Here is a 144,179-nt window from a genome sequence, read left to right on the forward strand (position 1 = left end):
ATAAAATAAAAGATTAAATTATCGATTTAAAATATCGACTTTGCAAATCTCACGTCGCGTCTTTCTTTATAGTCATTTATATTATTATTAAACTTATTTGTCGAATAATTGAATTTTACCTTTTAGATTTATTTATTAAAAATAATCATTATACTTTCCATATATTTTTATAATTCAACGATCTTCATCAATTATCATTAAAGTAAACTTTGTTCTAAAGAGACGAGAATTCCGAACGCAGTTACGACTTTCTAAACACACGAGCCCACATTGCGAACTCTACCCATCCAGAAATCTCGCACGAATCTCAAAAGATATCTACGCGAGTGAGATGTAGGGAGATTCTTCCTCGAAACATCCATCTCCATCTCCAGGTCTTTCTCGCTCTCCTTTCGGTTCCTGCACCACTTTGCCCAACCTCTTCTCTCGTTCGTACTCTCGCCATGATCCACCGTGAAGAGGACACATCGACTTTAAACCTCAGCCAAGCAAGCAACCTACGGACCCTACTACGAGTCTCCTTTCATTAGTTGGAGTAGAGAACCAGCCAGCCAACCAACCTACCTACCAACTAACCATCCATCCAACCACCGCAACGACCTATCCACCATTACCAACACCGTCGTTGTCAGTGGCGGTACTACCACCAGCATCACCATCATTGCCAACGTCGAAAGGAGAGAGAGTGAGGAAGAGAGAGAGAGAGAGAGAGAGAGAGAGAGAGAAAGAGACCGAGAGCTTCCATGATCCACTCTCGTTTCTGGCGCCCGGTTCCTGATCTTGCATGCGGTTGACTCGTTTTCAATGAATACAATGCCGAGACAGATCATATTGAATATGAAAACGGGAAATCAACGAGTGCTCCATCCCCCTTCCTTCCTACCCCTTTTCGAACCACCTCGTTCGTGTACCCATGCTTCCATCCCTCCCTCTTTCCACCCCACCCCTTCCTCTCTTTCTCTTCCGTTCTCTCACTCGCTCCTACTACGGACTAACCGTACCGACCGGAGACAGGATTTCCACGGGTTCGGCTGTTCTTTGTCGAATCGAGCCAAAGAGAGATGCTGGAAAGTAACGAAAGAAGGAAAGGAAGAAAGAGAGAAAGAGGAAAAATTATATTACGTACGACTATTGAATACGGTGAAAATCTAGTCGGTAATACTCAACAATGCTTAAGCGATACATGCTGGATTAGCGTGAAAATTCACTCCATCCGTTTTTTTCCTTTCGTCTTTCTCTTCCCTCTCACTTTACCATGACTTTATTCGGTGGGATCCTTCGTTTTGCATAAATCTATCTTTCAACATGTCCCTTAATTTTGGCTCTCCTTAATTTTTAATTCAGTTTTTCACCGATTTGCACAATGCATCGAAAGAATATTTGTACTATAAACATCGAGTAATCGTACCTCTTTCGAAAGGAATACACATAAATCGTATGTATCGACGAATTCATTCTTTCAGCTCCAATAATCCCGCATATCTTTTTTTCTTTCTTTTTTTTTTATTTTCATTAATCGATCTTAACAAACGCTTAAATTCATAGACGATAACGATTTTCTTTAAACCACGTTGAAATAAGGCCAATACGAAGCGAGAAGCTGGAATTATTACGAGCTGAGATCGAGATAACATTATTACAATAGTCTCGCGTGTTGTTTGCTTTATAAGCAGATCGAGAGTTCTCATTATTTCTCGAGTGAAATATTCGTAGGTAACTATGTATGGGCATGTTTACGCAAAATGCAAATATATGGTACACATATACATACATACATACATACATATGTATGTATGTATATGTAGGTATATAAACATATAACGTGTATATATATATATATATATATATATATATATATATATATGTAACTGTGTGTATGTAACTGCTAGAAATTCGCGCGCGCATCCTTTGTTTCGTTACGAACGAAAGGCCGCTCTGGGAACAAACGAGTGAGGGCTCGGAGTGTCTGGATATCCTTTAGCTCGAAGAGGAGAATGAGTCAACTGTTAACGACTTATCCCGGATTACGTTTTCCTTTGGCTCCCGCTCGCTCCCCATATTTCGTTCCCGTGGGCTCGCAGCAAATACACTTCGTTAGGCGATCCACTCTCCGTTGTTTTCGAGCGCAAGCAAACTATGCACTTTACCCTCTACACAACTAGTGCCTTTAACCCACTTACTGCCCTGTTCGGTATATAGTCTATAGACACGTATTCACGGCCAAAGTCAACCAAAGTCGATTTTACCGGAGTCTCCAGTTGTCGCTTGAACCATCAAAATAAATTTTTCTTTAAAAGAACTATAAGAATCTTTCTTCTATCATATAAACCGATTCCGAATAAAACATGAACGAAATGTCGCGAACGAAGATGACGTATTTAAATCAACGGGGTTTCTACTATCATTCCTTTTCCTTCCTTTTTCTACGCAAAAGAAACAAGAATTCTAGGTCGGACCGATTAAACCATCCAAGGTAATTAGCTTCTCAGTTTTTCTTTTTTTCTCCTTTTTTTTTCTTTTGGGAGTAATTCGTAATTAAAAATAAAGAAGGAAGTAAAAGGAGGAAGGCGAGATTGGAGCAGAAAAGACGAAAAGGATTCGCATCTTTCCTATTCGACGGATGGTCGACTTTTCTTCTGGCTCCTCTTGCTTCTCTTGTTCCTCCTCATCCGGGGGGAGTCAGAGGGCAAAGGTTGAGCCGTTCGCCCATTGCTGCCGTTGCTGCTGCTATTGCTACCGCAGCTACAGCTCTTCTACTTCTCGGCGGCTCTTCAGCTCTCCGCGAGAGAGGAATCTCTCAACAGTCGCGCACAAAGCTTATTATGCCGGCATGCTTCGGTCTTCCTTTCTCTCTCTCTCTCTCTCTCTCTCTCTCTTTCTCTGTCTCTCTCATCTCTCTTACTCTTACAGCCTTGGAGGAGCACATGGACTCGTGCTCGTTCTGCCATGGTACAAGTTAAGTCGATGGTACTCGACGAACATCCTTCCTGTCTACATTCTGTTCCCTCTTCCATCCCCTCCTCTTTCTTCTACTTCCTCTCTTCCTTCTCCTCTTCTTTCTCCTCTTCCTTCTCCTTCTCCTCTTCCTCCTTCTCCTTCTCATTCCATTCGTCTATCTACTCTATCGTCCTCTTCCTGCATTTCCCTCTTTCCAGCCACCCTTTTCTTCTTTCCGTCCCATCCTCTACACCAGCAGCTCCACTCGTTTGACCTGAAGAGCCTTCAAACCACCTGGCTTGCATTCTCGCGCTTACCCGACGTACGTCGCTTCATGCCGAATAACGTCAACGTCACTCGACCTCCTCCTCTTCCTACTCCTCTTTTTCCTCTTACTCTTCTCTACGTCTTCTCCTTCTCCAACGTTGTCGACTACTCGACGACCGAACATCCGATTTTTCTCTTTCGCATGTTACACTCCTCGCCGAATTTCAGGATCCCTTTTACGTCGAGCTCCGAGTCCTCTTGATCCACGATTTTTCGATTTCTTTTCCTCTTTTTACTTCGTCGCTCTTTTTTCATTTCTTTTTCATAAAGTTTTCGATAATTCATCACTCGCATGTAAAAAAAGACAAATGAAATTGCTTGATAAGCTTTTAAAAATCTTAACCAATCTCTTCCGGCACGTCTTATTAAGTTACAATCTTTTCCTTTATAAAGTATACGAATAATTAGACATAGAATGGAAAATCAAGTTTGAAATACCTTTTTCTTTTCACGAACACGCTAACTTTCATCGCGTTCTAATTAAAGATTTACCTTCGGCGTTCGCGAAACTTTCCTCAGAAATATCGCTCAAAGTACTGAATTTCGTAATAACTTTTGTACTACATGAACATGTAAGTACGACAAGATGTTCTCATTTCAACGCAAATTTTTGGAATAATACTACGGCGATCGAGACTACGATGATCGAACGTAAATGTATTTAATGTATCGAATGATTATAAATCCATACAGAAAGAAGTCACTAATCAATCTCTAGAAAAAAACATGCTGTTAGAAAAAATTTGTTCAGTAAATATCTAAGCGATGATGTGTTAGTTTCTTTTCCATACGTCGAACTATTTTCACCAGAGTTGAAGCGTTTTCAGGAAGAAAAGGAAGAATATATTGAAGAAAAAGAAGAAGAATAAGAAGAAGAGGAAAATGAAGAAGAAGAAAAAGATGAAAAGATGGAGAGAAAAATAAGGACAAAAGATCCGATATGTTCGAGGACGATGCTGCGACGGTGAGCTCCGTGGCTCGACTGATCGCCTTCTTCCTCGAAAAGCCTTATATAGGCTTCCCCGAATTTTGTGGTCCACTTAACTAGAAAACCTGGTGCTTATCCGACTCCGGAGCCGGTGCAAAATTACACGCTTCGGCTTATCAAGCCGTGAAACCGGTATTAAGCGTCAGACGAACGAACGCGCGCCAACCAGGCAGCGGGTGCTCTTACACGCGCGCCTGCCGCTCGTGCACGCGCGCGGAGAGGAAAAGGTCTCTCCGGTTGCCGGCGCGGAGAATCACTCGGCCGAAGCTACCTTCTCACCAGCAGCCTTAACCATTACTGGACCCAGAATGTATTGCTGACCTCCTTTACGACATTTACGATTGTCTCTCGATCTTTACATTTACCTCGTTGATCACCTTTCGTTCGACATTTTGATCTTAAAAGTCTTCAATAATCATATATATTCAAACAAAATCTATCGAAATTCTTATTCGAACGATGTAACGTTGTTATTTCTCTTTATCTCGAAGGATTGTTTTGATTTTTTTTAGATTAATTCCTAGATTTACAAACGCACTTCTCAAGTTTTCTAATTGCGAGGTTCGTCGTCAAGGTGAACTTGAAAACTCTACAGGTTTTCTTGGAATAGAACTGACAATAACAACAAACGATATTTTCCACGAGTAAATCATGATTATGTATTATATAATGAGTAAAAATTTTCTTACGAGGAAGTATACTCGTAAGAGAATCACTAGTGTATTATGGTTCATGAACATTCAATTACCCACGTTTGCTGCAATTACAAAAAATCGATAATTGTGAAACGCAAACGTTAAAGCATGCAATATTTAACCTGCATCTTACAAAATAATTGTACACTTGCTTTGTAATAATATAACACTACGATAGAACGTAATTATACCTGGTATTACGTTTGAACTTTAATGTTTTATATGCTTTTCTCTTGCTACATGCGTATGGGGAATTGGAATGTTTATTACGAACGATGAGTTTTATATACCGCTTGTGGTTTTACGCGGAATATTTCTTTATTGAAAATGTTTACGGATTCAATCGAGTCCACCTAATCGATTATCCGATTTTTTAATCGGATGTATCGAGCCGTACATTTTCTCTATTCTCCGGAGACTCGTTTAAATCCGTACGTCGTATTTGTGACAAAGCAAACAAATAATTTCTCGAAATTTGTATAGTTTGATCGTTTAAGTTTACTCGATTTTCATGAATCCATCCAACGAAACGATATTCGATAGAGAGCGTAAAATGGTTTTGAATATAAAACATAAAAACATAGATGGAAAGAGAGATAGAAAGGGAGAGCCAGAGAAAGGGATAGAGACAGAGAGAGAGAGAGAGAGAGAGAGAGAGAGAGAGAGAGAGAGAGAGAAAGAGAGAGAGATGAAGAGAAAAAGAGCGAGTTGTATTACGTCGTTGTACAGTTGTGTCGTTGATCGTCACTCGTAGCATAGTTTCTACCTAATGAGGCTGATTAATTACTCGCACGTTGAAGTTTTATTAATTGCTTCTATTCGCTCGTTCGACTCTTCGAGCGTTCATTATAGCCTCCCCAGTAGCCGTTTTATTTCCAACGAATTGAAATTCGTTTTAAAAAGTGACGTCGGAATCGTTTAATTTAATTATTTCTCGTAAATCGAGATTAATCGCTCGATATTGGTTTTACCAATGAAATTTTTAATGTAACGAAATATGTGTATCTGACTTTTACCATAAAGATTAATGATCCTCAAATAGAAAGAATTTGGAAAGACGATAAAACGTAAATATGATAAAAAAAAAGCTTTTAAAGATAACAGAAGCTTCTCTTAGAGATGATAAGTAAATACGTAGACTAGTCGTTAAAGTAATAGATATGATTTTATATAACGAAATGACCGTGTGGTTTCGAAATACGGACGATATAGAAGCGAAAACGTAAAAGGGGGAAAAATAACGATAATGGCGATAAGGCGGATGAGAAAAAGGATAAGAGAAACAGATGGTGGAATGCTTTCTTCTTCGAGACTTCACCCCCTTCGAAACGATCCCTGCGATATCCTCGGCTTAGAAAGGATCCTCTCGTCCCGCAAAACTTGCTCCTTCATCGACGAATCTCTTACGACTGGCACTCGATCAGAGTCTGAGTCAACTTACAAGAAACAACAACATTGAAGAAGAAAGGACGGACAAGTACTTTGGTTTCGAATCTTTTGTTTTCGAATATTCAATACATCAATAATAACCTTACAATAACTTACAAGGAGAACGTATATAAGATGAAAAACTAAAGGTTTCTATTATTTACAATTACTTATAGAGTAAACTACAAAACTGTGAACATAACAAATTTTGTTCATTTTACATATAATAAATATATTCTTGGAATCCCTTCAACTTCCAACACATATCGATTATGTCTTTGAAAATCTGTCTCGTTGATGATTAAAATTAAAGAATATAATTAATAGTTTTACCTTTTCTTAAAAAAGCTACTTGTCATCATCATAGTACATAGTAATATTTTCCGCATTTCTAAGCAATTATCGCTATGCTTCAACGGAGCGGCATATGTCAATGACGTAAAACCATGGAACGGAATTAGGCTCGCTTAGGAGAAAATTGATGGCCACCCACGCGACACGTTGGAAACTCAGTTCTGATGTCGAAGAACGTGTCAACAACAGGGACGTCATTTTCCGACGGCGTGACTCGTGCTTTTCCTTTTCTTACGACGTTCTTTTGTGTCGACCGTTCCATGCTCGGCTTGGCCTGCGAAACGACATACGATATTCACGCATGCGTCAAAAAGAACGGCTAACGGTGAAAAGAAGGGGCAAGGGATGGCGGTGTTGCTGCTGGCGACGAGGACGTACAGAGACCAAAGAAGAGAGAGGGATGAAAAGGGAGAACGAGAGAAATAGAGAGAGACAGAGAGAGAAAGAAAAAGAGAGACAGAAAAAGAACACGTACACGGAAAAGAGCGCGGCGAAAAGCTCGGGAAACGTGCGAAATGACGGCTGCGAAATTTCCAGGGAAAACAATTTGCCGCTCAAGACGACGAATCCCTTCTCCCTCTTTTTAACGCGAAAAGCACTCGAACTCCATAATGGAATTGTACGCGTCGCGGAGGGCTCTGACTTTCTCTTTCTTTTTCTCTTTCTTTCTCTTTCTCTTGCGTTTTCTTTCCCCTGATCTTTCTATTCGATGTACCGATCAGAGCGAAGCGACCTTTTCGATTTTCGGCCCCGATTATTATTCGACAATGCACTTGGCTTTCGTCTCGAGCGCTTTTTGCGTGTTTAATGAGAGACGGAGCTTTGAGGTTCAAGTCCATTCCGCGAAAGACAATTAAGTTTGAAATCGTTTAGTAAATCTTAATTCGTTTCAGAAATTGCTGCTGAAATCGATCGTGCGCGCGAAGCAAGAAAAAAAGAAAAAGAATTTAATGATGTTTCGTATAGAAAAAAGAATTATATAATTTTAAAAAAGAATTCACAGAAATACGTATATTTCGAAGGTTATCGATATCGAAGTCGTACAGTAGAACCAATATTTATTCTAAATACAAAGATACTCTTCAAGGAAGATACAAAATTCTTCAAATATTCGTGGATAGATCGGTAAATATTCCTTTTCGAACGAAATCATTCTCGATAAGTGATGCATATAGCGAGTTGAACGGAGATTCAACGCAACCCTTGGTTTCACGCATCGCTGTAGGACAGTGTAGATTCGTAACGTGAGAAACGAAACTCTCGCTTGCGTCACAGCATTGATTTCAATTGGACGAACAATACGCATCGAGTACGAATACCCAGAAGTCCAATCGTTTCTCTCTCTCTCTCTCTCTCTGTCTCTTTCTCTCTCTTCCTCTCTCTCTCTCTCTTTCTCTCTGATCTCTACCCCTACGGTCCGTTCGCTTTTCGTGCGATCTAACCGTGGCGGTTGTGCGCGACGTCGAACAAGTCAAGCGTTCGGCACACAATGGAAGCAGCTTAAACGGCAGTAATTATATTTGCGGGTGAGTGTCGACCTGGATGGTGCGCCAGCGAGTAGTAGTCCAGTTGGTTGAGGAATGAGGGTTGGTTGGATACGTTGGCGACGTACGTGTATCGCTACCCCTTGCGAACAACGCCACGAAATGCAGTTCTCTGTTTCTCTCTCTCTTTCTCTTTCTCTCTCTCTCTCTTTTACTCGCAACTACTGCTGATGGTGATGACTGTCAAGGGGTGAGAGGGGTTCAACGTAGAGGCGCCTCTAGCACGCACGCTACGACATAGCACCACCTACACCAGTGGTTCTCCGATATATTCTATGTGAACTTGTTACAAATAATTTGATTTGTTCAAAGATGAAAACGTTTAGTCGCCAATTATCATTTGGATCAGAGATCTTTTCTCGAGAGACCTATAAAGATCATAACAAGTTAATATTACAATTGTAATATATGTACGTATCTTGAACATCGTTGATTCCTCTTAAATCTTTTTAATCCAAAGCAAGTATTCTTCAATCATGATTTTCACCTCATCGTCGTTTGTCAAGACAATCTAAAAAAGATACGTAGTATTAATAAAAGATCTTCGATAATTTTTGAATGAACTCAAACAACGAGATTCTTCCGATCGAATAATATACTTTTAAATCGTAACATTTACGCTCTATTTATATCACGATACTCTTCTTATTCATTCATTCAATACGAAAATATTGAGAATCTCTGTGACTCGTGCGAGTCACGCGAACGCACTCGATCGTTCGGATTTTTCGTTTTCCTTCCGTATGCGTTACAACTAAAGCGAGGAAGAAAGAGAGAAATAAAGAAAGAAAGAAAGAGGGAGAGGAAGAGAGAAAGGGATAAAGTAAGCTCGCGCGCACGCACCCCCGCGTCGTTATTAATGGTAATACAAATTTCAAGAGTCATCGAGCGCTCTTCAATCTGAATGCCTTCTGCTCGTGACGTCACACGAGTTCCTCTCAATATTTCTTCGCTCTTTCTCTTTCTTTCTCTTGGTATACAACTACGTTCCCGCACCTCCCTCCGACCCTTTCTCTGTCACCAAAAGTTTGTTGTATGTTTTTATTCCCGATGAATGACTCAATCGCTTTGGCTTTGCGATCCGCGAAGCGGGTACGTGAAGAGGCGTACGCGTGCGCCTCCAATGGGAACACTTCAACGAACTCGACTTACGTAATGCGAAAGACCGCGAGAGAATGAGCGCGGAAGCAAGAAAAAGAGTAAGAGAGAGAGAGAGAGAGAGAGAGAGAGAGAGAGAGAGAAATAGAAGAAAAGGAGGTAGAAAGGGGGTCGGCAGAAAAAAGAGAAGCTTCAATTAACTTCCCCGATCGTATCCGTGCCCACATGCGGTGGCACTTTTGAAGTTCCAGTCGCGTGCGCGCCGGTCTATACGCTTAAATTATTTAATTGCGTCGTGCTATTTTTTCTCTCTCTCTCTCTCTCTTTCTTTCTGTTTTTTTTCCTCTTTTTCTCTCTTGATCTCACTCGCGGTGTACTTTTACTCCTGTTTCTTTCTTTTTTTTCTCTTGACTCCTCGAAGCGCGAGAGGGTGAAACGCAGAGGGAATTTGGTACCCCTGAGTTCTTTGTCGTTTCAAACGTATTCTCTTTCGTGCTACGTTTTTCTGTTTGATCAGAATCTACTTTAATCGCTTGCTGACTTTCGATGTTTTGAAATCAGATACGAACGAGTAGACCGTAAGAATTTTTATTTTTAATTCTAATAAAGCCTTTATGCATCCTTCGCATGATTAAATCCCAATTTCAATATTAATAATTTTCCGAAGTTGAATGAAATATATCGAGTTTAATTGAAAATTATGAAGATTGCAGTTAATTGTAAAATTGAAAATTATAAGGATTGATACTTAATTGTGCCATTGCAACGTTCGCCAACATCAAATCTCTCCTTTCTCTATTACCATGTGTGAATCGAATGATAATGAGATTGTTTGACGGCGCCGGATGGTAGGCTCATTGGTGACAGCCCGAGGCTTTATCCACCCTCTTGGTAGACCCTCTTCTTCCTCTCTCTTCTCTCTCTCTCTCTCTCTCTCTCTCTTTCTCTTTCTCACTCGCCTCGATCGACATATAACTATATATGTACGTCGACCATCTCCGCGTCGACACACTACCTGCAAGTGCATCCACATGCACGAACGTACAAACACACTCGAGTATCCAGAGGTGCACCTGAAACTGCGCTATCCACGGGCTATAATGCGAGCCAGCAGTGCATTGGGCGTCAGTAACGAGATGCAGGAAGTACGGGTTTGCCTCTCTCTCTCTCTCTCTCTCTCTCTCTCTCTCTCTCTCTCCATCTGAGAGAGACTGAACTGGCTTGTGAACGTCGGCCGTTCAAGCTGAGCGAAGAGGAAACGGAGGATCGGAGAAAATGTGTGTGTGTGTATGTGTTCGCGCACGTGTGCGCGTGTGCGCGTGCTTGCGTGTCCGTACGTACATGGGAGAAAAGAGAGAGAGAGAGAGAGAGAGAAAGAGAGAGAGAGAGAGAGAGAGGAAGTACAGGTCGAAGGCTCTACTACGGTCTACGCCCTCTTGCCCAAGGGCGAGGGTGAGGCCGAGGGCCTAGGGCCGAGGGTGCTGATATCCGCCCGAATGACTGCCACGTAATCACCGGCTAATTATCCGATAGATACCCGGGAGCTCTCTCGATGCCCGGCGTCAGTCGCAGCCTCGCTCTGCCGTGTCTGCGTGAATATGCGCCTTCGTATTCGTATGCGTTCATCTATCTCTCTCATTCTGTACATGTATCTATCTGTGTACGTATATGTGTGTATGTGAGTAGATGCTTGCAAGCAGACTGAGGGATCGAGGAGGGTAGTACGCCAAAGAGGGCGATGGAAGAGGGAATGGAGGAATATCCGTGCGGAAGGGAGAGACATTAGCAATATGGAGAATATGTACATAGCTAGTCCCTGTTATCTCTTTCTCTCTCTCTCTCTCTCTCTCTCTCTCTCTCTCTCTCTCTTTCTCTCTTCTTCTTCTTTTCCTTTCTATATATCTACCTCGATTTATGAAAACTTTCAGTACGTTTTCATGATCAACGACATTCTAAACCAGTAACAATTTACGATCTTGATCGCAATTAATTTTATTCCTTCAAAACTTCGATCGTGTTTCCATCATCAATGACAGGCCAAGTCTGAAACAATTCGAGATCTTGCATAACAGATTTTACATCATAATGAATTTTACTTTAGCAGAAGATAGTTGGCAATCAAAGAGACAGAGAATCGTGATGTTTTGATCGAAGAAAACATTCATTATTCCTTGACGTTTGTTGATAAAATCAGTATGGTTCCAAATATCACCATCATTAAACCGCGAATACCACTTCGATAGCGCGAACAAAGTCGAAATTCACGGACCTAACCAACAGCAACGGGAATGTCCTCGAGCATCAATACGCACTACGGCTGCTCATTTTGAACATCAGGATTTCAATCAATGCACGCGACTGTACCGTAGATAGAGAGTATAATTTTATAGATTGTCAAACACTATCCTCAAATTTCCAATTGTCAATTTGTCGATGATAACGAGTTCACCCTTACTCTCTCGCTCTTAACTTGATGTTTAAAGTTCAGAAAATAAATTTATTAATCTTTATCTACATAACCATGAACATTTATGAAGATGAAAATATACCATTAAAAAACAAAAAAAAAATAAAAATTAAAGTACTTTTGGAATTCTTTCGAATTTCATATAAAAACGTTTATTATACGTAACTGTATATAAAAATAGATCTTTGAAAAACATTTGAAAATCTAAATATCAAAATTGTAATCGCGTTGAAAATCTAAGTATCGATAATTGAACGCATTCCTTGATACGCAACACATCACACGGCTTCAAACGTGCGATTCGTCACATGGAGGGTGCTCGGAATAATTAGTCTGCTATAGATACAAAGTGTGCTTATACGCGCACACATAACAAGGAGACAGATACGTTTCACACACACATGTGTATAGAAACGATGTGGTGTATGCACGTGGAAAGCTACGAGCGAGACGCGTCGCCCCGTGCAACGAGCTGTGTCTTAGATAACATCTAGATCCTGTCCTAAGCCTGACTGACGTTTCACTACACGGGCGTGTCCGTCCGTGGGTGTCTTCAGTGGCCAATCCTCGAGGGTTGTTTCCACCTTTTTCCACACTCTCTCTCTCTCTCTCTCTCTCTCTCTCTCTCTCTCTCTCTCTCTCTCTCTCTCTCTCTCTCTCCATGTGCATTTGATTGCTTTAACTGACGAGAAAAAAAGAAAGAGGGTGAAAATACACAATTTCAGCGTGTCTTTGAGCCGCGTGGCCAAATGACAATACGACAAAAAAAAACGGAGACGAGTAGTTTCACTTTTGATCGTACCACGTACGATTTCCAAAAGCTGAACCCCAGGCAATACATAGAGTTTTCCTCAACATCGTGTGCCGATGTTCGTCACGCTTCGACGAAGAAACGGGATAAAGGATAGAAAGAAGATATTTTTTTTCTATTTTTTTTCTATTCTAAAAAGAGACATTTAATAGTTCGCTTCATAGATTTTTAATAGGTTGGAGCAGGAGAAAAAACAGAATCGTCTTAAACAAACGGCTCGTGGCAATATTTAGAGAGAATGTTTGCAAAGTTATTCCAAGGGTTTGTTTCGCTGACAGGGTGAGATTGGAAAATGATATTGTTTGAGTTAGAAATACCTCCTAATATCCTTAGTTCGTTGAAATAATGTTTGCTATTGCGAATAGAAAAAAAAAAAAGAAAAAGAAGTAAAAATCAAAAATTGTATGTCGCGTTTTTAATTAATCTAATTCAAATTTAAATAACCATGAAAAATTTAATGATGTTAACAATTGACGATTAAATACATTATATAAGTCTTACTCCGTTTTAACAAATATTTGAAAAGTTAGTGAAGCAACCATTTGCCAAAAATTTCCTTCTAGTCGGTATTACTTAACTATTAAACAGCAAAGCATGAAAGTTTTACTCTAGCATACGCGGAATAATTCTATCAAAATGAGAGTTTCGTCGTAGAATGAAATGCAGTGAACATTATTAAAGGTTCGAGTTTCAAATTTACCGATTAATAATACGAATAATTTAAAAAGATAAAAAGATACGAATCATTGTGTTCCTTCACAATTTTAATTTAAATAAGAATTTCTTCTTTTATCAGAATATAAGTGATAAGAAACATTCGCATACGTAGATATAAATTCATCCTTAGTCGATGACAGATGTTTAACCCGCATCCTTATCGTCGTTTTTGATAAGCTTATTTTTTTCTCGAAATCTAGAGTGAAGTCATAGCAAGAAGGAGCACCCCTCGCTATCGTGCGTAAGAAAAGAAATAAACGAGTAGGTGGTGTGTGCGTGACACGTTTTCTCTTGCGCATATACTCAGAGATAAAAAAGAAAATGCGTGGAGAAGATATGCGTGCAAACAATGGCGCGGACGGTTCTCCTTTGCGAGAAGGTAACGAAGAAAAGAGACACGAAAAGACGGATCAGAATCGAGAAAATCCTTGGATCCGGAGGCAACGACGTGCCTGGCAAGAGAAAATCGCCGATTTCAGCGGACGAAAGCACGGTTCTATGTCGACAGGCGTATTCCTTCGACAAATCACGCTTCCTTACCCACTTCATTCCTCCTCCACATCGATCCCCCCTGATATATATATATATATATAGTATATATACAAATCTACTTCTTCTTGTTTCTGCCTCCGTCCTCTTGGAAAGATCCAATTTGTCCTCCAAAATGTCGTCGAATCGAAACCCGTCTCATCGATCATATCAACGTACAATTTTTCTCGGTCAAAGTACGCCATCGGCCGACGGCAACATTGAAACACAAGGCACCAATCATATATAGTACGAGTTTTTCTCTCTCATCTATTATATCTTTCTTCGTAAGAATTTTCTCGATATACGATCTTTCGACATACAAACGACGTCCATTCCTCAACGAAGTCGTCTCATTCTTCTTTTCTTTCGCAACATATATAAATATATAAAATTTTATATTTTAATATATGGTTCTTGATACAGTTTAATTAAAATCTTGAACTAACAAGACTAAATCGTGCGTAAAACGGATTCGTCGAGCGATCGTCAAAAATTACCACGATTTCGTAAAGTTACGAAGAACTATTATAAATCCGAGGAAATGAGGCAATCCCGTGAGATATAAATGTCCGAAAATTAATTAACGCTCCCGTTTCCCATGTTGGAGGGTAAAGATCATTTACGAATGGATTGTATATCAATCTCGAGGTGGGCTGGGGTGCAGGAAGAAGGATAAGGCGTAATATACGCGAGCGTGCAACGAAACGAATGGGTTCCGCGTACGATTTTGTGCGAGTCGCGATACGTTATCTGTCCCTTCGAAAGAGAGAAAGAGAAAAAGAGAGAAGGACGAACACCAAATGAGAAAGAGAGAGAGAGAGAGAGAGAAAGAAAAGAAGAGAAGGGAGAGAGTCGTTTCCGTGGACCCAGGTCAAACGCCGGCCTCGATATCCACGGAGAGGTCAGATAAATTTGCCCCCCTAGGATTACGCGCCTGTCACTTTCATATTCATCGAGATACTTCACTCGAACGACCGCCCGTATTTCTACTATCGGCTTGGGACTCTATTCCCCTTGCCTCGTCCCTCTTTCCACCATTCGTTCCCTCGTTTATCTTTTTATTTTCTCTCCTCTTCCACCTCTTCCTCTCCTTTTCCTCTCACTCACTGTATCTCTCTCTCTTTTCTCTTTCTCTTTCTCTTTCTCTCCCTCTCGCTTTATTTCTCTCCTTTTCCAGATTTCTTTTCTCTCCTCGTCGTCCGATATACGCTCGAATTACTCTCGATAAGCGAGCTGAACGAAGGCGCGATCTTTCCGCTTCGATCGTGCGAAGAGATATCGTTGACACCGCTCGAATGTTTCACGAAGGATTTGGGGTTATATTTCTTAAGGTTTCCAAACGTTTCTTCGAGAGAATGAAATGGATATATAGATGATTTTTTAGACGATAATGACGATAAATTTAATAATTTTATTAATGATTTATAATTTCATTCGCATAAATCAAAAGAGAGAGGAGGAAATTAATGAAAAAGTGAATCGTAATTGGTTCGTACTTCTTTTTATTTTGTTTAGTAATTACTAGCTAGGTTTCGTGTTTAAAACGATATAATCAATTGCGTATTCGGATTTAAATGTCCGACGTGACTTTGACCGGATCGTTAGAGCATAGAATCGAGCGATCATTCGTACGGAATTCGTTGATAATGTTAATTAAATCGGATTATTCTGAACAGTTTAATGTAGAATGCTGATTGCAATCGTTTTTCGCAATCGTCGATAAAACGCACGTGTCTCGTATTTCGAAGTTCAGGATAATGTCAGACGAGAACGCGTAAAATATTTGGAGATATTTAAAGACAATTAAAAGCGATCAGCGTTATTTAATTTACTATCTAATATATACATATATATACACACACACACACACACATATATATATACACCACATATTCGATAATATTCGTAATTAATTGAGTATAAATTTATATTCGGTTAATTGTCCCTATTCATTTTTTTATTATTCAATGATGTATGTGAAAAAGTTTCGAAAAAATTATTAAAATGTGTACCGTGCTCTTACTCTTTTTCTTTTTTTTTTTTCTAACGAGCAAACTATCATATTCCGTTTGTAATGTAAAAAACATTTTACATTTACAAAATGATTATCCAAACTCTTAGACGAGAACGATCGGCGTTCTATAGAATTTCTCAAGCAAGGACGGTGTTCTTAACGACTAAACTTTTCCGCGCTCGACTTTCCATTATTTCGCTGCGTTTCGTTACTACAATTTTGGATTTGTTTGGGAAAGCAAAGGAGAGGAAGAATGAGAAGCAGAAAGAGAAAGAGAAAGAGAGAGAGAAAGAGAAAAAGAGAGAGAGAGAGAGAGAGAGAGAGAAATAATGACGAAGCGGCAAGCCGCGCCCGCATCGTATAACAATTTACTGGCTAATCGAAAAACTTTGTTAAGACTGAAACTTGGTTAATTAACATCTTTACCATAGGCCGCCTGCTTACCTTGCGGCGTTCCACGTTCCCGTCGGCCGGAAGCGGAAAGAAGACTTTCCGAGAAAGTACAAAGTGCAAGCCATCGAATCGCATCGGTTAACAATGCTATTTTCTAAGGTAGGAAAACTTGTTTTGATTTGCCTTTAAAAGACAATGGACAATCTCCTTTTTGACTAGTGGAAAATAAATAAACAGATAACATCGAGCATAACTTAAAACAGCGTTATATCTTATTCATTTTCTACTCGATGTCTATCTTTTATATCGTATTTTGCATAAATGCACGAGGGCATCTGAATATTTTATGAATATATATTGTCTTTCAAATAAACTTTCTCGATTTTCATTATTATAAATTATGAAAAGTAGAGAATAAGAAGAAGAACGTTATGTAAAAATCGTCTCTACGTAAGTAAATAAATAATAATTTTACTCACCCTTTTATTACATTTATCTTATAATATGTAATTTTCACTTTAGATAAAAAAAAATTTTTCATTAAAAGAAAATATTAAAACTTGGAGAAATGTGTTCAATGATTCGACCATCTATTTCCCATAAAGTATTCATTTTATTTTCCTCAAGGCGTTATAGATATCCAGGGAATAATCTCTTTTTCATATATATATCATTCTAATAAACATGAACAATAATAAATATAATGTATACAAGAACGTAGGAAGCTTGCGTCTAATCAAGCTGCTTGGTATAAAATAGCGCATTTATCATATTATTATGGCATCTTCGGCAACAGCTTTTAATACGAATAATGCATCTCTTCTCCTTCTTCTTTTTATATTCTTTTCTTTACCTTCGTTTGATTTCAAAAAGTCCTGACCACTCGCACGCCTTTCCTTCCTTTTGAACTTCAACGTAAATATCCAATATTTTCCATTTGGGAAAAAACGCTACATCGTCGAAGCCATCGAACTTTCCACTCGAAATCTATCGAGAAACCAATTTCATTCGACCCGAAAATTCTTTTGAGTTCTCTCTGTTGTTTCTTTGATATTTTATGAAAATTTCGATGATCAGACGACGAGCCTCACAAAATCGTCTCGTTATTTTTACAAATCGCACGATCCTATGCTTTTTTCCTTTTTTTATTTTTTGTCATTGTCCACCTACAAATCCTTTCTCTTTTCAATTTTTTAAAATTATACATCGAAATTATAAAATTCATTAATGATTTAAATACGAACCTATGAGGATATAAGCAACTTTTTAAACAAACAAAACGAGTCAATTTTACGTACGCACATAAATAATTACGAGCACAATGCAATTGACTCATTTTGCCTCTGAACTTCCTTCGAAAAATAATGATTTAATGGGATAAATATCTTCGTGGTCGCTGCACCAATTGTGTTGTACTACAAATCGTGTGAAAATTACAAGATTTATTATCTCGTTGTGGTACTAATAGGTATGTAATATCGAAAAAACATGATTGCGCGATTCAATATCGAAAAACAATATATTGCTACTGTGTATGGTATTTTAAATATTAACTGTGACTACTTAAATTGTCAACTTGATAATTTTACTTATTGCTATATTGTATACTGTTTGCATTATTGCCAAAAATATCTGTGTCGAGTCTCGAGATTGTTCGTATATGTACTTTTTAAGATGAAATATAAAAAAGAAATAAGAAAAAAGAAAAAGATAGTAAAATTTGTGAAATGACAATATATATAAATATATATATATATATAGGTATCGATTCCCCGAGAAAAATATTTCTCATTCTAAGCGTTTATCCAATTCTCATTTTCCATCCTTTCGCCTCTTCGTCTAAGTCGTAATTAAATTATACGTACATTCCCGAAGTCGTTCGATGGTAAATCGCGAATAACATCTCACATAAAAAGAAAGCATAATATTAAATCGTAAGTTTACAGGAAGTCGAAGAACCTTCGCCTTAACACGAATAACTATTATACGCTTTTTGAAAGACAATGATTTCTCATAAAGAATCTATGAACGAATAAAATACTTCCAATCTATTCTTTTATTCCTACAAGTACATACTAACGCGTTCTATACGAATTGAATGCTAGGCTCTTTCGTCATTCTGTATACATACATACATATATCGCTGTTTCTACGCAGAACTGGACAAGAAAATAAAAAAAAGAAAAAAAGAACGACGAGCTTGATTAAAAATAAGAAAAAGAAAGAAAAGAAAAAGAAATCATATAATACATCTAGACCAACGATCCAATCTAGAAACTCATAGAAACAATGATGCTGAAAATACCACTTCCAAAGGAGATACGAACTTACGATCGAACAATCGTCCCATTTTCTCTCGTTCCTTCGCGACCTTTTCTTTGCACAAAGTCGCGCGTTTATCAAGATATAAATTTCTCTCTCTCTCTCTCTCTCTCTCTCTCTCTCTCTCTCCCTCTCTCTCTCTCCCTCTTTCTTTCTTTCTTTTTTCTACTTTATATTACAACGCTCTTTCTCTCCATTCCTTTTTTATTATTATACAACACACACACATGAGTTTCGTGTGAGTGGTATATCAAGAATACATAATCTTTTCTTTACAACCATTCTCATTACCTCGGCCTTGACGCTTTTCTCTTTTATCCCTTTTTCCTTTATTTCCTCGTTTTACGAATTTAATCTTTCAAGAAAAATATAAGATGTGTAATATTAGCTAGAAGAAAAATACATCGTCTATTTTATTTAGATACGTCCATTAAAAAAATTCGAAATATTATGATATTGACAAATGATGAAAATACGATAAACCAATATTTATCTTGGAAATAGTCTTGCTATTTCGATTAGAATATTTAACGTTTAATTTAAAAACTACTAATGTATTATACATGAGTGATACATATCTACATCGACGATCATTAATCTAAATCAAAATGTTTCCTGCGATAGAAAGAGTTCATTTTACCAATTTACGAATAATTTCGAACTACATTTTCTTTACAAGATCGACGAACTGTTAGATTTATGACAAGATAGAGAAAGACAAAGAGAAGTTGAAAAAGTTTGACAGTAAGAGAAAAAGAGAAAAAATCGCTTTAAATGATTGCGAATCTTTTGCACGACGTTAGCGGTCGTTGAAATATGTGAGAGAGAGAGAAAGAAAAAGAAACAGAAAGACGTAATACTTAATAGAGAATAATTAGATTAAGATTTAGATATTATACCAGTCCGAATTATATTCTTGCTAGCTACTGCTCATTAAATAAAGAAGTGGCTAGTTTTTTTATATTTATCGTATGTACGTGAAAGTATTTACAAATTCTTACGTGACTCTTAAAAGAGAAAAATATCGCTAATCTGTACAATTTTATTATACTCTCGGATATGCAACCCGTTTTTTTTTTCTGTATTTTCAATGGTCGCAGTAGCGAGAATAATGATAATTCGGACGGCATAAGACAAATGGAAACTGTAACCACCAGATATCGTCAAAATCGAGGGCGATATTTTGTCCTGTTAATAAGGATAAATTACAATCGTGACGCGACGATTTAAATACTGCTATAGATTAAAGTTATGATATATTACTAATATATCCGCACGTTATTCGCTAAATATCACTATCGGAACATTATCTCGCTTGGACAAGAAAGTACGCGTCTCTGACGAGCATCAGTTCCCACGACGTTTCTTTCACGCTCATGGAACGATATTATTTTTCTCTAATGCTAATAATATTAATAATAATATAATAATATAATAATAATAATAATAATAATGGTAGTAGTCATAATAATAATAATAATAATAATAATAATAATAATAATAATAATAATAATCATTGTAAGAATAATACAAAAATTCTAAATCACTTGAAGCCGCTAACGTAGTGCTACGAACATCATAGCACAACAATATTTCGCTTCGAAAAGAACACCGATACACCATTATTCTACATGCACTTGTACTCCTTAATCTTGTTTTATTTATTTCTTTTTTGTTTCCTTTTATCTTATCTTTATATCCCGGCGAAGATGATCGAACGTCCGAACGACGTGTGAATTTATTCGTTTTCTTACGTTCGGAGGATCGATCATCTCTTGTCTATTTTCTTTTTTCTCTTTCAAAATCAAAATCATATCTTACACACATGCACACAGTTGTCTTCTTATTGCACATACAATGATATTTTGGAGTTCGTAGCGTATCTATATTTATTTATAACAAGTATATCGTTCGGTGATGAATATTTTCCCTACGTTTTTGAAATTCATATAGAAAATTTCTCGTAGAATTGCGAAAGCTGAAAAAAAAAATAAAATAAAATACGTGCTACATCGCGACATATATATGCAGATATTTGATTAAGATCGGGACTGAATTAATGGCTCTTTCGATATTCGTACGATAGTCGAGATTTATTTTCTTTTTCTCGATTCTATTTCTCGAAAATCGATTCGAACCGTTGATCACACTCTGAAGCTGCCATGGCGATTAATAATGTTATTAACAATCAAACGAGTCACTCTATTAACGATCTCATCCCAAATGATTAACGTAACATCTCGAGGCGATGTACAAGCAATCGAAAATGATACGTACCGTTTCATTTATCGTAACATTTAAAGTTCATTTTAAACATTGCCTCGAGGTGTTTGTTAGAAAACCCTTTGAAAGAGCATTGAGTCGTACTAGTAATGCGTTCACAAGATATTGCACTTGTGCTTTGCCATCGGAATCAGTTCCCGCAAGTTTGAGGATCGATATGTGCGAGTCGACGCGAAAGAATCTGCCTGCTTCTCCATTTTAACATATCGCCGAAATTTTATTGGAAAATAAAACATATATCGAACTCTTCGAAGACGAATATTTTCCAAACTTTTCTTCCAAGTAATTCTTGTTTAAGATATTAGAAGATCAGTTTGACTACCTAAAACTTTTATTAAAAGGAGAAAACTAAGCGTAAAAGAATATAAAAATTATTTCTTTTCTCTTTTTTTTGTTTTTGAAACGAATAATAAAAATAGATGGAAAATGTAAGCGCGATTTACTGAGATAGAATGTTTTTAACTTCTAAAATCAAAACTATACCTGTCATTTACTATTTCAACATTTATCTCGAATAGTTGATAAGATCTTGTATAGTAATGAAAGAGTAATGTTAGAACGGTCTTAATTAAAATGGAAATATAGTTCGCTTGGATTTCAATCGGCTTTCACGAAGATTCACGTAGTTTTTGTGATACATTTTGCAAACAGACCGGCGTGCTATTAATTTATCTCCTAACGAGATGTAATTCATAACTTCTCCTCGATGTCATTCAACTTGAATCACGAGACTTAGTCATTAAGTTGAAAGAGCACAAGAGAGATGCGAGACACGGAACTCTCTTATAAATTGATGATATTTTATGTAAACGTTACGTTTAATGACACCTTACGTAGTAGGCGATAAATTATGTCGACAAGCTCTTCGTAACGAGCAAAATCTATTTCGTTTCTGCTAAGTTAAATTACATTTTCTAAAAATTGAAATAGTCGTCTTAGTAGAAGCATGACAGATTTACAAACGGTCACATTATCGACACATAGCGATAATCAATGTCGTTATAAGCTTACGATAAAAATTATATTAAAGCTCACATCTTTAAGGAGAGATAAATTTTGTTATAATTTTGTTATAGACAATTACACGATCTCTATCGCGCGCGCACGTATATACGCTCGTCCACGTTCATATTACATATTTATATTATTTCTTTATATATTACTATTATTATTCACATTATCATCGTTACGGGAGATTGAGTCACGGTGGCGCAGCATGGAAAATTGCTTAAAATTTATTATTATGCAAAGATACGATATATTCTAGAAGAATCTTAGCAATTTTATTTTGTTGATAGCGATCAGCCAACTAGAGATAAAGAGATAAAGAGAAATATAGATGTATAGGTATATATATATATGTGTGTATATATAGAGAGAGAGAAAGTCAAATGTTAAATGTCTTTATGAAAAATCACAGCGGCCACGTAACACCGCTTTATAAAATTGTTTCGAGGTAAATCCGTGACGAACGAGTTACCCCTTTGGGCTTTCGTTTGGTCCGAGAAAAATTTCACTTTGTGCGACTGATAATTCATTATGTGTCCCAGGAATCCACTGTGATCGCCGTAATAAGATCAAGATGATTCATAACGAGAGTCTAATTTACAAGTAAAAATCTCGACATTTGTTTATCTGTTTCCTCATGAAATATTTGATATATCTATTCGGACAATTGTCCATCTAAAAAATATTATATTAAAAATTTCATAGTACTATCAATGGTAGATACAAACCTATATGATATACGATAAATATTATTACAAAAAAATGTGCCTAAAGAGCATACAAATATTACGGAATTCAGCGGCGAAATTATGGAAAATTTATAATAAAGTAAATGTAAAATTTCCATTGGTCATTGAATCACACAATAATACTGATTTAATACATTTAATTATTGTGTAAATAACTCTTCTTTCACAAGCTGTCGATTAACTAGGCCATAAATTTAATTATCTTTCGAAGAACATTAAATGAAATACATAATGGCAGTCAATGTTAGCAACTTTGATAAGATATCCGATTATTCCGTAATAATTGTTAACAATATAATCTCCCGTATAATGTAATGTTTTTCCTGGCATGGTCGAAACACAGTGGTGTAAAATTGGCACTTCTCGCATTAGCGAATGTCATATATGTAATAAAGGGAAAGAAAGAAAATCTGACCGATTTTTATGTAATGATGATCATATAAAGATTTTCATGTAATACGAACGAGTCTTTAGGAACGGTCAGAAAACTACGATATTATTCTTTTTTCTAATTCATCTATGAATCTTTCGTAAAATCTTTTATGTATAATTATCGACACACTGAAGGAGCATGCTTCATCATCTTCATCATCTTCATCATCTTCATCATCATCATCATCACCATCATCATCATTATCATCATTATCATTATCATCATCATTATCATCGTCATCATCATCATCATCATCATCATCATCATCATCACCATCATCATCATCATCATCATCACCATTATCATCATCATCATCATCATCATCATCATCATCACCATCATCATCATCATCATCATCATCATCATCATCATCATCATCATCATCATCATCATAATCATAATCATTATCATCATCATTATTATCATTATCATTGTCATCTTCGTTTTTACTACAATAGCACTACGAATTCTACAAATAGCTGCTACGCGGATACATCAGCGCTTTGAGAAAGAATATTTAATAATGTATATTACATCCTCTATTTTGCAAAAAAGGAAAGAAGCCACCGCGCGATCATCTCAACTTCAAAATTTCCTTCTCCTCTTTCTCTTTCTTTTTTCTTTTTTTTTTCTTTTTTTCTTTTTTTATGCCACCTTTCTTTCTCACATTTCCTATTACTTTTAACCGGCATGAGTAAATCTTACGTTTTAATTCCTATTACGTACTAATTATTATGGAATAATTACCTACATTTGTAAACACGATAAATACAAAGTATGTGCGTACAGCCATGAGATGCTTCTGGTGTATCTTTTTTGGCAGTTTAAAATTTCCTTCACTCTTTATTTTTCCTTATCCTTCTTCCTTTTTGTTTATTTTCTATCTTTTATTTTTTTTTCCATTTTTTTTCCATTTTTCTTTTTGATGGGGGTAATAGCGATGGTGGTAGAGGGGGAAGAGGAATTAACATCAATGACTTCGACGCAGATTCGGTACTCCTCTTCTACCAAAACACGTTCTCCTTCCTCTTCGCTTGCGATATGATATATTTGTATATCTTCATATTAATACACGTATGTGTATATATTTGTATGTCTCTGTGTGTGTACGCGTATTTTTGTTTATGTATTCGTGTCGTGTGTGCGTGCGAATATGTGTGTACCTACTGCGAAGATGAAAAACGTTTGAGCGTAATTCTCACCGAGGTTCGAGCCGATTTAAAAACAAAACCAAAAAACAAAAAAAAACCTATCCTCTTTGAAAGGCTCTTCTTTCGGATATTTTCGAACAAAATCGTTTTCCATCGTCGGATTAGAAATGCACGTGTGAATACGTGCTTCTTTGGTTTTTACAAAAGAATGGAAAAGAAACGTGAAAAGCTACCATAGGTTCGTTGTTCGACGTTTAGTTTCCTTTTCATCTTTTTTTTTTTTATAACTCTAAACGCGTTTAAGTGTCAACTCTTTACAAATCGAAAAAGAGAAGATTCATTCGAAAATCTTCTTCGTAATATTGGAAATAATATTCTAATTAAAAAATTCGTTAAAATATAACAAAACGAATGATATTTTTCAACTAACGAATTTACATTATACTGTCACTTTCGCTTTCAAATTAAATGTAATACATTTAAATAAAAATTAACTTCGTAAAGAATTTGTAAAGAGTTTCTCCTTTTCGAACCCTTGTCTATAATCATAACTCTATCGTTTCTTGATCCTATCCCTTCTCTACATTTTTCATCGTTCTTCCACTAGAACAAATCGTAATCACACTCGAGTATCACTACAGTTTCACGAATATCTATCAAATTCTTTTTAGGCTCGTTTGCGGAAAAAAAAAGAATATATATATATATATATATATCCTGACAAAACGACCATCGATGTCCTACGACCTACGTAATACGTTATTTCTTTGCATCGATTTTATCGTTTTTCTCTTCTAGATCTTTTCAAGACCATTTTTCTTTTACAAGAATTCTTGATCTATAGCTGCTTTCGAAAAAAAATTTTTGTTGCGATCGTATCATCTTTTTTTCCACGCTCGTTCGTCAATCATCCTAACGAGTATTATATATATAATTCAATAAAAATATAGTTACGTATACATGCGTATATATAGGTATATATGTACATACACGTAACCATATCCATCTACACACACGCACACATACATATATATGTATGTATGTATATATATAGGTTGATATATTTCTATGCTTTTTTTCGCACTCTCTTGCTAAAGCATCGTCTTCTAATCGCGAGGTTTTAATCGGATTAGTTAATACACAATAAATACAACTACTGTTATCTATACGTATATATATATATATGTAATCATTATAATAATATTATGCTTAACGCGAAGTATCAAACGAGATAAGGACTCTCAGTCTTGAATAATGAAACGTCGAAAAAACAGTGGCCACTTCGAACTGGAAATTGGAGAAATTCGAAAAATCATCGAAAAATCATTAGGAAAAATGTGGTCGATCGAACGTCACGCAGCTTTCGCGTCGATCTTTTCCGATTAAAGGAAAAATATCGGTTTTTTCAGCCTCAGAATCTCAGTCATTGCTAATAATTATTGGAAGGGTCGATAAAGCGGTGCCTTTGTATGTGTTCTTGTTGTGGAACTAGGGTCATGATGCACTAAATCTCTCGTTTTTTTCCCTTCCATTTTTTCAACGGGAATGTGATAGATACATCGACTCGAACTTAAAATGATCTTTCGTTGGGATAATATGACGTATATCTAGTTCTTTCATTTATAAGTATGTTATAACTCGTGTTAGTATACATAACATACGCTCAAAATACGCGAATAATTAATTACGAATTATCGTTAACACAATAAATCATCACCATTAACGCACACGCTTTTACATATTACAAATTTCAACGATAGCAGTTCGCGAATGTAAATTCTTTTATTCCGAATGAAATACTATCATAAAAAATTATATGAGTACACGTGAAAAGATTCGTATCTTCTATCATTATCATATGATTCCGTGATCTCATTAAAGAATGAAATATATTTATATGATCGTTATCGTCGGATTACATGATAACGATCTGTAAAATCTTTAAAATTTGTTAGAAACTCTTCGGATATTTTCGCTTCAACTTAATCTCGATTGGTCTACGTGTGCGTCATTAAAAATCAGAGAATATCTCGCCATTGAAGGAATAATATTCACTACTTACCTTCGCGTATTTTCGAGGCTCCATGTATGTACACAACTTTGAAGATAGTTGAAAAGTACATGATGATATCCTTCCAGAATGTACATACCTATGTTAATGTACAGAAATTAGAAATTAAACAGGTTGATGAAACGGTATTATCACCAATAGTATCTTCGTATCGAAGTTCAATCGATGGTTCGTTCCTATCTCTGAAGAAACATCCATGTCCTTCCGATTGTCTTCTTACTGTGACTAGGTTCGAACGAAATGCAAAGCTATAATGAATTAACTTTTGATCGCAATTATTCGACATTGCTATGATCGCAATAAGGAAGACAATAAATCAAAAAAATCGCTAAACAACGCGAGAGGATGCTTGTTGAACGATTATTGAACGAATGAAAGATCGATGAATTGATAGTAGGCCCAAAATAATGAAAGTCCGAGACCGATCGAAATGACGAACGATTATCGAATCTAAAAACACGTATACCGAATAAAAATCCGATAATGAATCGGAAGAAAAATATTGTTTAGAGTTCCTCGGATAGAGCTATCGGTGCACGAGAGCCAGGCTTTAAATCTTTTACACCGACGCCTATGTCGTCTACCGGTACCGGAGGAGCCAACTTAAGTTGATTGCCGTTCACCTTGATGTCATTTACGGAGTGAGAACGGCCGTGAGTTAACAGAGGCTTCGCGGTAGTCTGATTGGTACTGGTGTTCGAATTCGAGCTAGCAACCGAGTTTGAGCTGGGACTCGAAGCGGAGTTCGTACAATTGGCCGTTGTATTCGAGCCAGAACTGGAACTGGAGTTGGTTTCTTGCGAGGTGCTCACGGAATGACCGTTGGGATTAGGAATGGACTTGGATCGTGGCTTCGCTTTGAGATTCGACGTAGAATTGTGATTACTTGGAATGGTTGCAGTGACCTCATGATCGCTCTCTCGGATGTGTTCAATAGTTGACTCGGGAGAGGATGTCTTTGCCATTATTCCACTGGATTTAGTCGAGCTCGAGAGCGAAACTAACTGATTGGCCGATTGGGAACGCACGGCATGTCCCCCCAACTTGTCCCTCAATGCCATCTGATAAGCTACCTCGAATGCTTGGCCCAACGTTAGGATGACTTCGGTTGCTTGGTCCTGAAACAAACGCGTGACCTCTCGCTTTCACTGATGAAAACGTTATGAATGTGTTCTACAGAAGTCCGCAGTATTACGTGGAATGTAAACAAATATTTCATAATGGAAAAACCTATGTTTTCGTTTGGACTGATATACGATTGTCAAATATAAACAAAACGTGATATCTTTTATTACAAAGTCATTAAAATGTCGTATATTATACATCTCAATGAATATGTATTTGTTTACATTCAGTACTCACTTCGGAATAAATAAGAAGTAATGTAAATTCACCTCTAGCTGTATTATTAAAATAAAATATTTTCAAACGTGAAATTAATATTACTCGAAATATGTAATTTAAGATATTATTTTTCTCTTAAAACGTATAACGCGAAACAATCGTTAAATTTATAAAATACCGTGAAACCATTTGCAATGTAAGTTTAGACAATCATCATCTGCTGTTATTAAAAATTTCAAATGAATAATAAAGCTCGCATTGATGTTCTTGACTAGCTTTAAGCTTTCAAGTTAGTTATATAGAACTTATAGCCTGAATCAGAATTTATTATACGACCTGGAAACTTTAAAAAGCAGTATCAAAGATGTACATGTACTCATACCGAGAGACGAAGGTATTTCAAAGTTGCAAAACGTGAGGAACAAGCGTGAAGTTTCATTCATAGAGTTCCCAAGCTTTGAGACTGCTCAAAAGTTTTGACCAAAGATCAAAGTATCAAACGTTACGAATAGGTTTTACCGCGCATAAGCCGTAACTTTGTTTCCAAACGACTACGATCGATAAGACTATTCCGTGATATAAAAACGGCATCCATTGAACGAGTAAATCGATTAAAAGGTCGTTTTACAATTAGATTGTGATCAATCTTGATTTCATTTTTTCCTGTACGAGTTTCAAATGTCGTAACAAAACAAAAACTGAAAGTAAAATAATGTAATGTAAATTTACCATAGTTGGCACGCAAAATACGTGACAGAAATGTGTGCGACTCGCATGATCCTTGGTGATGTACGCAAAATGTGTGAGATCGTCGGCATCCTGACAAGCACAGTGAATGTTGCGTATCTCATGTTCGCAAATTGGCTCCTATTTAATTGAAGAATTTGGAAAAACAGTGATATAGAAAGCGAGCGACCATACTCGTTTTAAATTCCAAGATTCTTAATCTTTTAACCATGACCCATTTTTCGTCTAGCTATCACATATTTTAAACATATGTTGATATCAATTATCTATTTTTCTTTAACAATAAAACAAGAGATAACTTAAATTACGAATCGAGTTTGCCTCGACTTTTAACTTAGTCTTGGAGTAAAGATCAAGAACTCTTGATACTCAACGAGATTAAAAATCTTACGTTGGTCAATGTATTCAAAAAGCGTACGCCCCGATAAGAGATGGCAAGAGTTATATCAGGCGTGACTCTGGTATCACGACAAGTCTTCTTGAGTTTTTGAATAGATTTCTTGGTCGATTCGGTACCTCTTAACTCTTTCACGACAGTGGAGCCCAGGTACTGTGTAATTGCAAAAACAATGCAGAGGTACCATCTTTTGTTCAAAAACAATTAAATGAATAAAAAGAACTAGACGATCGGACTTACGTTGGCAACGTAGGTGACGCAGCCAGTGACTAGAGCCTTGGGTTGATGCCTCCATTGCGTCTTTAAGGTAGACGGTACGCCAAATAATAATTCCGAAGGTGCTCTGATCTCGAGTTGTTCAGGAGCAGTGATCGCACCATTGTGCGAACTGGGTCGTTGGGGTGGCTGTGGAGCTGGTCTGTTTTTGCGATGCCTCAGTGTACCAGTATTCGTCGAATTTGTTACGGTTACCGAGACACTCCCGTTACTCTCCCCTGTTGTTTCCGGCAATTTCTCTCGTATTTCCTCCTTCAGCTGTTGTATATTCGTTTTCTGCAGAGACCAACAACGACGAAACTATCGTCATTCATATGTCCCGCTTATTCGAAAGATCGAAACTATCACTGAGATGCTTCTTTCTCACGGTATTTTCGTAAATAAGATCAAGATACGTTATAAAGTTCATACGATGTGATCTTAAACGATTTTTCCTTTTTTCATTTATCGTTAGAAAAAATGTATATATATACCGAAGATCAAGAAAAAAAATCGTATTTTCATTTACCGATAACGTCGTGCTACGTGAGGTTATCACTCGGAAAGAAGAAAAGAAAAAATATGTGCGTGAACGCGAGAAGTGATCAGACGAGTACCGTCTGACAATGCGTTTCTGCGTACACTCGATGAGATTTTATTGGATCGCACCTTAATGTAAATATCGTGGCTAATTGGAGAGGTCGTATCGTAAAGCTTTCGCATATAATGCGTGAACTTGCGCGCGCACTCGCGAGGATACGAGGATACGTATCGAAGAGCAACCTTTCAGCCTGATCATTCGTGCGATACCTAATGCTTTTTGTTCGGAATTCTCGAGCGTATCAGACAATGCCAGATAGTACCCCTAACGCACTAATATGGACCAGTCACCACCCACGAAGCCCTTCGCTTCGCGCTCTCTTAATTAGCTCATTAAATTCCGCTAATATCCCTTCGTCGATGCGACTCGTCGATCGACGCGTCAACTTGCCGATCTTCTTCTTGACTTTCCCTTACCATGTGATAATCCTGACAAATTGGTCTCTTACGCTTTTCCGCTTGACGATCGACAAGCGTCAATCGAATTTGAAACTACCTACGTTCCGTTGATACCGTCGTTCAACGAACCGATCGACCGAGTCTCCCTTTCTCTCTTTCTATTTCTCTTTCCCGATTCCACGGTTCGAGTTCTCTTTTAATCACACTTCCGAATTGTATACCATACCAGGAATCATCCTGCGTCACATCCGTCGGACAATAGATTTTGTTATACAACAGTAAAGATCGTTTGTTTCGAAAAACCGATCTTTCGTATTTACAATTACTCAACCGTGTAGAGTTCCCCTCACGAGATTAACGAAATTTCTCTTACTCTAATTCATACAAGTTCAATTTTAAATTGATTTAATAATAGCTAAGTAATGACTCGTTCGAATCTAAATAAAGTTTGCATTGCTTTATCGGATCGCAGATATACAAAATTGTTATATATATATATATATATATATATATATATATATATATATTGATATGATATATATTATATAATATATATAAGATATGATATATATTATATAATATATATATATATATATATATTGATATGAAATAACATCTTCCTTTTATAACGAAGAAATTTTCTCACTGACTTCTTCGAAAAGAACTTTCCAAAACTTCGCAATGTTCTGGTGTTTCGTAGTTTTCCCGGTTTCAACAAATTTTCCGAAATTTTCCGCGTTGTTTTAATAGCGATCGATAGAAGCTTCCAACACGGGACGTACTTTCTACTATAACTCGTGAATAATAATGTATTCACGAAAGTGGTTTCGACATATCACACCGCAATAACCACTGCATTTGACACAAATATATATCATGCAACCGTAAATTCTCTGATTAATCGTTTAAATATAAATCAACCAGATTTCTTTGATTCGGTTTCAGAATAAATAACATTAAAATTAAAGAAAAATCGAATCGTAAATACATTAATAGGCAATAACTCGTTAGATATATACATATATTAAAAAAACGTTCGACTTACCAAGGTGTTCAAATCCTTATTGAGATCCTCGAGGTTAGGGCCAGTACCGTTCCGTGTCTGAGCTCGAGGATTCGGTCCACTGACGGAAGCCAGGATTCGCTTTCGATGTGCAGGCTTCTGAATCTCTAACACTGCAGCCAGCTCGACTTCCCAGATGCGACTCACGCGATCCATATCGGTGTAGAGATGTTTTCTGAAGGTCTCCATATAATTTTCCATATGAATACTTTTCAACCATTCGTCCACGCTCTGACAATGACTACCAAGACGCTTTTCCACGCGTTTATTCAACAAGCCGGCAGCGTCCATAATTATAGCACGTTCTTGATCACTATTGATTCCCATGTCTCTTAAGTCGGACTCGTCCAGAACTCCGTTCTTCGAGTAAAAGATTTAAATATTTAAATGATCAGTAAAATCAAACCCTTAAAAGCATATATATATATATGCCTAGATACTTACTATAAACTCAAGATCATCGAAACCATAATTTATAAAAAGAGATTCATAATCAGCGAGTCCTAAACTCGCTAACCATTGACCGACCGATGTGGAAACGATAGGACTGCTACTAGTATCGGAACTTAAGCCTGAGAATAAAAAAATGAAAAATATATTTATTCGTTATGTTCGTATTCTATAAAAGAACGCGTTAACATTCAATTGCCACAAATTTCATTCGAAAAATTAGAAATATGACGATCCTAAGATATATGATTTCATTACCTAATCTCGTTTGGAATTCTTTCTCGAGTTCAGTGACGAAAACTGATTCTCGTACGAGTCCTGTACCAAAGGACGCCATGATCTCAGAAATTTTTGCCCATTCTTCTTGCTCATCGAACGGACTCATTATGCTAAGTGATTTTTCATCTCTCTCACGATCCCTATCCGATAATCGGAAATTCACTTCGTCGTCTTCAAGACGTTCTCCACCACCACCACCCTCCCCGCCGGTTCCCATTCCGCATGCAGTCTGTCCGTAAACGTTTCGCAAACGGCGCAATGTACGCGGTCGCTCCGCTGTGACGGAGCCCTTTAACAAACCTGTTGATAAACATAACAAAATTTTGTATAAATATCTAACACGCTAAGAAGCTTTTTATTGTTATACCTTATCATTCAAATCATTGTTCTATTTTTTTGTATCTAGAAATTAGATTTTGAACTAACAATGCAGAAAGAAAAAAACAAATTTATAAAATTCCGTTCATTATCGAGGAATTCGTTAGAAAGAAGTTTAACTATAAAATATGAATTTATTGACTTATAATTGCGGTTCATCGAATGAGAGATGAATATCATGCATTTTTTAGAAGAGAAAAAAGAAAATTGACTCGTGCATAGCTTTCATTTCATTGACCACGAATCTTACTATCCAATCGATAGATATTTCAAGTGGATACCTGTCTACCCACCATAAGCCGCATCCATAATGCATATATCTATGCATCACTTACATACATAGACATATATCGATAAATACGTTGAATATTTATTGTAAAATCGTCATTGTTCGATGTTCTCGAGAAATTAATTTTTTCGAAAAGAATTAAGTTTGACAGAAAGCCTCATACTATTTCGTAAAAGATATTGTCAAAAAAATGTATCGTTTGTTTCTTCGAAAGACAAAACGGACGTACTTCTATAGAGAAACGGAAAAGATTAAATCCTATGTGGTACGTAGTTCGATCAATGCTTCGATCAGATACGAACAATACATATGTCCATACTTGTGTTCTCGTGGAGAACGAATACGGATAAACGGACGTCACAGAGAAAAAATTCGTTTGAAGTTCGACGTTCCGTAAAAAAAAAGAGAGAGAGAAAGAGAGAAAAAGAGAGAGCGCAGAAGGGAAGGAAAAAAGTGTAAGAAAAAAAGAAAAAACATTTCCGAGGGTCGAATGATTTACAGATAACCAACATTTTTTCCCCGTTCTTCTTGTCGGTCATCGGGCAGGAATTTTAAAAAATATATAGATACGTATGTGCTCGTCCGCTTACAAAGTTACTTACAGTCGAGATGATGCAGCTCGGTTAAAATCATACTCGTGAAAGAATGCAAATATAAAGCCTTCGTTTTTTTTGAAGCAGTGTATAGTTTGTTGTGTATAATTTGTTGATGAGTATAATCAAACTAGATAGTGGAATTAACAAAAAAGTATCGAGGTAATTATCTCTTTTTTAAATAAAAATTGTATATTACGATTGTATATTATCATACTTTTAACTATTATTCATCATCATTTAAAAAAGATTATACATATGTATATCCACACTTTTTTACTGGGTATCGTTAGATACAAAGAATCAAATATCTTATTTGAGATAGAATAAAAATTCTGAATAAAAACATGATCGCAGGCATAATAAAAGAATTTGAACGGAAGAATATTTCGAAGTAATACATTCTATATAGAAACAAAAATATCTATCTATTTCTATCTGTCTTTCATGTTGTATTACATACGCGTAAATCGATATTATATTTCTTCAATCATACGATCCGAGCATATATAAATATTAAAAAAATATGGTATTGTGTAATAAGTACTTATTTTGAGTTTTCCTCTTTTAATATATTCGTCCTTCTTGTTCAAATTTAACGTTTCTCTTTTCATTTATCTAGTTGCTACGTTATGTGTGTGTATATATGTATATATTATATCTGTTTTTCGTATTATTCATTACATGAAAAATCCTCGTACCTTTACCACCATCTTTTCTACAATATAAACAAAAAGCTTAATATAAAGATGTAAAATAATAATCCAGTACCGTTGAAGTCCAAGTTGAAATAGACAAATTAAAATGAAAGAAAAAGGAAAAAAAAAAGAAAAAAATTAAGTCTCTCCGCTAATGACATCGGCTTGACAAAATGGCATCACGAAGAAGGAAAGCAAGTGAGTAGTCTTGTATTCCCGTCAGCTATTCTGAAACATTATTTCCAGGAGAATGAAATGAATTTACGGTCGGGATGATCCTGACTTTCGTTTTTAAATTCAACGAGAACGAGATCGCAGCAATTTCTTCTCTTATATTTAAACATCGCGTCCTGATTTTCCCACTGGCTTCGACTAACTCCTTCAACCCTCTGTATCTCTCTTTTCTCTATTTCTCTCTTTCTCTCTTTCTCTCTTTCTCTCTCTCTCTCTCTCTCTCTCTCTCTCTCTCTCTCTCTCTCTCTTTCTCCCTCTCTCTCTCTCTCTCTCTCTCTCTCTCGTGTTTCTTTCTGCACTCGAGTTTTTCAGAGACACTCCCTTTCATTGGTAGTGTGAGCAAGGGGAGGGTCCTTATTGTGGTCTCGCATTATTTCGTCGTCACGAAAGGACAATTCCTCGTTTTCAAACCACGACACAATCGGCGTTGGCGGCTTCGCGTCTCTACGATTGAAGAAGAAAGAAAGAGATAAAGAGAAAACGAGAGAGAAAGAAAGAGAGAAAGGAAAAAAGAGAAAATGAGAGAAAGAGAGAGAGAGAGAGAGAGAGAGAGAGAGAGAGAGAGAGAGAAAGAGAGAGAGAGAGATGGGAAGAAGAAGAAGAGAAGGAGCTGCAAAAAGGAGACTCTTTCATACGAATTTCGCAAATGAGAATTCACTCGAATGCGCGAGTAGTTAGAAAGAGAGTAAGAGAGATAAAAAGAGAGATAGAGAAAGAAAGGAGGTGGTTGTAAGTAATAACCATACACGATGTCTGCCTTTCAAAAAAGCTTCGTGTCCTTTAATGCGCGAAGAAACATGACTAGTGACGTATACATACACACATACATACATACACACACACATATTATATATGCATCTTTGCATATATCTGTGTATGTACATATGTATACATACGTATAAATGTAACTCGTATGAACTTGTATATACATACAAAATGAAAAGCTCATAAAAATACTAAATGAAGAAATGTGGTATAGAGAGGAGAAGATGGAGCAGGAGGGTTGATATAAAGAAAAAGAAAGAGAAAGAGAGAAAGAGAGAGAGAGAGGGAAAGAGAAAGAGAGAGAGAGAGACAGAGAGAGGGAAACTCTCGCACCGCATTACAAGCAGCAAACGTACGTAATTTTAATTAAAGCTCCATGACGAGAAAGCGTCGCTTGCTGTCAAGCCACCGACGTTATATTATGTAGGTAGTTATTCAAGTCATATACACAAATTACGTAAATCCTCATCATCACACCCTCCTTCGCGTCCCTACACTTTCTGCTTGCTCTACTTGCGCAACGCGCGCACACCTTCCCTCAATCCATTTCTCAAACTTTCTTTTCTTCCTGTGTATCCTCTATGTACTCTTTTATCTGTGTTCATCATCTTATTTCTCCTTTATTTTTTAATTTTTTTTTTTTTTTTATAATTCTCCTCTCTGATAAAATAGTAATATTATCTTTACGAAAAGACTCGACTTTCACTTTAAGTTTAAATCATTGTTGTAAGATGTTATTAATTTACTTAATACATTGATTCCTTTTTTTCCATTCGTTGTTTTCGTAGCTATTAATTACGAATGTTTTTTTCTCTTTAAAACGTTACGCGATCGATCGTATAGATTTCATTCTACTATTACTATATACATAATATTAACTTTCAATCGTTATCTCTCGAATAATATTTCATTCCTAAAAGAAACTATCGGAAGGTTTGACTTTGTTTAGTCGATTTTCCGTGTTTGGTGATTCATCCTTATCGGTCTTGTGCCGTCGATGACGCATTTTTTTCCACGAACGATTAGAATCGTGTCAATGAAAAAATACTTACTTACGTACAAACCAATAACACACCGGTTTAAATTTACATCTGATTTTCTAATCTATCATTGAATTTATGTTAATGAAGATTATTAAAAAAAAATTGATCGTTAGATAAGTTCTGCTTTGAATTACATGAATTTCAAGCATTTCAGTTTAAAGATTTATTTGCTATAAAAATTCACTAGCATGTATATGAACTAAACGAAATGAAATACTTGCAAAAACCGAGATATCATTCTACTATGATTTTACGACGTATAAGAAGAGAAAGAGAGACAAAAAATCTACAAGCAAAAGGAACGCCAAACACCATTTAAGATATCTTTAATTCTTAAACAATAAATATTTCCTCTTATCTGACTCATTCTCTCTTTCTCTCTCTCTCTCTCGTTTTATGCTTTCTTACTCGACTGGAAGAGATCATCACCGTTACATTATGATGGGTGCTAACTTCCGCTTCTCTTAATTTGCCTCCTTTTCTCTCTTTCTACATTACTCTCTTCGTACCAAAGGATATATGATGCGGTCCATTAAAGCAAGGAAAATCTGCGACGGTTTTGCTATTCCGACGACGGCCATAAACGTTAAAAGCTATCCTTGCGTAAATAAATGCTTTGAAAAGCGTACACGTTCCATGACCTACGACAAGAGAACACTAAATCTATCTTTTTCCTTTCATCTCAATTTAAGTATATATTAGAAAAAGCAAAGTTTTTTCATAATAAGACGTACCACCGCATTTTTTAAAACCTTAATGTAATATCTTTATAAATAAATGAGAAATTGAAATGAAATAATACAAAAACTGTTCTATCTTTTACAGAGTTAAACAGAAATGTAATAAAAAATATTTTTATAGCAATCTTAAAATATTTAAATAACTAGAGAAAGAGAGAGAGAGAGAGAGAGAGAGAGAGAGAGAGAGAGAGAGAGAGAGAGAGAGAGAGAGATTCAAGCCTAACTATGCCTGGATGGCTAGAGCTTTAAACCTTCGTTATTTGTTACGGGCATATATATATATCTATTTATACCAGCAACTGGGATCAACGAATCTTAACCGATTGTGGGTGCTTGTCATCTCATGTTCTTACTCACACCTGCCATCAAGTTAATCATTCGAGAAAGCCAAGCAAAGAGAAATCTAGCGTGAAATTGCAGTATCATATAAGTCAATTGTAATTGATTCGGCTCATAATATGATATCGTTACGTATATTTCATTTGTTGCATTTTAATTGGTAGTAGACTCGTTCGCGCGTGAATAGATTAGAATGGTAGATAACATCGGATAATCGTTCACGACTCTCAAGACGATTTATCTCAATGCATTACATTACCTTCCGCTCAGATAACAATCAGCCTCGAGCATACGTTCTGTCAAGTTTAAGTGGCAACGATTATGCGACGCGGTGATTCGTCCTCTACTTAACGCAGGAACAGTTCAATGAAATAATAACGTCGTCGTTAAACCGTGCTATACTATCTGGAATACAACGCCATGTAGATAAAAAAAATATCGAATTATCTATCATCTATATTCTTTAGAGATAATTATTATCAATTGCATTATCTTCCCGCAAAAGATGGACTCATTGTGAAACGCAATAGTTGTGTCGTATACGATTAGAAAGATTATTTTTTTTATCAACTCTGTCAGGCTTATTATCTAAACTGAAATAGATAATATTATCATCTGAGCAATATCCGTATGCTGACCTTGCCATTTGTTATTTTAATCCTTTCACCGTCGATTATTTTCTATTTTTTTGCAGATTAAACGAAAATTTAATTAAAATACAGGTAGAGTCATAAAAATTGATAAATCTTACGAGAATCCTTCTGTACCGTTTTCTAAAATTTATACTGAAAATTCTTCAACGTTTTTCAACAATAAAAAAGAAAGGAAATAAAATGCCAGTGAAGAATAAACGAAAATACCACACGATACTACAAGCTCCGCTTATAAATATCCTAGGCCAAGCATCGACCGTAAATTGGAACGATGAGTAATCGAATTTACTACGAGTAAAAAACACGTTGAGAAAATTGACGTTGACAGCCTATCACAAAATACTATCAATAGAAAACATCCTAAATAGACAAAAACTACTTTACCAGAAAATACTTTATATCATATTCGAACCAACATACCGTGAATGTGAATTTTGAAAAGAAAGAAGCGAACCATATATTTTTTACATAGAGAAACTTTAAAGAAATAATAATTCAAATGTTAATTAATCAACATTTTTTTACCTTACTGTTTAAAATCATTCTTTATTTGGAAAAAAAGAATTTCTTTTTTTTTCGACAAATATCATTTAAGTGAAAGATCGTTTTGATGTATTATAATTTGCCAATGACAAATATTTTACGATACTTACAGTCGAATTGTAATGGTGCGAGTCTTGGGACAGCGAGCTTGAACGCCAGAGACCAAAGTTAGAAAGCCGTCTAAGAATATCAGAATTGCGAGGCGAGAATAGACCAGAGAAATAACATTAAGTGAAAATCTACCGTTATTCGAAGCTACGGAAATATCAGAAACGATGGAAGAAACTCGATGTATTTATACCTATCGTGCTCCTGTCCTCCTTTTCTACAAATTCTCTGTCACTCTCTTCGTAGTTGGATGAGACTCGTTATTTACATCAACAATTTTTACATTCACGACACACCAAAAAAAGAGAAAATCATCTTTCCATCTAAAGGAATGTACATACTCTTTGGTTTTCAACTTGCTTACCTCTTCAACGCCTAAAGCAATCTATGCTATCTCTGATCCTTTAAAATCAAATTGAAAGACGAATTACAAGGACGTTAATTAACAAAAACCTTTTCATGGAACTACGTTAACGTAAAAATATAACTCTATCACATCGACGAATAATATCGTTTCAGCGAACATACATAACACACGAATTAATAATCATCAAGTTGTTTCTTCCAAGTGGATTTATTCAGAAAATAATCGACTTCCTTGAAGTGCATACGTATGCATGTAAGTAACTATGTACGGCGTTTATTGAAACACTAATTAACCGCACGACATTTTTTCCGCAACTACAAAGTAAAAGAGGACAAAGTTATTTCGAGACAAAAGAAGGGAGAGAGACAGGGAGGAGGAGGAGGAGGAGAGAGAGAGAGAGAGAGAGAGAGAGGAGAGAGAGAAAAAGAGAAAGAAAGAGAGAGAGAAAAGAGGACAAAAAAGAAAAAATGCACAATCCTCACCTCGAACAGATAGTACTGGAGTAGTCTTCGCGACGTGACGTAATCCGTGTCGTCGTACCGTGCAAACTATTATTACGTCAAGGGAACGTAAAGAGCAACAAGTATCGCGGTTTTTGCGAAGCACGCCAGGAACTTCGAACACGCGGTATACTTGCCGAGTGCACGTGGCATGACTGAACACACGCATACACGAGCGATTGCTCTTATATACACACTATACCAATGCGAAAGAAGGATTGCACATTTGGAAATAATAGAAGCAACGAAGAAGATTGTCCCCTCAGTCATACTCTTTCTCTCTCACACACTTCTCTCTCTCTCTCTCTCATTCTTTCTATCACAGATGTGCACACGTTTTATCGTATACTCGCCCTCTCTTTGGTCAACTTTCTCATCTCTTTCCCTCTCTCACTCATTCCTTTTACTTCGAAGATCCGCTTCCCTCCTTCCTCGACTCTGTAAACATTTTTTATCCCTCTCTCTCTCTCTCTCTCTCCTGCATTTTATTTTGCATATAACTGTCTCGTTTCTTTCAAGTGTTACGAAAATAGAAAAGAAGGTAAAAAGAGGAAGGTCTTCTTCTATCCTTCTTTCTCCATCCTTACTTCGAAGTTACGAACGCGCAACGAACGAGCAACGAACGACGATCGAGTTTTCCAACGTGACACGCCCTAAACGAGACTAACTCGGCTCACCACCTGTCTATCTACGTATCCTCGATCAATGTAGGATCGAACGTACCCATCGATCGTTCTTCTCGAGCGAGATGGTGCACGTGGCTTCCACCTGCTCTTCCTCCTCCTCCTCCTTCTCTTCAATAACCAGCTTCCCCTTTCGCGATGCACGAACTCAGAGATATCCTCGACACCTCCACCTCACTAGAAACGGAGGTTTTACGAGGACAACGTCGTAGAATTGCTTTTCCATCTCTCTAGATCTCTCTCTCGTCGCCAAGACGACATTCTTTCTACATACGCCGACTCGACTCGTCGACTCCACTCGAGTCTAATAGAATCAGCTGACTTCGACGAAAGAAGATATATGACCTCTCTCGGACTCTCGTTCCTATCGATGTTTCTCGTTTAAACCCGTGATCACACTTTCCAACGAACGCTCCGACCTTTTCTTGGCATCTTTCACGTTTGAAATGATACCATGCGAGAAAACAAAATTATCTAAAATGATTGACTATTTCGTCTGAAACTCACGACGAAACTCTTCGACGTGCCGCAAGGCTGCTTAACGAGACGACTAATTCGAACGTGTTGGGTCCACGAGCACAAATGAGGAACAGTGAGGAGAAAGAGGAGGAAGAAGCGGAGGTGTGGTGGTAGTGGTGGCAGAAGAGGAGGATGAAGAAGAGGAGGACGAAGAAGAGAAGGAGAAGACCTCGACACCCGCACTACCGTCTGTCTGACAATACGCTTGTGAGAAGGACAGAAAGTGAGAGTGAGAAGGCATAAGAGAAAGAGAGAAAAAGAAAGAGAGAGAGAATGCCGCCTTCTCCGTTTCTATGTATTTGTATTTGTCTGTGAGTGTCTGACCGTCACAGAGGAAGACGAGAAAGAGAAAAGAGGAAGAGAGAAAGAGAGAGAGAGAGAGAGAAAGAGAGGGAGAGAGAGAGAAAGAGGGAGAGAGAAAGAGAGAAGAGAGAAAGCGAGAGAGGGACAACTAGTGGCCAGAGTAAGAACGTGCGAGTAGTATGGAAAGATGACCCCAGATATGGGACTAGCACTCGACGGGACCCCGGACCGAATCGCACTGCGTTGTGTCGAGTCCAAACCCGGGGCCCTGACCGATCGTTTAACCGGAGAGGGACTCTCCCTCTCTCCCTCTTCCTTCCTTCCTTCCACCTCCACCCAACCGTCTCTACGTGGGATCGTGCTGGCACAACCTGCGAGACAACTTGCATTCCAAATTTATGCACCGTGCACGCATCGCGTGTTTTCGAAATAAGAACGAGAATTTCTCTTGCAAAGTACGATGACTTTTTCGTATCTCCAAGCAAGCGTTTTCTACGAGTAAACATTCGTTCGAGGATTTTCCGAAAGATTTCTTATCGTCAAATGTGTCATCTTATTGCTGATCATTTTTATAATAACGGCTATAGAATTGAAAAGATCTAACGAAAACAAATATCATTTTACTTGGATAAGTAAAAGTTTATGACATTTACAAGAATATCGGAAATACGATTTTCTCACAAAACATAACGATAATAATTTGACAGAGAAAAGTTAAAGAAGTGTATTTCTTTTGCTATCTGTCTACGTGGCCAGACAATACGATTAGATCTCTTTCAAGATTCTTTCATTGTATTACGAATGTAAGTTTGTTCGAAGAAAGATTTAACCGAGCGACGCTAAGAAAAAGATCTCCTAAAAGACTTATCTACCTTTCCTGCTCGGCCATCGATGTCTCTTACAACCTAGGTAACATGTCATGCATGTTACCTTAAATGTTTCCTCGCACGTATTCTTTTAGATTTATCAATGTATGATTTACCAATTCGCCATTCTTTACTATTCATCGATGTAACGCATACGATTGTATAAAACATTTTCTTTTGTATTCTTTCTATAACAAATTGCATAATTATAACTTCTATATAATCTTTTCGATAATTAAAATTTCATAAAATAAAAGTAGATATATATAAATGTTAAAATGAACGCATTAAAAAAAAATATCTTGTATTTTTCATTAAATTATGCAAACTCTTTTAATTTTGAAATACTGCACGAAATTGCAAAAAAATTTAATCATTGTATGTACGTATGAGTTTAAAACAAGGCTGTTTTGTCGCAAGGTCGACAATTTAGGCGATTAGCATGAAGTATTTGAGAGCTCAGGGATCTCGGAAAACCTTGACACGACCCTGACGAGAAGAATTGAATGACACAGGCAACGCAATGAATACCACCGCCGTACGAAGAGTATGCTTACAGATGGTAAATGTCGTTTCCAGCTGACCAGACATGGTCATTGTGATGTTAATGAACACAGGAAAAAGCATTTTTGATCAAGCAAATCAACCTCCTGTTTTGTGTAATATCCGTGTAGAAATAACGTGTTATTCGTATTTCTATCTTCATCCAGAAAGATATTAGAATTAGAAAATATAACACATTTCAAGAATCGTTTTATAGACCTTAAAGTAATACTCAATATATTACGAAACACTTGCAGATATTAAAAAATTAAAAGGAAAGCTAAAAATTGAAAATTAAATAAAAGATAAATGACATATGGATAAAAATTAAATTATCAAAAAAGTAAACGTAAGTTAAATATCGATATGAAAATTTGAAATTATCGATATTGGGTAGAAAACGAATCTAATGCGAGTAGGTAAAAATTTCAAACAAGTTCTAATCAAGATCCTTAACGTTGGATTACGACACAAGATTATGTACGATATCTTGGCGAAACTAAGAACATAATTAATGGCTCTGTTAAAACGATCTCTTTAAAGAATTTCTTTTTTAAAAGTTTTACGTTCTTGACGAAACGATCTATCGAAGATCGAAATACAATGCAATGATAAATCGAGTGTCGATAAACGATCATAAAAAGCTTATTCATTGGTCATGGATAAGCTTTAGAAAGCGTTTTAAATCATATTGTACATATGTCATTGTACTATGATAAAGAGTGATCTATTTAGACGTTTAATTAAAATCATACTCGAATTAAGTGATTCTCTTTTTGTGATGAGTGGACGTTGTTCGAAGCAATAATAATGGATATATGTATGTATGTATCTATGTGTACATAGAACAAGTACACACGAACATATATAACATCAAAAAGACGAGGTCTTCTCCGTCGCGTGTGAGTCACATCCCACGATCCAAACATTCCTGCGTGATGTCATAATATATGTTCCCGAGCATACGACAGTATCGTTAATTTTTTTATTTCTCGCAACGCAAAATCGCCACTCGTGACGAGTGTTCTATGTACCAACATTTTATTACCAACTCGAAAATATTAATTATGAACGAACGAGAGATATCATTGAAATTAATGTCACGTTATACTGATTTACGTAGTTTCGATATTTTCATTTTTTCTTGATGGAATTCTCAGAATATTTATACGTTCATACTTTTCTAATTAAAAATGTGTATTATCCATTGTAAACATTGTGAATTGTTTCTTCGATATTGAACATATATACTAGGAATATGATTTCTTTATCGTGATCGAGTAAATAAGAACACTCGTTCAGTGTGCGTATGGATCTGGAAAGACCTATTACGCCATTATGAGATATAATACTAGACGACTAACGAAGTTGAATTAATAATTATATCATTGATGAGTCATCGTAACAAGTCGTGCGAATGCCAGAGTATCCTTTCGCGTGAATGATAATTTGAAATTCTCGAAATCCATGAAGGCATATTATATTTTCATTTTTACTCTACGATGAAAAGTACACACATACATAGATATATACATACGTATGTACAATATATACACTTCGAGATTGTATAAATTTGAACTTATCGCTCTTTATGATAATTTTTCGAAATTTTTAAAATTGTATTCTAATTCTCCCCTATAATCCCTAGGTCAAAGCACCCGTATTTTTTTTTTTCTGTACATTAGATAAGGTATACCACCCATGCGTGTTACTAGGAACTGGTCGTGATAGAAGCTTTACCTTACGAGATAAGAAAGTTTGAAGAAACGCAGCATTTTCGACTTACCACAGTTCGCTGAGCTAACAATGAATCTTTGGAGTACGTTATACGAGAACTCGAGATAATCGAAAGTATAATACATATACGAATTTACTATCAAAAAAGAAAAAAGAAAAACGAAAAAGAAAAGAGTAGATATGCCAAGAGAAAAATAGATAATTCAAGCTGAGATTGCAAAAAAAAAAAAAGAAAAACAAATCAAATCTCGAACGACTACAATTCATATACGTAGATAAATGTATTCCATTGTTTATACTGTATCATTTGGCGGTCAATTTTGTTATAACAATACGAGTACGATACTTCTTTCAGAGCTAACGAGAAAATTGTTGTTCACGAAGAGAAATGCTTTCAAGTTCGAATATTGAAAATAAAGAACAATAGAGATCGGGTTAACGAAGAAAATAAAAGAAATAATCAGTTCATTCAGAGTCATAGTACTTAAAGCTCCATGTGTAAGTGTATCCGGGCGAAGTGCTTAAAGAATTAAAGTGGCCAAGAAAGAGGGAGAGAAAGAGAGAGAGAGAGAGAGAGAGAGAGAGAGAGAGTAGACATAGAGAAAAGAGAAAAAGAGGAAGAGAGATCGCGACAAGAGGAGTTTCCCTATTGAAGCTAAATGGTTGTACTTTAACTGAGAACATTCGCGTTGTGTGGTTGTAAAAAAAAAAAAAATATGTAACAGAACGCAGTACCGTTGTATCGCATTACATACCGGCTTCACGCCGTTGCGTTGAAAACGCGCACGCGATTATTAAACCGGCTGTCCGATGTTACCCGCTGCCGGATGTCATAACGTGGTTTGTCTTATTGTCACCAAACCATTAACATTCTCATGGCGTTGGTACGACGCCAAAACCGACGTACGTTTCTTCGCGAAAGTCATGGTGAACCGTTCGGCAACGAATCGAGAGAGTCGTTCGCGTTAGATTTTTCAAATCAGCTTTCGTTTACCGTTCATTGTTTAATAGGACGAGTTCGTACGAACGATGAAAATCTTTTTCAATCGACTTAATAAAATGTATTTTCTTTTTTATTTAATTAATCAATAAAGTTATGGACGACTCGTAAGATAATTTCGAAATCGAATAAGCGTCTACAACTTGTATAAATCGATAAGGAGTATATCATTTATATATTTCGTTAAAAAAACATTTGATCCAGAAAAAGTAACGATCCATAACCTACGACAAATGACACGATGAGAATATTTAATGATAAATGAAACGAGAACGTATGATTTGGCTATGTCGACAAAAAGGAGAAAAAAAAGAAGGAAAAAAAAATAAGCAAATACAATTATCTCGAAAGTTATGCGTATGTAAATCCTCCTAACGACGTGTGTAATTTGTAAGAAAAGAAAGATAAAAAAAAAGAAATAAATATTAAAATTATCGTACGATGAGCGATAACTCGTTAAGAAGCGGAAACTCACGCGTCAATACGTACACGAACACGCCGTCCTTGTAGTGGCAAAATGTCCGGCAATGAACTATCGCATTGCAAAATGTGAAAGCGATTAAAATTCCAACGGACGGACGAGTCTCTTTCTCTCTCTCTCTCTCTCTTTCTCTTTTTCTCTTTCTCTATGTTCTGCGTTACTTCTATGAGGTTCTCCTCGCGACTCCTTTTAGCTCCGAGTTACGTGAGAAGAATGTATACTTTTTAAGGTGAGCCCACTTTTTACAATGAAAACAAATAATTTGAACGATTCTTTGAACATACGATTACCCATTTAACTTTCTTATTTCACCACGCGAAAACAATGCTCATTTGTTCGCCGTTTCTTTTATCAGAGAAAGAACAAATACCTAATTAATCGATTCACGCTTCGAGAGCGAACGAAAACAACGCTTAGCCGGTCGAAGCGTCGCGTACCTACTGACTCTCCTGAGACAGAAAATCATCGTGTCTGTCCGCTGTCAGATAAGAATATCTATCGTCAGCCATCCACGCCTCTACTACGTATACGTACGTAAACGTATGCGTGTCTGTGTGTGTGTGTACACATACACGTACGTTAATATGTGTGTACGTCTTTTGTGTGTACGTTTCACGTTTATCTGTACGCGTAGAAGACAAAAAAAAACATACAAAGAGCATATGCGAGGAGAAGGAGTCGTTCAGGTAAAACGATACATTCTGTGTTGTCGTTAGTCGCTCTAAATGTAACGATGATAATGTTACCAAACGTATGCAAAACAACAATATCGATGACACTTCGATACGCGTGCGAAAAGTCTCGTTACGGGAGGCGTTTCTCGTGGAATTTACGAACAAAACTGTTTATTTGATGAACGATAAAATCTGAAAAAGATACTAATTGGTTATTTTTTTTATCAAACCAAAAATTGCATATCGATTCATGATTGTGAATTATTCGATTCAACGAGCCAATAGTAATCGAAAAAGATTATGAACGATCTCTAGATAAGTTAGAATAATTATTTGAAAAAAGAGAAAGAAGAACGTGTGTAATCGATGTTATTAATACAATCTCACCTTGCCCTAGTTGGATCGACTCACCTATCGTGATGATTTTTTACATTCATTACTCAGCAATGATGTATAAATTATTTCTACATTACAACGCCTGATTGCTTATATTTAAGACAAGTTATCCTTCAGATAGTTTTCAATTGTATGTTAAATATAATCGTAAAATCGATAAATAATGACAATTTTAACCGTTCAAATATGCTTCTCACTCACTGGACTTGCGCATTTACAAATATTTAGAGAAACTATTTGCTCGTCAGCTTTGTAATGGTATAGCTGATTAAATACAATTAAATAGACATTAAGTAGTTATCGAGCTTTACTGATAGGATAAATTAAAAATTTTGAAAGTGCGTTTAAAGAAAAAAAAAAAACGAAATATAGCTGAAACATGCATTAGTATATAAAAAATTATATGCAATTTATCAACAAAATTTAGAGAAGAATGAATATTCAGATCATATTGTAAAGAAATATGTTGAACAAAGTAAATACTGTATTCACTGACCTGTAACCGAAGCATCGAAGAGAAAAGTCGAATTTCGGACGAAATTCTTTAACAAATTTACTTCTTATCTAACGAAAGAGCGTCCATATGTAACATCTTTTAATCTCATTCCTCACAATCGCATGCATCGTTACATAAGAACGCCTTCGTTATTATGAAAAATGCAAAGTATAGATAATTGGACGAGACTTTTTATATGTGTTCGTGTATGTCAAATAATTGCAAGCATGAAATTGACTTATCGTGTAAATGAAATACGATGCAAGGAACGCATCTGTGTAAATGAATATGATGCACTTTGCTTGTAATGATCAGCAAATGATAATTACATACATATATACAATTTGTACAATTTTTATTACAACAATATTTGGCGGATGTAGCACAATTTTGAAAACTATCGTGCCATACAATAAAAAATTCTCTCTAAATCGTTCATTATTACATCGATAGCGTTTACTGAAATATTATATAAAAAAAAAAGTAAAAATAAAATATTTTTTTATATGCTTGACAAATACGAAGAGATATTTGTTAATATCTCACAAAAGCTTTAAAGGACAAACGAAGCGACAAAATAAATGTAGACATCGCATACATTATAGCAGCGCAACGTTTATTACCAAACCAATGTTATATTATAAACGATAAATTGCTTAACTTTAAAAAGTAAGTATATATATATACATATATTTCTCGCACTATCTAAATAGCCTTTTATATATATATGTCTGTTCACATATCTCCAACGATTACACTACATTAATATCAATATTTGTGTGAATTATCTTATATCAAAGAATAAATTCTGAAATAAATCACAACAAATTCAAATACGAGGAAGACGTTTAACTACTTTCCTTATTCTATAATCCTTTAGTATACTGTTACCACGTTTAAGATAGATTCGTTTTTGACTATAGAACTTTATCACATAGAAAACAGTCTCGGCTTATTGAGAGCAGTGCAAAAGAATTTGAAAATTGTGTGTATTAACGAACTTAAATGTGCTGTATTTTAAACTATATCATAAATTGAGATTGATTAAAGTCACAGGACATTTATACACGTTAGTAAAAAAAAAAAAAGAAAAAAAAAGAAAAAAAATTAAAATAAAAAAGAAACAAAAAGAATGCATGCTCTAAAATTGTTGACGAATTTGTTAAAATTCTTATTGTTATTACATTCACTTCACACGTTATTTACAGGATCAAAATCGAATCTATCAAGGACATTATAATGTATCAAATACTTCATTATACTTACTACGATAATGAATAACATTTTTTTATATATATATGTAGGTATATACCTGCACTACTTGGCTCCACTATATTCGTATACACATATTTAATAGTATAACTTATTATAGATACTAACTTGGACTCTACTATTCATTAAATTCTTGTCTACATCTATCTACAATAATATCTCTTAATACTATCAATGTACGGACGCGAAGCTACTCTTTATTAATATCTGTCATTAAATACTGCATTATAAATGTAATATCAAAGAGATAGATAGGTATACGATACGTACTTACATAATTGTATACTCAGGAAGAAAGAAAAATATATCTATTCAAAAAATATACTGAAACAATAACGATAATATAAAATCTCTAGTAACTTTACTGACAAATGAGAATTTCGATTCTCTTCTTCTGCCAAGTTTTTATTTTGCATAACATAATATCATTAAAATTGTTTATAAAACAAACAATATGTTTTGCATAGTACTAAATATGGAAATGGAATATGATATAGTATTTGAGCATACTGCAGTTGTAATACAAATTTCCATAAAGTCTCTATATATAATTACAAACACGTCATAAATGTATTATTATATACAATACCTATATACACAAAACCTAATACATGGTAGATCATTTCTAAACTTATTTCTTGAAAATCTAACGGATTAGCTTATTCACTGTACATCTGATACCCCTTAACCGTATCATTTGTGACACTTACGTTAAATAAATCGGTCAACGAGCATGGAAGGGTCATACTGGGAATGTTCAATTTACCAAGCACGACAATTACGACGGACGTTAACTTCTCAACGATTTAATCGAAGCGAAATTTCTATTACATACGTCGAGTTAATTTACGAACAACAATCAATAATTGGCTAGTTACTATTTTCGATCACATGTCACAAAAATAACAAGCTTTCCAAATCGTTAACCTCTTTTTCTAGTAACACGATCGTGCTCTTATCATGGCACGTTTTAAAGTTTTATTGTTAGTTCGGTCAAGATATAAATTTGAAATCGTTTCGATGTTATTATACTCGCGATCGACGTTCTTTCTGCCGTATATATTTTATATATACATATATACGTATATACGTATAACCACGTTCCAAACCCCATCCACACCCTTAACCGTCGAATGAACCTTATGGTGGTTTCCTTTTTTTCTTATAAAACCAAAAAGGGCTTTTCAATACCCGATCCAAGTTCCGATGGAACGAACGAGTTCTTCCTCGAGCTGTCCGATAACGGAGGTACTACTTGCCCCCAGGATAGATTACCTTCCCTTTTTTTCCAACAAAGGTTTCTTCAGGTTAAAGTGCATCCGATTAATATCAGGAGCGAAACGGGCGGATAGGGAGATTGAAGTTTCTACAGACATTTCTTTTTCTTTGTAGTGAAATTTATCGACATTCAATGAACTTTTTGGTGTATCGATAAGATTGGATAAATAAGAGAAAGGAATTTATACGAACATTTAATTAGAAATTACTATGTGTCTATGAAAAAGATTCTTTTCAGATATCATCGATTTTAAAACATTAAAATGCAAACTCTATAAGAAAAAATAGGATAAAAAAAAGGGCGGGAAGGGGCATTGGAAAAAATCTTTATCGTGAGAAAGGAGAAAAAGGTCCGGCAACGAGTGTATCTCCATCCGTGTTCAGGCAAACCGTAAACAACAGAGACGCAACACAACGATTATGCATGTACACGTGGTCAGAAAGAAGCGTCATGCGGTGCAGCCAAGCGTGCGTTGCTGTTTACCTGCGAAGGGCACGTCTCCGAAGTATTCCTCGACGTTGTCGGTAGACATGCTCTTGTCCGAAAGAGAAACGCTCGATAAAGATCCGCTGGATGCATCGAGAGAACCGCTTGCAGGAAACTGTAGCAAATCCTCATCAGTTTCCGTTTCCATGTCGCGAGATCTTCTTTTATAAACCTGCCGAAAAACGAACGCAAAACATTTTTCTCTCTTTTTTTTTCTCTGAAATTTTCTTCTCGAAATGTCATGACTCAAAATTGTGACTTCTAGAAGATTATATACGACGGGCATTGTTTCATTTTCTTTTTATAATCTTATCAAAAAATGTAAGGATTTTTATCTTCTACTTGGAATCTATTTATTAATCCTTATTTATTTTTATAACAGATAATTCTTATGGAAACAGACGATTAAAAATGCATTCTCTTTTTTTCTTTAAATTCTTTAATTCGAGAAAATCGATTTTTATCAAATAAGATATTCATCATGTATTAAAAAAAAAAAAAAAAAAAAAGAAAAAATAAACTAAAAATACAATGTACGAAGCAACAGGAAAAAAAATTAAATTCGGAAAAGAAATTTCCGTGGTTTGACTTTCGCAATTAAAATCCCAGAAATCAGGGATAGCAGACAGGATCATCACAGCGATGAACATTCTGGAGGTAAAGAGCGTAAATCATCACTAAAAATTCGTACATTTTTCCGTGCTTCAACGGAATGGAAGAAGAAAGAAGCTTCAGGAAGACGAGGTAGAAGAGATAGTGGAGAGAAATGGAGAAACATTTTTAAGAAAGCAAGAGAAAGAGAAAGAGAGGAAAAGAGAGAGAGAGAGAGAGAGAGAGAGAGAGAAAACCAGAGAAGCGCAAAAGTCGAGGACTTCATTATCCAAAGGGTGTCAGCGTCTTGCATTTTGCTGCTCTACTGAACCCCCGGAAGTTGACAAGTGAAAAGCAACCATCCGTAATCGGTTCCTTCATTTTCGTCCTTTCTTTCGTCTTTTGCCTGTCGAGTCTCTCATCTTCGTCCTTCTTTCTCTTCTCGTCTATTTCACCGACCGTTTCCAACGATCGTAACAACATTTGATCGAATTACGTCGACGATCACATTTCAACAGTGATACGATAGAAAATTCTCCAAATAATTTTATCGTTCAAGAGATATATCTGAGATGATCTGCAGCTATTAAAACGTAATTTCATTGATCCATGAAATGAAATAAACGTGACCACGAAAATAATGAAAAATTTGACTGGAGAAATTCGCTGAAACTTTGTATTTCTTCCAAGACCCCAACAATCGACAGCTTTATTGTAAAATTATAAGCGACAGATTGCAAACGTAGGAAGATCGCATACTTGAAGAAATGGATTTCTAAATAACAGTAGAGAATTCTTCGAAGATGCAACGAAGCAAAAGCCGAGAATGCTCGATTCACACGATTTCGACGTACCAACGGATTCTTCCGAGCAAAAGGAAACGTATCCGTGCTCCAACGATGCACGTTGCTCCCTTCAGAAGGAACACGTTCTCCTTTTCCCTTCTGTGGCATCTAGCAAAAAGGATACACACACACATATATATACACATATATATGTATATATAAATATATATATATATACACACATTATATATATATATATATATATATATATATATATATATATATAGAGAGAGAGAGAGAGAGAGAGAGAGACACATACACACGCGTGCGCACATACACTGTGTTAGATTTCGCCGAGCGTGTACGGCCGTTGAAAGATGTGGATTTGCAAGTGCATATACCAGCCGTCGTCGCCGTTGCCGTTTGATGAAGAGAAAAGCATCCTATGCTAACTGAAGCAAGAGAGAGAGAAAGAGAGAAAGAGAGAGAAAGAGAGAGAGAAGAGATAAGAGAGCACGCTATGGATATCCAAGTACCGGTGGATAGGAGAGAGGAAGCGTACGCGTAGAGTCGGTCTCACAGCAGAGCGATCACAGGATGACGCGGCAAACGGCTGTGAAGGAGCGATGCTGATACCACGAGCAGAAACTAAGAGAGCGAAAGGGAGAGAAATAGGGTAGGGAACTGCCAGATTTGGCTCCTTGGAAATCGCATCACAGATCAAACAGGGCTTGTATATTAAACGTAGCCCTGTACGTAAGACGTTCGTACATAGGTATATCTATACATACTAGAGACCATATACTACCGCTTATCTTCTATCCAACGATTCGGATCGACTGAGAGATTTAACGATCTTTGACATGGATGGAATTTCTTGACTTCACGACGTTCCGCGCAACTCTGATACGAGAAGATATGAAATCGAACACGCCGTTTTGTATGCATCAACGATCACGTAGCAAAACGTGCAGAAATGAATCTTCTAAGATCTTCCTAAGATATATACTCGCTGAATATTGACAAACCGGAGAAAGCAAATATTTATGACGACAATTACAAGAAATCTTTATCTGTAAATCGTCTATCGTAATAGTATCAAACATTATATTATAAATAAAAAAGTTGTTCTGAAAAAAAAGTTGAAAATTGTTAGGAATACGTGAAATTATTAACAAAAGAAAAAAAAGAATACGGAATTCACCTGGCTCAACGGACGAATACGTTCGTGAATCGACTTCTCAGCTTGCATGGCAGAGGGTGGTGGATGATCGGGAGTCGGTGGTTGAACGTAATGAGTTGGACTCGTAGGGAACATCATTTGCACGCGTCTGAGTCTCTTATCTGTAGCCTCTCTGCCATCCTGAACCATCATTGTATGACCACCGTCAGGAGTTTCTCGTTTTTCATCCAGCAGACTTTCTTGGGAAGACTTCAAAGTGAGGAAAGCATTAGAGACGAAAGTTTGTTCCTGATGTACAGAATCGTTCTCGCTACAGGGCGACTTATCGACGCAAGGGCCGTTGTTATCAAGCTCATAGCCTTCGTAAGCGTGTCTACGAAGTTTCCTTCGTGGATTTAACATCTTTATTGGGCGATTCTCGTAAATCGATGTTATCGCAATTGGTTCTACAGTAGTATTTGCTGTTACTGTTGTTGTTGTTGTTGTTGTTGTTGTCGTCGTCATCGTTATTGGCATTGCATCTCGTCGATTGCCACTTTCCACGGACGGCACAAAACGAGACTTCATTTCCACGTACTGGTCCACGCTTCTCGTCACGTGTCGTAACTGCTCACGACGTTTTTGCAGCTGTTCAAGATCGATGTGACTACGCGCACCGCTACGCGCTAAGAACAAGTACTCGTAGTTACTCGGACCCAACGTACAATCCGCCGAAAGTGACATTTGAGTCTGCAGGTGCGTCGGCGAAACCGATAAGTTACGCCTCGGTGGTTTCTTCGGCGGTGTCGGCTACAAAAATCGCCATGAAATAAGCCTCCCTATTGGTATCGATCGTGATACCTATTTTCTACGCTATAGCATATGAAATCATAATAGATCGATTCGTTCGATAGTAAGTCAATGTTGTCACTGCAGAGTATATTAAATTTATGTATTTCGAACGAAAAAATAACTATACGTTTATTTGTCTACGATCGAAAACTACAATCTTTTATATCTGTATATGTTTGAATATATATTATATATATCCGAATACAAATTGAGAAGTCTTCATAAAAACGCGTTAACCTGAACTCTATTTTCAAAGGATTTTCCATCAATTCTATATTTTGTGTTGAGCGATGCAAAAATCTATTTCCTCTACCTTCGTATTAGATTTCTCCGTTACAACGATCGAATCGACAGGCCAATTATCGAGAAATCGATCAACGAGGAGAATTCTCTACCGTGGAAGCCGCGAAATTGATGATACCTCCATCAATTTAAAGCACACTCTATGCTATAAACATTGTCGATATCTTACTTCACTACGTATAGAACATCTGCGGAACTATTCTCTTGTTAAAACGCGTAATCGATCTGGAATATTAATCGTACACTAATAACGTTGTTCCTCGTATTCATAATTTAATGATGACGATCGCTAATTCAATCGTATAAACGGTGGAATAGAAATATTCGAAACGTTATTAATAACGTTATTTTTAGCATGAGACATCGATAGCTTCGAATAACTTTGATTCGCTTATGACGTCATTTCACCCCCATAAAAAGAGAAGAATTTCTTACCGAAACTTTGCTGTTAGAGGCAGGGCTATGAAGTGAACTGGACAAGGGTGCCATCGGTAAGTAAATCCCAGGAGCACCGGAATCGTTGGCTAAACAACGTCGTTCCCGTGGGCTCGGTCCACCAACGCTAGATGACGAGGAGACGCTCAATTGATCGGACTCCCTGTTACCACCATATCCCGTGGGCAATGTCAAGGACAGATCCTCCGACACGAAGCTACCTTCCATGGTTCCTCTTGGTACAGGTGGCGTTTGATACAATCCGCTATCCGAACCCCTATGATAACAAATCCCAAAAACTAAATCTTTGGACGTTATCAATCACAATTACTACCATTACGAATACTAACTACGTACCAACAAAATCGAAGTTTCCGTTCTCCTATCTGATCTCGAACGGAAGTCAAATTATTCGACATCCTCCGATTATTATTAAACCGTTATAGCCGTTAATTCGATCGAACTGAGCTTTCCAATTTGAATTCTATATCTACTTATAAATTATTCTAACTTTAAGTATTTAAAGGGATTATCTCGAAAATGAAAACGCAGTTCGTTCGTTCTATTTCATAATAAGCGAGTTATAAAGATGTGAATGATCCACGTGCCAAATGTTTATGTCATTACCCTGTCGTGTCGCGTGGTTGTAACGGTGTTCTAGAGGTGATAGTGTTTTGTGCTTTGTCTTCCGGTGTTTGGTCAGAACTTTCGAGAGTATTTATGGAGTTGAGAGTGTCAGACATGGACATGAGAACGCTGTCGAAGACTGAGCTGAGATCGGAGTAATCCTCTGTCTGCGGGATAGTCCTCCGTACTCCATTCACTGGTCCCCTATTCTGCCCGTCTTCGCTGAAACGCGTTACGCCAACTAGGCTCGTCAAATCTTTCTTTCACAATTTTAACCATTTTCTTTAACTTTTTTTCAAGCGAAGCTTACGGAGTTGATAACATCGAATCGATATCGAACACGTCCCATCGAAGTGAAATCTCCAAACCCCCATATTTCAACATATATCTGATCTATTTCAACAAATAGGAAACGATATGGAAAAACAAAAACTAAACAACGACGAGAGAATATCTTGCGAAAAACAAATCGAGTAGCAGTAGGAGAGAAGGCCATGCCCGGAGGACACGGTTGAGAGGCATGGTTATTAGTTTTGTGCTGCTGAGACGGGCTAACATTTACATTGTTTAACGTGATGGATTCATCTCGAGGCAGGCCGAGTCGGGGATACCAATGTCAAACACGGACGATGGAGGGCTTTCCTGGCTGGCATTGCACCCTTCATTCTTTATCCTTCTCACTCCGTCGAGTTCAGCCAACCGGTCGGCCTTAGTAGCTAGCGGAAGTGGAGAGCGAGAGAGCGAGAGTAGCAATGGGGCAATGCGGCGGGGGTGACCTGGGGCGAACGAGACGGTCGGACCCACCATCGCCTGCCTACATCAGGAAAATTAAACCAAGCCAAGCGGTGCTTAACGCGCTGGGGCTACACGCGACCGCGCCACCTCCTCCTCCTCTCCTTTCCTCTCTCTCTCTCTCTCTCTCTCTCTCTCTCTCTCTATCTCTATCTCTCTCACTCTTTCCTCCACCTATACATCGAAACTTCCCTTCTCGATCCGAGAACCTACAGCTCTGTGGCTAACGCAGAAGCAACGCCACAGTGGCAGTAGCAAAAGTAGTAACAGCAGCAGTAGCAGCGGCAGCGGCAGCAGCAACAGTAGCAATAGTAGTATTAGTAGCAACCAACAGGAGCCAGCAATGACACCGGCTGCGGCTAACAGAAGCAGGTATACCTAGCTAGTGTGGGAGATGGCAACGATGGTGGCAGTGGTAGCAGCTACGCAAGTAGACATCATCACCCCTCCGCTCGTCCAGTAACTTTCTCTTTCTCTTTCTCTTTCTCTTTCTCTCTTTCACTCACCCTCTCTCTGTACTCGCTCATTCACTCTCACGATGCTGGGTCCACGTCTATGCTTTTGTTTGCCCACATCTCCTATATTAAAGCTAACACACAGCAATGCACGTACTTGCGCGCACCTACGCGTTATACATACATACGAATATCGAGTCTTTTTGCGAAATATTACGTTCCTACTACATTTTACCAATGCCAGAGTGAGCTGGTCTCTCTCTCTCTCTCTCTCTCTCTCTTTTTTTCTCTCTTTCTCTCTCTCTTTTCTTGCTCTCGTTTATTTTTCTCTCTTCTGCTACTCGTCCCTCTTCCACTCACCTTCCATGTTTCTCCCTTTCTTCGGTATTAATAAATAGCACGATGATAGTTCGAAGAGAGCAAGAACCGCGCGTTGCTCGTTTAAGGATTAAGCTTACTTTCTGGAAAAATGTCAGACTAATTAGTTGACCGAGAACTATTTAGATGAAGATTCTCTTTCGCTCGACGCTGCTACGCATTCTCTTCGTAAAAGTTCACGCGAGCACTCGTTCTAATGAGGAAGCGACGTGACCGGAAACTGGACGTAAACGAGAACGAAATAGCACTAAATTATATACCCGTAGCAAACTAGAAACGTACATATACAATGTTTCCCAAAGTGTAATTATTCGATGTAGTGTGCCGCTTGAAACAGTCAAACGTTCTTATGCCGCATACATTGTATCCGATATGAAATGAGTAATGATTCGTTAGAAAATAAAACGTATGATATGTTAAATATAAATAATATCTACTTGACCTATACCTAGAAACGTTCTCGAAATTCTTTTCTGCTTCGTACACAAATATGAATGTATATAAATATAAAAACATGAAAGAGGTCACGACAAAAATATTTGGTTGTAAACGTTAGATTATATCCCGTGATATCTAAATGTCTATGTACAAATAAAACATGTTATTTTTCATATCCAAAAAAAAAAAAAAAAAAAAAAAAAACAGGAAGGAAAACAAATACGTGCGTTACTGCGAAGATAAAATCGTTACTCCAAAGTTTGATTGATTAATTAAGATTTTCTGTTCCGTTGGATCCAAACAAATTACATAATCGTCGAATGTTTGCTCGAATGAATAATCCAAGTATTAAAGTCTATCAATGCTGATGAGATTTCAGCGAAGGGAAAAGAAGAAAAAAAGAAATAAATAACACGTAGGGCTCAACGAAGTGGATCGTGAGAGACGCAATAAAACTGGAAAAACGAGCAGAAAGAACGAAGAAAATAAGATGAAAAAAAAAAAAGAGTATACTCACAAAGACATAACGGAAGTTCCGGAGACACGACGATCATCGTCCCGAGGCTTATGATAGAACTGCCATTGAGTGGGCGACGTCCCTTCCGCCGGAGAAAGATCATCCCCAGGGCGTACGTTCTCGTAAGGGCTGCCCAACGAGTCACCACGCTGAACTGGAATCGGTGGCAAGTTCTCACTGTCGGCATCGCTTTCTATTCCGGAAGAGGACCTGTGCCCTGCGCATAAAATATAATATTATATCATCGCACGTGTAACAAAAAAGAAGAAACAATACTAATTCTAACAATTCACAGATCACGTATAATATATTCTTTCACCGAAAAGTTTTACAAACGACCTAGTCGAATGGATTCTAAAAAATAGACCTTTCTTTTCTTTTTATATATATTACAAATCTCTTGATAAAGATTTAATATTATTACAGATTCTTATTCTATTATTTATCTAAATCATAATGATAATAAAATTATGAACAATAGCGTGAGTTATTCGTGTTTCTCGTATATACATAATTACGGTAATGCTGAATACCGTAAAAAAAAAATCGCAGTTAATATTCTTGTAATTAAGATGAAAAAGATGAAGTAAAAGGGGATGAGAAAAGTAGAAGGACAACCCGCAGCAATTCCAACGTACTCTTTATTACAGCCGTAATATCTTGGGTGACGTGTGGCGGAAATTGTCCCAAAAGGTCCAGAACGGTGTTTTGACGAGAGTCCCTGATTCCCAGATCCACGCCTCTGTCCAAAAGTGCTCGGACAACCTCCATCTTACCGCAAAGTGCCGCCTCGTGCATCGCTGTACCAGCGGACGTTCTTGTGTTGACGTCCACTCCCGCAGCGAGTAGAACTTCCACGACGGCTCTACAAAAAAAAAAAGAAAACAATGTCATGACAGCAACAAAGAACGGACAAATACCTTGATAATTTGTTTTGTTTAAAACTTTGTTGTTTTTTTAAACAAATAAATCTATTTATTTGTTATCAATTTATTCGGAGTATTTAAAAAGCTTACAAATCATCGTAAGGCCATGAGACGAATAAAACTATAAAATTCCAAATATTTAAAGATTATTAATCTATGGAATCGTTTTTAAGAATTTTTTAGATATGATTTATAGAAAAGCTTGATTTGTTAATCAGAAATATTTGAAAACAAGTAAGACTGATAAGGTCTTACCAATAGGATTAAACGACTAGATGACGAAATGGCCAGGAAGCGTTGCCTATGGTCAACATAATAATCCTCTTGGCAAAATTGAACAAAGAACGCACCCTTGCCTTTTCCAAAGGGACTAGCATGCGATCGTGCAGCATCGGCACGACGCATATATGTACATACATTTTCGATAGTCTCGGACAATCGAAATCGCAAAATACGAATTCCATCGCGCGGTCCACGCCGACTGCAGTGACCGCAGCCATCCGTCGCATATAGGATTCGCGGCTGGGGATCGGATTCGCATGCACCTACGTTGTTATTACCGTGCCATAGGAGTATTTGTATACTGGCTTACCGAGAGCAGCGATATTGAATCCGATAATAGACATTACTCCACCCCCACCATTCGCTTTCTCCCACACTCACCCTCTCAATCCCTTTGCTCACCCGCACTATCGCCAATCCTCTCTCTTTCTCTCTCACTCATTCTGCAATTCCAGCAAACGTCAAAGTAGAGTTCATCTCTTTCTCGCTAAAACAAACTCCATATCTCTTTCTCTCTTTCTCTTTCTGTCTCACTTACTCGCGCATACACACGCGTAGGTACAGCTAGGCGTTATTTAACCAAAATTCGAGCGATAAAATGTCACGTTGTCCTTCTCTCACTCCCTCCCCCCTTTCTCTCTCTCTCTCTCTCTCTCTCTCTCTCTCTCTCTCTCTCTCTCTCTCTTTCTCTCTCTCTCTCTGTGTCTTTCTCTTCATATCCACATTCAAGCACGCAACGTACGCGCCATCAGTATAAAATGCAACCATCGGACTGTACTGTATATCGCCAAATGCGATCGCATTATAAGCGGCGAGCGACGGTTAAAGCGATTACCGGCTGCGAGGATGCATAGAAAAACCGACGTTATACCCGATTACAATGTGAGCACCGTTTCGCGGCGATTCACGATCGCCGACCATTTCGATACCAGCCACTACCACTCTCTCTAACCCATTTCAACGTTCAACCCTTCGTCCCTCTTTCTCTTTCTATCGCACACACACACATAGTCTACGCATCCTACCGTCGATTATTTTAAAGGCTTACCAAGAGGATTATGGACGTGTACCATCGCTATGTTAAATGAGAACGAATCGGTCGAAACGATAAAAATGGATATTCCGCTTGTTAAACGAGCGATCGTCCAGGCCTCGAAAAGAGAAGGGCGTGTAACTTTATATCGAATATAATTGTTGAAAGAACAATGATCAAAATCATTGGTGTTCCGCTAAAACTCTTGCCATTCCTGTTGTTGTTACTACTGCAGTAAGATTTTATATTGCAGAAAAATAAACGAAAGAACACGTTTGCAGAGAAGCGATCGAGCGTGAGAGTACTACAAAGGGAGCAAGAAAACTAATTCAAAGTCGGCCGATAGAATATGTTAATAACGTTTTCACTTATTTTCCTCGCGCGATCGTACCACGTCGATGTAATCGATTATCCGGTTAATCTCTCACGCCATCCGATTAAACGATCGATTGGACAACGTACGCCGGTGCTTACAATATTATTTAATTAACAAACCATTAACGCGAATACGAATTTACAATTTCCTATGGCACATACGTTCTAGCATGCTCTTTCATTCGTATTTTAGGAATCGCGAAACAGCTTGAATTGACCGCTCTAATTTCATTCGACGATACAAATAATGAGATTTGTTCATTTTAATCTATTTTCGATATATCCCTTTTCGAAAGAATCATCATCCTTGATAACACGTGAGGTCTAAAATATAAAGCTTCTCTCTCTCTCTCTCTCTTTCTCTATATTCCTTTTGCTCTCCTAGGTGAAAATAACTTTAACCTTTCCATCAGCAGATTTTCAAAGTTCACGTCATGATCTACAAACGTACACGTACACACATACACACACAGAGCCACGTGTACACCGCGTAAACTGCATATGGATGGACTGAAAATACGTGAGGATAAGGAAGAAGATAATAACAACGCTGCTACTCTCGTACAAAAGGTTAACCCTTTCAGGTCGACCGATTTATTATCGTTCCTTAAATAAACCGTTTCAATATAAATCTTCGAAAATTATTAACGATAAAAAATGATCTAATTCAACATATAGAGAACGTATATTGGTTAGGCAGATTAATTATTAGTTTTGTCTATTAAACTATCAAAGATGATAACGATAAATAAGTACACGTCCAGATATCCAAAGACACCTTTTGCTAAAGGCAATCGTAGATAATCTAGGTCGATACGTTCTGACGGTGTTAATTAATACGATTCTCGCTATCGAGAGGCGGAGGTCGATTGCAATTCGCACGGATGAATCAGAGAGAGGCTGGCCGGCTGTTGGCCGGCATGATGCGTTCTGATGCATTCGTGTTCGCAAGAGAGAGGAGAGAGGATACGTTCGAACTGGTAGATGGTAACATAGGACGTGTTACTCTGAGAGGGTTGCATCGGACCGTGCCAGTTGGATGCAGGCATATATCCCATTCGACGGGATTACGCAACACGGTGCTCTCTGATTGGTTCTAATCGTCGGCTCTGCAAATGGCTCTACATCGTTATGGTTTGCTCGAACGAACCCATTGTTGTCCAGGTTTACAACATCGCGGAATGGGCATTATTTGGTAATTAGAACGGACGGTATTGCTGATAAGGAACGGGTAATGAAAGTTTTCCAAAGGAAAAAAAAAAAAAAAACGTTCGTTCCATTTCGTTTCGTCGATCGACTCTGATCGAATTTGTCAATTTCTGTTTCTTATTACTCCAAAGTCTATGAAAATAAAGATTATATTTGTAGATTAATCGATACAGTCCACTGATATGTGATCAAATTTACGAGTTCGATTCGGATAAAAAAGTAATGACGAATTTTTTTCATTCCAGAAAAATCACAGGACCACGAAATGGTGTACTCAAATGCACCGAAATACGCATCGGTGCAAATACCCTGCTTGCGCGAATTGCGGCTAATCTAACAGCGACACCGCCAATTGTAACGCAATATAAAATGGCGTTGATGGTGATGGTGGTGGCAGTGGTAGAGGTGGTCGTGGTAGTGGTGGTTGCCAATGAATGTGTAGACCAACGCCCGGACGCGTGGTCAAACGCGCTGCAGCGATCATCGGATCAGCTTAATCAAATAAAGAGAACGTGGGCTCTGCACAATATCAAATGGATCCCGAACTTGCGGTAGTACAAATCGAATACCAAGACGATTCACGATAGATTCTGTAGAAAGCTTAGTCAGCGGAATAAAGTGATCATGATTTATGATTTTTTCAGATGAACACTTTTGTCATTTAAAATATATAACAAATAAAAAACTAATTCGGATAATCTGAAGATTTTATACACACACACACACACACACACACAACTTATAGAATCTTTTTAATTACAAAATTTAAGATCTATAGTAAACTAAATTGTAAGCAAACACTTACCTATGTCCATTACGTGATGCTAAATGCAACGGAGTGTGTGGGAAGATCAAAGACGAGGAAGAACTACGTAGAGATTCAATCAACTCTGGATGGGTTCGCACGAGTAGCTCCACTGTTTCCAATCTATAAGTGAATGACACGTCTAGCATCTTCGATATCCCTTATATGTATCTATTCTAACTATGTTTACAAACGATACTTTATAACTATGTTTACAAACGATATTGGACTATGTTCAAAACCAAGCTGATACTTATATAACATCTGCATTAATTACTTTTATATTAATCTTTTTATAAGAAAAATTATTATTTCTTTTTTGTAATATTGTCTCTTACTAACTTTTTTTGTTTTGTTTTTAAATTACAAATTGTAAACCAACTCATATAACGTTCTATATAAAATAAAATCGGTGTATCGACAGATGGACTTCTTTCTCTCTCCATCGAACTTTCTCTCGTAGATTTAAAAATTCGTACAATCCATTTACCTGCCATATTGCGCGGCGAGGTCGAGAGCAGATTCTCCGCGGCTGTTGCGGATACTCGGGTCGCATCCGTACTGCAACAGCTGCGCCACTATTTCCGTGTGTCCATATTGTGCAGCACAATGCAAGGCCGTCTCGTTGTCCTTTGTCTGCAATCGTATAAAACACAGTGCAATCTCTTCTGACTATAGTTTGATAGATCAGTTTGTGAGAATTGCCAACTTCGAAGAAACATCGAAGAGATATTCCTTTCCCCTTATTTTATTGCTTTACGAATCAAAATAAGAATGACAGATGCCATTGAAGAATTTTCAAGAAGTACGATTTTCTCTCAAAAAGATTTGATCAAATGGTATTATTTTGGAAATTGCTTACCGCTAGATTGACTTTAGGAACCGAAGGTCCTTGGCTAAGAATTAACCGCACAATTTCAGCATCGCCTGCCCAAGCTGCCAAATGAAGTGGTGAAGATCCTTTAGCGTCTACGACGTTGGTAGAAGCCTCATATTGGAGCAATAACTTGACTACTTCACTGGATAGAAAAGAGCAACGATAAAATTAGCGTTAAGCCGTGTGAAAAATTTATAAATCGATAGTCCGTTAAAATTATAATCAAAGTAGTGTAAGAAAAGTCACGTATCAACGATAAAATCTTTAGTCGAGTAAACATTAAACCTTGATTAAAAAGCGATGTAAAACATACAATGCAAATTTATTGTTTCAAACAAATGATTTTAATGAACTTGAATGCATACCGATGACCATTGAGAGCTGCATGATGAAGGGCTGTATATCCACTGGCATCTTGCACGTTAGCACCCGGACCTCGTCGTAAACTGTAAATACGACACATTATAAGATATTTTCGAACACCCTATATCCTCTTTGTTTTGTATAATTTAATAGCAAACAAGGGACATGAATTTCTTATACAGATGACAGTCTACGTGAGCAGAAAAACATACTGAAGCAAATAATCTGACAATTTAAATGTTGTTGTTAAAATATAGCTATGATAACTGGGTCAACAATGATGTATCAGTATCGACCATCAAATAGAGAACAAGTACGCAAGTAGGGAGAAGGGTAGGGAACTAGCATCCGCAATTAAGAATTCACATTGAGTCATTGTAAACGATACTCTGACAATTGTTTTATACAAGCAGGAAGATAGTTTCGTGTTACGTGATGTATTCGCGTGACGAATTACTGACTGCTCCTCGTCATTCCTTGAGATATTTTCAAAACTCTCTAGAAACCGAACGTGTGTTTCATAAAATTATATTACTCATCATTCGTCAAATTTTCCTAACGAAAGATAACAAATGAAACAGGAAATTTTCTCTGAAACTTGTCTTTGTTTCGTTTACTTGCATGCAAACTAAGATCTAAGAATAATTTCTGTAAATAAATCATCGCAAATCGAGTAATGACTCGTTAGTGTTTGTCGGTAAATCATCCGGGACACACCCGGACATGACAAAGTTCAATTCTAGCTTCATTTCCGTTATCAGGAAATCACTTTGACTCTCGATCCCTTGATACTCTCTACAATCACTCGATTGCCGTCTCTTCTAAGTTTCATCGCAATTGCACTGACAAAGTATGACGTAAGCGTTAGGTATCACGACACCGGCCTCTATCGGCACGCTACAGAAGGTTAGATGGTGTCCACAATAGAGTCCGCAGACAGGAACAGGTTCGCTAATGAAGCTTCCTGCATCCGACACATGTTCTCATTACGCGCCTTTGTTGCCCACCCAGTTCCGAAATAGACGACTGCATTCTCGCAACCCCCGCAAATACCCCTATAAATGCGAGCAAGCTTCCTTTAGTTCTGTCTCGCTCGTTGTATCTATCTATCTGTCTCTTGGGTATAACAGAAAGCTGCAATACCTTAACTATCTCTTTCTCTCTTTCTCTCCTCCTTTCTCTTTTTCTCTACTTTCTCTCTCTCTCTCTCTCTCTCTCTCTCTCTCTCTCTCTCTCTCTCTCTCTCTCTCTTTCTCTTTGTCTCCCTCTCTTAACCTTTCGTCAACGACACAAGATCCTACCCTCTTTTTTATTCGATACTACGCTTGTATTACACTGGCTCGAAAAAAATATCATTAAAATGATACGTCGACTAACGCGTTCAAAATAAGTTTCGAGAAAAGAAATAAGAATTTTAGTGGTTTACTTATAGGAACAATAAAAATGTGATAAACAGGAAGAGAAATTCTTGAGAGAAATCCTGAACTTCCTACAATCAACTTACTTGATAAAAATAAGCCCCCAATATTGCTCCTCCTTCTATAATATCTTTGCTATGTAATAAACGTCACAGAGGATGTCGCAAAGCATCATATTTGCTTGGCTCTTAGGTGATCCTAATATTAAAGATGCTTGATAATATATTGTTATATTCGAGTTTAATCAAGATTTTATCGACTACTAGAGATGATGAAGGAAACAATAAGATAATGTCTACGTTATTTCTTGGATTTTATTACTATAAATAATCTTTTTATATTTGCATTATGTTTGAAATAAATTTTTATAAATAACAATTGTTCTTTTCTTGTTTCAAATGTTTAAAACTTTTTATTCGATTATATCAATGAATATGATATTAAAAAATATAACGTTTCCCTCTTTATTATTGTATTTCAAAAATAAAGTAACGCTGACGTATTCTCAAATTGCGATAGGCATAAGTTAAAGGGACGTTACTCGGACGTACAAAGCTTCGCGGTCGGCCAAAACTTATGCCATCGAAGGAATCCCACGAACAATGAACAAAAATAGAATTGGCACAGCCGCCAAAACCATTACGCGAATCCGGCACAATCGTGACTTCAAAGTCAACGAACGGACCAGCGCGAACGTAGCAACGTGCACATACGCATGTTTCCCAACGAAAACGATTTGTTAATTTATGCGAGGAGAATACTAACACGATCTTCATATTATTACCTTTTCTGCTTGTTTATGATACACGGCTTACGATTTAAAGGTATTGTACCGTTTAAATATTAAACTGGACTAAATTCGTCGAATGAAATCAACAGAACGCATCAATCCATCGCATATCGGTGACTTTCTAAATATTTTTCTACGATATTTATATTATAACAACGATAAAATTTCATTCTTGCATGATCAAATATCGAAATTCTAGAGAAACGTCTTTTCTTTAGATTTGAAGATCTTAAAGCAGAGTATAAATAGAGAAAGAAAGAAAGAGAGAAAGAGAAAAGGAGAGCTTTATCTAAGGGCATGCTAGATGAGATCAAAGCTCACCGACGTCGTCGTCATTAAGCGTTGCCCGTCATTAAGCATTTCGCTTAACGGTCCTTTAAATCATCGACTTTTCCAAAGCGGCACGCGTGCCGATGCTTTAAACATCGTTCAAGGTCTCCCACCCTTACACCATCTCGTTCCTTCTTTCGAAACCTCTGATCCATTATAAGCGAGATCAAAACGAGGAACGATAAAAAGGGGCGGCGAAAGGATAAAGTCGGACGTATAAAAGAATAAAAGAAAGAGAGAAGTGGAAAGGGGTGGGAGAGAGGTAGTTCTGGAGGTCGTCGAGAGTTGGCACGACACGATGTGGCGACGAGTTCGAGAAGAGCTTTCGTTCGCTTCGTAGAAAAGAAAACGAGAGAGAGAAAGAGAGAGAGAGAGAGAGAGAGAGAGAGAGAGAGAGAGAGAGAGAGAGAGAGGAAAAGAGAGAATACACGTGCTGCATCTCCTTTCCCAGCCCATTTACCACCCTTCGACGATTCTCTCTCTCTTTCTCTCTCTCTCTTTTCTCACATTCGTGTCTCGTGAAACACCCCTTGCCATCCTAGCAAGCTGGTATATACTACATCGTCTTTGCATCGAGTAAAGGCACGTATTTGTTTTCCGCGCCCTAACAACCGCCGGCGTGACATCGAAGGTAGGCGAACGGACTTTTAAAGCCATGAGGGGGTGGCCACCCTTTCCCAATTCGTCGCGTCCTTGCGTACGACGCTCTTACATGCGTGCAGTCAAGAATCTCTCTCTCTCTCTCTTTCTCTCTCTCTCCCCCTTCCTCTCACTCTCTCTCTCTTTCTTGCTTTCCCTACCGTTCTCACTATTTCGACCAGGCCATTCATCGAGTTCATCCGCTCGCAAGTTCCTTAATTAAACTCCGAAGATTGCGCGCAAAAAGGACATCACCCAATGGCCCTACGTCCCTTTCACATTGCCTGGCCTAACGAATGAAACGACGTAAGGGTAGCTAGGAAGAAGAAGGGAAAGAACGGGATCGAGGGAGCCTGATGTGGGCATACTTTCACCGAGAAGCAGATCGAGAAGAGAATGAAAAAAGAGAGGATGATATCTACTTGTTAGACCACGTACAATGACAATTTCTTGTTGGACTTAATCAAGGAACTGGACGATTCTCGAGTATAGATCCGCTTGTTAACAGTAGATCGTGGAAACTCGTCGCTGTTCTTCTTTTTAACACGCATAGTTCTGAGTACACAGACCTTGTTCTAACAAAGAAGATTTTTAAATCACTTACATTGATAATTATTTATTAAAAGTCGCTAATCGACTGATAATATTTCATTCTGATTTTTGCGAACTTTGTAAAAATTCATATCGATTGTTAAAGTTAAATTAAAATATGTTTGATCTATTAAATATTAAATACGAAACTGATGTCAGAATATTGTTAAATATGAAAATGTTAAAAAAGATCGAATGTTAAAAGTGTTCAAGAAAAAAGAAAATAATACGCAACATCGTATGTTTCTCTGCAAATGTGTATTATACGAATTGTATGAATTCGCGATTATTGTATGAAATATTTTTCCATAAAGAATATACTGAATTGAAAAATCATTCTATGTAATTTTATCTGATTATTATAACTTTATATGACAGAGATGCGTATATAAACATATTCCATGTCAGTTGTATGATGAAAGTATCATAAAATCGTAAAGCTCTTTTAATCTCATGTAATTATTTTCAGCGTATCGATCGTTTTTTAGTAGCAAACAAGTCGCTAAAAATCAAGCTCTATATGAATCCAAAGGTATTCAATTCGGAATTTAAAGTTCGTGGTACGTTCTTTTTTCGAGCCATAGTGCAATGAGAACGGTGTGATCTAAAACTAACAGTCGTAGAGGGGAATGAACTCATTGGAATACGCATGAGTTGTATTGGATGTCGGTGGTGAAACGCTTGTCCCACTGTTTCCTCTTAACACTGCGAGAAACTTTGCTGTTTGCTTCAATAGAACGACGCGGATGTAAACGCGAATTCTATATCATATTCAAAAATTCCATTGTTTATATCGTATTACTAACGGACGATACAAATTCTATCGAATTCTAAACGATGAGATTATAAACGGCGAACAAACGAGTTATTGATTCAACTGAACAAACGTGTAAGGCTTTCAAATAAAGAAAACATTTACCAAGAAATATTTATAATGCAAACAATTCTCTAACTAATGAAATCTCAAACACGAATAATTTTAATCTCGAGTATCGATTCGTTGATACGATACTTCGAAAAGAAATTAACAATTGTAAGAAGTTCAAAGTAAGTAAGTACATGGAAAGCTACAACCCCGTTCACAATCGTGAAAGGCACCACCACGTGAAAGTTGAATCGAACGGGTAAAGTACGAGTCTTGTGTTCCGTAAAAGTGCAATCTATCGCTGAAAAGAAAAAAAAGGGAAAAACAATATGCCAACACTTAACGCGAAAATAGGCACGAGAGTCTCAAGTCATTGAATTACGCGGTTTTTCCCCAGGCGTTTGCCAGACAGAGGCGCCATAAAACGTAGAGGGATAAGAGAACTCCTATAAAGCCCTTTCCGGTTGCAGGAACGTGAGTGCTTAGTGCGAACGCACCCTTAGGCTCGTAGCTAAAACGAAGAGGAAAACTAGACTGAGAGAGGACGAGAGAGTAAAAGACGACGAGAAGAAGAACGAGAGCAAAAGAGAGCAAAAGAGAGAGAGAGAGAGAGAGAGAGAGAGGAAATTGTGTGTGCCTATACGTGTGAGGGGTTGCTGAGGCATCAATCGATAGTTTCCTCCGGCGAGGAGAAGAGAAATTATATGTGCTGACATAGCTGAATATCCTTCTCGAGAAACACTTCGAAAAGATTTTGAAAAATCAAGTATCTCTTTCTATTTTGTTCTCTCTGTTTCTGTAACAGCATTTGCATGCATAGACTGCGAAGATTTCTAATGATATTTGTAATCACTGAATTATGAACAAATATCTTTTATTTCCTCTTCATATAATCTCAAATCAAAATGTACTTACGTGTTAAGCATATATCTATAGATCTTCCAAAGTTCTTGGCTAAATATAATTTTTATAGCAGGAACATAGTTTTATAAATTTCATTTATTCAAATTATTTGTTACACATATCGTTTGACTTTCTCTCTCGAAAAAAAAAAGAGGAAGAAAAAAGAAAACATTGAATCAAAAGCAATAATATTTTTCTTTTAAAGTAATACGTAACAGTTTTTATAAATTCCGTTGTCCTTCAGATACATCCTGTACAATAAAGGATACATTCGAAGGTTATTATGATTACGATAATAGTAGGGTAATTGATAACATTCCTTTTGTCGTACGTACTCGATAACACTGTTTATCATATTGAATTCTCGTAAACGTCCGAGTAAATTATTAGGGAGGAAAGCTAAACTACGTGTGGCAAAAGCGAGCATTTTCTTCATGGAAGGATGATCTCGGTGTCGACTAATTGTACCCTCGACGATCGTCGTTTAACGCATCGATTCCTTCTTCCAAACGAGTAGATGCAAAACAAAACATTAAGTAAATGTAAGATTGAAAGTAGGGAGAAAATTGCCACGTTAAATACGACTTTTTAGGATCCGTCCACTGAATTCCCTTTTCCCTTCTGTCGGTTTAATGTTATTCCCAAAAAAAAAAAAGAAAAAACATGATCGACTCGATGAAGAGACGAACTCGAAGAAGAAATAGATATAATTTCTAACACAAATCTTTACAATTCATAAATAAAACTACGACGTATGCAATGATCATTAACATCGTATTCCAAATAAAATTTACAGCATATGACTTTGTTTTACCATGAAAGATAAGTTAAATATTCTTTTTAAACAAAACAATAAATAAATAAAGAAAAATAAAAAAGAACTGATTCGTAAGATGAATTTAAAATAAAGTAAAAGTATGAACTGACACAAATTCAACTATCTCGACTTATAAAGTACTCGATTTTCTAATGAAATATTAATATCTTCATTCGTGAAGGCCTGAAAAATGTCGAGCCTTTGCGAAAAGCACACTTAGTAATATCGCTGAATCTGCGACTAGAATTTTGCCGACTAAGCGACGCGGCAATGTATATATGTATATATATATATATATGGATACATAGGTGGAATGCAACAGCATCGTCGATAACCTCAACCTCGACGTTAGTGAATGGTAGCTGTAACAATTTCTTTTTCACACCTTTGAAGAAACATCAACGATCTTAATCGTCCTGCTCAAATATACAGAGAAAGCCGTGATTTCTAAATGAAAATAGAAAGTGATTGAGAGTCTGTCTATTCATATACACACATGTATGTAAATAAGTGCCTCTGTTGTATGGCAGATACATACGAATTATCACGATGTTGCGTTAAATGTTCTAAATGGTAGGTTAAAAAAACAAGAAAAAAGAAAAAAAAAAGATCTCGAGCAACTTAAAGTAACCATACAATATCGATTATGCAATTAATTAATAAATCGAGCTTATTTTTAATCGTTTGACCGTTCGATCGATGTATGAAAGTTATTTAGGTTGATGCACAAGGGAATACATAGTGACACATGTCCGAGCAACGACAAAGTATACTCTTTTAGTTATTAATATCACTTTTAAAGCGGTCACTCACACTGATACATCTATCCCACTACGACTATAAAAACAGAGAACCGATATTCGTTTATGAACGACGCTGCAATTACGTTCCTTATGTGAAACATTAACTAAATATTTAAAGACCCTCATCGATGTCGAGAAGTTCTTTAAATACATCGATGTAACTTCGAAACAACCCTTGTAAACAGCCGACTCTTTACGAAACATAAAATCAACGTCGGGCATACGTGACGAGAGTCAAACAAACGATAAATGCATTGGCCAAGAGAGAGAGAAAAAGAGAGAGAGAGAGAGAGAAAAAACGGTAGGGTAGGAGGGCACTCATACGCGAAAAGTGGCACATCCACGTCGCGATTAGCATCGCAAAATATTTCTCGTTTCCCTTCTGGGTGCAAGTCGCAAGGGGTCGACGGTTTCGCACGGGGTGCGGCATTTTATATTACTTTCCTCTGATCTCCAGGCGGAAGAGGAGAAAGAGGAGAAGGAGGAGGGTAAAAGTGCCAAGTACGATATGGAGCAACGACAACATCGCCTGGAGTAGGAGCAACGCTTGATACTGAAAATGGAGCGAGACAGAAAGAGAGAATAAGGGTGGAGGGATGGTAGCTTTGCCAGAAACTCGCCGCGGGCACACTTTGTAGTTATGGACAAGTTGCGACGACGACGAGCACGAGAGGCAATTTGTTAGAGAGGACGAACGCGTTTATCATGAGACATTTCAAATCAGACATTGAATCTTCTTCTTCTTCTTTTATTCTTCATTTTCTATCCTCTCTTGAATGCGTCATGATCAAGTACTGAGAGAAATAGATTGAATGCAAAGAGACTGAATAAATTAAAAAAAAAACTTTCATTAAGTGCATTAGACGAACAAAAATAAATAACGATATAAGAAAATAATTATTTTCTTATTTCCTCTTCAATGAAAATCTTCAAACGAATGATTTTAATTGAAAATTCGAAGAAATTATAAATTTGGGGTCGAGAAGGTAAATATAAGTGAAAAGTAAAACTTAGAAATGTAATAAAAGCGACGATCTTTCGGAGTCTCGCTAAATCATTTACGACCGCATTTTCAGAGTGTATTCGATCAATGGACAAAAAGAATGGAATTGCAGTTCCAACGTCATTGTCCACACTTTGCCCGATCGAATGTTCGTTTACGTGAAACGATGTAAAACAGGCTAATATTTCTCGAAGGCAAACAATTGCAAATGAAAGCGTTACTTCGATAATGTCGTGCGTTAAAAAAAAAAGTAAAAAAAAAAAAAAAAAAAAGAAAGAAGAAAAGAAAAAAAGAAGAAAAAAAAAACAATGTTAAAATTAATACAGCGAAAGTAATAAGAAATAAATGTTCCTTATTCTTATTCTAATCTATTCTATCTATTCTATATCTTATTCTATATCTCGTCATTATGTGCGTACTCGGATTAAGAGGAACGAACACTTATCGTCGACCTTAAAACGCGCCGGTCCACATGCATGCACACAGAAGACTCACTTAAGAGAGTAAGAGAGAGAAAGAGAGATGACGAATTCTTGGCGGCACGATGAGTAGCCGTAGCGTGACTTAATTAATGCGAAACGTGGGGTTAGCACCATCGACAAAGTCGTCTTTGTCGTTGAGGGTAATAGCAAGAGAGAGAAATAGAGATGGTGGGAGGTAGCTCCCAGGACTGGGTCAATAAAGACGGTGTTTCGACTAATTGCGCGAGCGCTACTTGCTCGATGGAGAAACAAAACGATCGACGATCCGAGGCCAAGTAATTAGACGAAATGAAGAGCGCGATCAAATTTATTCGAGTTCGTTCAATGCTCGATCGAGTGAACGTGATGATTTATACTCTCGTAACTATATTCGAATTTAATCGATATTTATTCGCGTAAACGAACACTCGCAAACTTTAAAAATAATTGTTCTTTTTTTTTTTATTGTGAACAAGAACATATAACTTTTCGTATATCTCGATGATAAAATACGCGTTAAAAATTTTGTTAAGAAATTTTTTAACTAACCAACAAGTTCCTTTTTTGTAATTTTCTTGTAGTAATTTTCTTGTAATTTTCTTTTTTTTTTGTAATTTTCTTTTTTGTAATTTTCTTTTTTGTACACTTCTCATACATTATATACATGTATATAACATACGAGAAACGATATATGAATCACATTTGCATTTCTTTTTCACGAAATTAATGAAACTATTTAATAATAAAAAAAGAAAAATGAATTACTCATTTGCAGACGGATCGCGTTCCAATTGGAATAAAAGAGAGTGGGGAAAAGACAGATATAACATAATTTAATATATTACGCGTCAAACCGGTGTAACGAGTCATTATAATGCAAAAGTTTTTAATGAAACGCACGCTTTTTAAACAATTCACCGAATAGCTCATTTGCCAACCGGTGATTCGGTATCGTTTGAAAGACCGATTATTCTACGTGATCATCTCTTTCGTGGAACGTGATTTATCACACAAAAGGTTATAATCGGTAACATTGTTCCAAAGTGAAAACTTACCAGAGTGAACATCGCAAAAATTGCTCTTTATAATAAAGCGGGATCTATTTCGAACTAATTATTCGTTAAAATTCCCTCTAATTTTTATTAACGAATATTAAAATGCCGATATCGAGATCTTTCTATTCAACTTAATTGTTTATTGTTGGCTTACGTAAAAAAAAATTACGCAAAAACAAATTCGATCTATTCTTATTCCTTTGTTTATAGCAAAGATGTCTCTGTCTTTTTCTTTTTCTATCCTTCTCTTCTCGATCGAACAGATATTCTTATCGTTTTCTTGATGTCCCATTCTGAGCTACAACAAAAAGCTCTTTCGCTGATCGTGGATGTACAAAAAAAAAAGAAAGGTAAAAAAAAGAGAAAAACGAGAGAAAAAGAAAAAACCAATATCCTTAAGAAACGTATAAAACTCTGATATCCACTTTAATGTGATGTAATCGAACGAATAACGATAGAGAACGCTATTACGATGATAGTAATAGAATTGGAAACACGTCGTTTCGCAGCGAGCGAGGACAAAAAATTTAACGTCATTTACGTAACACGAATAAACCGTATTACGCTTCTCTATGTAAATCGAAATGTTCGGTGGCGTGCATCTCATTTTTTGTTTCTTTTTTATTTGTTTTTCATTCTTCTCCTTCTTCTTCTTCTTCTTCTTCTTCTTCTTCTTCTTCTTCTTCTTCTCCTTCCCTTTTTCTTTATTGCACATAATCTCGAAATGACACAACGCCACAAAATGACCCGTTCTCTGTTCTCCTTTTAGAATCTATCGCAACCCCGAGTTAACGTTATCATCGACCCTTGAAAATAAATAGCTCGCACGCAGGAATAGGCTCTATTTATCTGACGCCGAGAATAGAAAACGTAGTGGACTCGATGAACTTTTCACGACGAGTACTTAGACACGTGCACGTATCTCGTGATATTAACATCATTACTTTTACCCATTGAACATAATTTTTCTTCAAATTATTCATAAAACGATCGAAAGAGATCAGAAATAATAAACTCTGACAAATGTCGTTTCTGTTTGATGTACTTAAAACAATAATAAAAAAACAAGAACAAAAGAAACAGTAAATAAATTTCAATGCATACAAATTAATTTCATACGTAATTTTCATAAAAAAATAAAGTCGCTTTCAATTAAGAAAGTTGAAAATCGAACACTAACGGTTAATGAAACCTAATTAAATAATCTCGTATAATTATAAGAGTCGAGATAATCGGTAATGAGGTTCTAAGGTCGTACGTGGTAACCCGAGTGTTTCTACTATCTAACACTCATCTCCGTGCATCGTCATACCGTATGCGCTTAGGGTGATTCATGGTCACGGTGAAATCACGAATAGACACATCGGAGCACGATCGAGAAAAAGAAAGGAAAAAGAACGTTGATCCAAATATATACTTCTCGTCGTTCAAATGCATCGGACGAGACGAATGAACAGCAATCATCTTCCTTGTGAACGAAAAAAAAGGCTTACGAGTTTTCAATGAAATCGTAAAAAAGCATATCATCGATAAGTTATCGTAAATAGAGATACAATATTATCAAAACGGAAGATTATTTCTTATCGTTCTAATAACGTAATAAACAATTCTTCTATATCGTCTCAGATAAATAAACATCTTTCGTGTAAGATATTTACAATAACATACATGTATAATAACATGACCAAGGTTATTACTTAATATTATTAATAAAAAAAGAAAATAACAAATATGAAAGCAATGTTAGTCATACGTAATAAGATTTCAAATCGCATTTTTAAATTCAATTAAATTAGATTTAAATTCAATTAAATTACAAAAGTAGATATACTTGACGATCGGCAATTCGGGCTACGCTATTTTAAAATTACTTCCGTTCGAATCTTCGAACAGTGTTGAACATCAGTATGTTAGAGAAAATAGGTTCATCGAGGTGCGAGTCAAGCTAATAGCCGTGTCAAAAGAATCGCAAGAGAAAAGCGGGACGGTGATCGGTATCTTGTAGGAGGCACAAACGACGGAAGCGGATCCTCCGTGAAAGCTCTTACGAAAGCAGCGGATTAATTGAAAGAACGGCGTGCGATCAATCGAGCGTGGGTAAACCTATCGCGTAAAAGGGAGAAGAGAAGCGGCCTCCCGACCAATGAGAAAGAGAAAGACAGACATATACTGAGAGATAGGGGAGAGGAACAGAGAGAGAGAGAGAGAGAGAGAGAGAGAGAGAGAGAGAGAGGGAGATAGACAGACAGACGAGAGAGAGAGAGAGAGAGAGAGAGAGAGAGAGAGAGATAGCATCTCGAATCATTGAAAACGCTATAACCTAACCTCGATTTTCGATCTCGTTATTCCACGAGTCTTCGCTATGGAAACTTCGCGACAGAAAATATTTCCGTATTGCTCGCATTAACAAAGAAAAAAGAACAAACAATAATGATACATTACGATCGAGTTTTCTTACGAATGTTCAAAGGAAGATATAAAAAGAAACGGACATTTAAATGGATGGATAGTAGAGTAAGAGATAGAAAGTACAGAATGAGTAGGCAGAGAGAGAGAGAGAGAAAGAGAGAGAGAGAGAGAGAGAGAAAATTGCTCTCTCGTCCTGACGAAAGGACGACTCGATACAATCTCTCTTTCTATCTCACATTGTGATAATTTATAAGAAAAAAGAGCCTATGCTAATGGTAAAAACATTGTTAAAATGATCGGATGAATAGGAAAAATACGTTAGACGAGGATACGAGGGGAGTAGGTCGAGAGAGAAAAAAGGCCGAAAGTGTCTGGCACGGTGACACCCACCTTGCCAGTGGACCACTCCTCTTCGCTCTTTGTCCGAGTATTTTCTCGACCACGGTGACGTTTCCGCTCCTCGCTGCCTCGAGCAGCTCCTGGTCCTTCCCCATGTTCCATTTACACCGTGATCGGCCCTCGATATTCGACCGCGCACTTGTCAATTTCTGTTTTTACTACGATTACTCGCGTTTCATTGATCCAGCGTGGCCATCTTGCCGAAGCGACTGAAGCGCCTCCGTGCGGCCAGCGCTTGAAGCGCCATCGCCGCCGACGGCTGATGAACGTGCGACGAACGAACCTTAAAGAACGTGGGTGCAAGCAAGAGCGTTGTCCTCTTCGTAAACCCCTGTGAAAGAAAGAGTGAGAACGAGAGCGTGCAAACGAGAACAACGTAGGTTACGATCCCACACGAATTCTCCCGAACGAACGAACGAACTAACATTAAACGACAGCTGTTGCGCCATTACTGAATTTTCGTGTTCTTCCAACAAGAATCAAGTTTATACGTGTTTCCTTTGTTATTATTTTTATATATTATAAATTTCTTCGTTTTATCGACGAGGTTTCATCAATACACAATGAAGCGTACCGTTCTTGGGTTCTCTTTTATCACATTATGGTTATTCGTAATTAGTGAACAAATTCAAGAGGCTATCACGTCCTCATCAACTTTTGGTAAGTATAAAATTTAAAAGGTTATATGCACTATTTTTAAATCAGTTTTCGATTCTTTGATTTGTTCTGTCCATTTAATACCAAAAGATTTCTCTGTTTTCCCTTTTCTTTCCTTCGTTTCTTAACACGTGAGAAGCATTTTGGAAATTATTTCTTTAATTTTGTTCTGTACGTACATGGTATCTTATCAAGATCGTACTTGTTTATATATTCTTATAGAAGTTAGGTGAGAATTTAATAAAATATTCATTAAAATGCTTTAATGCAGATGGTATATAAAGCTTTCAAGAAATATGAGCTTGTCGATAGCATGTTCGTGAAACATATAAAAGGAAATAAATTCTTTGTAATCTTGAAGTGGCAACCAATAGTAAAATTAGGATCAATAAACCAATAATACAATTAGGATCATTACATTATATAAAACAAATTAAGGAAATATAGCTATTTAGTAACTAACCTTCTTTCTTTATACCTAACCGTTAAGAAATGGCATATAGTAGTTTACATGGTAAAATTAAATATCTAATATCATAACAGTAAGACAAAAATGATTTTATCTTCAAATACCTTCTATGTGCATTAGAAAACACTTATATTTCTATATAAATATTATAGTTATGTTTGAATGCGTCGCTTATTGTACATACATAGTTTAAGTATCATTCATAAACCGAACATATATAATACTAATCTTGTAATAACTATCCATTAAACTAGCGATACTGAACTGCTACTAACATTTGCTGTATCGACTATGCATGTATATTAACTGTATAATTATAAATATTAAAATAAAATCTAACATTATTAAAATAATGACGTTGATAATCAATTATAATTAAATATATTTTTCCAACGTTTTCTTTCACTTCACACATTTTGTCTCATTCTTATATCATTCTTTTAATATAAGAAGACTCATATTTTTCTCATTACAAATAAAATATATTACAAGATTATAACGATTATTTAATAAGAAAATATCCTTGTTTTTATCACAGGAGAATAACATTTTTACAGATGATAATATAATCTCAATATCGTTATTGAATTATCGAAAAAACGAAGCTGTTAAAGAAAGGATAAAGTTAGCTCCTACAAACAATTATATGATAAATATTACCGCTATACCACCTACCATTTCATTTCTTATCTTTCAAGTTCATACATATCAATATAATATTACTCTTTCGTATGACAAATTAAATCTTAATAAGGTATCAAACAGAAGTCTATTTGGATCTAACGTCGGTTTATATATCGTACCAAAGAAGAAGGAAACGACGTTTTTCATAAGAAATAACAACGTTCGACATGTCGAAACTCTATTGGCGGTCGTTCCTTATTTAAAGCAAGGTGGGTATACAAATAAATATGATAAATTAGCATATTATTAATATTCGAATTATTGGAATATCCTTTGATCGATTTTACAAATTTCGATGTAAAACAAATTGTTGTTTCTTAATATTCCAAATTATTAATATAGCAAAAAAGAAACAAAACCAATCATTTTTTCTATATCATATATACATATACATACATACATACATATATATATATATATATTTCATCACTCCTACACAAATTATACTCGATGCTGAAACTATTTAATTGCGCACGTTGTAACAATAAAATTGATCCCTTTAAATACATGACCGAAAAAAAAAAAAAACGAAACATTGCAAGAGAGAGGGTGGGAGGGAGTTAGAGGGAGGAAAGCAGAGGAATGATTTCCAAAAATCTCTGTTACATTGCTGGACAATTTACCGATTGCAAATCCTTTTCCCTAATCCGATAGCGGCGTGTAAAATAATGTTTTTGCATACTCGCAAAAAACAAAAAACATAAAAAAAAGAGTATCTAAAGGGACCCTCGAAACACGAGAAAACGTACGTTGTACGTTTTTCGCGAACAAATCCGCATCGACACCCGCAAATCTCGGCAGCAACGCTCGTAAAGTTCGATCTGGCAGCGACAGATATCTCTGTTTCTTTCTCTCTCTCTCTCTCTCTCTCTCTTCCTCTCTCTCTCTCTCTCTCTCTCTCTCTCTCTCTCTCTCTCTCCCCCTCTCTCTCTCTCTCTCTCTCATTGTTGCTATTCACAGCACCAGTACCAGGCGGCTGTAACATGGAATTCAATATCGAAGTAGCACCATATCAAAAGCTATTCGTAAACGATTCGATCGTTATCCTGGATTCACAACCTGCCTCTTTACCACTCACGAGCAACGAAACTCAGAGAAGCTGTATTTTTGCAGAAACATATCGCCTTTTTCTAACAAAACAGGACTATTCTATAGAGAGTTACTTCAATGCTATTAGCAGTATGCTCACTGTCACGGATATTCTTCGTAATGGTGAAAAGGTACATCTTCGTCGAGAAAATATAATAAAAAGAAAAAAATATTTCATTATTCATTCAATGACTCCTCTGCCCTTCCCCCTCTCCCATCACCCGTCCGGTCCAATATTGTTTTTCTCACAAGACGTGTTGATTCTTGAACGAAAACGATTACGTTGTTGTAATAAAATTATTTATTCTTTGTTAATCGATTAATCGATAATCAACGTTGAATGATAAGAAAAAATATCTTGTAGAATATAAATTTATTTCTTTTTTATTTGTTTTCTTTTTTGGTTTATTTGTTTCATTATCAGATACCGGCACCGACCATAAATCCGTTAAGAAGGATCAACAACCTTTATTATGGAATTGGGACCGTCTACGCGGCTATAGCTACTTATGGAAATGATTCCTCGGCTTATGTACCAACTTTCACCTATGGATTCAACTATGTTCTCCATCCAGAAGATGATAAATTTTTAAGTACGTTTCCACATCCTACTTTATTAAATTGGTCACTAAGTTATTGCTCAAACTTAGCAATAATATAATATTAACACACATATAAGAGATTTTCTTATTTTCGTTTGTTTTACAGATGATACGCTATCAAAGTTATTGTGCATTTTAACGTGTATCGTTGGCTCCTTATGCGTCTTACAAGGACATAAATATCCCGAAATGGAGTTCGTCGTGTACACAACATTCTTTGGTGGCATTATCAGTTACATCGTAGTTAAATCTTTCGCAACTTACGACGTCAGAAGTAAATAGCAATATTTATGATCGTTAATTTTTCGAATAATCTATCTATGGCTTATTGATTGATATCAATCAAATTTTTTCTTTTTTTTTTTTTACAGCAAATATTATATTGAGCTTAATCGGAAGTTTCCTTTTTCTCCTCGTGGGTGTTATTTCCTGTTTTACCAAAAAATACATAAACGTTCTCTTTTCCATACTTTTTTTCGGATTTCTCTGCAGCTCGATCTTCTATTTCAATGTAAAAGGTAAAGTAATTAATGACAAACGCAGAAAAAATAATCGCTTAACTTTTATAACTAGGACAGAAATAATTAGAATAGGTCTAGCTAGCAGATAAAAGTTTGTTCAAGTGTAAAGGCAAGTATAGGCGTTTATCAGCATTTGTTTGAAACGCATTGAAGCTCCGCTACGTAGAGCTTCTAAAATTGATCTCGATACATTTATTACGAAAAATGTATAAATCCTAATCCTTTGAATTAATTTAACGTCCTAAATTAGATACTTATTTATCTATTTTATTACAGCTCTATAAATAAAAAAGAAACAAACAATCCTTTTATTTTATTTTCGTTCGAGAAATTTACGTCCGAAAAAAAATATTTTGATGGACCAAATATCCTACTCAAAATTTATAAGAAAGAACAATCAAAAGAAATAGATACTTCGTAATATACTCAAGAAATAGTATCGATGAGAGCGGAAAACAAAAATATGCTAAACGTGTTTCTTCCCAATTTAATCGTTTTTAATACTAAAACGAAAAAGAGTGAGAGAAAGAGAAAATACGGGTATAGGGTGTATGGGGGAGTGAGAGTTGGCCAGCAGGCCGAAGTTAGTTCGAGTTTGGCGAAGGGATGAAACGCGGAGACTTCGTGTTTCTCCCTTTTTCGGGGGTAGCTTCTATCAATGTTGTCCGCTCATGTGGAAACTTTCGACTGCCGAATCCCCCTCGGTGCAGGGAGTAGAAACGGAGCAGCATCCGCGTTACCTCCCACCTTTCTCACTATACACGAGGACGAGAACGAACACCCTCCTCACCCTTCCATTCCGTACACGCGCGTACTTTTCTGCGCGTACAATGAGCCTTCGTCCACTCTCTCTTTCTCCCTTTCTCCCTCCCTCCCCTTCTTTGTCTCTCTCTCTCTCTCTCTCTCTCTCTCTCTCTCTCACTTTTTCTTTCCCTATTTCTCTCTTTCATATTGCTTTCCAGCTTCAAATCCCACGGAACGATCTAACCAGCTTGAAAGATTTGCATTTACCTAATTGTGTCCCCTCCGTATTTGCTTAGTACCAAGACCTATTTAGATTACCCGCTTTTAGTAGGCGCAACCCCATGTCGAATTCTCCTTGTTTCTTTCTCGAACTCGAAGAAAATGGCACTTTTCTTTTTTACGTATTATTTTTATCCTTTCAACTTATCCATATCGTTTAACGAAATGGATATAGGATTTTACGAATCATCGAATCGAAAGAATCATTTCGATCTATATATAATCATTTTCGTACGAACGACATGGATCAGAAATTCGCGTTATCATTTCTGATTAACCTTTCAGACTCTCCAGCAATTTTGGAGAACGACTGGTTGTTTTGGCCGATTTATTTGTTCATCGCGCTCATCGTCATGATTATTCTAATCGCAATGCCCTGCTTTGCTCTTACTCTGACATGCGCTGTTCTCGGAGGATTCACAGTGGTCTTATCGATCGCTTATTTTGCGAACTCAAATTTGGTCTACATCATTATCAACGTTATCAGGCGCCTGACTGTATCTTGGTTCAATTATGCGATCGTTAGTCTTCCGTTACAGAGCAAAGGTAATCAATCGTTGAATTCATTTTTATTATTTGTATTAGTCATAGGTGAAAAAAAAAGAAAACAAAAATACGAGAAAATATTGATCCACCTTTGTTTTTTATTTTTTCCTTTCTAGATATGATCTTGATCGTGTTTTGGGTTTTTCTGGCCATAGTTCGTATCCACAGTGAGGGCGTTTTTAGAGATTTTTTCAACAATTTGTACTGGAAAGTGTGTCGACGTGATTTTAAAAGTATTGAATCGGATAAGGCATTCGAAGATATACCACTTTATAAATATAGAGTATTAGACTATTTCAACTAGAAAAAGCGACAAGCAAGTTGCCATTGACTTTCCTATCGTTTGTTTTTATTTTTATTCCTAAGGTAAATCAACTTGTTTCCGTTCTTTCTTTTTTTCTTTCGTCGTTAGATACGTTATGTTACTTAGAAAGATAGTTATAGATTTTTTCTACATTTTATAGTACATGTACAAATCTATCAGTGATTTATTTTTTAGATTTTTTACGAATAGAAAAAAAGAATTATATGCCTGCTTATTTATTTTGATTAGTCACTCGTTAAATATATTTAGTTTTATAATTTCGTTTAGGTTTCTTATTAACGAAATATGATATTGTACCACTTACCTACAATTTTACATTGAAAGGTTAATGTGATAAACGATCGTGGTGCAAAATATGTAATTGTGTTATCGCAATATATTCGTATTAAAAAGGATGATATCGCAAACGAATGCGATCATAACGAACATATATGTTCATGTCATTAACGCGTACTCACTTCGATATATATATATATATAGTCCTCTCTTCCTTGTTCCAACAAGTGCACTCGAAAGTTTGCAATCTATACATATGCTTTAATGCAATGATGTGGGTAAAGAATGTGACTCTGTTAGGATTAAAATGAAATAACATTTATTGGAATCGAGACAGTGACAGCTAACAATGGTTCTAATTTCCTACTACTTACAATCTTAAAGGTAATCACAGCAACAATATTATCTCATTATTCACAACACTTACATTGGATTACGGTCGTATTAATATATATGCATATACGTACGTAATATTTTATATACATTTTTTATTATTTCTCATTAATAAATTTGCTTATACTCATACACTGTATTCATTACTAGTATCATTATTACAGATAAGAGAAGTGTTACGTGACCACTTCCACGTCATGTTTATTTAAATTACTTGCTGATAATCGTGGGAAAGAGATAATAATGCCGTTCGATTGGATATTAAAAAAGAAAGAATATAAAAATAATCGAGTTACGAACTGAAATAATAGAATATTCTACTCTGCCCTATTAGAGTAGATTAGTGAGAAATTTACGATAATAATCCGTGCAGAGAGCGAGCAAACGAGAACAATTCGAGGTTTCTCCCGGACATAGATAAAGACGCAGAAGTGGTACTTACATAGTGAAATCAAAACGTACGTAGATGTCTCGAAACGATCGGCAAAATCGATAAGGGACCTCGACTTGAAGATTTTCGAACGTTTTATTTTGAAAAAGATGACGAATGAAAGAAATGTAAAAGTATCGTAAAAAGTAACGACCGACAAATTCTATCTACGAATCTACAATCTGTGCTCGCTTCTGTCCCTGCTTCTATCCTTTTTAATTTCATTTTTTTTCCAAAAATATAAATTTACTAGAGAGATAATGTACATTATGATTCCACGGTCGAGCGTATTAAACGCGTCGCGTAATAAAAGCGCTTGATGATCGAAAGAGAAAGAGAAAAGTTTGCGAATCTACGAGAAAATATCGTTCGATTCGTTTCCTCTACGCTTTTTACGGAACTCGATGGAGTAGATAGAGAAAGGTAATGGGGAATGGTCGCGATGGCGATGATGAATAGGACAAACGTTATTATGTTTGACATGTCGTTAACTTTTTAACACAAACGTATAGGTATTCTTCGTGATTAATTATTGACCGTATGACAAATTGTAAGTGCTTGTTTACTATATTTATTACAAAGTTCGATTCGTCGTAGCCCATCCCAGACGTTTTTGGCGAGAACTCGCGGCTTTGTTTCTCGGTACGCGATCGTCGACAATCGAGAGAGCTTTCGTGCAAATCGTTGGGGGGGAAAGGGGGAAGAAGGAGTGAAAGGGAGAGAGAGAGAGAGAAACGAGAGCAGTCTGGATCGTTTAAAATTCGAAATAAATGCATCGTCGGTGACTCGTCGGCTTTTACACAGCTTCCGCATCGGACTCGGAGATCGATGGACTAATTATTCAGCGCGTGGCACTCAATTAGCAAAAAAACGCGTTGTTTCGTTCTGCTTTGTGCATCATTAAAAACATTCGGTCGAATCAACCACGTCGCATCCATCGTCACGAATCTCCAACGGAAGTTACAGGTGGTTGCCGGATAGGACGACATATTTATTTTTGCTCGCGCGCGCAATAGAATTTCACTTTCCCGTTGAATATTTAAACCGGACTGTGCGGTGAATTAGAAAATGCGATCGAACGATGGATTTCGACTTCGTGGAAGAAAGCTTCTTTCTTTAAAGCGTGCACGATTGAACTCCGTGATTGTGACGTTAATTAAAAGAAAATGACCCGCGCGAATTTGTTCGCCGGTGCGGAAATCAATATCGTTCCGAGATCCTTTTGCGAAATTTTCGGAATTTTCCGTTTGGATACGCTTCGACGATCACAAGAGAACGACGATGATCGCGCGTACGATTTTAAGCCACGGTTCTTAACGTCTGAATTTATAGCGACGATCGAAGTTTCATATATTTTTGTTCTTTCTTCTTCATTCGTTCGTTTCTCTTAACTACAACGTATATACAGTATGCCGTATGATTATCGCTAATTTACATGTCTACGATCTACCGAGAGTAACAAATGCTATTTTACAATCAGCTTTATACAAGAAAAAGAAGAGTAAGGATTAAGGGGATTAGGTGAGGAAGAAGATGTAATTTGTCAAAGGAAAAACGGAAAACGAGAAGAAAGATCGACTATCAAAATCCGATGCGAATGTCGAGCATTGTTTCCAATCGTTATTTCGAAAATTAATGCTTCGAGGATCTTTCTCTCGCAGAATTTCGACATCGATTCTCTAAACCGTTTCACGAATTTTATAAAGCTACAAATTTGTGGATTCCTCTTATTAAATAAGATAGCTCGAACGAAACGATCGAGCTATCGATTGGATTTCTACGAATGATCGGTAACATCGAGTGTTTTCGAGTCGGAGAAAAAAAAATTTACGGTCTGAAAACGCATATGTACGTTAGTTCGTTTTTCTTGGTTCTGCGTTTTGTTAAAAAGAAAAAAAAGAGAAAAAAAAGAGAGAGTTTACCCTGTGATTAAACGTCGACGTGTCAACAAAAATTTTGCGATAAATGCACGATTCGTTTCAAGTTTGTAACCTGATCTTTCCTTCTTGTCCCGTTCTGAGTTATTAAATTACGTGTACTCTCTTTCTTGGTATAATTCGTCTCGTCGACGCACCGTCATTGCGATGAGTTTCACATTTTTTAATGAACCGATAAGAAACAAATGTTCCTCGACATTCTCATGATTTCCCTTTAGAAATCTCCTGTCATTAAGTTCACGCGATGAACTTGTTCAAAATTTTCTACGTATATATTTCCATCGAATCATTAGAAAAGTGTAACTGATATTGATTTCTGATTGGTTCAACTTAACGAAATGACAATAACGTTTAATATTCATCTACGTAAAAGGATTACTTTATGACAAAAAAGAAACGCTAAAGGCTGCAAGAAAATCGATTGAAATGATTCGAATCGGCTATTTCAACGCAACGCCGGTGTATCACCGAAAAAAAATTTCTTTCCAACGCGATGATGTGTGTCTTAATTTATATAATATCGTGAGCGGTGAAATATACCCTGTGTGACCCGGGTCATGCGTATACAATCTACGAGATCTAGACGATACACGGATGATCGTCACAGAGACATCGATATTTTCGAAAAAGTTCAATTTTAAAAACGCAGGTAACTTCGCATCGTTGATCCGATCAAATCGAATCGACGTAAAAATAAAGAAATACCTGCTATAGCTATTGACGTAGGTATTTCTTTAACGTATACATCTTTTCTTAGAAGGAATAAGATAAATAATTAAACAAGGATTCGTCGAGATAAAGCTGAAGATAAAAAGAAGACAAAAATTAATGATGATTAAGAAACGTCTCACCGATCAACGATGCAAAGTCCTCCGAACTCAGTGCGAGTAGATGAAAAAAGTAGGTGAGGTATCCGGTTCGAGGACGTCATCAGCGCCGAGCGACGTTTCGAGGCCTCGCTTGACGGGAAAATATCGTAAGTCTTAGAAAAAGGTCTTTCTCGCTGTGGTTAGAAGTCTCGATGAATTCTCGATGATTCTCTCGGTCTTTTTCTTTCTTTCTTTCTCTCTCTCTCTCTCTCTCTCTCTCTCTCTCTCTCTCTCTCTCTCTCTCTCCCTCTCTCCCTCTCTCTCTCTCTTTCTCATTTGAGAGATAGAGAGAGGACCGCGATGATGCGTCTCATTCATTCACTGGTATCGGAGGTATGTACTGGGGTCGTTGCCGGTGTGCTGCTCGGCTGTTGTTGCTGTTGCTGGGACGCCGTCGGTGGTTGTGCCGGTATGCCGAGACTGGCTAAAAGCGGTCTCGAAACGGCACCCGGTGTGACCGTCGGTGGTGGCGGGCTCTCCTGCCCCACGAGCAAGCTCGCGGGCGGGAACCCGAATAGCTGGGATCACTGGAGCCGAGGCCAATAGCTGCCAGTCAGGTCCGGAGTCTGGGATGGTATCTGCACTGGCACCGATACGCCTGCCGATATTACGCCTGAAACATATTCAAGGTCGATCGCTTGCTTTACCTTCCTTTCCTCTCATGCAAAACGACCTTTCTCTAATTTCTCTCTCTCTCTCTCTCTCTCTCTCTCTCTCTCTCTCTCTTTCTCTCTCTCTTTCTTTTTTTTTCGTTATATTTACTTTTTTATTCGCGAACAAAACTCGAAGGTCTCGGAGAATTCCTCACGAACAGAGAACGTTTAATTCGCGTTACTATTTACCGATATTGATCTTTTGATTGACAAATGATTAGAACTCTTTCAGGTAAATCGTACGTATAACTACAGAACCATCAATCGCAATCATTTCAACCATAAAATTAATCCGACAAACGTGGTGGCAACGTGGAATATTAATCCAATAAGGACACTATTTCGAATATCCTCGTTTATACTCATAAATATTATATATAGCTATTTTTTTCATATTCGTTGATTATATTTAAACGTTAGATAGAATGTGATCAAGTATCTTTTATAATTATATTCCTTAAAGTAATTTTGTTAGAACAAAATATATTAATTGATGTTATCTCATGGTACAAGACTTTTAAATTGAAGATATATATTATTTCACTTTGCAAATAATTATCAGTACATTTATATAAAATATAACGAAAGGATTTCTTTCGATATTAAATGAATCTTTCAAAATTATCCTTTCAAAAACATAACTAAGAGAAAAAGGAAAGCTTTACCATGGATGCATGCATTAACCTTCATTACGTTGATGCAAGAAGGAAGAAAAAGCGAAAATGTTCTCAACGGTGAACAGTGTCTTCACCACAACCGATTACTTAACTATGAAAACGTACTCCTCTCTGCAGAGACATAGGTGCCGAAAGAAAGAGAAAAAGATAGATAGAAGAAAGACAGAAAATAAGGTGCAATGATAACGAGAGCGTTGTAGAAATCTCCGGCGTTGGCGCACGTAAAGCGATTATGAAGGATAATGGCGTGTAAGAAGAGAAAAAAGGAAGGAAAGATAGACACCGTGTTAAAAGAGAAAGAAATATATATATATATATATATATATATATATATATATATAGAAAGAGAAAGAGAAAGAGAAAGAGAAAGAGAGAGAGACGAAAAGAAAGAGCGGAAAAGAGAGTAGGAAAAGAAGGCCGCGCGTGTTCCGCAGTATTCCACCATTCTACATCGCTCCACTCCATTCCTGTAGGTACGCCGCGCACCCCCGTATTTCCTCCCCTTTGGGTTCGCACGTTATTGAGCGCTCGCCCAGCCGAGGCGAGACCCAACCCATCCACATCCTCTGTTCACCCCTGTACATTCTGACGAGAGTGAGAACGAGAGAGAAAGAGAGAGAGAGAGAGAGAGAGAGAGAGAGAGAGAGAGAAAGGAAAAAGCGAGTAGAAGGGATAGAAGGGAAGGGTAAGTAGGGAGGAAGAGAGATACAGGACGAAGAGGATCGACCCTCGACGGCTTTCGTTAAACGGGAGAGGGGTGAGAAATAGAGATGGATAGAGAAAATGAGAGGAAGACAGAGAGAAAGAGTGAGTGAGTGAGTAAACGAGTGAGTGAGTGAGTGAGTGAGTGAGTGAGTGAGTGAGTGAGTGAGTGAGAGAGATAGAGAGAGAAAGAGAGAGAGAAAGTCGAGAAAATGGAAAATTCAGGAGCTCTACGTCGACGGGGGTGGAAAACCGCCGAACATCCCATTCTTCGATTCAGCCCGCCGGCGCCATGCGAGATTTGTTTTAAAATCCTTTTACAATTCCGTGGGCGAGCGTCGACCCGCGTGCTATAACCACTTGGACCACCCCTCGCTCTTCTAGCTCTATCTCGCTCTCTCTCTCTCTCTTTCTCTCTCTCTCTCTCTCTCTGTCTCTCAGAGAACGGGGTTTGGTCTATGTAGATTGCGTGCGAAGAGGCTCCCAGGTAATCCTCGCCGCTTTATTTTGCACTCGACACTGAGCACAAAAAAGAAAAAGAGATAGAGAGGAAGCGACGATTCGTGAATAACGAAGAAAATTCGAAACAAAAACGGACTCGACTCTGTTCTACTCTCTCTCCTAGGAAGAAATCTTCTTGTTCTTCGATGCGAGTTTCTTCTTTCTTTTTTTCTTTTTTTTTTTTTATATTAGACTTATTTCAATCCTTTAAGGTACCCTAAAAATGCTCGTCTCGGAAAAGCCCACACGAACGTTTCTTTTGTAAATAAAGCAACGTCGATTTAACGCATATTAAAAAAAAAAGAAAAAAGAAGCAGATGAATGGAATATCATTAACGGTACGTGGGAAATAATTAAAGGTATTGAATGCACGCGTGGAAGCGCAGATAATAGATTCACCGGCACGATTATTCACAATGTCATTGGGAGTGATAAAAATGTAGGATATATTTCACGGATATGAAGCATAGCGATATTCTCTCTTTCTCTCTCTCTCTCTCTCTCCCTCTCTCTCTCTCTCTCTCTCTCTCTTTCTCTCCCTTTTCCCGGAAAATAGCTCTCTCCGTTAATAGACGCCGAAATGGTTGAAAGCTTACGACATAAAATTAGCGACACCCCGAAGCTCTCCGGAGATACGAAGCGAGAGATCAAATATCCAGAGATAAAGTGCTAAAATAAAAGAGACAATGGGACGCAACCGAGGAGGTTGAGCGGATGAACGACGCGGCACGCACGCGTTATTACACGAACGTGAGGAATTCTTACGTTGAATTGACGAGCGAATAAAAATTTAAGATATCATTCGAGCGAACCGTAGAAAACTACTAACCTATGCAATTCCTTAGCGAAATCTGAATGTTTCTTTTATTGCGTTCACATTACTACTAACGTTTTTTATTTGATTTCGAATTTTACGAAATAACTGTGATTAGTATTTGAAAAAATGAATATAAAATGAAAATAATCGTAAAAATATCGTCAAATGAAATCTATTCAAAATGGCCGTTTATTCCTTCATTTTTATGTTTTCCAATCGGTTCTTGCAACGTGTAAACGAAAGTGGAACTTGCAAGGAAATTCGAGCGATCGACGTTTTTAGAAGAACTGCGGTATCACTGCAAGCTCAAACTGCGATACCGTATTCGTTATCGCTCGACACGCATACACGTGCGGGTATGCTCACCGACGACGTTCGCCGCTGATAAAATCAGCGAACGGGGGCCGTGCGGGAAATCGAAACGGTAATTTCGTTTCAGTTTCGAATCCAGTTTACAGCTAATCTGCTTTGAAACTAGGGTGTAATGCAAACACGACAAATATTGACCTACTCAAAATAGTTGCGAATTCGCATTTGTAAGCGCGGAGAGGAGAGGATACTCATCGAACGATTTTCGTCCACCGCTGAAACAGAATGATATCTTTAAAATCATTGCGTACGAATTCTCCGTCCCGTCATGGATGCGTTAATTATTCTATTATGGTTTTCTCTGTCAACGAATCTATGTCAATATAGTTAAATTCTTCCCTAATTCTCGTTAACAAGGGGAACAATGAATACAATCGGTATTCCGTATTCCTGACGAAGGATGAATAGACGAACAATATAAAATAAGTAATATAAATAGATAGAATAGAAAGATTAGAACAATATAGATATGTATATTATATAAAGTAAACCGCAAAACATGCTAACATTGTTCAAATAAAATATCAAACAGTGATTAAGAAGTTAGTAGATAATATACTACTAACCATTAATTCACTACTTTCGTGTTAAACGGTTCGTTTAAAAAAATAAAACATATAAAAATCGCCTTTTTTTTTTAAAGCAACCTTAACTAAACTTTAGAAACAACTAAAAGGCAAAATGAATACTTAAATTAGTCAATAGAAAACTTACCGGTCGCGGTCGAGGTCGTCGGCTGATAGGGTGCACCACCTGGTCCCGCAGGTTGGCCACCCGGCGTGGTGGGGGTACCACCATGGGAGGTCGGAATACCACGATGGGGTTGCGAATGCGCAGTGCTGTGTGCGTGGGTGTAAGACTGCGTGAGCGAGTGAAGTGGCTCGTGGAACACGTACGCCGGGTATCCCTCGGCTCGTTGCTGAAGGCAGCTTCCACCCATTGACCCGCCCAGACTACCCGACATTGAACTGACATCAGAGAGAAAATCCACGATGGGGCGTTGAAAATAATTCGCCTTTTAGACGTTCACCAAACTTTTCAATAAGATTCGTTACGCTCGTTACACCGTTTCGAAGGATACTTACCCTATTATTACCTGAGATATTGATACCTAATTTATATCAAATTAATTTACTTAAACCTTTTTGAGAACTTGGATACTTACCGATATCGAAATATTATACTTACAAAAAGATGAGTTACTTTCTCTTTCTACTTTACTCTACTTTTTAATATATATATATATAAGCATACATCTATAAATACATTAAATGCAAACGGATTTTCTACTAACTAACCTGTAAGTGTCAGGCATAGTAGCAATTGGCTGCGGTATCGAGGAGTACATGGCGTTGAATCCGGCGTTTAGAGGCAAACGTGGAGTGGCCGGTGTCGCTGCGGGAGGTGCTGCACTGCTACTACCACCCCCGCTTCCACCTCCGACAACCTGATCGACGGCTGCTCTTCTCTGGTTTCGCAACTTTTCCTCTCGACGCCACTTTGCCCTGCGATTACTGAACCACACCTGCAACCGGTGAAACCAAACGGTGCCTCTGTCACGATAAATGCGTTATTCCCCGCGATTCGCCTTTCTTTTCTCTCTCTCTCTCTCTCTCTCTCTCTCTCTCTCTCTCTCTCTCTCTCTCTCTCTTTCTCATACACACACATATATACTTTCTTTTTCTCTTTCCACTTTTTTTACCTCGCATTTCCATCTTTCATCTTCAATCTGTTCCTTTCTCTCTTTCTCTTTCAAACAAGCATGCACACCCACACTCGCACTTCTTCCTCTTTCTCGTACCCTCTTTTTACTCTCTGCTTCCTTACTTTCCAATTTATATTTTGTATTATTAGAGAGATATCTCTTTTCTTGTATATTTATTTGTGCAAATTAATCCGACATTTTTTTCTTAAAAATACAATTTTCCTAGTTTCTTTTCTATTCTTTTTTTTTTTTTACATGAAATTCGATCTCACGTTCATTAATTGCAATTAAATGATCGGGAAATTGAATTTCTCCTGGTCGATCTTGTTACTCTCGCGTTAGAAATTGCGATATAAATGTTAATGATTTACGAGCAGTTTACAAAACTTTGTACCGGAATTATTAAAGACAAAATGAATGGAGGAGGATGGAATGAAACAATCATTATTTTTGCTCTTCACTTCTATTACTAAATTTGTAATGATCGTGCATATCGAGTAACTTACTTTTTTCAACCTCTCGAAAGTTCGAATACAACGAACAAAAAAGGAATTTTCTCGTTTGCAGAAAAATGGAAACTAGGAGGAATATGGTTCGAAGGAATTGAAGTTTTACCTATTCTCTCTAGTTCTCTCTTTCTCTGTCTGTCTATTTCTCTCTCTCTCTCTCTTTCTCTCTTCCTATACTTCTCCTCTTCACTCTCGGCGTAGCGAGTAACGCGGTTTCGAGAGCTACCCATCGACGAGCGTCAATTGAATCAAAAAATAAATTTCATTCCCCGGCAGTTTGCAGGAACGACCACGGGGGGATAGAAGGGTAGCAAATCGTGTTCGAGCAACCCCACCGTCAAATATCTACCATTCGCTCGGAGCGTTCTCCTTCCGCCCAATACCGTCGCTCCTCGTAAACTCGTCCTCCCTTGTCCCCGAAAACTCGTTCGAATCGATCCATTCGGAATTCTGCGATTCCGAATAGACCTCGGGATGCTCTCCCTCTATCTGTCTATCTACCTCTTGCTTTCGACCCTCTTACAGGAGAACGAGAGATAGATAAAGAAAGAGAGAGGAGAGGCAGAGAGAGAGAGAGAGAGAGAGAGAGAGAAATAGAGAAAGCACACATCTTCTATTCTGATTGACGATATCTCAAAGATGGTTCCAACCTTTGAATATTCAGTAATTTCTATACGAGTTTTATTCGGATCGAAAAATATTTGCAGAAATGAATCCGCTTGTAAAGTCAACAGACGCGAGATTGAAAGGGATGATAAGTGATGCCGAAAATAAAGAAGATGAATTGATAGAGTTGAAGAAGATGGGTCACGAACTAAGATCAGCTAAGAATTAGAATCATCCTTATCGAAGGTGCAGATTTCTAAGAAGGAACGATAAGCGAATTGAATAAATAAGATTGAGTCGAAGTTAGGGAAAGAGATAGAAAAAGAAATATAATAAAAATATACTTGAAGTAAGAATCGTTTTGTGCGTTCCATCACGGAAAACCTTTCACAGCCACCCTCTAACGATTTACCCTCTCGAGACGCGTCGGAAATCCTGCGGTATACCTCCCTCTGAACAGGAGCATCCCTTTTTGTCCATTTCTCTCTTCTTCTCTGTCTTTCTCTGTTATTCTCTATCTTTCTCTGTCTTTCTCTGTCTTTCTCTGTCTTTCTCTGTCTTTCTCTGTCTTTCTCTGTTTTTCTCTGTCGAGGAAGGGAGAGTCGCGTGCGATGATAATCGGCGAGCAGTCTAGGCCATGGAACAACCTCGTGGAGGTGCCCGCTAGTACACAGACGCACGAAAGGACGAAGGAAGAGCGAACGAGGAACGGCCAATCGGAGGACAACCTCCCCGGGGACGCGTCGTTGCCATGGTTGCGTCCGAACCCTCTTAGGCCTTCTGCCGGATCCCTCGTAGCTCACCGAGAGACTCGTCCGCGTCGCGCGCGCTACCTATACGTTACTTCCTCACCCTCTATTTTCCTCTTTCTATCTGACTTGCTCTCTCTCTTTCTTTCTGTCTCTTTCTATCTTCCTCTATATACGCCCAAATGTCTACCCTTATCTGTGTTCTCACACTGTATGCATGTATACGTATGTGTATCGAATTTGGCATGGTGGTTCCACCATTTGCTTGGCCGCCGTTCAGTACGCTCTATTTCCTTCTTCTTCTTCTTCTCTTCTTCTTTCTCTTTTCTTTTCTTTCCTTTTTTGTTTACCTTTGATCATCCATTTATTTTGTCGACTTTCTTTCACTCATATTTTCCCTTTCATTTTTGTTTAACGCGTAACCGAATATTCTTTTCGCAAGTAATTATATTTAGATGTTCCGTCATTCTTTACTACCTCCATCTTGTTTTCTTTTGTCATCATTTTGTTCTTTAAATTTTAATTCGCGATATCTACATGTTCGTACGTTTAATACTACTATCCATGCATTTTTATATACGTATCCATTGATTTTTGTCTTTACAATGCGCAACGTGGAACTTCCATCCGTTCAGAGAATCGACCGTCGGTCGAAACGGTCGACTCATCCCTTTCTCTCTCTCTCTCTCTCTCTCTCTCTCTCTCTCTCTCTCTCTCTCTCTCTTCTCTTTCTCTCCCTTTCTTGTTTTCTCTTCCTCCGCTTGTTCTTTCCCTCCCTGTCTGTCTCCCCTAGTCTTTCCCTCTTTCTCGCCCTCTCGCTCTCCTGGCACTCCCGGTTTCCTGCACTTAGCAAGATCAATACCAGCCAACGAGGCTTGAAAACATGCGTCAACATGGTCTTGCACTGTTTGTACGTCCACATAACGCTCCGCGCACGGCTACTAGAGGCACGCCAACCACCACCACCACCACCACTTCCACCACTTCTACTACTACCATCTCCACGACCACCACCACCGGCAACATCACCACCCCTGGCCGGCCACTTCGCTACCCCCCATCGTTGAAACAGGTGAGGAAGGGAGAAAAGAGAGAGACAGAAAGAGAGAGAGAGAGAGAGAGAGAGAGAGAGAGAGACGGTGCTCGAATATCATCCCTCGAGAGACGACAGAGAGAGAGAAAGAGAGAGGTATCAGAGCGGTACGACCAAACAATGTCCGACAAGGCTGCGTACATATTAGCTTATACGGCCATACGTCACCCTGTGGCTCGACCGGCGGTATTAATTAAAATAATACGCCGTGAAGCGCGCCTGCTCTACATCCTATCGTATCTTCGTCCCTCTTTCTCTTTTTCGTCTTTCTCTGTTTGTCACGTTTGATGGAATTGCGCTTATCGTTGAACACTCGACCGAAATCCATCTGCTTGATCAAGAAAAGAATTAACGTAATCGACTAATTTGTTATCTGTTACTAACTAACAATAAGATGCAAGGTTACGTGTTTTGTTTTATTTCGTTTATTTTTTTTTTTTTGGATTTCTCTTACTTTCATCCTTTTATCGAAACGATATAAAAGTGATTAATTTAGTTGAAGCAACTATTTCTATGTATTTTACTTTTTAATTAAATCGAGAATAGGTACAAATGTTTGTTAACTTTAAAAAATTTCAAAAATTCATAGTATTCGCAAACAAATTTAACTTTTCGCATGATTGAAACGAGATTAGACTTCGGATCTATCGTTTGTGAGGCTATTGCTCTTTCAACTGATTTAGTTCTTTCAACCTTAGTTCTTTCGAACAAAAATTTTCGTGTTTCTATTATCTTTGATACTTACCTTCCAGGGAAATGTTAAAAAAAATTTTTTGTAACATTGCATTTAGATTTATTGTTTGTATTGTCGAGCCATTTCATCGAATATTAGAGCCAAATTTAATTCATATTGGGAAATATGGAAAAACCATGAAAGAAACAAATTATGAAAGCTTTCAAACTCTATAGCCATTGAAAGCTATAAAAGTTGATACCTTTGTTGGAAGTTAATTTCCCATGGGGAATAAAAATTCCCGTGACATAACATTTGAATTGGTAAAAAATTATCCTTTGTCAGAAAACATTCGGGATATTCTCCTATAAATTTGATAATCGAACGCGTACAAAAATTGCTTTTGGTTTTTTAAGCTTATATTTTAACCCAATGACTCGTTATTACGTATATCCTAATATCATATTTCTATGTATGTATATGCAAGTATGTTAATCATTTTATAATTCTTATTTCGCAAAAAATATTGCGACTCGCTAATTGAAAAACATTTCATAAAACGAATTTACAAACGATATATTCCTTTGCATCTGTTAATATGCACAAGATATACAAACGAAGTCGAGTGGCAATAGCGTTCACGTTGAAATGGTGAATATTTGCAAACGATGCTTGGATATTTCAGCGTTGCTAACAAACATGGATCATTGTTTTGAAATAACAATATTCGATATGCGTTCATCCTGTTCTCTCTCTCTCTCTCTCTCTCTCTCTCTCTCTCTCTCTCTCTCTCTCTCTCTCTCTCTCTCTCTCTCTCTCTCTCTCTCTCTCTCTCTCTTATCGATCTCGTAAAATCATAACACATCATATTCGTTTATCGTTCCCTTTGTCTCGCAAAAATTCGCATTAATTCGAGATAGATGTAAAAATATTAATTCTCGTTACCGCACACTATGAGAAAATCATTCGAACACATTATTTTTTCCACTCTTCCGAACTTGTGCTTTTCATTACGCGTTTTACAGTTACGGTAATTTAATATTATTACGAAGAGCGCTCTTGTAAATGTAACAATGCGTGGAAAACGATGCATTGTATCGGGCGTATAAATCTCGTGTATACCATATCACATTTATTAGCGAATCGTGCAGAAAATATTAACTAAATATTCGCGTCGTCAAATTCGACGATTTTCATCAGGAGAAACGAGAGATCCATTCTCCCGGGGATAATCGAAACGATGACGGAATTTCGCATAAAAAAGAAACGAAGTGATACTCTGAAACGACGAGGAAATATTTCTACGCTTGAATAGACATAATGAAATAACTATAAACCATGAGACTTGGTCTCACCGCTTGGAGAGAGAAAAAAAAAGAAAGAAAAAAACATATTTTGCGGGAAGGAAGAGTCTTCGAATAATCCAATTAAAATCGACGTCGTTAAGGGAAAAATTCTAGAAAGATCGGGATCCCTTTCGTCTCATAGAATTCACCTAACGAGTAAAACCCATGCGAGGAAGTGTGAAAGAAGACCGAAAGCAAGAGAGAAAAGAAAGTAAAAAAGAGGGAGACAGAGAGAGGGTGGAAAGAGATTCGTTGGGAAGTTGGGTAGGACGTTACTCTCTCGGCATTTAAAGTGCATCCTGCGTGTGCATTGCCGGCGGTGAGCACGTTTTAAAACGTTTAATGAAAGGGCGTCTCCTTGCTTAACGCCCGCTCGTTTCGAAAGGAACGAGCAGGCGAGAGTCGAAAGGAGAAAAGTGAGAAAGAGACAGAAAGAAAGAGAGAGAAGGAAAGAGAAAATTCTCGGTAAAGGAAACGGAGAAAGGAGACCGATGGATGAAGGTTAGGATAGGAGTATACGAGAAAGAGGAAGCACGCGCCTCATTCGCACATTCACACTCACCTGGATACGTGCCTCGGGCAATCCAATCTTCTCGGCGAGACGCTCCCGCGCAAACACGTCCGGGTAATGTGTCCGCTCGAATTCTGAAACGAAACCAGTTTGCAACAAGTGTGCCAAGTTATTGAAGGAACACGGATTTTAGATTCGTCATGAACTTTTCGTGAAAGGATCAGTGTTAAAGAAATCAAGTGCAAACGTTGATGGTTTGTACATAATAATGAACAGTCAACAACGATTTACAATGATATAAACGATAATCGAATAGAGAAAAATATAAAAACTCGACTAATCAAAGTTTCCTCGTCGAATGAGAATGATAAATAGAAGAATTTAATTAAAAATATTTAATATATTCACCTTTCTCGAGGCTGTCTATCTGTTCGTTGGAAAAGGACGTCCGATTGCGCTGGAGTTTTCGCTTCAGCCTTAGTCGTACTTGCGAGTCCTCGTCGCCGGATGAATTGTGTTCCGAGTTCCCGTCCGACGTTGTCTCCTGCTGATGCGACAACAGAGAACCCGTGTCTGGAAAGAGATTTTCCAAAATTTCGTGCGAATGATCCTACTAAAATGTTTCCTTTTCTACTCGTAAAACTAACGTTTGCGAAGTACAATATGCGCGTTTAAATGTGCGATTTAAAATGATTTGGAAATAATTGACGAAAGATGGAGGACACGTTACATGTTTTTTTTTTTTAAATATTTTGAAAATTTCACGGTTAAAAGACAAGGATAGAAACTCCTGCCAGCAAGGAGATCGATCCAATTAAGGAAGCGAGTTTGGTTCCCCTCGACGAGCTTACGTTTCAACGATTTCAGCTACGAGCAACGGCTGCGGTGGTGGCAACGAGCGTCTGTTGAATTCCTAGACACGAAAAGGGAAAACGCGTCTAGGCGTACATTCCACCCTCGATCTTCAGGGTCGCCATATTGGTGCGTGTATCGGTGCGCGCATACACACACAGGTACGGGCGCGTTATCGCGAGCCGCGATTACTTTCCGCCTCTGCGAACCGAACCCTCGGCACTTCTCATCCCTTCAGAAACCTTTCTTGCATCCCTCTGTCTCTCTGTCTACCAACGCTGCCAATCCTCTTTCTATCTTTCACTCTCTCTCTCTCTCTTTATCTATCTATTTTTTCTTCTCTCTTTCTCTCTCTCTCTCTCTCTCTCGTTCTTCCTCCATCTCTTTGTAAGCCTTTGCAAAAGAACAAGAGAGAAAGAGATACGTTGTTACATATAGAATGTCCCATTTTCGATAAAGCCAACGTTTAGCCTTTAAACCACGGGGAACAGGAAAAGACGAGGACAAAAAGAAAAATCGAAATAGACGTCTCGAAAATTTTATACTTTAATCGTAATCGTCGTACTCGTTCGTTCCATCAGATCGATCGTCCATCGTGAAAAATCGTTAATATTCTCTTGACAGTGACGTCGTAACGCGTTTACACGATAAGTCTGCGTCCGACGGAGCACACAGAACATCGAGACAGTATAATCGATCGGTTCGGTTATGTCGAAATAAAAAGTATAAGTAAAAAGTGATACTTGCGGTCGATAAGTAAGCCGATATTTTGAGGAGAGAGAAAGAGAGAAAGAGTAAAAAGAAAGAGCTATCGCGATGGAATAAAGTCTCGTTTTAAAGACTAATATTTTATCGCGTCATCGCGACGTCCATTTACGAAAAGTTTAATAAATGTATAGGGGAAGGAACTGGTAAAACGGATACAAACGCATGTTGAAAGTTAAATGTACGATAACTTCGTCAGCTTCTCGCCTTCAGCACAAAGTTATATTCTCTCTTTCTTTCCATCTTTGTCTTTCTCTCTCAACTCTTGCACAACTCGAAATGCCGTCAGCTCCAAACACTGCGACTGAAGACACCCCCTCGTTGTCGTTCTTCTCACAAGCACGCTACCCCTGCGCGTAACGACCGATAGGGAGGATCTCAACAGTCCCCTGCAGACCGATCGTTGGCTTTAATTTTCTAGGTGACGACGCACCAAGCGAAGAGAAGAGAAAAGGGATTAGCCGCTGCTGCTGCTGATACCGATGTCGATACCGATGCCGATGCTCATTCGATCGGAAATACGCGACTATCGATAGTTATAGTTTGTGCATTAACACCAAAGTATAGAACATTGATAATAAGACTTTTCTATTTTTTCCATTCGGTCGATCAGCAAACTTTCTGTTCATTTAAACATCTCGACTATTATCGACTATTATTTCTGAATATATTTTTTGTACTACATTAAACTTATCGATCGATCGCCTTTCTTTATATTGAAACGATCAAAATAATCGTTTTAGAAAAAGAAAGTTGAGTTTAAGGTCCAGAGAAGAATAATTTCAATAGCAGCTGTGGGCGAAATGTTGGGATAATTCTTGAATCAGGAACCCCGACATATATTGCATCGTTTGTCCTTCACACACGAGAAGCAGAGTTTCGCGTAATCCGGATTTCGGGGTAGAAAGCGCATCTGGAATCGTCATCTGTGGCACAATCTCGACCGCGATCGAAACGCGCACACGGATTTTCGTGATCCTATTAGAGGTGGAGGACGACGATCGTGCAGGTATCGTCGACCTTGCGAACCCACCACGTTGCGTTGAGCCAAAAGGTTCGTCTAGATTGCTCGTAGGTGGTTCAACACCAGGGACGCCCTTCACAATGCCTCTTTCTCGATCTCGTCAATGAATCCGACTTAACGCGTGCATAGAATCGGTAAGGAGCGTTTCGAATTACAGAGCCACGCGAATGACTTTCGACCATTGTTGATCGAGAAGTGGATCGAGGGCGCGAGGATTACGAGGGTTCCTTTTTAGAGCTATTGGAATCCATTGGGAGAAAGAGAAAAATTTATTCGATCGCGTGATTCTCTAAAAACAACGTTATGTTTATCTCTTATCTGTTTATTAGCAAGATATTCGACAAAATTCGAATGATGAAAGAAAAATATGATTTTTTTACGATAACTTGAAGAATAAGTTGTTGAATATATTATTTTTGATTCTGATACGAACGATCCATAAAATATTCCTGAACAAAGAACATCATTAGAACTTACCGCTTCGTTTGAGCAGAGAATCGTCACGACCATGTAGTTGACTACCGGGTAGAAGAGACTGTCCGGAGCCAGGGGTAGCCGCTGTTGGAATGCCAGTGGCCAGTGGATGATGAGAGGGCGTAGCCGAGTACCATGCCGGTGGCCAACCTGCAGCCTGTCCGTTGAACATTCTCAGCTTGTCGTAAACACTTTCGGCGCCTTGATGCGCTTGCACCGCTGCCGCCTGTTGCTCCTTCTGAGAGGCTAGGTTCCTAAGCACCCTGTTGATCGACGACACCTACAAAAATACGTCAAATTCTTCGATCGATATCCTTTCCAATTTTGCTATTGTAGATCATTAACCAAATACGAATTTGTCGAAGGTTTCTTTTTTCTTTTTTAATTGTAGTTGTTAGTTAAAGAAAGAAAAAGGTCTATTACAAAGGTATTGTATATTCCCGAAAAAAAAAGAAAGAGAGATGTACTCGAGACCAGTAACTCTTTGTAAAAATTTGTCTACTCTTTGGATATTTTAGATTCGTATTCGCCCGTGAGTCCACGAATATCATCATTGGCCTTCTCTCTCTCTCTCTCTCTTTTTTCTCTTTTTAGAGCTTCCTCTCTCATCGGGGTAGGGAAATCTCCAGATGAAAGGATGCCGCCATCCAATTATTATTACATGAAACGGTTTCCATAGCTCTTCGCTCCCTCTATCCAGACACGGTCGTCTTCACCTTGCACATTGCGGTCGAACCATTGGCTAACTTCTAAAGTTATAACGAGCCACGGGGGTGAGTCTCGGTGCTCTCGACTCGTACATAATAGTGCTCTGTACTCTACGCGTGCCCTCGTCCGTCATTCTCTCTTCATCCTTCTCTCTCTCTCTCTCTCTCGCCCCCTCTCCCTCCCTCCTTGTAGTCCTCTTTTTGTGCAACATGAATGGTATAAATAAGTTGGATATATTTAAAGTACACACTATGTCTTCACTCAACCAGTATTGAACTAAGCATCTTTATTACAATTTCGGTTAAAAGCTTTAATGAGAGAGACAGACAGAGAGAGAGAGAGAGAGAGAGAGAGAGAGAGAGAGAGAGAGAGAAAATAAGGAAACACTTCGAATCGATCAGATTTAAAAAACATGAAATAACGATCATACTTCGATTATATGTTGAAGGCCAACGATTCTAATCGAAAGGCGAATCAACGATTTATGATTATTAGGGGAAACATCGAAGAACAAAGATACTAAACTAAATCAAGATTCGATAATAATAAAAGATGATGACAGAATAATGATAAATCTAATAACTCTCGATAAAGTTTGCATTCGATCGACGAACGAATGATATCAAATAAGACGCGACTCGTTAAAAAAGAAGTCTCATTAATAGTTCAGCCTTGTTTTACCTCATCGAACATACATCATCGATCACTCCGATACCATTATTACTGAAGGAAGAGTTCGAAAGGGTAGAGGACTTATTGGAAGGACCGATAGTTCATCGATCCTCCCTCATTAATCGTTGTATCGAATCCGAGAACGAGATAGGTACATAGCTATAGTAGAGCGATAGAATCGAGAGCGGACTCGTTTGGTAAGGTTCGTTCGCGTGCGAGATTCCCTTCCGATTTCGCGACGTAATGACAGACTCCGAGGGATAGGTGGACGGTGATTGTACGAGACTAGGGGTAGAGAATATGGAGTGTGGGGTATGCAGTGAGGGAAACGAAAAGGACGTTTCTCGACTAACCGCGCTCGACAGCAGTTCGCCCATCCTGATCTAGCCTTTCCATCATCGAGTCGTGCAAAGCCGGCTATGGCTCGACGCTATGGCTCGCATTGCCCATGCTCGGCCTCGCTCAAGCTCCGCTCTTGCCGCACAACAGCCGCAGCACCGATGCAGACCATTACACGCGCGACCGGACACGAATAATTGTGCAACACGCTTAACTGATCCCATTCACTCTGATTCTACCCGCTTCTCCGTTCGCTCGACTCCTCTCTCTCGCTCTCGCTCTCATTCTCATTCTATCTTTCTCATACCTGATCACCCCTACTACTCTCGTGTCCCTTCCCTGCATGCCTCCTCACACCCTATCGTCGACGACGCCACAATGTGTACCCGCCGCAACAGCCACGACCGACGCTATTAGTATTACGAATACTGTTATTATTGCTATCACTGGTGCCAGCATAGGTGGAATATAGATGATAGTCGTCTGGACGTATCGTTAAGTGAGACAGAAAGAAACGCCGATGTATATGAGACTATCGATCTTCGTCAGAATCGTTGCATATTTTGTAATCGAGCTTTAAGTGATATCGTTTGAAATTGATTATACAAATCTTTCTTTACCGGCACTATTAATAGTACCAAGAGAATTATTAGATATAGGTTTTAGACCAGAATATTAATATATTAATATAATTTTTTTTATCCATCGGTTCAATCAATTCCGTTCGTTGTAATAACAAAGAAAACGTAGAATTGAATCTAAATTAATTGTGGATATACCGATATCTCGGAAAATAATTTGACTGTGACTTCTAACCTTCTTGAGAACCGTGGACAACCGATTAAAATAAACGATTCTTCCACGATTGGAATAACGACCAGAACGCGTGCGATGTCTTTCCCTCTCGTTATTTCTCTGATGGACGTTCCGATCTAAAGGGTAGGTAGGGAGCGACGAAAGGAAGGAAGAAGTGGACAGACGGGAAACGGCACTCGAAGGAAAAGCGAAATACCGTTCGAAGATTCCTTCTCGTCCGAACAGATATTCGCGAGGAGGGTTGAAAAGGATGTTTGGAAGACGCACGGATGTGCTCTATGTACGAGAGAGCCGATTCTTTCTGACGGAAGAGGGGTGATAGGGGGTTCAAGGGAGTTGAGAGAACATTCGACGCGAGGGTGGACAATAGCCTTGGTCCGCGTAATGGACCGATTACCCCTCCCAACCGATCGTATTTACGAGACTTTGATTAGGGTCGAGTGGCCGGATCCGACGGGTAAGTACCGGACTGCGTCCGCACCCTGATAAGCCACCGACTACGCCTCTTTTCTTCTTTTCTTTTCCTTTTTTTTTCTTTCTCTCTTAATCTTAACTTATCGAGATTTCTATCGCGTATTTCAATCGTTTTGTCATAAGTACGTACACTCGCGAAATTTTTTACGCAAACTCGTAAAACTTCAAATGCTTTTGTGAAAATAAATTTTTTTACTAAAGAAATTTTTGACCAACGGAGGAGAAAATTATTAGATATCCTGATTGTTTTTTTTCTTTTTTGAAGATTCATTTTACAATTGTAAATTAATATAACGAGAAGGAATAATTCGAAGGAAATCGATATCTTTTTATATTCCTACGAAGTACGTGTAGATCTTTACTCACGCTTGGTATATTGTCATTATTGCAAACGCCTTCCTGGAGAAGTCGATCTCGTATTTCCCAAGCGAAAATCGATGGACACTCGCGCTTGTAATCGGCGATCTTATTGACGACCGGAGTGGTCGCTACTCGTGGCTTACTCCCACCTATCGCACGTGGTTTTATGGATCCGGTCTCGTAATACCTGTAAGAAGAAAAAGATCAATGTTCCTAACTTCTTTGGATCTATACACATATGTCTTCTTTATTTATCGTCTAATCGTTTGAATCGTCATCGTGACGGTTACAGGCTCGTCTTTGTTTCCTGTCTGTACTACCGTTACGTTCTCTTCTTTAATTATTGACTCGACATAGTTCAAGCAAACGATCTTCGTATTATTCGAATATACTACAAAGTTTTTCGTTGAAGGTAAAATGATTTTTCCAACCAATTTCATTGACTAAATAAAATAAATTTAAAGCTTGAAAAAAGAACAGTGAACTATCTCGATCTATTCCACATAATGCTGAACTCTGATCAACATGTAAACGAGTTATTAACTTACAAGATAACTCACCTGCCGAGGATCTTGGAGACACATCCGTTGCTAACCTGCAAAATTCGTGAGATATCGCAAGGTCTCGCCCCACTGTGCGCCAATTCGACGATCTTCTGCCTGGTGGAGTCTGGCAATGGCCGACCATTGACGTAAACACCGCCAAGCTGGTTAACCCCGCTGTGTCCTGCAGCCGAGCACCCAAATATTGAGTTCTGTCCGACCATAGAACCCCCTCCAATACCCGCGCCACCCCCGTGCATCAAGTCCTCTTCTGTGAAGCAAAACGCGCGCTATTTGTATTTTATTATCACATTCGAATAGCTTCTTCTGTTCGCCGATTAATTACCAATTAATGTATTCGCATTAATCGATCATCGACCTTTCAACGATCCTTCTATGATTCCATTGAAATACGTTCGCTATTTTACATGATCAAATTCCTTGGAATTTTGCATGTTACATAATTGATCACAAATACGTACAATTCGATGCTTTCATTTAATCCGACAGAGTTTCGAAATTAATTTGGACTAATTGTATTTAATCTAATTCAATCTAACGTAAAACCCTACTTAATTTAATTAAACGTGACACCTTCATCTGACGAAATTCGACTCTATGATATCTGGTATAGAAGAAGAAAGAGAGAGAAAGAGATAGAGAAAAGCGAGTTCTAATATAATTAAATCATGTGAAATTTATGATAGACGCTTTTTTGTTGGAATGAGAACGAGGGAAAAGAGATAAAGAAGAATAAAATATTTTTTCAAATATTCACAATGAGTCGACTTTACGGAGTACTTTGATTGACTCGGGCGTATCAATTATTCTAGAAATAGTAAAAACAATGAGAGATATAGAAACGGGGAAAAATAAAGAAGGAGAGAAAAATAGGAAGGGAAGTAAAATGAAAAAACGGAAGTGTGAGAAACGAAGCGGATGGACTAGTAAAACGCGAAGCTTTTTAACCTTTGTCGTCGCTTTGTAAATTCACGCGCTAACACTGGCGACGGACTAGGGGAGAGAAGGGTGTAGGAAGTTAGGGTGGGGGTGGTAAGGGTCGTACAACGAGAATGCGTCGTGACTCACCTCGAGGACGAAGAGAGAGAAAGAGAGAGAAAGAGTGAGTGAGTGAGTGAGCGAGTGAGTGAGTAAGTGAGTGAGTGAGTGAGTGAGTGGAAAAGAGTAAGAAAGAGAGAGAGTGAGTGAGTGAAAAAGAGAGAATGAAAGCAAGAGAGAGAGAGAGAGAGAGAGAGAGAAAGAGAGAGAGGGATTCGAGGAGACTGCGCGCTAAATGCATCTTGCAATTAACGAATTTAATTAATCTCCCACTTTTGCGCCGTGCAAAGCGACAAGAAATAGTTGGAATGTAATTTGAATGGGCTGAGCACGGCGTCACCGTACGAAACCACTTTGTATAACGACGCACGACGCGTTTCACAGGCCCTCTCTCTCTCTCCTTCTCTTCTCTTCCTCTTTCTCTCTCTTTCTCTCTCTAACTCTTTCTTTCTTTCTCTTTTTCTCCTTCACTCTTTGCTACTACAACCAGAACCACCACCACCTCCTCCTCCTCCTCCTTCTCCTTCGTCCTCCTCCTCCTCCTCCTCCTCCTCCTCATCCTTCTCCGCCAGTACCTCTTCAGCGAACACTACGAGGAGCCGAGATTCCCTGCACTTTGTGATTACTTGATGTCGTTGGAAAAAAGAAGGAGGTTGTCCTCTCCTCGCATGATCTTCCATTTCTATGTGCCAAGCCAAGTATTCATCACTCGTAGACGTAATCACATCCGTTATTTTGTATTCATCAAAAACCGTGAACTATTTTTCCGTAAATATCTGCAGACATTCATGTTGAGTGTAAAGAATACGACGAATAAATATCTGTCTTTACATTCTTATTTTTTGTTTTATTTTTTTTGCAAGTATCTATCTCAAAATTATATATATATACAATATTAATCCATAGCATTCGTTAGAAATGCTTATTCTTGATAAATAAAATTTCTAAATTTATATCAATTGTCGTAAATAAAAAAAATAAAATAAAATGGAAAAGTTTATTGATATCCATCAATCGTATCGCTTGTCAATACCATCACGTATCGTAATATAAAATTTCTATGAATACGATTGTCTACGACATAGATCCATCGGTTGATTTAAATTCTTGGGTATACTTAAGTGAAAATATGAATGAATTACATAAATACTGTATTCTATCATAGAATTAAAATCCGTCCAATTATATCTGCTTAGAAAGATAAAAAAAAAGCTGGAAATTTTCATATTCTCGATTTCATTAACCAAAACTTGTTTGAACTGGGAAACTGTGAGGAAAAACGGACTATAAGACTAAAACCTCCGTGAAGAATAAAATGAAGGAGGTGAAAAAGAGAAAGAAGTAGAAGAAGGAGAAGACGAAGAAAAAGAAGAAGAAGAAGAAGACAAAATAAAGCCATCTTTCTTCTTTTCTCGAAGCAATTAAAATGACAGCCGAGACTTGGAGAGTTCTTTTCCACGTAAAGAATCAATGAATATTCATACAGGTGCCCAGTTTAATAAGCGAGTATGTAGATCTGTCCATCGTTCCGCGATCTTACCATTCGCGCTTCCTTTAATTTATGCAACGAGATACATCAAATTATAATTCTCTTTTTCTCTTTCTCTCTTTCTCTCTTTCTCTCTTTCTCTCTTTCTCTCTTACTCTTTTACTAACGGTAGGACGGTTAACGACATGACGTACCAACAACGACCGAAAAGCTTTAATTAAAAAAAAAAAGTAAATGTTCCAACCTCTATTTCTCTTTCTGTTGGGAAAAAATGAGGGACTCATATATTCAGATATTTGCTAGCTCGATTTTCTTTTCCTTTAAGCGTAAATATACAATGTATTCCATTCTATCAGTTACAAAAATAAAATAAAAAGAAAGAATAATTTGATCCTTTGAACGAGATGAAAGACAATGGACGTACGCTTTTTGTATATAAAATTATTTCCATTTTTACAAAACAAAAAGTTATAATAAAAAAGAACATTATTTCAAATAATTGAGAATATATCTGATCATAGATAAGAAAAAATAAATAAATAAATAAATAAATAAATAAAACGTGACGTTGAGTGGACCGAATTTTCGTTCAATAAATATTTTAAACATTAATCGTTAACTTAGAAAATGCATTAAACAAATTTAGTAAGTACACGATAGTTGTTAGAAATAATACGAGAACTTAACAAAATAAAAAGGACTTGACAAGATAAAGTTTGAAGTAAGTGGAACGATCGAACGTGCTTGTCGTCCAACCGCGTGCGAGATGAAAAAACTAAGTCACCCTTTGAGAAAGGTATATGACAGGGGATGTTTCTCGCCCCGCTACAGTTTTAATTCTCTACAAAGGGCGTCCGAGAGAATCCGTAACGCCGGCTCGTGTATCTATACGTATACTATACGAAGTTTCACACGATGTAAACCGACAAAGTTCGAGCCCCCTCCGAGCTTTTTACTTTCGCCCCTCTTCGTGTCGTCCTTTTTAATGGCGCACCTAAGATACGGGATGGAAGGGCGACCGACGATGAAAATAAGTAACGATCAATTTGCCGAAGATAATAATATCGTGCTTGGGGCGTATCTAACGTTATTTGTATAATAAACGACGCTCCAAAGGGATACCGCGTCCTAGATTTATGCCAGCGATCTTATTTGCTTATTTATCGAACAACTTTATCCTTGATAATCTTGTTGATCGAGCTATCTATTGATTAATCAACGATTTCACAGTTTATAGTAGATATTTACTTGATTAAATTTTCTATTTCATATTCGAAATACCTACTAGAAATTTATTTCCTATTTAACTATAAAGGATCATTAGTTTGTAATGTATTTTTATTCGCGATCGATGGACCTGAAGACAAAAATCATTAATCGAAGCGAAGAACAATAAACACCGAACAATGGCCCCTGTGAAGATCTCTCAGGACCAATCGAATATCAGAAGATACGTGACCGGCAGTTAGCATTGTGCGCAACATCTTCTCGCCCAATCCCGCTCCGAGGCGAGAAAACTGAACCGCCCTTTGAGGTATGCCACGACCCTAGTGTTCTCCGTTAGCGCTTTAATTCATTACAAAGGAAGACTTCCCGTGGATTTGCACCTATACGTACATACGTACGTATATACATATGTACGTATATACACGTGTATATAGGAAGTTGCACATGAGGTGAACGCACAAAGTGCATACTACCTTCTCCCTCTTACACCATCCTTCGTCTCCTTCTCTCTCTCTCTCTCTCTCTCTCTCTCTGTCTCTGTCTCTTTCTCTCTTTCTCTTTCTCTGTCTCTCTCACTCTCGTATGTTGGCACAGCAGGCAGGGTGAATCGTCCAAGCAACGCCGGCGATTCGCGAACACGGTGTGCGCGCGCACACACACGCTAGCTTCGCACACATTCTTTATATATAATTTCGCGTTAATCTACGCGACGACCAGCGCAAAAGCGAGTCATGCCGCAAAGTGAGGCAAAAAGGTTCCACTTGGCTAAGCGTGAAACGGAGCACAGATTAAATCCCTTCCTACTGGCGCACGACGTCGCGGCACCCTTCCACTACCACCTCCACTACTCTCTCCTCCATCTCCTCCTACTCATTCTACTCATCCTTCCTTCCTTCCTTCCTTTCTCCACACTACCACCACTTTAACCAGCTACCGCCTACTCTCCCTATGAGAGCCAAGAATCGTCTCCGTTCCTCGTTAAACGACTCGAGCAACTTCTCTGTCCTTCGGACACCCTTCCTTCGTTTTCTTTTTTCTTCCTTTCTTCTAACCTCTTTTCGTTCCTTTCGCGTGCAAAAAGAAAGATCAAAAGAGAAAGTCTCCTCGCCGAGAAAGAGGAACTCAAACCTTTCGATTTTCTCCTTCGGAAAGCGAAGAATTTAAAGGACGAAGAAGCTTGGCTTTGATATCCATAGTGAGTCACATTACTTGTTACGAGTTTCTATCAGGATAAGTACTCGTGATATCCAGAAAGTTTAAACCGATCATTTTTAAAGTGTTAACAAATTTATTCAAATTTGTGGATTATCCTTATCTCTTTCTCTCTCTCTCTCTCTCTCTCTCTCTCTCTCTCTCTCTCTCTCTCTCTCTCTTTCTCTCTCTATTTTTTCACGAGAAGAAATATTTAACAAGGTCGTAGAAAAGTGTATGAAATTCTAAAATACAGAAACATAGCAAAACAATCGGGAAAATGGCCTGACGTTATTAAAAATGTAATTATTCGAAACGATTTATATCATCACGCTATTAACAGCACGTGATCAGATAGTTACGAGCGTGCAAATAATCTCGACTTTCTATCTTACTAAGTGGAAAGATTAAAGAATGTCATCAATTATATCGTCGATTTCTCTCTTTCCACGAAGAATCGGTGAGAAAAGGGAGGCTTTGATGGTTACGTAATGTCACTCGTTGACGGTGCTAAAAAAATCGTACTTATTTACACATCGTTGAAATATCTCCGAGCATTATTATCACGTCATCGCGCGCATCTCTCATTTTGCTGAGGAGAAGGGTTGAAAACGCGTTTCACTTCCAAAGTGTTTCGAGATAAACTCGTGAATTTCAGCTCGGTTTCAGCTCGATTCTCTCTCTTTCTCTCTCTCTCTTTCGTCATCTCTCGGTCTCTTTCTACAGATCCTACGACAAGGGTGACATCAAATATGTTGCTGAGGGCTTACATTCTCTAATGAGTTGTATCGTGGTAAGAGCGAGACACCTTTCCTGTCTCTCTCTCTCTCTCTCTTTTTGGTTCTCGAGAGTTGAATTCATTACGTACGATGTTAGGAGGTAGCGTTTGAATTAGCGAGAACAGCTACTACACACCAATGTCGTCGTACGACTCATTATCGCGCGAGTCTTGGAATTCTGTCCCCTTTTTCGCGCATAAATTGCGAAGTTTATGGAACACGTCTGTCCCTTCTTGCGTCCAGTTTTTCTTTTCCCTTTTTGTTTCTTTTTTCTTTTTTTTTTTTTTCATTTTTTCTCTTTTTCTTTTTTTCCAAGTCCGACACATATTAGGAAATATTAAAACTAAAGATAGAGGAAAGGAAGATAATTATTTTCTCAATTTTATGAAACAATTATGGAAATTATTTAATGTGGGTTAAGAAAACAGTTTACGTGTCGTTACTTTTTAGACTTATTTAGATTTTTAGACTTTTTTTAGAATTATTTAGCGATTCGTAAAGAAATTTCGAAAGAATTATTCGTAAGGTATCAAACGGTAACAATGAATTGTTGTTTTTCGATTCGTAAGACAATACGTACTCCTTTCTTGCTGTAAATCGAGCTCGAGAGCAATTAAAAGGTATAAAACTTGAGGTTAACGAGTGCGCGACCACAGAGCAAGCCGTAAGAATTTGTACTCCAACAGGAATATGAGTAGTGGCATCTCGTCACCTTTCCCAGCCTCTACCCTTCCTCCCCACACCCCCGCTCAGCTTGACAATAAACCAGAGTGTCTCGGTGTGACGGGCCCGCCACGAATTCGGCTGACCGCAATTCTTTCTTTTTTCTTTCTATACAGAATGTGAGGAAGAACCGAAGAGAGAGAGAAAAAGAAGAAGAAAAAAAGAAAGAGAGAGAGAGAGAGACCGGTTCACGTCCGGAGATACGAGTACGTCATCGTCGTCCTCGTAACAGGACAAAAGGTACAAAAGCGTAAAGATAATAGACGTCAGGGACTCAACCAAAGGGAAGAGAAGCAGCTACAGTAGCAACACGACCTTAGAATCGAGCGACATCGTTTACGACAAAATAAAAATCTCAGAGAATTATCTAACTGAACAATACACTTCCCAGAGAAAAGAGAAGAAATCGTTGGTTGAGTAGATAAAAGATAATTAGCCGACAAATCGACTTCATCGTTAAAATGATAAGTTCGATTACCTTTGACGAAACGTCTTTTTTAATTCGATTTCTCGTTTCATATCATTACCAATTGGAGACTTTGTTCGAAGGTTAAACCTCTTAAAGCTTTTTCGTTTCGTTTCGATACGTCAAGATACGAAGAGAAGTGGTTTGTCGATATTTCAGATATATCTAATAAACATAACGAAGAAGATTTTAAAGGAAAAGAAAAAAGAAAAACTTTTCGTTCCTATAGTAAATGAACGATCCTAGAAACATATCCGTTTGTGACGAAGGTTAATCTCAATGGATTCGTGGGAGACGAAGCGACGGCGTTACGAGACAAACCATAACCATTAACAAATCTTGTAGCGACGCAGAAAATAAAGTACTCTCGTGAATCGACCGTTTGATTCGAATAGCCTACGGGAGTTTTATGGGGAAGGAGAGAGACGGCATCGTGCCGGTAGTTGGATGGTCGGTTGGATGAATGGCTGACTGGTTGGATGGATAGATGGATGGATGTAGGATGGATGTAGGATGGATGGTCGGGTGGATGGACGGTTTTGCTCGGAGGGTCGCTTTTGCCCGGAGTTCGTTCGTTCGTTCGTTCGTTCGTTCGTTCGTTCGTTCGTTCGTTCGCTCGTGCCAAGCAGACATTGTCCGCCCCGAAGCAATACACGGTGTTCGAATGGTTCACGATCGAGAAGGGGGAAAGCACACTTTACTCCTCTATAACTCGTATTATGATCTCGAGGCGTGTAACGCGATACCAAAGTGTTTTGGTGCGCCGGAGCGTGCGTAAAGCCACAGCGCTACGGAAAGTATTATAGAATGCTGCCTCGTGGTGGTTTATGTGCCAAAGGGTAAATCGAAACAGGTCTTTGCTAGAACGAACACTACCCTTTGTCAATGAGTTTCTTTCTGAGCGTTATTATCGTGCGGATTAAAGGAGTACAGCTAACAAAACGAGGAGTCATGTTGTTAATGAAACCAAGACTTTTTTGTTCCTGCGAAATCGATACACTTAAAAATTAATGAATATTACAAAAAAGCTTTTTCTACTTCGTATTAACAACTGGTTATTCTGAACAAATAGTTCACTCTCCAAATATCCATAATATCTATATCGGATGATAAACGTTATAATTGTTCGATATGCGTTTGAATGTTTTTTTAACTGAGACATCAAATGAAAGCACGTCGAATAATTCGTCACGTATAACAAGATTTAAAGGATCTTTTCAATAACTAATTTGTAGGTATAAATCGGTGTTATAAAAGACATAAAAGAGGCAAATACTCCCAATGTAAAATAGTCTACTGTGTATGGCGTGGCAAGTTGGATTCGTACGCGACGGCTTTTAGGTGAAAGGCGCCACCCTTCAACGTCGAACTACCGGCTCGAAGGGGCTGTTGGTCCGACAGAAGCCAAGGAAAGGCGTGTCGGGTTACGGACTAACCCCGGGGATAACCGCCAGCCCCACCTAAGCCCATAAGCGTAGACGTATTTACTTCCCTTTCTCTCTCTCTCTCTCTCTCTCTCTCTCTCTCTCTCTGTGTCCGTATCCTATTCTCTCTCTTCAACCCTTTCAATGTATCTTTACGCAAAGGTCATGAGTCGGAGGATCGCGAAGGAAATCGTGTCCTACTAAATACGTCTCATTTTACATGCTCGATCTGTTTGACTCTACACGGTCAACTCTTTCGAACCCTCTTAACTTTCTTTAAAATTGATACTTGAAGAATCACGATTCTTCGGTATAGTTCATAATACAGAATTCATTTTTTAAATGTTCTAATTCTTAACAATAATTATATGTTCCTTTGGTAAAATACAATGGTAGAAATCGATAGATCGAGGAACTAAAAATGAAAGAAGATAATTGTTACGAGTTAGATACTTATAAAATTGATGTTAGTCATGAAATAAATCAAAGTTGAAACTTTCTTCGTGCGAAAAATGTTTGCAGTCTTATTTTTATCCATGTAAAAGCACTCAGAAAAAAAAGAGAGAGTGAGAGAGAAGGAGAGAGAGAGTAGTCCTTGTAACCGCTTTTGGCTGGACTCTCAAAATCCGTCTAGGAAGATGATGCGTCGTCACTCGAGCGTAACTAGATTGAAATCCTCTAGGACCATATTCCACGCGCCTCGTCGAAATTGACGTTAACGATCGACGACAGCGTGAGAGGCAAGGAGAACGTATGTACCTAGACTCATCCTAATAAGAATCCATTAGCGAAATGGGTGAAGTGCTAATACGCGTTAAGTATTTGTCTCGTGAAACATCGAGTCTTGTGCATCTGAGCATTTCGATAACGAAAACAACCGTGATAAAGTATCAAAAACACGAAACTCATTAGTCATTAGTCGATGATTAATTAAAATAAAGGTCAATCGTTAAAGATGATTATATCATTGAAAGATTAATAAAGTTATTCAGAATTTGTTATATTGTTTACGTTCATATTTTGTATTCCTTTTCTTCACTCTTTTCAATTAGATTAGCTCACACAGCGACAATTAGTGTTTAATAAATAGTTCAATAAGAAATATAGACGCGATAGAGTATAAAATTATGGTTAAGCAAAAAACATAAGTATATACCAATCGCAGTTTTATTTTTCATTCATCTTATTTCGTTTTGCATCTGATTTGTATTAATTATTATTTAGGATGCATATCGAAGATAAGTAAAAATAAAAATTATTGTAATCGAAATTAGAAGAAATAATCGATCCTATTTACAAACGTAAGAACGATGAAAATGATTCTTTTTTTACCATATAACTAAATAAACGTAGATATATTTTATTTACATACGTATAACTATATAAAACGATCCGAGAGAAACATAACGAAACTACAAATTTGGAATTAACATAGAGATACAAAAAGATAACATCCAAATACATAGAATAAAACAGTAGTGTCAAAAATAACGATTTGTAGATAGATTTCTGAACAAAAATTAAAAATCGTAATACGCGAGAAGTAGATGACCAAACGAAAAATTACATTCCATACGCGATATAGATACCTAACAGTTAAAAGTCATAGAAAAAATGCAAATGGAGATGTCTTAAGGAATGAAAGAAAAAAAGAAAGAAAGAAACAATGTTTAAACGTATGGGAAGAAGGAAAGAAGAAGCGGATAAAGTCTTAGGAAGAAAAAAAAAGTAAGAAAAATGAGGTCCTAGAGAGAGAAAGAGAGAGAAAGAAAGAGAGAAAGGGAGAGAGCATTAATCTTTGGAATAGTAATTTGACCGACCTTTGTGCGGCATCTTCCAGAAGGGCGGCTCGGGGGTGGACGAGCAAGGGTTAGCCACCCCCGCGCCCAACAGGGTCCTTGCCGCGTGCAGCGCCGCCGCCGCCGCTTCCCTGCTCCTCGCAGCCGCTACACTCGGCGGATAATCCGAAGGGCTATCGCCTCCTCCTCCTCCTCCTCCTCCTCCTCCTCCGCCACCTCCACCACCACCACCTTCTCCCCCACTGCCTCCTCCTCCACCACCGATTCCGCCGCCGCCGATTCCTCCGCCTTCTCCTCCTCCTCCTCCTCCTCCTCCTCCCCCTCCTCCGCCTCCTCCTCCTCCTCCTCCTCCGCCGCCGCTGCCGCCGCCGCTGCCGCTGCCGGCGCTTCCGCCGGTGCTACCGCTGCAAGGACGAAGCTGCAGACTCAGCCGACCGCCTCCTCCACCACCACCCCCGTCTCCTCCACCACCACCGCCGCCACCTCCGGCCACGCTAACACAGTGCTGAAATCAGTCAAAACGTCATCGTCATACACTTTTTTTTCTTTATTCCATTCGTGAATACATATCATGTTTTCGACTAACTCCACGTTGAAATTTATTTTCTCTCTTTCGTTTTATTTTCATTCAAGGTAGCATGTCGAAAGTTTGGTACACGGTTAAATGGCCGACACTCAATTCTACAGACTTTAAGGATCTCTTTTCTGACGCTTGAAATACTATATAATATACTTACTAATAGATATCAAATCTGATATATTATTTAGAAGATCCGTACGTTTTATTTAGAGAAAGTTGGAATAGATATTAGGTGCTCGATAGATCGATCTATTTACAATTACTTTAGCAATAAGCAGCGTTAAATTCTATCATCAAGACTTTCGTAATCCCTGATTCGTAATCTTAAGAGCAATTTATATTAGCAAATATAAATTATAAGATATTTTACAAGCTTCGATGAGGGATGCGGATATATAATACAACAGATATACTCTAATTCTTGTTAGTCGATTTTAAAAATACATTGATAAATAATAATAGAGTACTTGAATATAAATAATACATTCGATTAGGTACCTATGTTCTTTCCTACGTTTATCGAAGCTTCAAAAACGGACAATAGTAAATCGCTATACGTCGAGGACCGGTCTGTGGAATGGCGTGGTGCTTTTAAAAAATAGAGAACGTATTCGAAATTGTTAAAATGCATTTAGAAATAGTTCGTTCGAGCGAGCGAAGAGAAGCCGACGGAATGGGAACGGGAAAACCGAATACGATGCGTTCGTACGCTCGCTCACGTATTGTACTCCGAATCCCGAAACGACAGATTAAAACTATTTCTCTCGAATTTCGTGTTGCACGAGCATCGGCTGCTAGGTGTACACGACGAAAACACGATTGACTTTTATACAGTTCCACGCTCTTCAACGCTCTCTGTCTCTCTTTTTCTCTCTCTCTCTCTCTCTCTCTATCTCTTTCTCTCTTTTACGCTCGTACATACAAACAGCGCGGCTTCAAAGAACATAATTCAGGGGATTATCGTCCGCGAAATGGGGTAAATATTAGCACCATCGAAACCGTGCCTTCCGCCAAAAGCAAATTTCAAAGTGCACCAAAAAATAAATACTCCTACCAAGCGACAAATAATAAACATCGGCCGCGTCGACGGTAAATTTTCCCAATTTTTTCAAGCCTGATTACGTTTCTAAGTCGATTTTCGGCCGGTTGACATGTGGTGTATCGAAGGAGGGAAAAAAGAGAAAAAGGAAAAACAAAGGGAAAAAAGAGAAGAAAAGAAGAAAATTCATTCGATGACAACATTCGATTGAATCATTTAACATTATTTTTCTCTTTATAAAAAGGACGTAATCTTTCTTTAATCATATTTCGATTATAATTTCTCAATCGTCGGATATTCTTTTAAAGTACATATCGGTAAAATCTTTTTTTAAGATTTCATCCTAAAATGAGTAAAACTCATTAAAGGGACCTTGAACTAAATAACATGACGTGTTTCATAGAGTCTGAAGTGTTAAGAAATATTATTTTCACGAGATGAAAGCAATAATAACGTTGATAAGATTTCATTACTCTTGCGAGAGTCCAGGGGATTAAGAACTGAAAGCTCACATCGGAATGGAATCCTCTTTTCACTTCTCTATCTCTTTCACTCCCTCTCATTCTCTTGATAATCGAGATAAACTTTGGTGTTAGCCGCCAAGCTTCTCCATCCACGTAAGAGCATTCCAATGTCGCTTTCGTTTGCGAATGGTTAATCGTCCAGCCGTTATGAGAAACATTAATTATCATTCACTACGGGGCTCTTAGATCATTAGCCCCTTTCATCTCCGTCGCAAACGAAGAATTCTAACGTAATCGTTGAGAAGCGCGAACTCGCACGTGCTGACGATCGAAAATAAATGAAATGTTATCCGCGATGACAAATGCGCGTTTCTTCATTTCGAACTTTCTTCCTAGTGATAGAAACGAATTTCTTTCTTTTATTATTATTATTATTATTATTATTATTATTATTATTATTATTATTATTTTCTTCTTTTTTTTCTAATTAATACGTAAATTCGAATTTTTGATAACACTGATTTCATATCGCGATACATCGAACGATATTCTCAATTGAATTAACTTGACGTTTGTATACGAAATACGTCCGAGTTATAAAACAAATCATTTATATTTTGTGATTGTTACTTTTAAAATGAATATTTTCTCTAAAACTTATAAAAATAAAAGAAGATGATTTTAATGCATGCACAATTCTGTAAACTTTGAATAATATCCGTGAAGATCGTATATAAACGTTAATAATGTCGGAATGCAATCGCTTTACCTATTGATCTCGCGAATACGATTAAGGATTCAATCGAGCGAAAAAAATTTTAATCCGTCTGCACGTATCGTTTTATCAGAACTGGCGTGAAGGTAGTCCGTTTACTCCCTCTCTCTCTTTATATCTATATATATATATATATACATACATATTTATATATACATATACATATTTTAGTATATATATTTAGATAGATTATACACACACACACATATATAGATACATATATATAGATAGATTTTGAATAAATACGATATTTCTTTAAACAAAGTTGATATAAAAACAAATATATGATAGTCGATCGATTAACGCTATTATAAGCAAAAGTATAAAATAAATGTCTCTTACAAAATCATGATATCCGACGGTACTTTCAAAACGACAGAATCGTTAAATACCCTTTAACGTAAAAATATCACAGTATCTATCACGATTCAATGTTTAATATTTACTCGAAAAGCTTATTTTTGCTTACCCGAACAATTTTATTTTTTTATAGATAATCAAACGTAGATTGAATACTGTTGGAAACACTGTAGGTAATTATTTGTCGAATTCGATTGATAAGCGATCGTTTTATTTAACGTCGTATATTTAAAGAGAAAAACCAAATTGAAAGCACACCGAAACTTTTTTCGTTAATTTCATCGAATATTCATAGAACATCCATAGACATTTTCCCGACATATTGGATCAGAGTCCCGATTGTACCTATATATCTATCGTTTCATCCAACTTAAATAAAATAGCAACTAAGTTTTCCGGTATCATTGAATGCAAGGAAAGAGAATCTTCTTGTCTCGAGCTTAATAGTTGCTAGCTAAGATAGTTGAATGGTAACGAAATTACTGTGTCGTATCTACCGCGAGAAGACGAGGAAGTGCGCGCGAAGGAAATCAGAGAAACGAGCCGACTCTGAGTCTCCTTTTCGTAATGATGCCAGTCGTGTTAGCTTCTATCCGAACCAGATACCTGCTTCGTTTCCTGAACTTCTTCCGTTAAGCATGGAAGACTTACCTAATCTCGAATCTCGTTACGTGTTTGACGAACAAATCAGATTATCCAATCTGTTTTTAAAAATAACTTTCAAATGTGAAAATATAAATCAGTGATTTTCCAGATAAAAGTCTTAAACTCGGTAAAAGTGATAATAAATTGCGGAATTGAATGAGAGATATCATGAACATTGTGACGCGTGTGAAACGAACGATTCCTTCTAAGAAAAGTATCCCAATAGAATTAATGAATTAAATGGACGTAAAGGGAGTACCAGCAATCAAAGTATCACGGAAAGAAGTAGGTAGGTACATGGAATTGGCAAACAATTTGGATTTTCGAGGCTCCTACGAATCTTGTCCTTTCGCTCTCGAGGCCTGAAGTACGACAAAGGGCTTTCCACGGATTCTCCGAGGACAGCACGAGATTTCTTTGTCAAGCACTCGAGCTACGAGGGACATCTGTTACTTTCCAAGATTGTATCGCGCTTAGAGAAAGAGACCTTTCTTTCTTTCTCTTCTTTCTCTTCTTTTGAAAATAATAAACGACGACTAGCTACCCTTATTTTTCTAAGGATCCAACGAAATATATATCTAAACACAACGAACCGAATTATACGTCGACGTAAACCACAAAAAGCACAAACAATTTATTGATGCTCTACTATCCGATATCGAAAGAACAATGTTTTTTTTATAGCTAGCTATTCTAATTATTTTTAATCGAACGTAAAAATTGTTCTTCTTCAAAGCTTCTCCCCTACCCGTTCGATCGGAACGATTAAAAGCTTCGCTCGGTGTTCTTTCGGGAGAACAGCGGATTTTATTTTTCGTGCTTGTCGCCGCACCATATTTATGCATGAAAATAACGCCGATATTAATTGGGCGGATAGGTAGATGTGTGCGCGCGCGAACGCGAGCGCGCACGTGCTCGCAAAACGCTTTTCTGATAAAACTTTGAGGAAGCATCGCACCGTATTATTTCATCATCCCTCTTCGTTAAATAAGCACGATGAAAGCGTAGCTGGTTCAATCGACACCAATTTTTCCGCGATCACAACGCGACGCGTAAGCGGAGCGTTAACTGCTCGTCATTGTACGATATACAATTTGTATTAGCGTCGCGTTACGCTACTACTCCAAGTCATTACGTTTCTATCAAACTTTATCACACTTTCTCCTTCTTTTTCTCTCCCCCTCTCTCTCCCTTTCTCTCTCCCCCCCCCCATCCATTTTTTAATTTCTTTATTCCGAGCAAGAAATCAATTTTCGCAGAAAAATGATTATTTTTTCGGTTAAAAGAACGATAAAAAAGACGTTCTTCTTTTTCGTTGAATATTTTATGAAATATCTTAGCAATGAACATACTTTATCATACTTTATAGCAACACTTTGTTTTTCAATTTGAATTTTTAATCGATCAAATTTTTCATTTTGTTTAACGTTTAATCATATTTACATAAATGACGTTAAAAATCTACAGCTCGCCGACTTGATAAATAGTCGTTGAAGCATTTTTCTTATTATATATTTTTATTTTGTGTCATAAATTTGCAAATTAAATATCCCTTTAAATGAATTCAATAAATTACATGAAAACTTCAACCGACCGTAAAGGAGTAACCTGTTAAGGAGTGATCATAGGATTTTACTCCGATCAAATACCGCGGAATTCTTATTTCTTTCACATTACGTGAAGTCCATTAAAGTGTGCCAGACACGGGAATTTAATACTTTCAATTTTTAGCAATCCGTCGGATACTGTTGGATACTCCGCAAAGACCGTCCTTATTTTAACCCTTCAAATTAATTTCTCAGTTAATTATTTTCAAGATTTTATTACGAATTCTATTTTTTCGTTATACTTGACAAAACACAAATTATTCCGTCAAAGTTACGCGTACTTTCTCTCTCTCTCTCTCTCTCTCGCTCTCTCCTTATAAAAATAAAAAAGCTGTGTAATTTAAGTGATTTAATCTAATCGACACCTTCGAACTATCTTACAAAGATAGTTATTTAATTCGGAAAGTTTAACAAAAACATCGATAAAATGGAGCAATCGAGCCCTATAGAAAAAGTCGCAAATAAACGGCTTTTTTGCTCTTATTCCTCGCACTCACCGCGATTCGGAGTTAAACTCGAACAAAACTCGCGTGCGTGTTCTCTTTACTCCTAAACACGTACGTACGATGATGATCGCTCGGAAGAGAGGCGAACGTACCGTGTCGAGAATGGCCGTGGTCAGGCCGGATCCAGTCAACAGCTAAAAGCACTATCCGCGTGCGGCGTGGTCCCGCTTGATGCTCTCCTTCTCACTTGCCACTTTTCCTTCTGCGACTCTCTCCTTACGATTTTTTTTCTCGTTCGCCTTTTATCAACAATGGTAGTCGACGAAATGGAATAAGAGGAGAAGACGAGCTGGTCCACCACCCTCCACGTAGTTATAGTCGTCTTTCTCGGCTCGATACGTCGTAGAACGCGACAAGATATTCTTTCTCTCACTGATCACCAAATAATATAATAATAAATATATTGCACAGTTTTGGTACCAAATAACCAACACTTTCTGCTCGTTCAAATCGCGCTCGCGTCGAGAATCGTGGAAACTGTTGATGACAACGAGAAGAGAGAACGAAGAAGAAATCCGTGGTAGAGTTCGAACACGCTCCTTTCTGCGCGCGGAGCACGAAAGGACGGAGGATGAACGGCAGACCGACGAATTTGGAATTGTTGCAGCACGAACGAACGTAGGCGTCCTCGAATGATATTCCTTTTGCTCTAGACGATGCACCTCATGGAGAAATATTTCTCTCCCTCTTTCGATCTCTCTCTCTCTCTCTCTCTCTCTCTCTCTCTCTCTCTTTCTCTCTTCCTTTATATCTCGCTGTCTTTCAATTATTTGTTTCTCTCTTTTTCTCCCCCCTCTTACGTGACGCCGGTCGCCTTGATTTTTATCGTCGTTTATCGCGCCTGGTTGGCCAGGAGAGAAGCACGAGGACAATTCGGCGCGATTCCTTTTGACACGGTGACGAAGAGAGAAGAAGAAACGGAACAAGAAGAAGAAGAAGAAGAAGAAGAAGAAGACGAAGAAGTAGAGGTAGAAGTAGAAGAAGAAGAAGAAGAAGTAGAAGAAGAAGAAGAAGAAGAAGAGGAGGAGGAAGAAGAAGAAGAAGAAGCACGTGCGACTTGAAAACGGGGGTGCAGTGACGCGTCGCTGCTACGGTGCGCGGCGCCCGATTGACCACCAGAGTCTGCCTTCCCTTCATGCGGAGATCCCTGCCGTACGATTTCGGTGTCCCCCACCCCTATGCTTCTGCCTCTTCCGCGTCCTCGGTACCCCTTCTCTGAATCCTCCTAGATGCCCCTTCCAACTGGTTCCGAGACTCGTCGCCTTTGCCTTTGCCGTACGAGAAGAGAACGAGAACGAATACAACGGAACGAGAGAGCGAGCGAGAACGAGAAAGAGGGAGAGAAAGGGAGAGAGAGAGAAAAGAGAGAGAGGATAGAGAGAGAAAGAAGGAGAGTATATGAAAAGGAACGCGTGTCTGGACCAGTAGGCGGAGCCTCGATTTGCGAGGGGCGTGGCTGGTTATTCCCCCGCGACCTACTATCATATAAGCGACCGTCAAACGTACCAAGAGTAGGGGGTTCAAGCGAGTTAATCACGCCCCGTACCTTAAAATAACATCGAAGGACGACGCAACGACACGCAGCGCCGTGCCGATATAGACACGAGCGACGTTGGGCGTCGCTCCCTCGTAGGCGGCCTCTCGTATCCCGATTGGCTCGCTCCAAGAGACGCCATTGTTCTCGTTCTTTCGCGCCTCTCGACGAACGCGAGAGACGCACGCCGACGCCCGGCGTCGCGACGCCACTCTCGCACGCAACGCCGTCGTCGCGCGGCCCTCGTTCGACTGTCGCTCTTCTTCCGTTTCTTATTCTTTTCTTTCCATCTCTCTTTTTCTCTTTTTCTCTTACTCTCTATCCATCCTCCCGTCCGTCTATCGTTCGCTCAACCATCCAACCATCCATCCCTGAAACGTGCATAAGGTAAGTCGAATTTCTTCGTATATTTTTATCACCATAACGTGTCCCGCGTCCGTTTCCCTCCGTTATCATCGTATCGAACATCGACGCTGCCGCCGACGGCTCGAGAATTGTTTTTTTATCTTCTTAAACTTTCGACCATTTTTAACCCTTTCATACCTACGATTTCGCGCCGGTACGAGGACAGTGCTGATCGTGGCTCCGAGCGATATCGACTCAGGTGGATGCTGTGAGATGACAGGGGCTATTCGAGACTCGAGAGAGAAGATGGTGCTTTATGTTTCTAGTGTCTCAAAACATCGTTAAGATTAGACGGGGATCGCTATGCCATCGTCAGTGATATATTTCGCCGGGATTACTTTTCTTGTTCTAGAAATGAAACCACGAAATAGTAGAGATTATATCTTTTCTATGTGCAATAATATCTATACTCTTGTCTCTTGAATTTTTATAGGAATCGTACGAATTACACAATGATCCGGTCTTACGAACTATGTAAGCGTCCGCTTATCTACTCGTTTCTTTTCAACTCATTTTTCTAGATGGTCTCTTTGCTATCGTAATATTGTATTGTAGCTCGATCGCGTTGCAGAAACTTGAAGACTCTTTGAAAGGGATTGGTATTTATATTAACGTAAGGAGAAATGCCGAAAGTAAAATAACCTTGTTATTCGTGTTGGTACTCGTGGTTTACGTAAGAAGCAGGTCCTTTGTACTTTGATGTACACGGTTTACAATTGACATATAAAACTAAGATCAAAATGGAGCTTAAGAAATGTTGTAACGCTTCGTCCAACAATTTCCTTCGTCAAAGTAGAAACATCGATGTTATTTCAACCAACATACTTAAATAATGCGAATGGATGAACGAACCTAAACTTAGGTACGAATTTCAATTACGTTTGTAACAACAATTAACTGCTAGAACGATTCAAACTTGATCACGATCGTTCGTTCTTTTCTGCACATGTTTTACATGAACGAGAGGTTACATTTGCTCGCGTTTAAAAAACTAAATGTTACTAATCGAATTTGTCTAATTTCTTCCAATCATTTATCTTTCTAATCTAATCATCTTTATCGATTTAATCCATACGGAGAGCTTACGATTCTTTGCATAGGAAACTATATATTCGATTCAAAATGGTGGAAATCAGAGAGTGGGTCGTGTCGAACGTCGGGCGTTACGTCCTATCGAATACAGGTTTTTGGATTAGGCCAGTCCCGTTTCATCATTGGGCTAGCGACACGTTCTTTTTTTCTGTCGTGACGAGTCTACCAACCCTCCCTCCCCAGTTCGGTCCCATGTACTATCCCATTGAATTGTAAATCAAAGCCCGACGGTTGCACAATCGGACATTGTTTCATTTCGCAATTCAATTTATATAACTCTCCAAGGATTATAACAAATTATTTTTATTCTTTCGATTTTGAATTATTTGATTACTTGGTTATTTATCAAAGTATTGTGATCTGTCGAACTTAAACTCCAATCTTTTGAATCGATTCAAAAGGAGGAAACACTTTTCAATATGTTTCTCCACTCTCGCGTACGTGACTACCCTTACGTATTGTATCACCTCTTTAATTGCTAGCGACGAAAGAGGATTTAAAGAATGAAAGAGAAAGATAGATAGATAGAGAGAGAGAGAGAGAGAGAGATAAAGAGAAAGAGAGAAAGAGAAAGAGAAAAGAGAAGCAGCCTGGAGGCATCCTCACTCAAAATAAATACTACAAGGCCGACGTCCCTTTGCCCGCTTCGATGGAACAGGTGGCTCCAATTAAGCCCCAATTACCTGTGTATCTAGTTCTTATTTGTCCTAGTAGCAATCGGGATACAGCTTTCGAGTATTCCTATGGGAGAGCTCGAGTTCGTGCACAATCGACTATTTAAAAGACCGTCATTGGATGAGACGAAGATATGATGTTATACGAAAAATCGATATGTATATAACGAATCATAGTATTCCATTACGTGTCCCTTTCCCTTCAACAATTTATCCTACGTAAACAGGACAAATGGAAATTCATTTAGATTCTGGTTTACATAATTTTTTCTATCAACACGTACCAAACGATTACCAGACGTTTTTTTATTCTTTGTCGTTGTCTTCCTCGTCTAACCAACTAAAAATGCTTCCTTCAGTCAACACGAATACAAAATAAGTTGAAAAACGCGATAGTGAGTGCTAGTGAGCTTTTTAACGAGAAAATGTTACGTATAGCGAGACCATTCCATTGTTTACATTCAGAGTGAATATTCACACGAAAGAGCGGGGACCTCGTGGCAGGACATCGAAGCTTACCATCAAGGGCAAACGATCTCACTACCATCACTAAATACTATAGAGTCACTCGAGCGTGCAATAAACCATTCATCCGTGTCTAATCGATTCCGAAACACGTAAATCCATGGTCTGGGACCGTCGTCGACTATATCCTATGCATTTTTCGAATATTCCAACACGTAGGTATTAAAATACTTCATACGATGCATTTACATAATCCTTGTTTCGTACGTTCGACGAAAGAAGTTGAAGAGTGTTAGGACGTTAGGCAAAAATTCAAATGAATTGCAAATATTGTTTCGTGTTATCAAATGTTAATTAACTTGAACGATGATAAATACGGATAAGATAGAAAATGTTTTGAAAAATATCGTAAAAGGACAGATATATTTAACAATCTATTGTGAGATAGACAAATGAAAATTTAAGAAAAATAATGGATAAAAAAGAAAGGGGAAAGGAGAAAGGTATCGGAGTAAGTGAATAATACGTGGATAAATATATCTAACTAATTACATCCGGACATTTGAGCGACACTTCTCATTTATTTCAACCGTTGATCTCCAGTACGAGTAGCCTACTTTAGATAGGAGGCTCATTATATCGAACGAAGTGAACCGTATCGATCTATAGCCCGCCCACGTTGTTGTCTAATTCACTTTTGACTTCCGTGTATCCGCGTAAATTTTAATATTCTGATTCAAAAAAATAAGAAATAATAGAATTATCTAGATCATATGAAAAATTCAATGGAAGTTTAACGCGTAAGAATCAAAGAATACGTGTAACTTAAACTACATAATTCTACAAATTAAGATTACACAGATATCTAGATATTTTTTAGAATTAAAAAAGAAGAGAAACGTTAGAATATCTCAACGACGTATTAGAAAGATAAAAAGGAGAATATACACGGTAGCCGAATTCTCTCGACGAAATTGAAACGTCTAAAAGTTTATTAGATTGACATCATCTTTCATCCGTGTGTGTATGTGCGTGTGTGATACATTTTTACTTATTAATATTCTCGAGGTGATAAGTAACAGCAGTCATATCGTTGTCAGAGATCTATAGCTGACTCTTTCGTCACGCCTCTCATGTATCCTTCGGCTTATCCACCGCGTACAATTGGATTTATCAAGTTAGAGCTGAAACGTAGCGAACCCGATGTATTTCTTGTTCGACTGTGGCTCGTGTACAACACGAGGGAGTATCGGATGAGCCTACCAAACATGACGGAACGACGTAGAATACATACCAACGTAACGACGAATCTCATTGAACGAATCGTCTCGATCGATCGGCCTGTAAATTTTTTTCGATACATATCGCTATCGGATATTTAAGTTTATTGTCCTAAGAATTTGTTACTCGATAATTTTCTTACTATCTCGGCCTATATTATTTCAATTTGTACTAAACAGGTCTTGATAAAATGACTGATAAAATGATTACAATACAAATTCCAAAATGTATTTGAAAATGTTCAAAAAAAAGGAAATGTATAAAAATAAAAATAGAAATGAAAAAAAAGAACGTAATGCGCTTTGAAAGAGCCAAACCTTCAAAAACACATACACCCACCGTTGTTACCCGGGAAAAGGGCCGATTAATTCGCAAAAGCACGCGCAACGTATTTTCTACGATAACGTTTAACAGTTTATCGAATAAAGTGATACGGATATATATCGGTCGACCAATCGAGATGGGTTTCATATTCACCGCCAATATTTGAACGTTTAATGCGCGTGTAACACGTCCAAAACCCGCATTTATTGTTGGCAAGCATTTTCGTTCAAAGCATTTACAATTCCACTTTATTGCCTTTCGGCTTATCCGGGATTGTGCGAGTGCATTTACGAGTCGCGTTTCATTCTGATAATTGCCATTAAGTTAACGAACTGCAATATGGATATTCGAACGCGATCGTGGAACATTCCGATTAACGTACGTAAATAAGATTACCTAGCACCGAACAACAGATTATTATACATTTCGTAAATGTTACACCCATTATTTGAAAATAAGACAATAACGGAGCTATCGAATCATAGGAGCGAACGTTTCGTTTCGATTATGATTCATAATTATATGTTAAAAACGTCGAGTCAAAGATACGATCAAATTTCTCAATAGAATCGATAAAATTGATACATACATTTATATCGTATTAAATTGTTTCCTAGCAACAAAGAGAGAGAGAGAGAGAGAGAGAGAGAGAGAGCGTTCGGCGAATCTAATCTAAATCGTGGCAAAAGTAATTTTTTTTTATCGAAGTTTAAGGAGAATTTTATTATAAGTAGGAGAGAAAGAAAAAGGAGGCCACTGATTTCGTCTAATCGCGTACATGCTGAAAGGGCTTTCCGTTTGAAGAAAATATCGGGTTACAGAAGACGCGTTCTTGAGTCGCCCTCGATCGAAGATGGAAGAACGTAGAGAAGTCAAAGTCTCGTAGAAAGAGGTGAAAAGAGGAGGGGGAAAAAAGAGAGAGAGAGAGAGAGAGAGAGAGAGAGAGAGAGAGAGAGAGAAACGAGGTATAGTGCGTGGACCCTTCGAATACGCGGAAGTCGGCGACGGCGCTCCGAAACGCCAAGCGGCATTAGGCGAATTTTATTATTCTCCGATTTCAAGGTTCGCTGCGCCGCAATGAAGGAGGATAGAAACGGCAAGTGCATTTTGCGGCAAACGAGCCACGCCGACATCTCGGTGTAATCAGACACTGGCGACGTGCTGCTGAAGCTCTAGAAAGAGAGAAAGAGAGAAATGGTAGGGTAGAGAAAGAAGGAGAAAGAGGGAAAGAGATAAATGTAATTGAAAACATCCGAGACGAGAGATCCGCCACGCTTCTGATCCCAGCCGCTCTCTCTTCTCATCCCTCTTCCACGTTTCCCATCTCTGTCTCCGTCTCTCTCTCTCTCTCTCTCTCTCTCTCTCTCGTTCTCTTTATTTCTCTTTCTCTTTTTCTTTCTGTTCTACTCTTTCTTTCACTGCATTTAAACGCACTCTCCCGCTTCTATCTCACGATTAAAAATCGCTCTTCCGACGCATCAGCAACATACATACGAATACATTTTATAAAAGTATGCGTATTCTCTTTTCTCTTTCTCTCATTCCCTATCTTTCTCTTATTTGTCTCCTGTCAGTCGTCAAGTAACATGTCACTCTTGTACTCCAAATGTTCTTGCTTTTTCCCCATTTTTTACGATTTCCTTTATACCTTCTATCCGAGTAAGTATAACCCATATCATTGATTCTTTTTACTTTCTCGCATAGATCGTTTCTATGATCGATCGAAAGTACCAGGACCGTTGTAGGTAGCATTGAAGAGACACGCGATACGATTCGTACGCCGGCAAGAATGACGGGACGTTAAAAAAAAAAAAAAGAGAAAAGAAAAAAAATTACGATAAAGAAATCCTTTCATAGAATTGCGGTATTCAATAGTACAGCTATCGACTAGTTTTCTTCAAAATTCACGGAAACGGAGCGACCTCTGGATGATCGAAAACTTGAAAACACCATGCACAACCCATGGCTCTTTGAAAAGGGACACGATCTCTTCTCGAAAAAGGGCATGTAGAAACGCATGGATAAGCAAAGAGCGCGATAATACGTTTTCAAGTAGCCTTCCTGGTTGACGTAAAGAAGGTGTAAATACTAGGAACACACGGGGTAGAACGGGGGTTTAGGGGATAGGGGGACATTTTCCGCGTTGGATCGGCGCACATCGGGCAAAGGAAGCCGCCTCCATCCTTATTTTCTCTCTTGCCAATAATTTCAATGGAAACTTTTTCTCACAAAATTCCCTCTCCCTCTATCTCTATCTTTTTCTTTCTTTCGTTCTTTCTTTCTTTCTTTCTTTCTTTCTTTCTTTCTTTCTTTCGTTCTTTCTTTCTTTCTTTCTTTCTTCCTTCCTCTTTGCTTCTATTTTCTCGGTACGCTCCGTTCGTATTCGAAAACGTATTTGTATCACGGTGCATGTGAAACGATAGAGCAAAAAAGGGATTTCGAAATACGCTGACATACAGAGAGAAAGAGAAAGAGAAAGAGAAAGAGAAAGAGAAAGAAAAAGAGAGAGAGAGAGAGAGAGAGAGATCCGCCTCTGATGAATACCGCAACCAGTGGCCACCGTGTTTTCCCTCCATTGGTCCATTCTAGCAACCTCTCCTCCCCTTGAAATCATCCCCCGTGCTGCATCCTTCTGTTCGACTTTCCAACCCCTCTGTAAACCGCGAAACGAATTCTTTCTCTCTCTCTCTCTCTCTCTTTCCCTCTCTTTTTGTCTTTCTTCTTCTTTCTCTCTCTCTTTTTCTTTTTTTAGAACGAGCGTATAATTCTTTTGCACATGGGTATAAGCTGTAAATATATTGCATGTACTTATCTATCTATATATATGTATACATACATAAGTACATATGTAGTAATTTTTATGTAATTTTTAAATACATACGTTTAAATTTGTATACTCGCGTTGGATTAAAGGATATTTAATAATAATGGGGGATATTTTCTATATTTCTTCATCCATTTCTATTTAAAATGATAAAAAGAAAAACACGTCTTACCGATGTTTCAATTAATGGATGGAGATTCCATTTAAAATAGAAACTTCGTCCAATACGACGTTCCTAACTCTCTTGAAAAATCTGTACGAGCAAAATTCACCTATCACGAAAGAGACGGCGGCATCGAACAAAAAGATATCTAAGGAGAAAAAGAAAGAAGATGAAGAAAATGAAGAAGAAGGAAGGAAAGAAAGAAGGCAAGAAAGAAAGAAAGATAGAAAGAAAAAGAGAAAGATAAAAAAACGAAAAGACGAAAAGAGAAGAGAGGAAAGAAAAAAAAGAGCGACCGATAAACAAACTCCAGAGGATCGCGGCACTTTAATCTCCCTTTGGAGGCATCAGCCGCCCTTTGCGGCACGGAATGAAAAGGGGGCCTGAATTGATGGTGGGGGTGTCCTCTCCCCACCAGGACTCATTATAGCAACATGCGGTAAGTATGCTCGTGCTTAAGCTCGCGGTACCCTTCGGAACGGAGGGGTGCCTTGGTTTGGAGGGTAAGCATTGGTTATATGTATATATACGCAGTCTCTATAAAAAGTAGTTGGAAAAAAGAGAGATAGAGAAAGAGAAAGAGAGTGGAACGCGGAACAGTAACGTTGAAAGCAAGCGGACAGCGATGGAACAAGGACGGTCGGAAGGAGCATCCCTTATTTCGTGGCTGCTCGTTGCACGGCTCGACGCATTCGAATGGTCTCACTCCTCCTTTCTGATCCGGGCGGTTCCAGGTGGTTGCTGACCCCTCCTCTCGAAAATTAGCTGTACCCCTGATCTAGCGGCTCTTACACAGCTGCGACCAGGTCGATTCGTTGCGTCGATGCATCTAGATAGGTGTGTATATATGTGTGTGCGCGCGCGCGTGTGTGTGTGTGTAAGTACCTATTTATTCTCGTCTTCTATTCTCAATTTTTTTCCCTCCCTTACACACAACATTGTCTTCCTTCATTGAAGTCGCAAGCGTCTAGACTTTAGAGGAGACAAAGGGTAGTAGATAAATTTTTTTTTCCTACGGCTTCTAACGTAATAAAAAGCTTGTCGCGATGCTACTCTAAAACTCGCTCCTTTTATCCCTTCTCCAGTGGCGTGAACTATCTATGAAAAAATTTAAGAACTTCCATCAACCAGATTTGTTTAAATTTAGATATATTCTATGATAAATTGTATAACAGGTAAAGAAAAGTAATAAGAAATAATTATTTTCTTTCGATTCTCTGATTAGATATTCTTTCATTCACAAGTATTCTAATACTCTAACCAACGATGTCTGATCAATATAAAATTCTGCATATCTCTTCGTTTTCTTTTTAATCAAAGATAGAATATTATCTGAATTACCTCTGTAAGAAAGTAACAAAAAAGATCTCTCTTCATACGTATAAGTATATAAATCTACGTAACATTTATGCCAGACATTTTTGCGATATAGGTAAGTGAAATAGAGGAGAAAACGAAAAGTCTATTCTCTATTTCTCTTCCTCTCTTTCTCTCTTTCTTTCGTAATGCTACAAGGAACGGCAAAGGTGAGAGAAGATAATCTTGAAAGGATGAAACGATGGCGATAGTGCAAGTAGCGGCTGTAATGCCGACGACGATGGTGTCAGTGCTCGTCACGTTGGCGACGGTGGTGGTAATGCTAGTGGTGGTAGGACTTAGCCCTCCTCTCGATAGTACGAGGCAACCCTTGGTAAGAGGCAACGATACTGCTCTTGCGTCCGTGAAAAGCCGCTGCGAATAACGTGCTTACACGCGATCATCCGACCGCGATCTTCAATGCCCGTAACAGATCAAGCTGCGGGCCCCGTGAATCGTACTTCTAAGCCCTACGCGCTAAGAGCCAACGAGTATGTATTCTCGTGTCCACGTAAGAGAGAAAGAGAAAGAAAGAGAGAGAGAGAGAGAGAGAGAGAGAAAGAGAGAAAAAGAGAGAAGCTAAGTCTCTTCGCGGATGAACGAGCCACAACGCTTCTACGCTCTTCCATCGACGACAATACGGTGTAGATTACTTTTCAGAATGGGCGGCGTGACGTAAACGCAACGAGAAGACCGTTTTTCTCAAAGACGACGAGCGACACAACAACGAAACTGTTTGCCAACACAATTTGCACGGATTAAAGCGCGTGGGTGTCCAAATTCTTTTCTCTCTGAACCCTAGGTCGTGTTGTCGTTAAATACTTTGGGCAATGCTTTTTCGATATTGCCGTTCAAATCAAATGAATTAGGAAAAATCGAACGAGGGTTTCGTGATGTTATTTTTAAGGTTTTCCTTTTCCTTTCTCTTCTGTTTTTTTTTCTTTCTTTTATTTTCATTTACGGACAGAGAAGATTTTTTTATGAAAATGTGCGAAATCTTTATCTGATATGTTTAAATATCTAGTTAGGATTAGGTAGATGAGCTTGTACAACTGTTTAATATATAAAAAAAAATAATAAAGATCATTCTGGTATGTCAAACGATTAAAATTGAATTTATTTGAATGATTTACAATGAAAATGTTTATGTTTAAGAAGACTGCGAAAAGAATTAAAAGTATGTTTTACCGAATTCTAAGCAACGATTCATCCAAGCTAATCCTCGTCTTATTCAACGGGGACGAAAGAAAACGCAACGTTTCTGCGTAACAATAAGGTGTAGATTACCTTTCAAAAGGAGCGCCATAGTGTAAATACCACGGTTATTTATTGTTAACCGAACAATGATAGCGTTCATGGATGAAATCTATGAAAATCTTTGATCTTCGGGTTCTTTAGATTTTTGCATTAGTATATATATAGATATTCTATTGAACTATTTACATATAACGATTGTAACTTAAAAGAATTTGTATATATAAATAACGTTCGATTAGAAAATGTTAATCAAAAATTAGCATTTTCGTAAGTTTTTCTACTTCTCGATGTCTATGACAATTTAACAATATTTAAAATTACACAGAATGAATTTGATATTCCATTTTGTATATTATATTATATACTCGATTAAATCCATAAAATATACATAGAATGTATCTATAGTTAGAATCAGTAAAGGGCAAAGGTGGAATCCCTAAGAGAAATTAATTGAAAATTTTTATCGACGATGACGTGATAGTCCGACAGTGAACGGTAGATGTTGAACCGACCGAGGACTTCTCGAATTTGTTGGGTCGGTTCAGGAACGATAGTCGAAGAAGAGAGATGGGTATATCAAAATGGAAAAAGAGAAGAAGCAAAAGAAAGAGACCGCATTCCTAGACGGCTTACCGGTTAGCTATCACGGCGGCCATCGCTCGGCTTCTCATATCCAAAGGTGGCGGATTTGTTTCTTCTTCTTATCCTACGAGGACCTTACTTTAGGACTCTTCGAAAGACTCCTCTCTTCTTCTTCTTCTTCTTCTTCTTCTTCCTCCTGTTCTTCTTCTTTCTGTCTTTTTCTCTTATGAGGGTTTGCCGGTTGACCGATACAAAAGACACCCCAGGGAAACAACTACGGTGTCATCTTCAAGGAATTTTCCTGGGCTACTGGATTTGAAGATGCTCCTCCTACCAAATTGCTTTAAGGATGAGATTTCTATAACTTTCTTTGACAGATGTTTGATAATGTCAATCACTGTCAATAATATTATTATATCGTAGGTATATTTAGGATGTATAATTTTACAGGACGATGAATAACGAACGTCATAATGGAGCTAGCAAGAACAGAAGCGAATATTCCTCTGTATCGTGAGTTCTATATCTATCAAACAGTAAAGACAATGGCTTTTGGTTAATATTTTGGATAGAGCGGCACGATAATTAGTGCCGATGAATAAGAATGATTAATTATATTTACGTATAATAGTATATATGTGTGTGCGTGTGTAACGAGGAAGGGTGAGAGTTTTACCTAATTGAATTTCATTCAACGCGTAATTAATGCATTTTTACGAAATCGTTATTAAAGGGAGAGCGTTCTATATCGATCGGGACGTTAAGTCGATATTGAAAATATGGAAAAAAAAGGGGAAAAAAAGAGCTAACAACGAACAGTTCCTATTTGCTTTGGCGGAAACGATATTTTGTTAGTTACGGTAACGAGAAAGGGAGCGAATGAGAACAATGGACGCGTACTTGATACTCACTTTAAATAACACTTACCTTTCTTCGCGATAGGAGATAAATAAAAGTACCGATATTTATGAAGTACTGATTGCGTCATACAATACCGAGTCAAATCACTGATTCGCTCCCTCTCGACTATTGTGCAGGATAACCCCCCTGTTTCCATTATAGGAAATCAGTCGAGTGTGAAGTATTATCATACAAATATAATTCCTCTGCTCCCTTCTGCGAAATAATATTTGTCCTGATCGTCGTACGACCAATTATCCCGACTTGCGCGATATGTCAACTCGCATACGCATACACGCGTAGAACGTCAATGTTACCCCTAGCACGGCCGCGTGCCCTTCCACTCTGTCCCTTCTCGTCGATGGTCGTCGAGTCATCATCGACGATGGAACCTTCCCTATGAATTTTATATGTCACTCGATTTATTTATTTTTCTTTCCAATAGATATTCCAATTTAGAAAATTTTCCTTATTTCAGTTAATATCTCGCTAGACGATAAATACATATATCGATCTTCATTTATCAATCTTAAAATCAGTTAAATTCTATTTGGAAAATATATAATATTTATAACGGTATATAAGAAAAGAAAAAAAAATATACCTCTCGAAAACATCTTTGCGCATCTGGTCTACGTACTACAAAGAACTTCTATGTCGCGATACGAGGGTGAAAACCGATTGCGGATCGTCGAGCACGGCTGGAAAACGAAACGAATCTCTCTGTCGGTGAAAAAGAGAAAGAGGAAATAAGAGAGAGAAAGAAAGAAAGAGGAAAGAGAGGAGATGGTAGTCGAGAAGGACGAACAGCCGACAGTGCGCACCATTCTCTGTTTTCTGGCTCTCGCGAAACAGTTGGCCACTGATTGGTCATCTGTGTGTGATTGACCGCGTTATACACAAGGATGAACCGAACAACGATACGCGTTCACCGTAGACCAGGGAGCAAACGTCCCGTGAAAATCTTCTAAATCAATTTCTGCGCCGGCATTTATCGAGTCGCCTCTCTCTCAATCTCGATGGATTTAAGGGATGGAAACGAACGTCCTTGGATTCGTCGAAGGAAATCGATCCTGCTACTTGCGACCTGTTCCTTGTATACCGGGTATCCTACTTTCTCTCTTTCTCTCTCTCTCTCTCTCTCTTTCTCTCTCTCTTTCTCTCTCATCTCGATTGAACGAAAAGAAAATGACGTATCAAACTCGACTACGTATAAATCCTTACGGCTTAATATCGCCCCTATAATTTCTTGCATCGAATCTCTTCGGGAAAATAAATTTATTTATTATTTATGTTTTACGATAGAAAAAAAAGTTTCAAAGTTCTCCTTCGATAAAATTCTATTTTCTGAAATCGTTTCTATTCATATCATTTTCTTAATACTATATCGTTCTTCGTAGGAAATATTTATATTTATTTTCGATCTGCCATTGAAAATTATGGAAAATGATTTAAACATATCCCGATGCATACAAGCACATTATGGTAATCTCCTCAGTGCCCTTTGCAGGCATCCCTCTTCGTGAATGTGCTGGTAACGTTCCCGCGTTTGTCGGGCATGAGGGTGCATCGATCTAAATTCGATTTGTTCCGTATTCGAATCTAATATTATTTCTGTAATTTATTCCATTACGGTTGCCCGCACTGATTTTATTCCGTATTAACGCACGAGTAGTTTGAAAAAATCGTTAAACACAAAATTTATCTTATTTTCTAAACTTCTGTAATTCGTTAAACTTTATGGATTCCAACGTGTTTACGTAATACTGACCGAAATGTCTCGCGACTATGTAATAAAAAATTGATGTACATACCTACCAATGATCAATGACAAAACAATTATTATGATAATAACTATTTAACTTCGACTTAATTATAACTCAAACTTCGTTCGAAAGTGAACGAGAAGTATATGAGAGCTCCTGGATAGGTCCTGAATCAACTTTACTAAAAAGAAGAAGATAGAAAAAAAGAAAGGGAGAGTGAGAGAGATGAACGCAATCCGTTATAAGGGAAAGGTCTCGAACCAGTAGCTCGAGGAAACCGAGCGAAGGATTCTCGGCACCGGGCAAAAGCATTCCTGATGTCAGGACTTCACCGAGGCTCGGTGATCTCCAGGTTGGACGGTTGGAAGGTAGAGTAGCAGACATGGAATATCGAGAAAGGTCAGCGGGAGACTCTTCGAGTAGAGGCTACTGGTTTCTTCTCTCCTTCCTTCTGAAGAGAGTGCTTGGATCTCCTCCTATCCATGTCCGTTCTCCTTTTCCTTCGTCAAAATGTCTAGAGCCATCTCTCGTACCTTAGCTCGTAGCGTCGCGCAAGGATCTCTCGGACAACGGCACAGCGTGAGTTCCCCGTCAGTTTTCTATATGTCCATCCTTTTCATCTTCTTCGTTGTCCTTAACAAATTTCAGCAGTGATATATATTCTCCTCGAGAGATTCGTTTCTCTTGCACGTCCTTTTGATATTTAAATTGATACGAGATAACGAAATAAAATTAGCGTAATTTATTTCTTTGCGTTGTTTTCTATCCGTTCTACTAATTGTTTTCCAAATTATTTTCTTTCTTCCATTTGTTTTTTCTTTGTTGGTTGTTCTTTTCCTTTTTGTTTTTTAATTTTATCGAAGAGAAATTTTTAACGAGAGTGGTCAGTCCATCAGAGATTTCTAGTTGACGTGTTCGTATAAATTTCATGAAACATACAAGAGCAAATATCGATAGATTTTAGAAAGGGTCAAGCTCGAACAATCCGTGAAGACAATAACGAGCACCGCCCCTAAACGTTGATGTACATTTTATGCCATGCTACAGCCCCGTCGTTCAAAGTTCGATCGTGCGAGCAGGGTAGTAAGCGATAAGCTTTACTAGGGGATGTTAGCTAAGGTCACAGGTTTCACAAAAGGAGCGGTTAATATCCTGTGTGAGAGGTTAATTATCTAACTGTCGTTAAAATTCGAATAATATAAATCATTAATCATCTATTCATAATGTATATACAATACATATATATGGATACATATGTATAACGAGGATAAGAATTTTTAATTTCCTTTTTTTTGTGATTTAAAATCAAATCACATGTATCTTTACATAACAAACAAAATCATAAAAACGTAAAATAATGAGAGATGATACAGATCATGGAGTGGATCGAAGCAAATTTCTAGCACAAGATATAAACTCGGACACACGTAGGTAGATCGAGATCGAAGCACAGGAAGAAGAAAAGAGAGCGAGAGAGAGAGAGAGAGAGAGAGAGAGAGAGAGAGAGAGAGAGAGAGAGAGCATTCTTCTCGAACCAGGTACGAACAAGTCTGCAGGATATGAGAAGGAGATCGCTCAGACCGGTGACAGGGGTGCACTCTCTCGAATCTCTGTTGGTGTGCGAGGCTACGATGGAGTATAAGAGAAAAAGAGAGAGAGGTAGAAAGAGTATGAAACGAAGGAAGATAGTAACAAGTTGAAACGAGGGAAAGAAGAAAAGAAAGAGATAGAAAGAGAGGAACGAACGAAGGGACAGATGGACAGACGGACCACCCCGTCCGCTAGCGATCATGTCTCGATCACGTAAACTGGCCGCCCCCTCATCCATCATGCCTTCGCCGTACGTTGTCACGTGTTACCAGGACGAGTCGAGCTCACTTCTACCTTACCTTTTCGTATTCCTATTCTTATATTCTTCCTTTCCTTCTTTTTATTACCAACGATGACCGTTCCACGACAAGATGCCGCAAATTGGCACTATGTCGTCGTATGGACGATCGGGAAAACTGGTTCGACGTAAGACGCGGATTGTTTTGTATCAGGTGTGGTCAGTGCCTTAAAACGACGCATTTCAAAATCACAAACGTCGACGTTGACGTTGACGACAACTCGGACAACAACGACGAAGAACGCGAGTTGTCATCCTTTCGAAATGACGTAAGATCGTGTATGCCAGCATGTGTGGTATCTTTCTCTAAGACAAGGCATTTTTTCTCTTTGTCGAGGAGCAATTATATTCCCGTCGCCCTATCGCTTCGCTTTCGCGTGAATCGGAGGTAATGCGAAGCAATACTGTGTGCTTTCATCTTAGAAGATACCGTCTGGCTGTTTCTATTTTCTCTCTCTCTCTCTCTCTCTCTCTCTCTCTTTTCTTTTTCTTTCGTTTTTTCTTCATCTTTCATTTTCCTCGACAAGATACGCGTCTTCCTTTTTTGTAATTTCAATGATTTATGACGTTGCCTCGAAAATAATAACAGGTTTCATAGATTTTTATTCTAATCATCTTCATTTTCTATGAAAGAGACAAGATATTCAATTCGTTTTATCATTGATCTTTTCAAAATAAGATTAGTAGAAATGAATGAGACCGAATATACGTGCGATTGAATATATATTTGGTTTGAAATTGGTTTTAATTGATAATAATCCACAAAATATATTGTGGTAGAAGGGTTAGTTGAGTACACCATGACCAAAAGCTCGAGGGCGCTTCTAAAAAGCGGTCCATTCAGAGTCCGACTACTGATTACAGAGTTTCTACATTGGAACGTATTGAGAGAAAGAGAGAAAGAGAGAGAGAGAGAGAGAGAGAGAGAGAGAGAGAGAGATAGAGAGAGATAGAAATAGATAGAATGTATAATAACGCGCTTTATTATGAACGAATAATCTCACCACTAGCGCGGTTTCATAACTTCACGTTGACCGAAACGATTCAAGCCGCTTTCAAACCGCGCGCGGCGTCCGGCATCTTTCACCGGACAGTATCCTGCTAATTGCTGATTGACCGTTTCTGAATAACGCAATTAACCGAAAGAGAGAAGCGTGCCCCGTGTAATTGCACGAAAATAACAAGCGGAGATTATTAAGGAACGGCGTTTAAAGATACACCCACTCGAGAATTAATGTAGCAAAATCCAATCTATTCTACTTGAAGTAACAACCGTGTGAAATCCGAAATTATTAAACTATTACTATGTGAACTCTTTGTGCCAGATAGACATTCGACATTACATACATTCATATATATATATTTAATTAAAATCTTCATTTTTATTTCATTTTAAAAGCAATAGAAACTCGTAGAATTTCATATAACAAAATTCAGATAATATGATTTTAACATTTAACTGTCTATAATTCTATATAATTTAAAGTTGCATGGAAAAGTGCCTTTAAAGTCGTAAATCTCTATTTTTAGATTCTATTGGATCTTCTTGCATGCAACAAGGTCAATTATTACTTTATATGAAAAGTTCAATATTTGCCAAATATAAATTATATTTTGTATTACTATTACTATTACTATTACTATTACTATTACTATTACTATTACTACAGAATTACTATAATACATTAAAAAAAAGGGATTTTCTATCGTTTCTCAAGACGATCAAATTAATCAAAGAAATTGCGAAGTAAATAGAAAAATGTCTACGAAACGATATATCCACCTTAACTCTTATTTCATCATTGAAAGAAACGTTTAAACGGCGAGGGAACGTGAGTAGTTGTCATTTAACTATAATCGGTTACAACCTTTGTGCATTTTGCTTTGAAGTTGGAAAATTTTCTCATACTTGACTTTTGTCGATTCGAAAAAAAGAAAAATGAAATGATACTGTGAATCAAACTGGGACGGTTTCCCCTGTCGTGCAGGGTTGATGACACAGTGGGCCAAATAAAGGGAGGATAGGGAGGAAATAAGGGTGAAAGTGAAAAAGAGAAGGAAAGAAAGAGAGAGAGAGAGAGAGAGAGAGAGAGAGAGAGAGAGAAACAGTGAGTAAAAGAAAGAAAGAGAAATAGAGGAAGAAAGAGAAAGAGAGAGGTCCTGGCAGCGGCACGTGCGAGGTCTGCCAACCGCAAAAGAGGCGGCTTATATTATTATAACACGGGCAGGTGGGCGAGGCCACTCCATTGGCAGTGCTAACGAGGGAACGGTAATTATTACCCACGACTTAACTCCTGCCTGGATGCTTGCCTTGGCTCGACTCGACTCTATTCGGCTCGTGCTGAGGCCTTTATTGCGCTCCGCCCTAACTTCCTCTCCTACCTTTTCTCCATTTTTCCTTTTGCCAATTGATTTTTCACTTTGTCGAAGAACTTCTCTATCGTCCCCTGATCGAACTTATCGATCATCGCCGATAAACATGTCTTTTTTTCGTATGGATGGAATGACGTTTTTATTTTTTTATTTCTTTATATAACTTTTTTTTTATTTTGTCTTCTTCTTTTTACTTTCAAACAAACACGTTTAACGTTTTACATTTACGATTTCTTATGCGGCATAATTTCTTTTCTCTTTTCTTTTTTTTTTCTTCTTCTTTTTCTTTTTCTTTTTCTTCGAAAAAGAATTTATTATTCCGTGTCTTTTATATATTACATTAGAAGTACACTTGTTCGATAGAATAAAGATAACCGATAATAAATTTATTAGATTGTTATCGTTGCGAGAAACGTGCAATTAACGAACGTATCGTACGAGCGAAATTAAATAAGCAGAAAGATATGCTCGTAGATATGATAATTTTGCTCCTTTATTTCCTTTTCTTTTTTCCTTTCTTCTCGTTTTTTAATTTTGATGGAGCTGTTGACCCTCGTAAGTGTATACCTGTGTGTGTCGGCACGATAATATACTTTCAACGCGTTGGTGTGAAAGCACATTTACCCGGCTGGTCAAGGTGAACGATCCATCATTGTGTCAACAGAGCATTATGTCGAACGCAGCATTTCTAACATTCTCAGATTCGCCTACGGGAAAGTAACTAAAATGCGTGCGACATGACCACGATAGATTTAAATATAACTAGTCGGAAATGTGATTAGAAATCCTACCGAATAAATATGTATATATATGTATATTCTTTTTTAAACTGAATACTCGATTCTTTCTTTCCTTTTAATATTTATTAAACTGCAAATTAATGTGATCGAGTTAACAAACTCAATGTTTATCAAATTTAAGGAAACCTTCCATAAATAGTTCTTTTATAATCGATCAATTGTTCTTCACAGTTGCAAATCCCTTTGTAAAGAATGAATCAATGTTAAAGATGAATCTTTTTTGACCCTTGCTCCTCCTTGTTTCACGCTGTTTTCAAAAGAGGATAATCACTCGTTTCTTATCTCCTTCGATTCTTTCGAAAGAGAAGAAAGATACATTTCTAAACGTTTAGCGAATTAACGTAAATCCTTATTAAATAATAAACCTTCGTTAAAATATAATGAACTCGAGACCCGTCACAGTATGTTCTTAAAGTTCTTATAGTCCAATATGATGTACAACTTCTCGTCAACTTTCACGGATATCCGTTAACGGACAAGAGAAAAGAAAAAAGAAGAAAAGTAGGAAAAAAGACAAAAAATAGAAAAAAAAGAACAGGGGTAGATGGTCATGCCGATGATTATAGACCAGTAGAAAAATGGTTCAAGGAAAGGAATTATATGGGCATCCGTGCTTAGCCTCATTATGAGCCAAGACTTGGATATTTGGATACCTATAATCCCCTTTCGACGACTCCGCTACAAGTTCTGATCTACCTGACTGAAGAAGAAGAAGGGTGACAAATAATATCAAGTTGCCGCGAGAACGCAGCGGTGTCAGCGTCTGAACCATCTACAGCCTGCACCTCCTGGACCTGATATCTGATTGTAAAGGATGCGAAAGATGATCTACCTTTCGGGTCCGAACGAAAGGTATCCCTTAGCCCAAGCAGAGTTTCCCAAACGAGAAATCGAAGGATTTCAGCGGTACGATTGTATCCACGGAGCCGTTTCGTTTTACAAGTTTCTTTACTAAAAATAAGTGCCATCACAAAGTATCCGCCGACAGATTATTAAGTATTCGTAGAAAGGATCTAAGAGAAAGATACAGAAGAAAGATATTACAAAAAGATGCTATCGAGTGATGATATTCATTTATGTATTTATATACATATAGAAATGATAAATGACGTTAAATATTTCAACCGGAACAATAATCAAATTTTAATTACTAATAATTGAATTATTAAGTATCGATAGACGGGGAAGAAACTGAGAATATTATACGATATCTAATAGTTTTAATATCATAATAATGTTGATAATTAAAATACGAGACACTACATTGCTGAACATTTCATCAACCAAATTATTATTATTATTTCGATTCGTTAAAAAATAAATAAATAAAAGCGTCATTAATCATGACGAAGTTCTTCGACATTTTAAGGAAATCATGGACTGAAAAAAAAGGAGAGAGTAACGTCGTTACACGAATGTAAAATTGTCGAATCACTCTGCAAAACTAGCAGTTCACTCTTTCTCTCTTTCTCCGTGCTTTCTCCTTTGAAGCTTTGCCATCGATAGAGAAACGGTAGTGTTGAGTGAACGTGCGCTCTCTTTCTCTCTCTCTCTCTCTCTCTCTCTCTCTCTATCTATCTATCTCTCTCTCTCTCTCTCTCTTTCTCCTTCTTTCTCTCTCACGCATCCCTCGCAACAGGAGTCGTTTGTGCGTGGATCCGCTTTGCGCAAACAAGGTTAATCGAGGCTTTCCAACGTTTCCATCGGGCCGACTAACCCTCCACCCCACCTCCAATGAAACGAAAGAGCAGCATGGCGCGACGCGCGCAGACATGTTAAACACACGACGCTTCTCCAAGGACGTACGAAACGTAACGCTGTAAAAGGGAAAATTGTCGATTCCCGTCTACGTTGATATGTGTATGGGTATGTACATATATGAGTATGCGCGTGCATGCGTGCGTACATGCGTTAAGCGCTTGTTCACCTCGCACGCGCGTACTCACAACGAATAAATGAGATTCGTGCTTTTTGAACGAATGATAAGGACTTTCGAAGAAGAAATGTACCGTAACATTGGTGACAAATTCGAATTATTAAATGAAATTAACTAGATTGAAGTATGTAACAGTGTGTTAACGAAGAAACATTGATTTTGAAAAACAATCGAATTCGTCTCCTTTCTGATTTTATATCAAAATTGTATCGATATTAAGTACGTTTTTACACATGAAATCAATTTTGTTCTGCGGGATATACTAACTTTATTTCATGAAAAGTAGATATTATAAGTGGACGAGTAAAGAGAAGAAGCCACGATGTAGGGTAAGAAAAAAAAAGAAGAAAACGTTCAGGATGAGAAAATAGTCGGGCAAAAGGACAAAGTACTCTTGATCTGAAGTGTAGAAGAAGAAGAAGAAGAAGAAGAAGAAGAAGAAGAAGAAGAAGAAGAAGAAGAAGGAAGATAAGAAGAATCGGAACGGGTAAGATCGGTCATGAGAGGAAAACAGACTGAGCAAGATCGGAGAAAGGCAGGTAGATGGGTGCGTAGTCGATACAATGCTTTTCAAAAGTGGATATCCGATCGAAGATATCTTATAAGAAACAAGTTAAATATTCTGCTTGATTTGACGAAAGGAATTTAAAAAGAGAATCCGTCGGATTCGTCAAGGAAATGAGATCTCTAAGATTCTGAGAAGTTAAAGTAGATTTTGAATTTGTTAGAGAAGTTAATATTTTTGAAGCATCCTGTAGAGAGACGTTTGTATGTGTAAGTGAAAGAAAGAAAAGGAGGAGAAGAAGGAGAAGAAGAAGGAGAAGGAGGAGAAGGAGTTGCCTTCGTCGAGGCACCGTAGGCAGTGGCGGTCTCTGATAGACGGAGCGGCGGTTCCCTTTGATGTTTCACCGCCGTCATCTTACGCGTTACTTCACCGTTGGTGGCTCCGCACGTCGGTCGACCGAACGAACGGCGCAAATCATTCTCCCTCTATCGGTACTAGCACGTACTTGTCCGTACGCCGTAAGCTGTTTCGACTCACCCTCCCTCCTCGCTCCCTCATCCCTTTTAACATTCTCTCCAATAGGTATACGAGCAGAGAGAGGGATTCCGCGAGGGTGGAATTGCGTGCCGGCATCCCCCTTATTCGACTGCTTATCCGACTGCTCGGCCTAACGCGCGACCATCGGTATAGCGCGCTAAACCACCCTTGTGGCACATCATATTTCTCACTTTTATTTTCTTTTTTATGTTTTCCGTTCGGAAACTTTCTCCGTTTCTTTATATCCCAACTTTCTTCAGTTCGATACACGCTTAGATATGTAACTCTAACTAGTCTTTGTAAACGATCGTTCGATCGAACGATCGATCGATCAAACGTAGAGATTAATGTCGCGGAAATAGTTTCGCGGTAGCATAATCGTAAGAGATTCCTACGAGATTTCTACTGGTACCGATCATCATTCGTAATCAATATTACGCTGTAGGAAATCGTGACAAGGAAAGAGAGAAAGAGAGATAGAAGGTTGACGCGAGTTCCGCTACTTTCATTCTCGAAGAAGATGACCAGCCGATTGTATGCCGGTGGGCATCAATACTCATTAATGTTTGTCACATCGCCGATCAGATCGCAATGCGGGACAAAAGATCTCACTGACCCGAACGGTAATCGTCATAACGGATGACCGTTCAGTGAACGTGCAGGTCTTGGACGAGACCAAAAATGATCTTGAGGTGAAGTAAAACGAACGCCGTACTCTTCTATCAATCGAAAACTTTATTCTCTTCAAAAGCCATTCGAAAAAAAAGATGGAAAGAAAGAAAGAAAGAAAGAAAGAAAGTAAAAGAGAACGCGTATCCCTTAAAGGATGATCCTCAAAGTAGTTAGGCTTGTTGGTTAGCGGAAAAACTCTACGGGTTGTCCTTGAAGTCCTTAAATCGCTAGCTGTACCTTCTCGCTTCGGTCGATCCTTTCTATTCTGTTTCAAGAAGAAAAAAAATAATTACGGGTTTAAAATTCTCGGCGAGTTTTTCGTAATCTCCTTTCTCTTCTACCCCTCCCCTACTGGTACTTTTTCTTTTTCTTCTTTTTCTTTTTCATCTTCTTCTTCTTCTTCTTCTTCTTCTTCTTCTTCTTCTTTCTTTTCCTCTTACTCCTCCTCATCCTCCTCTTTCTCTTTCTCTTCCTTTTTTCTCCCCCATTCTTCTTTGTCGTTTCGTTCTTCTTTTTCTTCTTCTTTCTCGTTCAACCGTAGTTATACGCCTTGTTAAGCCGTTTACTTTCGGCGCGCGCTATGAAAGTATCATGTCGAGCGACAAGTTAATTTTTCCTCGACCATCGGAAGAGAGTCGAGAGTCTCGTTCTCTCCTTCACCGATCTACCGCTACTTTCCGGCGTCGAGAAAAGTTTTCAATTTGAGGGTGAACGACTTCGGGACCGAATGTGACGTCGTCCTACTAATTGGGTTAAACACTTTGACGCGATGTAATTAGTACTCGCAAGTAATATCAAACCTCAGGGGAATTCTCAATGCCGTTATAATTAATTTACTTGAATTTTAATCGCCGGAAATTCTCTTCTTTTTCTCTCTTGCGAATGAATTTTAAGATATCGATCTTACGAATGAACGAATTATCTCTTGCGAATGAATTTTAAGAAATCGATCTTACGAATAAAAATGAATCGATATCAAGTCAAATATTTCATTTTTCTTATATCTGTCGTTACAATACGTATGTAATATCTGACGAAATAATAATCCTTTAATATTTTTTATCTCTTAAAAATTCGTGATTGAAATCATTATCGATTATAAAAAAAGGTTTTGTATTCGATTATTTTCCGATAAAGTATACCTTAAGCATACTTTAGTCCGTTTAATTAGTACAGTTTTCGATTAGTATATCTTTTCGTGGAAAACTTGTCGTCCTTCTTGTTCCGTTTTTTACGATTTTACGACTATCGTAAAGATTTTTGTAGAAAATTATATCTGCGAGGGAAAGCATTGAAATAGGGGCCCGAATTTATCTAGAGAAAGAGAGGATCGAATAACAGTAAAGTTTACGATAAAGAGCTCATTCGTTCCTTTCGCTTTTCACTCTTCCTCTCTTTCTCTTTTCTCTCTCTCTCTCTCTCTCTC

At 37.9% G+C, this 144,179-nt stretch overlaps 3 protein-coding genes across 7 annotated transcripts; 1 reads left to right on the forward strand and 2 right to left on the reverse strand.

Moving 5' to 3' along the window:
* Positions 1–25,330: 25,330 nt before the first annotated feature.
* Positions 25,331–75,754, reverse strand: LOC122631127 (ankyrin repeat and SAM domain-containing protein 1A-like). 3 transcript variants are annotated; one of them, XM_043816419.1, is made up of 18 exons: positions 75,520–75,754; positions 63,048–63,128; positions 62,668–62,824; positions 62,296–62,441; positions 61,806–61,928; positions 57,814–58,040; positions 57,176–57,392; positions 54,596–54,817; positions 53,969–54,245; positions 52,421–53,188; positions 49,838–50,012; positions 31,835–32,155; positions 31,571–31,698; positions 31,109–31,486; positions 29,050–29,361; positions 28,804–28,962; positions 28,395–28,532; positions 25,331–27,439 (listed from the first exon to the last, which is right to left on the reverse strand). In XM_043816419.1, the coding sequence occupies exons 1-18, from the start codon at positions 75,621–75,623 to the stop codon at positions 26,828–26,830; spliced, it is 4,545 nt and encodes a 1,514-aa protein (XP_043672354.1). In that variant the 5' UTR covers positions 75,624–75,754; the 3' UTR covers positions 25,331–26,827. The 3 variants fall into 3 exon arrangements, with proteins under 3 accessions (XP_043672354.1, XP_043672355.1, XP_043672356.1); XM_043816420.1 differs by lacking the exon at positions 54,596–54,817; XM_043816421.1 differs by lacking the exons at positions 28,395–28,532; positions 28,804–28,962.
* Positions 75,755–75,882: 128 nt separating this feature from the next.
* Positions 75,883–84,763, forward strand: LOC122631128 (transmembrane 7 superfamily member 3-like). The gene is made up of 8 exons (XM_043816422.1): positions 75,883–76,188; positions 77,212–77,547; positions 78,299–78,558; positions 78,852–79,020; positions 79,136–79,303; positions 79,401–79,547; positions 80,859–81,119; positions 81,236–84,763. The coding sequence occupies exons 1-8, from the start codon at positions 76,092–76,094 to the stop codon at positions 81,421–81,423; spliced, it is 1,626 nt and encodes a 541-aa protein (XP_043672357.1). The 5' UTR covers positions 75,883–76,091; the 3' UTR covers positions 81,424–84,763.
* A 369-nt stretch (positions 84,764–85,132) lies between these two features.
* On the reverse strand, positions 85,133–113,743 carry LOC122631130 (paired box protein Pax-6-like). 3 transcript variants are annotated; one of them, XM_043816426.1, is made up of 9 exons: positions 113,465–113,743; positions 103,305–103,557; positions 102,751–102,931; positions 99,379–99,655; positions 96,669–96,833; positions 96,324–96,394; positions 90,367–90,593; positions 89,783–90,036; positions 85,133–85,962 (listed from the first exon to the last, which is right to left on the reverse strand). In XM_043816426.1, the coding sequence occupies exons 1-9, from the start codon at positions 113,475–113,477 to the stop codon at positions 85,874–85,876; spliced, it is 1,530 nt and encodes a 509-aa protein (XP_043672361.1). In that variant the 5' UTR covers positions 113,478–113,743; the 3' UTR covers positions 85,133–85,873. The 3 variants fall into 3 exon arrangements, with proteins under 3 accessions (XP_043672361.1, XP_043672362.1, XP_043672360.1); XM_043816427.1 differs by having other exon boundaries at positions 89,783–90,021; positions 96,312–96,394; XM_043816425.1 differs by having other exon boundaries at positions 96,312–96,394; positions 113,465–113,656.
* Positions 113,744–144,179: the final 30,436 nt, after the last annotated feature.

Source organism: Vespula pensylvanica, chromosome 8 (assembly GCF_014466175.1).
Source record: "Vespula pensylvanica isolate Volc-1 chromosome 8, ASM1446617v1, whole genome shotgun sequence".
In the NCBI taxonomy this organism is placed as follows: domain Eukaryota; kingdom Metazoa; phylum Arthropoda; class Insecta; order Hymenoptera; family Vespidae; genus Vespula; species Vespula pensylvanica.

Excerpts from the sequence above, each read along its gene's own strand:
- LOC122631127 (XM_043816419.1), bottom strand. The coding sequence starts at position 75,623 with ATGGGGAAGGACCAGGAGCTGCTCGAGGCAGCGAGGAGCGGAAACGTC. Across the intron at positions 54,818-57,175 it reads GGAACTTCCGTTATGTCTTT|CGAAGACGGGCAGAATAGGG; the intron begins GTGAGTATACTC and ends AACGCGTTTCAG. Across the intron at positions 28,533-28,803 it reads TTTTGAATACATTGACCAAC|GAGCCAATTTGCGAACATGA; the intron begins GTAAGATTTTTA and ends TCAATTAAATAG.
- LOC122631128 (XM_043816422.1), top strand. The coding sequence starts at position 76,092 with ATGAAGCGTACCGTTCTTGGGTTCTCTTTTATCACATTATGGTTATTC. Across the intron at positions 77,548-78,298 it reads CGTTCCTTATTTAAAGCAAG|CACCAGTACCAGGCGGCTGT; the intron begins GTGGGTATACAA and ends TGCTATTCACAG. Across the intron at positions 79,021-79,135 it reads AGAAGATGATAAATTTTTAA|ATGATACGCTATCAAAGTTA; the intron begins GTACGTTTCCAC and ends TTTGTTTTACAG.
- LOC122631130 (XM_043816425.1), bottom strand. Across the intron at positions 102,932-103,304 it reads GTCTCCAAGATCCTCGGCAG|GTATTACGAGACCGGATCCA; the intron begins GTGAGTTATCTT and ends TTCTTCTTACAG. Across the intron at positions 90,594-96,311 it reads TGCCCGAGGCACGTATCCAG|GTGTGGTTCAGTAATCGCAG; the intron begins GTGAGTGTGAAT and ends CACCGGTTGCAG.